General features: G+C 41.5%; 1 protein-coding gene and 1 long non-coding RNA gene across 7 annotated transcripts in view; both read left to right on the forward strand.

Annotated features, from left to right (window-relative positions):
* LOC310709257 overlaps positions 1 to 392 on the forward strand; it is a 24,358-nt gene extending 23,966 nt beyond the window's left edge. Inside the window, exon 3 of the long non-coding RNA XR_014527428.1 lies at positions 1 to 392. This exon is cut by the window's left edge and continues 2,367 nt beyond it. This is a non-coding gene — a long non-coding RNA (uncharacterized lncRNA).
* A 68,064-nt stretch (positions 393 to 68,456) lies between these two features.
* On the forward strand, positions 68,457 to 121,517 carry NGF (nerve growth factor). 6 transcript variants are annotated; one of them, XM_083508621.1, is made up of 3 exons: positions 68,457 to 68,916; positions 97,095 to 97,182; positions 120,619 to 121,517. In XM_083508621.1, the coding sequence occupies exon 3, from the start codon at positions 120,631 to 120,633 to the stop codon at positions 121,360 to 121,362; it is 732 nt and encodes a 243-aa protein (XP_083364747.1). In that variant the 5' UTR covers positions 68,457 to 68,916; positions 97,095 to 97,182; positions 120,619 to 120,630; the 3' UTR covers positions 121,363 to 121,517. The 6 variants fall into 6 exon arrangements, with proteins under 6 accessions (XP_083364747.1, XP_083364746.1, XP_083364744.1 ...); XM_083508618.1 differs by lacking the exons at positions 68,457 to 68,916; positions 97,095 to 97,182 and adding exons at positions 69,285 to 69,428; positions 117,547 to 117,672; XM_083508620.1 differs by lacking the exon at positions 97,095 to 97,182.
* Positions 121,518 to 142,385: the final 20,868 nt, after the last annotated feature.

Here is a 142,385-nt window from a genome sequence, read left to right on the forward strand (position 1 = left end):
TGCTTAGTGAAGACTTTTTGTTTATTTTAGATTTTTTCCCAGATTTTTATGGTTAATCCTATTTGAATTTGCCTTTATTTTCTTTATTCGTTGTTGCTGGGTTATTATTTTTTTGCTTCTGATCACCCTACCTTTGCTTCTCACCTCTGCAGCAGGAAAAGGAACTGTATTTCAACAGGTACTGAATTACTAGTACAATTGCTTTTATTATTTATTAAATTTCTATACCACCACTCAGGGCTGGTTTCCTTAAGAATGGACACGTTTGATCTTCTTGCAGTCCATGGGACTCTCAAGAGTCTCCTCCAACACCATAATTCAAAAGCATCCATTCTTCAGCGATCAGCCTTCTTTATGGTCCAGCTCTCACTTCCGTACATCACTACTGGGAAAACCATAGCTTTTACTCTACGGACCTTTGTTGGCAAGGTGATGTCTCTACTTTTTAAGACGCTGTCTAGGTTTGTCATTGCTTTTCTCCCAAGAAGCAGGCGTCTTTTAATTTTGTGGCCATCTTCAGTGATCATGGAGCCCAAGAAAGTTAAATCTCTCACTGCCTCCATTTCTTCCCCTTCTATTTGCCAGGAGGTGATGGGACCAGTGGCCATGATCTTCGTTTTTTTGATGTTGAGCTTCAGACCATATTTTGCCCTCTCCTCTTTCACCCTCATTAAAAGGTTCTTTAATTCCTCCTCACTTTCTGCCATCAAGGTTGTGTCATCTGCATATCTGAGGTTGTTGATATTTCTTCCGGCAATCTTAATTCCGTCTTGGGTTTCATCCAGCCCAGCCTTTCGCATGATGAATTCTGCATAAAAGGCCATAGATTGTTTAATTAGCTAAAGGTCTGGGAGAAGAGGAGAGCTTTTGCCCAGCCTCTAAATAAACGTAATGAAGGTGCCAGGCGAGTCTCCCCATTAATGCGAGTGCAATGTGAAAATGGAGGCTTAGAGATCCCCACCAGAGAACACCAACCTCCCCATCTTTCTCTGGAAAAAGAGAATGCCTATTAAACTAGTGATGATAGCTTAGAAATATGCTCAAAGAGTTCTGCTAGAAAAGGAGCCATCAAAATGGAAGGGGCTGGTTCCAGCAGAGTATTTTGTAGGCAGAAATTGAAATGAATAAACACACCAAAAGATACAGGCATTGTACATCTCATGAGCATCAGACCACTGGTCTTATTTGCAGGGCCAACGTTTACCATCCCATACTAGCAAACTGATGCAAACCAGTTTTGGTAAGGCCTTCCAGTTACCTTACTTGGTAAGGCCTTCCAGTTACCGTACTTTCCCCACCCACTCCTGCAGCATAGTCGTGGATCAGAAAGTATTGTATCTGATAACTGTTTTAAGAATTGAAATGGTGAAGGCACATTTTTTCATATGTGGTGGGATTGTAAAATAATCAAAACTTTTAGGGAAATGATTTCCAATGAAATGAAAAGAACGTTTAAGATAGCCTTTGTTAAAAGACCAGAAGCCTTTTTGCTAGGCATTACAGGTCAAGACTTGCCAAAAGAGCAGAAGAAACTATTTATGTATGCTACAAAAGCGGCTAGGATATTACTAGCCCCAAAATGGAGAGACAGCTGGATACCAACTAAAGAAGAATGGCAAGAAAAACTGATGGAATATGCTAAAATGGCGAAGCTAACTGGAAAACATTGAGACAAGGACAATAGGGACTTTAAAAAAGACTGGGAACCATTTATGTTGTATTTACAAAAATATTGTAAAGAAATGGACTCACTAGCAGGGTTTGAGTAAACACAACCAACAAAATAAACATAGAAATTAAGATGTAAGAATGGGAAAATAACAAAGTATAAGAGGTAATTTGAAAAAAAAAATGGTATAAAAAATATAAGAATGCAATATTAAGGTATAACTAAATAAGCAGGAAAAATAAATATATAAAGAACCAGAAGGGGTAATTGAGGGAAGTTGGGGGGAGGGGTTGGGGAATTGCGTTTTTTTTCTTTTTGAGATAATATCGTTGTGATGGATATAAAATTGTAAAATTTAAGAAATTATTTCTTAAAAATTGAGATGGCAACCCTATATTCACCTACTTGGGTGTGAGCTCCATTGAATTCAATGGGACTTAATGTACTTCTGAATAGACATGAATGCATTACGCTCTTTTTTGTGTGTGACATGAATGCATTCGTAGTTATTCAGAAGAATTAAACAACAATGGTAGTATAAATAGAAGTTTATTTTGCCACAACAGAAATGCATGCATCTATATTTGATTTCCCAATGCAGCATAAGCAACAAACTGGTGAGGGAGGTGAGAATGGAATGAGAGGTGAGAATGGAATGAGAAATTGGAGCAGTTAATTTGCTGTTGAACCAAAAACACAAATGTAAGAGCATAAAAGTCCAAAGGATTCATATATTTTACTATTGCTCTGCTACAGACATTTCAGCTTTTATATGCACCAGGCTTTCCCTGTACATAAGACAGCATTAACAACCAATCTGGTGATTCAATTTGACATGAAAGAAAGGCAAAATGTGAATACAAAGAACTGGCGCTTGTTACAACACTAAGGATCAACCCACAGCAATTTTTCTCCACAACACATTCCACTCATGCTTAATTAAGTAAAGTTTGAACCTTTGACACATCTGGGACTGACTCCCATGCTCTGTTGCTACATAATAATCCTCAATTCAAAGAATTTGAACAAACATTGCGTCTCTCAATTTGCTGTGCAATCCTGCAAAAGTCAATGAACTGTTTAACCCAATAGAATTTTTTAAAAAATGTTTCTGACAAGTGAAGATGCCAGTTTCCTACAATGAATGACTACACAAGGAACCGGTGTTTACGTTTCTTTTTTTTAAATCCCCTTAAAAAAATAATGGTATTGTTTTTTCAGTTTTGTGTTTGCCACCCTGGGCTCCTTTGGGTGGAACGACAGGATAATTTAAGGTCATCATCATCATCACCAGCACCAACATCATCATCTGAGCCTTTAGCAGCATCTCTGCAATTAAAACAGAAGCTGCTTGGCCTACCTTTTTCTTTCTATCAGAAGACCAAAATTCTTGCTTTTGGGGAAAAAAACCAAAGCTCAGAAACTGGAAACTTCAAGGCCAAACTTCAAGCCCAAAATCCATTGTTTAAGAATGTGAAGAGGCTTAAAACCAAAGGTACAATATCACAATAGCTGTTACACCATTGAGTGTGCTGAGCAAGAGTATTAGAAGACTACAGTGTTTTGTACCTGCATTTTCCTTAAAGGTCTCTAAAGCAGTTTGAAAGGACACATTTCCTATGTCACATGCCAGCTTCTTACCTGCAGTCAGCTGCTCACAAATTTCTAAATCAAGTATGGAAAACCTCACTCTTCCTCATGTGTGACAGTGCCTGTATGTGACCTCCTGGTCACAGACAGGAAGTTGATGTGCACCAAGCTACCATTACATACCTGAGTTGCTGCTGTATAATGGAAAAACAACTGGCCATAATCAGGGTCCTATAATGTTTTGCATGTGAAGTTTTAATAAGGCGACTTTTCTGCAAAAGCAATTGACTGCATTCCTCATCTCTCTACAAACTGATCATCTTCTTTCTTTGTCTTCAATCCTCACAGCTTTTACATATCACAGAAATAAGCCCTGGTAGCTGTGTGGTCAGGCCATTTCTTAGGAAGATTTTATGACATAAACATATTTGGCAGGGAAGGGATTATGTTCAAGATACAAAGCATGAATAACTGAGGAAATATTTTGATGACTGAATAACCCTAACATTTGCAAAATAGGTAAATGCAGAAAACTAAATGATATCAAAGCTCCAGAAATCATGTGGTTGAAGCTAATCACCACAATGTCTATGTTCGCTTGTAATGTTAAACCACATGGGAAATAGTTGTATAGGGAATCATTCATTATCCCCTCCAAGGAAAATGAAATCTAATTCCTCATCTGCAGCAACCTAGAGAAATAAGATACTGGCTTAGAATGTGTACATATATGTGGGGCAACAAAGACAATACAGCAGTCAAACTTTAAGGGACTGTTCAAGGTGCAAATGTTTTGCTTCTTCATCTAATAAGAAAAAGCAAAGTCCTTTTTCTATGTGTTTAAACCAGCTAGGCTAGTATGACAGTTTACGCATTGAAAATGTAGCTGCCATTAAGGAACATCCTCCATTCAGTTACTAAGCACAAATGATCATTTGGTACAGCAGAGACATTACTTGCACATGTATTCCAAATGTATTCATTTTACGCTTAACCAAGAATTTCGCACTATAAAACAACAAACTTGAATATAAGATGGCAAGTGGAAAAGTTTTCTTTGGCCTTAACGTGTCATGTCTTATTCTCAATAGATTGTCTGAGGAATATTTGTTTCTGCTACATTGTTCAACACCAAAGACGATGCTAGTTCCTGTACAAAACTTTCACAGAGTCACGCCATTGCTGCTGTTGCTAAAGTAGATGAGATGGGTTGATTCCCTAAATGTAGCGTGCAGCTTGTTGCTTTAAGAATTGTCAAAGTTTGCTTGCTGTTGGCATACCATTTCATAAAGTGGATTATACTGTCAACCTACAGTTCATTTGTGGATTAGCTAGTTTCTTCCCATCTATTCATCCGCTTGCTGTGTGTGGGTGTGTTTATATGTATATGTATTCCTTCATCAACATACTTCGGCCAAATGTTTTGATTGACAGCAACTCTTCAAGGTCTCTGTAGAAACCTTCCCTATTCCAGATACCAGAGATCTGTTAAGCAAATATTGGCATTGGAACTTCTAAACGGGAAGTACTGTGTGCTACACCACCAGCAAGCTATAACCACATTCCCTTTCTTTGGGTGTCTTTTCTATCCTACCCTACCCCAAGGCTTAGCCTATATATTCTTCTCCTTCCCTCTATTCAATGAGACTACACACCAAGAGTCAGCAATTTGTCCAAGACCACCTGGTTATCTTGATGGACACCCAGGATTTGAGCCTGGGCAGACCATATTTAAGCCATATTTAAATAAATGACAAAATAAAGAAAATGACACAATAATGTAATAGCACCAGTAAGAATAGTTCTATCATTTGATTCTGTATGATGATTTGACAAGCTTATAACACCATATGGATCAGGATGAATGTGCAAATATGTCCTTGGTTATAGTTTGTGAGCCTTCAATTATTATTTGTTCTGAAGATTAATCAGATTACATTCTCAGTTATCTGTCAATGTTTCTTACATACAGTTGTGCCCCGCAAGACGAATGCCTCGCAAGACGAAAAACTCGCTAGACGAAAGGGTTTTTCGGTTTCGCGTTGCTTCACTAGACAAATTTCCCTATGTGCTTGCTTCGCAAGATGAAAACGTCTTGCACTTTTTTCTTAAACCCACTTGAAGAGGCGCAGTTGCGACGGACCGTGCTTCGCAAGACGAAAAACATCGCAAGACGAAAAGACTCGCGGAACGAATTATTTTCGTCTTGCGAGGCACCACTGTATAATTTAATTTCCAGATAATCTTAGTTCTATTGATAATGTCTATTTGGACCATTCGAGGCAGATCTAATCTCTGAAATTCAAGCTTATTGTGTTTGGCTTATTTTATAAAATGGACATTTTTTTCTAGCATTCTCCTTTAGCATGCAGGTACGGATGAGAGAAAACAATTATTCTAATATTTATTGGAACAGGAAGCCATTAAGTTTATTAAATGATTACAGTTGAAATGGTAAATAAAGGATTGTATTGTTCAGTGAATCTACCACAAGTCAGACCCCATAAATTTGGAACTACTTACAGTCATATAAATACAGGGGAAATCCTACTTGCATTTGTGGAAGTCAGAGCAAGATTTCTTTGATGTCTTGCCAAAGTGTGCCCAAGTCCCCTGGGAGCATTTAATGTAATGTACAGATATTGAATTCAAAATCCCATTTCTAATGGAGTCTTATTCCATTGCAGCTTGCATCTCTGTGTTCAAATTAGGCTGTGCTCCATGCAAAAAGAAACAACTAAAGGAATAAATGCAATAAAATAATGCATGAGATGTTATAATAATAAAAAGTTCCTAAATTCATGTAGAAATGTTCTTTAGGCCCTTTGATTTGTCTACAGTTCAAAGTGTGTTATATAGCTGCCCTAAAACTGCTTTGCAAAAATAGCTCTACTATAAACTATAGTAAGCTTGTGACATTATTATTGGCATTTGCTTCAGTAATACTTAATGGCAAGTATGATTTTTATTCCCTTTACCCTGAATGTGTATGTGTTTGTGGGGAGGTGGATAGATGGGTAGTGCACAATGGAAGAACACTGAACTAGAGGGACACAGTATAATCTGGACTAGGGTATGGCAGATTTCTATGTCTTATTGTAACAACATTTTGAAACTGCTGTAGATCTAATCTACAATCATGAAAAAATTCACAGAAAAGCTACAACACTGAGGAAATGTTCAGCAGAGGTTTTAGGGAAGGTTGGTGCCACTGGATATGACAAAGATGATTAATGAAGGACATGTGACCTTTTCTTTACTTTTACACAATGGATGCTGTTGGGGAGCGATGGGATTCCAAACAGCCACACCCACTACTTTCATTTCTCAAAGTGCTCTGCCTCTAGGGGGCGTTTCAACCCTGAGAGACACTCTTGGAGTTGAAGGTGGCAGGCGCAACTGTCTGTAGCATCTCTGCTCCATGTGGCTGAAAGCATGGCTCCTGCCCTCTAAACAAGAGATAGTTCCAATGTCAGTATCTGCTGCTGTATTCAGTGATGGGCCACCCATTCCCAACAGCGACATCCCCACCACTTGCCTTTCAGAATTGTCGTGCCTGGATTTATGCCACTCTGTGACCCATAATGGCTGGAATCTGGCAAATCTAAAGCTAGCATTCCTTATTGTCTTCCAAAAGCTAGGACTAAATATCCACATAAAGCTAAAACTGGGAGTCAAGGTTCACCACTGTATCTGCAGTATGACCTCTATGTTCTAGAAATAGAAGCATGGTAAATTTGAGGTATCCACCTGACCATTCCTCATATGGAGTCCATCTTACCCAATACAGTCTACTCCGAATGGCAACAGCTCTTCAAGGTCTCAGGAGTGTAATGATCCATCTATAGCTGGAACCCGCAAGACAGGGCAGCACCATGGAAAGCTCCAAGTGAAGGCTTGAGGTGAACTGAGGTATTGTGAGTGCCCTTCATCCATTCTTCCCCACCCAAGCTTCATTTTCAATCTGAAGTGTGAGAATCTTTAAAAAGCCACCTCATGGCCTGAAGGTGAGTGTTTCCTGTGGCCTTCCACCTGACATATTCTCTGCCCTGCTGGGCAAATGTAGTGGAGTGAATTCTCAGGCCAATAGACCTTGGGAGAAGGCATCTACTAAGGTTTTGATTTGGGTTCTGCAAGCTCCTGACCACTAGCCACAGGCTTGGTATCAGGAGATCAGTCTAGCTGACCAGCCCAATGGTACATCAGCCCCAAACTCAGCTGTCTCATTCTCTTCTGTCTCTGAGCTTCAAGCCCATCTTTACTCCATAAGATCCAGCAAACGGTCAATATCAGAGATGGACCCTAAAACCATATACATGCAAATAATTAGCAGAGATGATCTAGCCAGCTCCACATGAGCTAGGCCTTCTTCGCTGTCCAGTACTGTGAGTAATCATTAAAAGGGAGTTGGGTAACATTTTGATTCATGGGACATGGAATTATCTAAAATCTCTGAAAATGGCCAGAATAAATACTGGTAGTGAGACAACATGTGGCATAGTCAACTTGGAAACAAAGAACCTTAGTCATGGAAATGCAACATGGAAACTCTCCCCATTTGAATACTCCAAATGCTCTAATTGTGAAATTTAGTGTTCCTTTACTATATCTTCCCTAGTGATAATTAATGATAGAGAATGAGATTTATCATTGCACAGGTTAGAAAGGCCAACAGTCTTGTCAGGCTTGAATTCATTTTTGGCTACGAGCACAGATTTCAGCACAGTTAGTCAAAACATCCTGATCTTTAAGACACACTTTACTGTTCTCAGAAGAGACAGTACTTACAAAAAGACTGATGGTAGCGTACAGAACGCTCATGTGAATCAACTCCACTGAAGCTGATTTCTTCTTCTTCTTCTTCTTCTTCTTCTTCTTCTTCTTCTTCTTCTTCTTCTTCTGAGTTTTTTGTCTTTCTTGAAAACATAAGAGCTATGCTGGATCATTCCAAATACTATCTAGTCCAGCATACTGTTTTCCCAATGGCCACCCAGATACCTATGGAAGCCCACATGCAGGAGCGGAAGGAGTGCAACATCACTCATCTCACTTGCAATACTCAGCAACTGATATTGTGAGTCATATTGCTTCTAATGCTAAAGGTGATCATGACTAGTAGTCACTGAAAGTTTGATCGAACTTCCAGTAGCACCTTAGAGACCAACTAAGTTTGCTATTAGTATGAGCTTTATTGTGCATGCACACTTCTTCAGATAGCTTGATGTTTAATGTGTTCAAGAAAAACACACGTTCTTTTTGTTGTTAAAAATTTATTCATTAAAACCTCAGTCAATTATTATTTCATTTGTTTTTGTTATCCCATTTCATTTTTGTTTCCCATTGTTTTCATTAGGATACCCAGCCGTTCTGCTGCCTTTAATTTTTGTCTTCTGAGCAACTGGCGTGATTTTTCCAGGCACTCTACCACTCTCTCAAACGAAGCACTTGCCAAATGTTAGGCAGATAGGATAAGGGAAAATCTTAAATGGCACACAGTCCCAGAGATATCAGACTAAGCATACAATACAAATGAGGGTTGGGCAATAATTTCAGGTCCAATTTGGATCTGAAACTCAGCAGGAGTGGTTCAGCAAGAGGGAACCAAAGTGGTTGGCAGCAAAGGAACTGGAAAATGAAAGGAGGGAGGTGATCTGATGAAGGGATAAAATGAAGGGGGAGTCAGTGCTGTAACTCATAGGCGGAATAATGTCTGAGATACTTATATGTCCTAACATGTATTCCCCAGGCACGTTTGCCTGAAATTTAGCATCCCTGATAACACTTGCACCTACTTGTCTATAATTTGGCATCGCTGCAAATTTCATCCAATTCCATTTTGAAAAACCTCAAAGTTCAACATTCACTGTGAAATCAATGCAAACAAAGATTTGCTTATCAAAGAAAGCAATCCTCTTTTCTTTCTTCCCCCTTGTGTGTTTTGTTTTGTTGTTTTAGTTTGTAAGCCTGCAGGTAGGGACTGTCTTGTTTTGTTCATATATGTAAGCCATTCTGAGAACCCTTTTGGCTGAAGAGCAGGGTACAAATGCTCCAAGCAAGCAAGCAAATGCCCATGAAGCAACTGAAGCAAAATGGCTGCTTACTTTATGCCAGGTGAGCGGCAGTTACAGCCCCTCACAGGATGGCCACAATCCCCAGCAGCCAAGATACATGGACACAGCCAGCCATTGAGACTCTATCTGGCTGGCCACATTGCAGGGTTGAATTCCCTGCCATAAACACTAATTCGAACTGGCCAGTCAGGGGCCCCTAGGGGGCAGAGCCTCATTGTGGATTGTGGATTGAATTGTGAATTGCAGATTGTGGATTGAATACTTCCACTCCGGTCCAACAGCAATGCTTAAAAGCCTACTGCCTGGTGCACCTTCAGTGCACTCAGCCAATGAGCAGACCCTCCCTTCTTCCATTTCATGCTCTTGTAATTTGTTTTGTTTAACCTTGTCTTTGCATTCTGGGTTACTTGTTTCATCGTGAGTTTTAACCATTTTCTTCTTTAGGTTGCTTGTTTAACCATGTTTGCTTCCTAGGTTCCTTCTTTAACCATGTTTTGCTTCCTTATATGATCTGACCTTGCTATGGTTGCCAGTGGTTGCTGTATTCGGAGCCTGAAAGGAATTTGCCTGCAGACAGATTGGCCAGTCTGAAGGTTTTGCCTTCCCCATAGTGAAACGTCACAACTTTTGGCGGTTAAGGCATTGGGTGGAATCCTCATCATCAAGATTTTGGGTTAATTGGTGCATCACCAGGACCTGGATCACCAGCATAAGCAGGGTACCCAGTTAGAGGGGTCTAGGTGGAAGCCACTGTCCAGAAGCCAAGCATGGGGCAGATGGGCCCTCTGTAAAAAGTTTCATTCCTCCAGCAGGAGGCTAAAACACATACACACTCAATGCCTGAGCCAAAATCCACCTACAGTACATCTGGAAACAATAAAGTTGTGGCCATTTCTAACCCCCAACGTTGTCTGCTTGAGTTTCACTGGGAGTGTGACACTGAGACTGGGACTGCAATGAGATGGTTTCAAAAAGGATGTCACTATTGCTGTTATTGCTACTGTTGCCCCACAGGCCCCACAACAAACCACAAGTAAGGAAGCATTAGATAATAGGAAAGGCAGGTGGAAAAAGCAGTGTGAAATGTCTTGAAAAGGCTTAAACAGTGAGGTGACAGAGTGAGGACTGCTTTTCACAGAGGACAGATCAGCCGAGGAAGTTGAAAATAGTTTCTTAGGAGAAAGAACTCCCAGAGGCAAAATCCAGGTCTTTGTCTCCTTCTTCTATGGACTTCTGCAAGACATTTCCCTTGCCACTGTGGCCAGTTTTGTGTGAAAATGGGACCTAGTATAATGTTAGGTCCTTTCAGTAAAATAGATCGGACAGTTTACTGTGCCAATTTCTCTTTCCCCTTTCTCCCCACCTCCCATAACCTCCATTTGACCCCTTTTGGCTACAAGGGAGAAATGAAAGCTAAAATGTTTTCGAATGCTGTTCTGAATGAGCAGTGAATTAATATGTGGCATTTGGAGTCATTTCAGGATTCTAGCATTTGTTTCTTAAATAATAACGGGCCACAGTCATTACATTTTTTAATTTATCACAAAATGAATACACACCTTTATTTTATTTATTTATTGTTGCTGCTGCTCTAGGAACTGAGCAAAGTGGGCAAGATGGACCCTTCATCAGGTCCAGTTTATCAATGAGAGCTGGACAGTGGAAACATGTCAATCAGGAAAAAAAGCTCCAGTTTGCTTCCAGGCCCAATTCAAAGTCCTGGTCAAAGCCAATTTGGGACCTGGGACACCTGGTGGGCCAGCTTCTCCCATTTGAATCTGCCCATTTATTAAGATGCTCAGTGGAGGCTCTCTTATGTGTCTCACCAGTGTCTGCAGTGCATTATAGCAAAAGGTGACAATTAAAACATAGAAAACAAAACCATAAAATAGGCACATTTGTTGGAGACCAGGGAGACAGCTTTCATTGCTGCTCTGCAGCTCCTTGCCTAGGGGAGGGGGGTGCCTCACTCCCTCTCCAATGCTCCTTCTCATAAGACCTTTCCTTAGAGAGGAGAATGTGGCTTGTAAGAATGTTTCTTAACAACCTTCTGATATTTTGTTTGGAATGAAATTTTAAGCATTTTTCTTGCTATGTTTTGTTTTATTTTGTTGTTGAGGTTTTTTGATTTTGTTTTATAATGCATATAAAACAGAGAGAACAATTATAACAAAAGATGACAATTAAAATATAGAAAACAAAACCATTAAATTGGCATATAAAATACGTACAGTTTCTGGAACTGCACCCAATGGTGACCCATTAACAGGCATTTTCTGCCATTGCCCATGCACTCTAGAAATGACCTTCTCTCAGCCATACATGCTTCAAGCATCTTGTAAAGGCATTATTTTTGTGTAGGCTTTCTCTGACCCACAGATTGGACCCTGTTATTGCAGAGTTTCTGTTTTAGATTTCTTTATGTTTGTACCTCTGATTTTATTGTGTTGCTTTGTGTGGTGTTTTTGTACACTGCTTGGCGATTTTTCAATATTATGCATTTTAGAAGAGCTGAATAAAATCAAAGCAGTTATTGCAGAGGTGTGATCTTTTAGTGAGATAGAGTGAAACCTATGCTCAAACTAAGCTCAGTAGATATAGAGGAACATGACCACTTATGTGCCAGACCAATAGCGGATTAAGTCACGTTATCTGTCAACACCTTGCAATTAGATGTCAGACTCTGAACAGGAAAAGGTTTTTGTTTTGGTTTTTTGCAATAAATTTTCCAACAGGAAAAGAGCCCACAGGGAAGAGTAGTAATAGTAGTTAATATGCCAGCGATATTACTGTAAAGTGGATAAGATTTATTTCAACTGACTTCTGTGCTTTCCACAATTCCCTGGCCACCTCTTTGCAAATAGGGTAAAGACTGCATTTTGATACCACATATAATCCCAAACACCTGCCATTTTAAACAGCAAGATTATATAAATCACCATTTTAAAGGAGTGTGATTAACAGGACTACAAGGTCCATGCTGGTCTAATCCAGCATGTCAGTTCTTATAAGAGTGCCATGAAAACAGTTGTTGCAAGACTTTTAGAAATTGTAAGACTATTGGTTTCTTGATTCTCTCCTCTTGGAGTGAAATGGGATGGACCTACAAAGAGCTTCATAACATGGGCTGCTGATCATGGCTTCAGACAGAACTATAACCCCACTGATGGGATGTAAACTGCTTTATCCTAGAACTGGTTAAAGACAACAGTGGCCTGATAACATGACATTTGCTCTGCACTAACCAGGAAGCACTTACTGTTATGTTTTATATGTATAAGGTCTGAGGCTTGACCCTTCTTATCGCCAGTTAAATGATCTCTTGGAATAAAGCTGGGAAAAACTTCTGTCTGAGAACACAGTCCATACCCACTTCCGTGCCCCAAAATCCCTTCCACATGGAAACTAAATCTTGAAAGGTGAGTTTTTGCCCAGCTTTCTCCATGAAATGCTTGTTTTCTATGTGCAGGACAAATCTGTAGATTTCAGCTTATCTCAGTTTCTTTTTTCCAGCATTAATTTCAGTTCACCACTTTTTTCTATCAGTTTGTGAATTTTCTTTTTAGAGAACCTTCATGAAAATTCATCAGCATTCTACTACACTTTTCTCCTAAAGTACACCTTTTTGTATGCAATTTTGCCTAACATTTTTGTATGTTATTTTCGCTAATACGTATGCATTTTATGCACACGTTCCCTTAATATATGCATGGATGCATGCATTTTTAGAGGGAGAACTGCTTCACAAAATCCAGAGGTATGAATTTCAAAGGATAGCTGTGTTTTGTCTCTTGTGCTAGGGCAGTTCACTGAGAAGTGTTGATTAGGTAAAGGTAAATGGGCCCCTGACCATTAGGTCCAGTCGTGGCTGACTCTGGGGTTGTGGCGCTCATCTCGCTGTATTGGCTGAGGGAGCCGGCGTACAGCTTCTGGGTCAAGTGGCCAGCATGACTAAGCCGCTTCTGGCGAACCAGAGTAGCGCATGGAAACGCCATTTACCTTCCTGCCGGAGCGGTACCTATTTATCTACTTGCACTTTGACGTGCTTTCAAACTGCTAGGTTGGCAGGAGCAGGGACCGAGCAACGGGAGCTCACCCCGTCACGGGGATTCAAACTGCCGACCTTCTGATCGGCAAGTCCTAGGCTCTGTGGTTTAATCCACAGCGCCACCCGCGTCCCATAGGTCCCATTGGCTGATTAGGTAGGTTCACATTAAAACACAAACAAAATTCCTCCCTTTTCCTTTTAATGGAAATTCTTCTGAAGTGGAACAGCTTGCACCTTTTAACTATTCTATAATGATCTAATATTGTTTTGATGTGTGCCAGTAAAACATTTTCCCCAAACTATGTTTTACAGGTTGAGATCATCACTGGAACCTTATTTCCTGGGAAGCCAGAATCCCAAGGATTGGCTGGAGTGGGGATATGAATGGGTTAAGAGGAGGCTTAGATTCTCAAATTATACACTGTTTCATAAGGAAAGAAAAAATCATGCTTGATGCTTTCATTTTTCATGATGTTTATGAAAGAAGGGAATTTTACTATCAAGAAGTTATTTCCAACATGCCATGAGAATTTGTTGAGAAAGCCCCTTGGGATGGGCAGAGGTCCACTCCCAGCCATGGTCTTGCTTTCTAACAACAAAATGGGAGAGATTGTTGATGATATACTATGCAAAATGTTTAAAAGTGTCAGTTATTTCTAAAAAAGAAATGGTCGAAAAATTGTATTTTGATAAATATCAGCGCAGAAATTCTCAAGGGAAGGAACACGGGAAATGCTTCGCTGCGCACTGTCAAGTGGGTTCCATGGCTACCTTCCAAACGGCCGTTGGCCGAGTCCAAATGAACTCTTGAATTCTCCCAGGGTTGGGATTTTGTTTTGGTTTTGTGAAAAGGGAAAACAGCATGCACATAAATACTTAGAGAATGAAGCACAAAGGGGAAGTTTCACTACGATCTGCTATAACACAGGAGCCTAGGAAGTGTCCAATAGTGCAAACATATGCATGGTTACTCATGCAAGTGAATCTGACAGGATTCAGTGGGGCCTACTTCCCAGTAATGGTGGATTAGTTGGCACTGTGAGAGTCCCATAACATAGCATAATGAATAAAGCATAATAGATTAATACTCATATATACCAGTCTATATAAGACACAGCAAAAATATGTCCTGCTCCATCAGTTGCCATGCTAAGCAAAAGAAAAAATAGGAAGGAAAAAAAATGTATCTCCCTGTACCTCTCATTTACCTCAGACCCTGAGGTATTGATGCTTACTCACTAGTTCACACAGCACACTAAGCCAACCAATAGCTTATTAGGATCATGCAAACTTTGGCTACAGCTGGTTAGTGAGGAGAGAGTCCAGGTTCAGATGACATGCTAAGCTAAACCTTGGCTTAGCTCAATACAAAAAGACTGGAGAGGAGCAGAGCAGCCGTGGACTCCTCTTTGGGTATCTGCATGTTCTTGTGGTTCCAGTAAGGTATCGTTTGTCTCACCATGTTGTACGAACCAGTCCAGTTTCTCACCATGACTGGAGATTGGACATGGTGAGCCAACTGAAGCTGAACCCATTCCAGGCAAAGTTGAGACAACAATGGCTGCTGGGTGACAGGAAGAGGAAGAATATAAGCAAAAATTGTAGATCCTGTTCTCCCTCACTTGGTCCCTCAAGTCCATGACCGTAAGCACTATGTGCTCCTGAATCTGTCTCTGGTGTTGTGAATGTAAATGCTACCTCAAGCTTCTTGAAGGAAAGGCAGGATATAAACACAATAAACATAAGAATAACAAAAATCGTTTTTAAAGTTTTGCAGAATAAGATCCCATAGATCTTCATTGAACGGTTGAAAGTGAGGAGAAAACTTTGCCTGGCTACATATGCGAACATGGAGGGAGTTTAAGCACCAGGCAGATGGCTTCTGTCTTAAGAGTTCCTTAAATAAAAGAACCAGCCACAAGTCCTAGAACTAGGGTTGATTTATGGCTTTAGACATTATTTTTCAGTCGATTTTATATTAAGACTCTGATAATGCATGAGACATTTTTCACAAGTGAAAGACCAGTGTCTCTTTTAAAATGTTTTTAAAATACTGAGATATGGTGAGGAATTATTGGCAGGGCTTCAGTTATAAAGAAACACACAAGACATTAAACAGCAGCTCCCATTTTGGAAGGATTCACTGTGTCCATGAACGTTTCAGCTGTTTATAGATGCCAATCTTCCATTTCCCCCTCTAACTTGCAGTTGTAGTAAATGCTTGGGCCAGGTTTAAAGAAAACTCATCAAAGAAGCCTTCCTTAGCAATAGGCTTTATAATTGCTAGGTTTCATTTTATCAATGCTAATAAACTGAGAAATGCCCAAACTTGTTCTATCTAGTGACTTGTTTCAGGTACGAGCCCCTAGCTTTTCACTAACCTCGTACTTTCCAATACTTTTAATGTGTTTACACTGTTTTTGCAAATCAGTTTACAATCTAGCAGCATGAGCTGCTGCACCAGAAAACTGTTTTAGGATTAGATTCCAAGGTCAGCTTAACTTGTGGTGTGAATACAGTGGTATCTGGGATATCTCTGCCCAGTTCATGCCGACACATAGATGTTTGGTTGTCGCAGTTGAAATGCAACCATGTAGGAGTTCTATGTGGGGAGCCATTTGGATGAAGGGGCTTCCTAACTAAGGATGAATTCTGTAAGACCTATATGGTACGGTATACATGGTATATCATACAGGAAGCCAAATAGGGAATTATATTGTTGGAGCTGTTGGGATCTCTCTTCAACAGAAGAGCATAGAAGAAACCTACTTTGAATTTCTGCTTTGGATCCTGGGGTGCCTCTTCTTGGTCTTCATACTTCAAACTGCAGTTCTTTCTCCTTTTTCGAACTTGTTCTGTGTCAAAGTTTGGTAATATTTCTATGTCCTTTGCAATCTCAGTAGCATCTATCAAAAGGTGTTGCAAATCCTCATCACACCTGCAGTCTGCGAGGTAATTCTTGGTTACTTGCAATTGGCTGGTGGCTGAATTTAAATTAGCTTCCTTATTTTGTAGTAGATTGACTTCAAAAAAGGATGCTGTACCATGTAACAAGGGATGCTGCAAACTTGAACTTACAAATTGTACCAGCAAGGGTCTTAGCTTCAATTCAGGAAGTATTTCCAGATAAACCTGTTAGGCTGGTGTCACCAAATATCTCTATGAAGGTATAGTATATACTACCAAGATGGTTTCAAAGCATCAGTCCAACTATCTCATCTTGGCTTAACAGTGGCTTAACAGTTATGCCTAAATCTGATATATGGCTAGTTAAAATTTGCCTGCTTCCAGACAACACTTTGTGGCATCATTAACTACTAAGTTTAAAGAGTGTGCATTGCAGGGCACAAAAAGGGCATGTGGGTTTACATCCAGGACTTTCCGCACACCATATTTTTTTTTTTGCCTTTAAAATTGATGTCATTTTCACTTTTTATGTTTGTGTGTGTGAGTATCACCTAACCTGAAATAGAACTCTATGTTCTATTTAGTTATATATAAATATATATAGCAACCCATGTCGGAAGTGGGCAAAACTACAACAACTTTTGTGACCGGATTTTCACTTTGTGAAACAATGGCAACACTATCAAAATAGAAACTAAAAGTAAAATATTACCGAAAAATTATAAAATAGATCAAAAACTAATCTGTATAAAACCGTGCCCCTCAAAGATCAGTTCTGCACCCTTCTGCTGACTAATTGGGCACCGGCCCTGAACTTACCAAATCTGCACTTCCAGAACCATTGCCAACCCCAATGCAGAGAGATCCTTCAAAATTTGTGCCTTTTCAAATTCCATGCATCAAATTATGCATCAAAAATTATATTTTGGTGAAAGGAATAAAAACAAAAATGCATTACATTGCATTGTATTTTTTGAGGAAAATTGCTCACAAATTTGTATTTTCAGCAAAATTGTGTACAAAATGTGTATATGAGGTGAAATGCAATGAATATTTTAAAAACGGATGTGAAAGGGGGAAACTGAACTTACGACTGAAAACAAATGAGAATTGACAGATTTGTCTGTCCCTACCCTAAGTCATCCTGGGCTAGGCCATTTAGCTCTGACAATGAACCAGGGCTGAATTTGAATCGGCATTCACCAGGGCGGATTCTTGAAACCAATCATCAGTCACAGGCCTGAAGCCTGGAATGTATGGCTGAAAAAGAGTGTTTCAGGCACATGCATATTATTGTTTACCTTCCTCATTGACTAACCAAAACCAGCCCACACAAATATTAGGAGCGACGGTTTCTGGGGCAAAGGCAATGACTTTTCAACAGGCTAACACCCTGTCACCTCTCGTTTTCGAAACACAGCATAGTGATGATCTTTTCAGAGGAATGTGCATCCCGCACCCTTTATTTATAGAAAGCATATTCCTGTCCCCAATACAGCTCTAATTTTGCCTCTTCTGAATTTGCCCCTCAGCCACTTGAGCTTCATTGTATGGTACCATCAGAGGGTAGGTGTCATTCTGGCCACTTAGTTTAGGAAATAAAACAAGAACAAATGGCCACTTTGTGCAGGAGAACAGTATCGTCCCCCAGTTGCTCAAGGCAGATGCATTGCAGCATCTGATCCAAAGATCTCATCTACTTTGAACAAAGGAAGTGAAGACAAAGGAAGTGATTTTTGTCCTTTAGCAGCACTGCATGTTATAGGTTAAATGCCTCTTTTCCCCCTTCCAAAATGTAACAGCCTCAGTTATCTGTAGCAGTGGGATATTTAGGCATTCAACAAAAAGGAAGTAAATAACAAATTGGCTCACTTTTCAGATTCCACTGGTCTTGGGAATGACCTGAACAAAATTTGTTATCTAGTGGGAGACTCAAGTAAGTATGTCACCCACAGAGTTCTGTGTTTGTTGTGGCAAGATTCAGATGCATCAGAAAGAGAACTGTCAGAAGACAAGCACAGCGGACATTCGTGCTGATTTGTTTTCTCAGGCTGATTATTCAGTTTTATACACTTCTGTATTTTTGCTATTTATATTGTTCCAAATGTTATGTGATGTGATTTTTGCTATTTTATATGTGATTTATTGCCTTGCAATTAAGCATGCAAACAGATACATTTCTTGACCAAAGTTTATGAGGCAAACTGACAGGTAGCAGCAGCGTGTGGGGCACAGCGTTGAGCCAAGCCATTCTGCTCTATTTCTTTGCACAGGTCAAGCTCCTTACAGATTACAAGCTACATTTGACTGGGTAGTTTCCAAGTGTTTAGGGGTGCATACTCACTTTTTCACAAATGTGTCAAGAAATGGATTAATGGATCACTACCATAATGAAATATAGATATTCAGCATATACATATTGGGTTCCATTCAACTAATTTTTATTCAGAGGAGTCCATTGAAATAAGTGGCCATTAATTTCAGTGGGTCTACTTGAAGTACAGTGCTACCTTGGTTTTCAAACTTAATCCATTGTGGGAGTCCGTTCCACTCCCGAAACCATTCAAAAACCAAGGCGTGGCTTCCAATTGGCTGCAGGAGCTTCCTGCACTGAAGCAGAAGCCACGTCGGAAGTTTGGCTTCCGAAAAACATTCTCAAAGCAGAACATTTACTTCCGGGTTTGAAGCGTTCAGGAGCTGATTTGTTCGACAACTAAGCCATTCAGGAACCAAGGTACCACTGTACAAGTTAGTCAATAACAACAGTGTTGTTGTATGTATGTATGTATGTATGTATGTATGTATGTATGTATGTATGTTTTTTGTTTTGTTTTTTGGATTGTATGCCACTTAGAGATTTCTAAATTATTACGAATTGCTTTTAGATAAAAATAATGAAGCCATACTGGACACTGTTGTATAATAACAACAAATGCTTTATTCATATAATCTTAGGGCTGTAAGTGATTTTAAAGGGCATCTAGCCCAATCCGCTGCTGATGCATAAAACCCACTGCTACAGCATCCTTGATAAGTGGCTCTCCAGCCTTTGCTTGCAAAGCTCTAATGAAAGAAAACTTGCCTCCTTCCAAAGCAGTCTGTTCAAAGACCTGATACTGACCACAAGCGCTTACTATTGTTGAGTTGAAATCCACTTTCTTTAATTTGAACCTGTTAGTTCAGATCCTACATCCCAGAACAGAGAACTTCTTATACATTTTCAGGATCCACCCTATTCCTCTGATTATAATTTCTTTTCAACAGCTTTTAGTGTTCTATTCTTATATGATGTGACCTATCAGGGGCCTAAGGGTGAAGGAGGAGGTAATAAATTAAAATCAGCATCTTTTAAAGTATGAGATAAAGGGGCAAGGGCAGTGGGGAGAAAGAGATTATGCAGGCAGCTCTCTCCTTGATGTCATGGTATACCCCAGGGGTCTGCAACCTGCGGCTCCGGAGCCGCATGTGGCTCTTTTACATCTTTGCTGCGGCTCCGGGGCAGATACTAGCGAGGGAAGGAGGCGCATTGTGTGCCCCGACACTCCTCACTGTGGCGGGCGCTGTACTGGCTGTGACGTCGCATGGGGGTGGTGCGTGCATTAGTCACACACCGTCCCGACGTCACCTTCCCGCCCGCTGTCAGATCGTGGCTCCGGAGATATATTTGTTTTAAATGTCGCAATGGTTTTTCAGCTCCCAGTTGTTGTTGTTTCTTCAGAAACGGGTCCAAGTGGCTCTTTTTGTCTTAAAGGTTGCAGACCCCTGGTATACCCTGTTCCTCATTTTAATAGCTCCAGCTCACTCTGGGGGGGACCTGACCCAGTTCAGGGCTGCCTTGACCCAATCCAGAAGAGCCCCAATTCAGTTAGAGAGTCAGGATTTAGTTGGATTGGTTGTACAGCCCTAAGATCCAGCACCTTCATCCTATTTTCATAGGAACTCAGAAAGCTGTCTTATACTAAGCTGGACCATCTAGTTCAGCACCAATGACCAGCCGTGGTTCTCCAGGGTTTCAGAGATGGAATGTTTCCTGGCCCCACCTGGAGATGCCGGGTATTGAACCTGGTACTTTCTGCTTGCAAAGCAGCTTCTTTGTCACGGCCCTTTCCCATAGGATGCAGCCTCTTGAACAAGCACCAGCTTGCTGATGCCACTGTTAAACTGTTGTGCTTGTTCTTAGTTAACCATCCTATTTTCCCCTTCCCACTCTCTCTGTAATGTATTTCTTCAGGTTGTTCCTTCCAGCCCATCACTTAAAATGAGCTTTATTCTCACCAGTATGTTGTTGTTTTTTTATATGGAAATCATATGGTAATAAAGGTGTGTCCATACCCTTCATTTGAGAAGCACTTACAGCTTTGGGAGCTACAAGTACTTATGAAGTACTTATCATGTCCTCTAAAGCATGTTTAAACAGTTCCTCCCTTCCTAGGAATTGAATCCAAGAAGACATGGGCGGATCCCTTTAGAAATCTAGTAAATAAAGTCTCATTATCCCTCTGAACAGACTTTGTTTGGCCTCAGTGATGTAAGTAATTTGATTGGCTGTCTTATGCTGCAGTGTCATCACACAGTCTAATTGTTTTCTAATTGGCTGGTATTGACCAATTTAATCCAAGAACCATTGCCTTCATACGGAATGGGCATTGTCTGCCATCAGTGACATTTGGCTGTGCAATGTTGTTGGGTTCATTTCATAAACCCTGATTGGAGAAAGAAGCTGGAATAAAATGGCATCAAGCCAGCAGACAAAGGAAACAAATGTGATAAAACAGGATTCCTCTTCCCACACTTCTATTAGCCTTAGGGTGGGGTGGGTGGGGGATCCCTTTGGCACCAAAGCTTGCAGCAGGTGTGTAGGGATTCTCATTAGGATTACTTCTGATAGAACACTGATAAAACCCTATCTATGAGCACTGCAGTCCCACTGAAGATTGACTTCCATGTCTATCATTAGAGGTGGGGACTACTGTTGTGCAAGCAAAAATCCTTGCACTGACAGGATGAGAGAGGTCTTTTCAGGTGTCGAAATTGCAAAGCATGTGCGTATTTGGCAATTGACTTATCTTTATGGTTTGTTTGTTTGTTTGTTTGTTTGTTTTTAAAAAAACTCCTCTGTTGCTGAGGGTCCAGGGCAGATAATATTTATAAATAAAGGCATAGTTAAAATATAAAGTCCCACAAATTAAGATCTAACAGTCCCCAGAAAGATTTTCTAGTCAAACTTGGTTATTGAACATGTAGTTGTCTTAATAAAAAGGCCTTGCAGACTGCATTTCTCTGCACACCACACACAACTTGCTCAGCAGTTCTAAACTGGGATGTTCATTATAACTGGTCTTGTAGGTTTCTCGTATTCTTCACTGACATAACTTGTCATTGTATTTCATGTAATCTCTTTAATTGACCGAGTTTAGCTGTTCTGAAGGAATATTGCAGGCATGCTGTTCACATGGATATTCTCTGAAATTATACAACTTTCAAGATGACATCTTTACGCCTGAAAAAGAGGACATGTCCTGGAAAAAGAGGACATATGGTAACCCTATCTGAAGTGCTCTCTTCTGGTCTGACTCATTTTTGCTTGAAACCATTGAGACCATTGACACAGGTGCATTACGATACTGACATTTTGCTCTCTGCCAGGGATGGGGAACCTGAGGCTCTCCAGTTGTTTTTGTCCTGCTTCTGGCCTTCTGGTTGGCCACTGCTGGACTAGATGGGCCATTGGTCTGATCCAACAGGGCTCTTCTTATAGGAAGTCCTACATCAGCCTCAGGCAGCTTGGCAAATGGTCAGGAATAGTGGGAGTTGTGGTCCAATGTAAGAACTTAGGAAGCGCCTGCTGGATCAGGCCTGGTCATCTAGTCCAACATCTTCTTCTCACAGTGCCCAGCCCAATGCCTATGGGAAACCCACAAGCAAACAGCAGGACCCCCAACCCTGTCCTTTGCCTATTGCCCCAGCAATGGAAGGAATGTTTGATTGTGTAACACATTAGCACACCACTGAAAAGGTCCTTCCCACTGCTTTGTTACTGCTGATGTGTTATACAATCAGGCATACACTTCTCGTGCAGTTGGGGATGGAAACTGTCTCCTCACATGCTTAGAAAGAACTGTGGCTGTTGTAGACATGGAAGAGACACCTTCAGATTCACAAGAGAAAACAGTGGAGGTTCATTCATCTGTTTGGCTAATGTTGGAAGGAAAGAATGTTTTGTCATCAGGAAATCTTTACAGAGATGACCTAAGCTGAGCAATCAAAAAGAAATGACTGTTGAGAGAGAAACTATTGTGTTCCTTTTCACTCCATTTACTATGACAAGGAAGGCATTCATCCCAGACGATTTATTACACAACGAACGGCTGGCTGTGAAGTACAATACAAGTGAATATTATTCACACTTAATGATGCGAGGGGCGGGGGCGGGGGATGGATCAGGTGGAAAATGCATGTAAAAGCACAACAATCTACACCTGCTCCAGAGATGGTAATAGCATGGTAAATTGCAATGCAGTTTGAGGTACTGTCTGCAGGGAAAGCTAGCCAAAGGGTCCGTCACACTGACCTTCTGAGTGCAAACGAGCTGCCACCATGGCAGTGGTGACCTTGGCATGACTGAAAAAGTATTAGGAGATAACATGGACACAGGCAAGGTGATCATGAAGAGATAGAATATCAGAATTTTAGAGATGAAAGGGATCTTCAAGCCCCCTGTTCAATGCAGTACCTGCCATTCAGAATGCAACTTCACTGTCCCTCTGCTTAAATACCTCCAGTGAAGCCCACTACTTCCCGAGTAGAGGAGCCCGGTAGAGGAGCCCACTACTTCCCGCGGCCACTGTCAAAAAGCTCTGACCATTAGGTGTCTCCTAGTGTTTAGCCAAAATCTGCTTTCTTGCTGAAGAGAGACCATTAGCCTTGTTGACTGTCCACCATAGGCATCCTGTCTCTTTCCCTGCGTTTTCCCTGGAGACTATTAGTAAGACCCTGGGAAAACACTAAACATCTAGCTGATTCTCCTAACACATGCATTAAACCTTTATAAATCCACTGAGATTCCCATATGAAGAAAACATACTTCTAAATTACTGTTTTTGAAACCACAAGTATTACAATTGTACAAAATAACTTATTGAAAATAGAGATAGAACCAAATCCAATTAATGATGGCTCAACCTTGACCTAACCTAATTAATTTGAACTGTGATGAGCAGTCCAGCATCAAATACCTGACAGAAGGGAATAATGTTTGAACCCACAACTGGATGAAATTTCAAACTGAGATATTTTCACTCCACAAAAGAAATATAAGATCTTCAGAGCCCTGAAGCTTAATTCCGGGACAATTTCTAATTACTCTTGAGACATCTTTTGACTTCTCAAAAAGGAAAGTGATGTAAGAAAATAATCAGGGTTGATGTTTGAAGGCTAGATTTTTCTTTATGACAGCATGCCGTACTTAGACATAAAAAAGAGGACATTTATTAACCAAGGATGAATGGGATTTTCTACATTCATATTTAACACAGGTCAGCATTCTGAGAGATTTCAGTCAGACACAGCTAATTAGCCATGGTACTTTCAAACAAGTATAACAAACAAGAATCCATTGTGGACTTTTATGCTATCATCCTATATACTAATAGTGAACTCATTCTCCATGTGGATCTTTATGTAGTCAAAATGGCATCATCCATTCACAACAGGGGAGTATGAGCAGGCTTAGGAGACCCTCAAGCTTTGCAGAAGTACAAAACCTATTTTGGAGTGGGGACCCTCATGAGGTAACCTCCCTCCAAAGTATCTCAGTGGGCACAGAGTGCTGACTGACTGTTGGATGGAGGAGGGGAATCAAGGCGCCAGTTGGTGGGGAGAAAGGTGCAATGTAATGGAGTGTTCTAGAAAAGGGCATAGCTGGTTGGCTGGAATCCTGAAAAGGAGCATATTGTGTTGCACATGCCACTTCTGATGTTCAGGTATAAGTGTCATTGCTTATGAAGCCAAAATGGTATCCGCTACACACAGCTAACTCAGGTTGCATCTCTCTCTATTTTTCCCTCCCTCCCTCCCTCTTTAGGAAAATCCCTAAGGGAGCAACAGGGACCTCAAATACAGTGCAATGAGGACTGAGTGTGCTCATGGAATGCTGACTGGTGGGGGGGGGGCTGGAAAACAAGAGGAAGATGGGAGATGGAAAGGAATATAATGAAATTGCGTACTGGAATTCACTGTATTCCACACTGCAACATTTTGTTGCAGGCCCCACTTGTTAATCTTCTGTGGACATTTATTACAACTTTGAAATTAGTAAGTGCATCTGAAGTTAAATATAAAGCATTCCAGATGTAATTTGATTAATTTATTTCTTTGTTCTTCCTATTAGATTTCTCCATAACTCCATGGTTTGGGGGTGGGGAGAGGGAGTGTGGAAATAACTTTTTTAAAATTCCTTCCAATAACAAACTTAGTTGGTCTCTAAGGTGCTACTGGAAGGATTTTTTTTATTTTGTTTCAACTATGGCAGACCAACACAGCTACCTACCTGTAACTGGAAATAACTTGTCCCTGAAATCACTGGCAAATTCATCGTTTTGAGCATAAGCCTTATAAAATGCTGGGCTGGTAATGACATAATGAAGACTGACATCTTAACTAGCATCTTATTACAGTTGACCATCATTTTGATAAATTGGGTATAATTATTTTTTTTGAAAATATGGAGCAAATCTTCTAGATTTGCTCATTGGTTTTCTCCTTAATTGCCCCTTACTATATTTTTGTTGTTGTTGATTCATGTATGAATCATTTCCTATGAAGCAACTCACAGCAATTCCACAATATAAGAAAAACATATGTAAAATAATTGCACGTGTAAGAAAACTGAAACAATTGCATATAGAAAAACAATATTTATACCAGTTCAATTCATTCTGTTTGATTCACTTAGAACATTTGCTGCCTGAAGCTTTCTATAGATCCTCTTCCAAATGTTAAGATCTGGAGTGTTAACATACTCTCTTTGAGTAGCTGGGAGTTTTGCAATTGCCTTATTCAGAATAGTGCATGAGATGTACATAATGGCACATTTAGTGCAGCCAACATCTTGGAGACATAAGAAGACCACTGCTGTCTCTGCACTAGTAAATTCCAGGCAGGTTAGTGCAATGCATTCTGTGTGGGGCTGCCCTTGAGACTGTCCTGGAAAAAGCAGTTAATGCAAAATGCAACTGCTAGGGTTGCCATACAGTCATACCTCGAGTTACAGACGCTTCGGGCTGCACGATTTCGGGTTGCACACCGCGCCAAACCCGAAGTACTGGAATGGGTTACTTCCAGGTTTTGGCACTTGCACATGCGCAGAAGCACCAAAACGCAACCTGCGCGTGCGCAGATGCGGCGCTGCAGGTTGAAAACGTGCTTGTTGAGCTTTTTGCAAAGTTCTGGAGCTTTTCTTTTTTCATTTCTTTTTTTTCTTTTTTTCTTTTTTTCTTTTTGCAAAATCAGATGTTTTGAGCTATTTTTCAGGAAAAATGGCAAAATTGACACTGCCATCACTGGTTGCCATATGGCCAGATTTTCCCAGACTTTTTCTGCCCTGACACTGCTTCCAACTGCAGTATTCCAGGTATATCCGGGAATACTGGATGTATGGCAACCTGGCAACCCTACCCACTACTCACTGGGATGGAATACTACCATCACATCAAGCCACTGCTGAAATAATTGCACTGGTTGCCAATTACCTACCAGGCTCTGCTCAAGGTATTGCTATTGCTGTACAAAAATCTCATCTCCCTGCCTCACCCCCCTACACACATACCCCAAACATAGCATTCTGCATGAGAGGGTATACTGCAGGAGAAGAAGAGTTTGGATTTGATATCCCGCCTTTCACTCCCCTTCAGGAGTCTCAAAGCGGCTAACATTCTCCTTTCCCTTCCTTCCCCACAACAAACACTCTGTGAGGTGAGTGGGGCTGAGAGACTTCATAGAAGTGTGACTGGCCCAAGGTCACCCAGCAGCTGCATGTGGAGGAGCGGAGACGCGAACCCGGTTACCCAGATTACGTGACTACCGCTCTTAACCACTACACCACACTGGTATACTGCAGGAGATGAGTTCCGCCCCACGTTCCTCATTCAAAAAGCCCTCTAAATGGATATATTTATCCCAGTTAGAATGCATATTGGATTTGAATTGGTTTCATGTCTATGTTGCTATGAAGCTGTTTTTATGTTCATTTTTTTGCCAATATTTTTTATATATATGTAACTATTTTAGATATGTTTTTATTATATTGTAAATCACAGCAGGATGCCTCGCGGGAAGTGATTCATAAATGAAATATATCATCATCTACTTTGAATTTTGGCTGTTGGCTTCATATTCTTATGTATATGTGCTTGTTGGCTGAAGAGCTCGCTAACAAAACGTCACTTCATTTTTCTTCATATCCAACGATATCCAGTGCACAATATCCCCCTCCCCACTTGGAGAGAAGGAGGGTATGGCAAAGGGACATCTGGTTGTAATCTGGGAGGGGGGCACACTGTCACAAACCTGTTAGAATACTTGTAAGTCAGCAAACTTGAAACTAGTATTTTTTAAAAGGATATATATATATATGCTCTGGTCAATTTCCCCAGTCCAGCAGTAGTGGAAGCAGCTTTCCACATTCATGGTCAATGCTGATTTAGATGTTGATCTCGAGGCCCATCTCCATCCACATCAGTGGTCATCCAAGCCCAGGTGGTCTTTTGATGTATATGGGGCTTTGCATCATTCTCTGAGGCTACTAGGGGCAGGCAACTAGTGGTGGGTTGAGACGACATAAGATTATTGTTGATTGAAGCCAGTATTTTGTTTCTTTTTGTGAGAAAAAGCTTGCTCTCATTTTCACGTGCAGGTTTTTGAACGGGATGCAGTCAAAAGCACTAATTAGGCTTAGAGAGTATATTGGCCTTGATAGCTAAGCAATGATACTGTTGAAAGGCAAACCTGGTGACCCGATACTATGAAGATCCACCACTGGGATTTCTCTAAAAGGAGAGGTAGCACAGGGAAAAGTACAGTTTCATGAGAGGAAAAGATGCTGGGGTTAGGAGACAAATTAATTCTCAAACAAATGGAAGTGGGGAACCTTCTAGACAAAGTATTTGATAAAGAATTTTCCAGATATAGCAACTGCTTTTTTGAATGGGAAAATAGTTTAATCTAATCAGCATTTTCCATAGTGAATTTCTGTAATCATCAGTGAATGGTCTCCCATCTGCTTTTGGCTGCTTGGTTTCCAGAATCTGTATATGCCAGAATGATTCACTCTAGATCAAAGCTTTTGGTTGATAATTTCCCCCAAAATGCTTCATTTAGACCTGGAAAACTACAATATGACGTAGGGGAGCTGTTTCTGTTTGTGATTCTTTCCTCTTAAGGATCTGTGCATGAGTGGTTCTGGGAAACTTGCGACCTCATTGTATTTTAATTAGAAGATTTAATTTTTCCATGGCAACCTGTTTTGATGTAAAAAAAACAAAACTACAGAAGCTGTTAAATCACATGTCTATGTAGAGAGAACCTGGCTTGACTTAACAGAAAGACAAACATGGCAGAATGGCATTACAAATAAGTTTGGCGTAACTTCAAAGCACTAGCAAGTCAATTGTCTGCTAATCGAATTCACTGTCCATTCACTCAAAGTACAACTTAGTGCCAGATCATATGCTCAATTTAATCCCAACATGATGTTCCTCAAGTGTCTCTGAACGTCAGGAATGAGCCAGGGTCTCCATGGACACAGCCAACACTTCACAGAGTTGATTCCCATGAAATAGAGCAGCACATTTTTCAGCCAATGAAGTCACAGAGATTGCCCCTGAGTTGTGAAAGATGTACCTGTAGAGATGCTGGTTCATTCACAACAGACATTCTCCATTCAAATGCCTGCTCAGGGAGTAATGAAAAGTGAGGGGCAATGGGTATGATAACTGGAGCTTCATTCAAATAATAAATTCATTCACAATACATTCACCAGAGGGTTTTCTCAAGGGAGAAATCCTGGGATGGTGGATGCCAATTTGTGTGTGTGTTTAGCTTGACTTGCATTGCATGGGTACCCACAACTGGGAAATTTAACTCAAGCAAACAAGTCTTATGATCTGTTTGTTTTTAACAGGGAGTTGTCATAGGCTAAAGGGGGGGGGGGAGAGAGGTCTGTGATGAGCTGAATGCCAAAACAGCCAAGCCAGGGCTGCTGTAAAGCATACCTGGCTCTACCCCAGAAGGTGTGTTTTCCAGCTCAGCATCCCTAAGGCCAGTTTTACTTATCTCTAGTGAGGATAGCACACATACATGAAGCAGATTTGAAACAATGACAAGAAACACCCCTCATTTCCTTTTCTACAATGGAATTGCTGCTGTTTGCATGTTCCTCTGTGGCTGGGAACAGAAATCATTCAAGCAAATAAAACTGGTATTTGTTCACATCCTTGTTGTTGCTTTCAAAGTCTGAAAATGATATGTAATTAATGGCTTGTTTTATGGTGTTTTGATGCTTTCTTTGCTGTTAATGAGGTCTGGGCAACCACTGTTATCTTCTTCCATGGCATTCTTCCATGGCAAATCGCCACACCTTTACAACATCTGTTCTACTGACTCTCAAACTATAGGACTGTTGAAATATACACAACAAAAAATTAATCAATTTGAGTGGTGCAACTCAAATTGGGTCTACTAGACCCCAAAATTTAAAGTAATGTGGACTAAATTTACTTCTGGGGCCCCTCCAGGATTAGGGGCAAAAAAGCTTAAGCTTCATCAGTTTCATAGTAGATCTGCTCCTGCTCTGTCCAAGTAAGTTGTGGTGGAGTCGGTTTCAGGGCAGCTAGGCTGCTGTCCTCTACCACATGGACCACTACATTGTGAAAAATAACCTTGCTATTATCAGTATGGTTTCAAAAAGACTGGCTTGTTTCTAGACGAGGAAAGAGTAGCGATTCAATCATTTCCTATAAACAGGCAATAAATAGAGGATTCTATGGTAATTGACTCTTCCCCACATTTTCACAGTCCCACTGCTGAACACACCAACCTGAAAGGGAAATAGATACAATGTCATTGGTGGAGAAAAATATTTTAACTCAACTGAGGATCAAACTGTATTCTCCAATATATTTTATATTTTGTTTATGGTAGGAAACACTTACCTTTTGACTCTCTATGTACTGTTTACATTTATGTCACAGAAAAAAAATTAGGAGCAATGTAGCATGCATGTCTATAACATAAATCAGCTACGTTTATGCCTATTGTAATTTATGACTTTGCTGGGAACACAACCAATAGTGATTAAAAGAGTCAGTGCAAACTGTTCTGCTCTTATTCATTCCTGATTTTAGGATTAAAAGTCAGATACTGCCATGAACTGACAGGACAATGGGGAGAAGGAAGAGGATCCTGGCAAGGGATGCAGTTGGGAATGGGACACATCAGGGCAAGCGGGGAATGGGGAAGAAGAGGCTGATGTAGGAAGTACTCACAGGATGATGGAGGGTGGCAAGGGGATAGGGGGTCAATGCACAGGAACCAGAGCAGCAGGACCCATCACCAGAGCCAGAGGGGCCTCTGTATCCACAATCATGGTAGGCTCTGAGATGTAGGGAACAGCAGGAGGTACACTCTAGGAGGCTGAGGCAGGCAAGGGCCCACAGCCCAGCTCAGTGGTTGGCAAGTGAGGTTCACTAGCTTTAGGAGGAGGTGTGTGATTCCTCAGCTGGAGTAGGCTTGGAACAGGTGAAGGTCACCTGCCTCATCAAGCCCAGATGCTGCAATCAGCATGCAAAGTATAAAAAGGCAGCAGAGCCAAGGTGCTGTGTCTACTCAACTGCCCATGTTGATGGACCTCGGCTTGGATGTGCCAGGATCTCTATGCAACTGTGCTTTGGTTTCGACTTTGGACACTTGGATTGACTCCAGACTGGGGACTTGACATACTGACATGCTGCCAGGTAGCCTGGAGGTTCAGAACACACCTCCACTCTCTCCCACTATTGTATTTCACATGCCAAATTTTAAAGCTTATTGTGTTCTCTCCTTCTCTCTCTCTCTCTGGACTGACCACAGTGCACTGATAGAAATAACTAAGTCTTTCATGGTGTATGTTTTCTATTATTGTTCAGTTTTCAATAAAGGCTGATTCTGCGACTTTAAAACTCTAGGGAAAGAGGGGTCAAGTATCTGGCATCTGTTACTCATGCACTATTATGCAGATTAAAATGTTATTTTGGTGTTTAGATTTATTTGGTATAAACACATTCGGGTGATTGTTCCAGCATGAATTTGTTGAAAGCCCACATCTCTATGTTATCACCTCATTATGTTATCTTTTAGTTCAGGGGATTATTATTTTTGGCACTTTCATTAATGGCCATCCCCACTCTGCTAAAAGGTCAGATCTTTGAAACAATCCTCAGCATGTGCTTAACATTTAGGTTAGGATGTGAGCGGATTAGCTCTGTAGCAAAACACACTGGAGGAAAAACTCTTAGGGTGTTTTGCAAACACCTTTGGTCAGGTAGACCCTACCAATCTCATGCTTCTCCAATTTAAAGTCCAGGATCTGTGCTTCTCAGCATCACCTCACAGATTTTATTTTTTTCTTTTACGCAGTTGTGTTGCAGTGATCCTCATGCTACTCACACCAGCCAAAATAGCTGGGGCAGCAAAAGAGCAAAAAGCTCAAGTGGATTTGGCACACTGGCAATGCCCAGATGGTTTACATGTGCAACCTCTGCTGCCTGAGTCAGAGACTCAGTAGAAGCATCCAAATTATGCTATCATTCTTATTCTTCCAGGCTATAGCTTGCACTATAATTTTAACAGAACCGTTAACAAGAGCAAGTGACCCATCTCTAGGTGGAGTTCACAGCCCCTGTAGCAGGGCCAGCCCAAGACATTTTGTCACCTGAGGCAAACCACAAAATGGCACCCCCTCCCGATTGGGGAAAAGTGGATGAGTAACTATCTAAATCAGGAACGGGAGTGGGGGTGGGATAAAGATCTACACTGGGATCCCTGTGGATCCCTGTGGGATAAAGATCTACATTGCTGCCCATGTGGATCTTGCCACCTGAGGCAGTTGCTTCACCTTGTCTCATGAGTGGGCTGGCCCTGCCCTGTAGAAAGTAGAACAAAACTTGGGGATCTGTGGCCATCCAGATGTTTCTGGACTACAACTCACATCATTCCTGACCATTAGCTATGCTGGCTGAGGCTGATGGAATTTGGAGTACAACAGTGTTTGGAGGGCCACAAGCTCTGCACCTCTGAAGTAGAAGCATTTGCGACACTTCTTTGGCGCATCAAGGGAAATGCACCATCAGGTACCACTTCACACATTATTAAAGCTTCAAGGCAGCAAGTCCAACTGAACCAAATAGGGCTTGCTTTTGAATAGGCATGTATAGGATTGCACTTCGCATCTTATAACCGCACAGTTAGCTTGTCTTCTTGGTAAATACTAATGGTTGTGAAGTCAATGGATGTAAAAGGGTCGGCACAGCTAAGAGTACAAATAGCCCCTTAGGGCCTGACATTGCAGCATTCTAAACCACATTTTGTGCCTCCCAGCTTGTAAGATCTAGGTAGCACACAAGTTCCTGGCACTTCTGTAAAAGAGCAGCCAGATGCAAAAGAGGACAGGGTTCTGTTTTGTTGGTTGTGCCAGCTACACCTGCTGAAATTCCTTCTGCTCAAATTTTAGAGATGCAGGAGTCCTGCTACCCTCGTTTGCATCTGGCCACCCTCTTGCAAAATCATTACTATTTATATAAGCTCTTTGCCGTATGAAACCACTAGCTGATTGACTACTAATCTTAACATGCAACAGATGAACATAGCGGGAATTCCGACAAACTCTTGCTAAAGCTGTGCCCTTTCTGACATCTGTGTGTGTGGGGACCATATAATCCACATCTGCCATTGAGCAAAGTCATTTCCATAGTAGCTGTTGCTACAAAACTGGCTTATGCCAATATAGATACTGAAGTGCCATAAAAATAAAATGGCAATGACAGCAGCTCACACCAATCCACCATGATTTCTATTTTATCAAGGGTCTAATCTGTATCTAAATTCTCAACAGCACCTGCAAATATGTTTAATTCAATACTGAATCCTGTTCCATTACAAATGCTGAGGAAGAACCAGGAAATTAGAGGCAAGAGACCTGTGTTTCTTCCTCCCCCATGTATTGTCTTCTGCTGTTTCCTTTACCTTTACCTTACAAACTCACTACAAAGTGAGTTAATGACAAATCAAACTTTATTCTTAATGAGGCCTGGGAGCCTGCACAGATTATTAACTAGCTCTCCCAACACCTCTGAATCAGCCCCCTAGGAACTGGTTTCCTGGGTCCTAGCTGTTACTCTTAAAGAAGGTGTATATTAGTTTACAATGCATATCGTTTGCCCATCTACTCTGCAATATCTCCTTCAAATTACCCCATATCCTGACTTGTGGTGTCTGTTTCTGTGTTTGCCCACTTGATTGGCTACCACTGGTAGATCTGGCAGAGGGATCTTCTATCTCCCATCTTAATTCTAAGTGCCACAATGGTAAGATGGGAAATAAAGCCCTCTGCTTGCTCTAACTGAGAAGAAAAAGATAGCATTTCCAGACACTGGGGTGGGGAGGGCCAAAAATGATGGCCATGGGTTGTGTGTGGAAATGTATGTATGGGTGAGTGTGTGTGTGTGTGTGTGAGAGGGAGAGAGAGAGTGCTATGTGCCAGCATATCTTGTATGTGAGTGTGCTGCATGTGCTTTTTTCTCTGCAAACAACCTGCATGGGTGAACTTGGAGATGATTAATTTGGGACCTTCTTCTGGATGGTGGGCAACAAAAGGAAGGGCTATTTCCGCCTGGAGTTTCAGTGGCTAAGGAGGCATAGTGTTTAATGTCTCATCTCTTATAATTTGTCACATACATTGCTGCTAAATTAGCTCTGTAGGGTAACAAGGCTTTGAAAATAGTAAGGCAGACATTTTTGTGGAAGAAGTGGACGGGTTGTGGTTGCATTTATTTAGCCCTTGAATGCATTTATTTGCTGTTTTTTTATAAAAAATATACTGGTCTTTGTTCGATGGAGAAAAAGCTGCAGCTCAAACTTTTTGAGCCTGTGGCAGAGCCAGAATTCAACTAGTGCATTCTGCCCCAAATTGTGCCCCTTGGTGCATAGTGGCACCATTGCCATTTTGGAACCGTTAGCATTGTTGTTTTACAGCACTGTAACACAAAAAGCTATCCAGAGGAACTGCTAAAGGCAGGGGTTCCATGGGGGGATGCTTTTATTGGACACAGCCCTTCCTCTGTCAGAGTTAACATTTCTATCAACAAGATGTAAGAGCCAGTGGATTTATGGAGTCCAACATAAACATATCACAACAGTTCAGGAAAACTACGCCATACGTCCAAGCTGAGTTAAAAAGTAATGTCAAGCTGAAGAGCAGACAAAGAGACCTTGAGGCACAGAGATTGTTGCTTAGAGAATGTGGAGAAGTTCAACACTGTTAGTCAGTCTTCCTGTGAAGTTTCAGGGCAACTGTGCATGCTTAAAGCTTGCTGTAAAACTGAGTATTTCAATAGGACAGTATTTACAATAAAATACACTGTCCTCCAGGGGAAGATCATTCTGCAGCTGCTGGGCAGAGGAGATAGAAGCTGTGAATTGTGACTTGTGTTTTGTTTTGTATTAATCTAGGAACACTAGTAAAAAGCAAAACTGATAGCTAATTGCACCAAAGCCAGGGAACTTTATGAATCCCACATCAAGCTTAACTCCACCTTACTATACATGTTAGGTATCAGTACAATCTTTTATTCACAAGTTCATGTCTAGAACTGCAATGTATATAGTCTAGAATTATGCGATGAAGAAATCTTGTGCAATGCATCATGCATATGTAAGGGCAAGACTGGACTCTTGCCTCCAATTTCCTGGTTTTTAAGGGCTCAGTACTGAGATTTTAAAATAACTGCATCCTTCTAAATACTTTCCGGATCTGTCAGATACTTACGCAATGAAGATGACACAGGCAGAATGTATTTCTTATCATTTGAACATACCGTTCCCCATGAGCTATCTCCTTTAAGTTTGATTATAGGTTCCATCTTGAAAAGAACAAAGTTGGGGGTTGATGACAGTCATATTAACAGAACATGCACAGTGAATTGATCAACCCCAGAGTTTCTTCCTGTCTTGGAAACTCGGGTTAAAGATTAATCAAATCAGCAGATCTGCTGCTAGCTTTGAGACCACCACCCTTCGCCCTCTCTGCCACCACTGCCTGCTTCTTCCTTTCTTCTTTTACCTTTTGTAGTCTCATGGGTGACAGCGATCTTCTCCCTCTATCTTTTCCTTTCTGGCTAGTTGGCAAAGGCAAGACTGCTAGCCAACTTCCACGGCAAAATGAAGTGATGCACGGGCCAATTCCTCTGAGGCTCCAGCTGCCCCCTATTTTAATTTAAAACATTTCAGAACAACATAGGACAATCCTGCTGCATCAAGCCAGTGCCCCATCTGGTCCAGCATCCTGTTCTTGCAGTGGCCAGCCAGATGCCCGAGGGAAGCAGGGCATGCGGGCAGCAGCACTCTCCCATCCTGAGGTTTCCATTCCACTGGTTTTAGAGGTCCATAGCCTCAGACAGTGGATGTAGAACATAACCATCATGGCTAGTAGTCTTGGAGAGCTTTATCCTTCATGTATTTGTCATAGTTCACCTGCTGTTTTCCCTACCTTACTCCTTAATTGATTATCTTGGACTCTTCCCTGTCTTAATGGGGCACAGCAATTGCTGAGGCTACTTATGTCTTCATTCACATAGGGCAAAATGCTTTAACAACTTGCCAGGGCTGTGCAGACTGGTTCCTTATTGGTGAGTAGGCTAATTCCTACCAGATTTTTAACAGAGATTTTCATATGTGCATTTAATTCTTGGTAGATTATGCAAGTGTTGGATTACCATAACTTCTCTTGAGTTCCACCCCACCCACCCCCCAGCTCAGAAAGATGCGGTAATTGTTTTAGAATCATTAGACAGAAACACCTACCTCTGGCTTAAAAGAAGGGGGAAAAAGTAACAGTTAATCCTGCCTGCAGAACCAGCTCAGATTAAAACCAAAATGAGCATGTGAGGAGAATGTTTACATGGCTTTAGAAGCAATTAGAAAGCTAGCTTCTGAAAAAAGTAAAAACCAAAACCAAAAACCCATAAATGAATAGAAGAGTCTTCTCTGCACTGGTACCGCAGCTTTAACACTCCTTGCCGCATTATTATTATTATTATTATTTATATTTCTAGTGCATATGCTTTTGACATTTAAACACCAGGTCAAGGCATGGCTTTTTAATGTTGATTTTGCTAAGCTGCTGCTGAGAGCTGATGCTTATACTGAAGTGTTTAAGTGCTTCTGATTATCTTGCACTGATGTATAGGGTAAAACAAAAAAGCAGTCTGCTGGATCAGGCCAATGGCCTAGCTAGTTCAGCATCCTGTTCTCACGATGTACAACCAGATGCTGCAGGGAAGCATGCAAGCAGGACCCGAGGGCAACAGACTCTGTCCCCTTGTGATTCCCAGCAACTGATATCCAAAGGCATCCAGGATTAGCCACTGATAGCTTTATCCCCAAGAATTTGTCTAAACCTCTTTGAAAGCCATCACTGTTCCTTGTAGGAGTGAATTCCATAGTTTGAACTATGTGCTGTGTGAAGAAGCCTCTCTTTTTGTCTGACCTGAATCTTCTGGCCCCAAGCTGAGTGTGTCAGTGAAGGCAGCCAATCGGATACCATGTGTGGGTTTATGGGGACATCAATAATGCCACGGCTGTGAAGGTTGGACCTCGACCCATTCCCTCACTGCTCTCAATGGCCCTGTTATCTCAAAGGGGGGGGGATGACACATTGGCTAAGCTCATTGCTATTCTTGCCCTGGGATCAAAAATGTTGAAATAAAAATGGTAGGAAGCTGGAGTCTCAGTTGCTGATACAGCTCTTTCTTCATTTCACACTGTTGTCAGGGCACTGCTAGGCCATCACTCGGGTCACCTGGGGGACATCTGAGGTGTCCAAGGTCCCAGACCTGCACCTAGTGTTTTTTTTTTAAAAAAATATTTAATCCTTTTTTTGATACAACCAACAACCGCAAAAGACACTACAACAAAAACCATAATAACAATAATAACACAATTTGACAATTCAGATTTAAATACACTGATATACGCATGATTGCACCTTTTTAGCAATATTTCCCCACCTCTCTCTCCTCCCCCAACTTCCCCCCACTATCCGCCTTATCGCTTAAATATTCATTCCAGATTTCTTCATATTTATCCATTCTTAATTTGCCTCGACATGCAATTCGTTCATATGTAGCTAATCTGTCCATATTATCAATCCATGTGCTCAACAGAATCTTTTTGCGGCTCTTCCAATTCATTAAAACAAGGGTTTTTTTGTTTTGTAACCCAACCCTACCAGTGCCAACTGCACATCAGTGAACTGAATTCAAGGTCTTTCCTCCATACTTCAGGCAGATTGTTGGTCCTCCTTTTTGTTGTTGTTAAAATCAGTATTTACCAATTGTCTTATTAACGAAAAACAAACTTCTTCTTTTTTAAGCATTAAAATTTCCCCAACTTCCTTTTATATCCAATTGGAATGAAGTCCAGAAGCCACTGCAGAGTCCTCTCCCACCCCATAACCCAGCCTCCTGCCCATTCATTCTTCTACTTGGGCCCCAGAGCCACTTATTGAATGTAGCTCTCATTACTGTGACATTCATACTTCAGATAAGTATAAGTTCATTTGTCTGTCTAGTCCAGTACTGTCTGTTGCAGGGGTAAGGAATCTTTTTAGGCCTGCGGCCACATTCCCTCTTGGCTGACCCTCTGGGGGGGGGCACATGTCAGTAGTGGACATGGCCAAGAAAAGCAGACTCTACTGTGACTGACAGCAGCTCTCTCTGTGCCAAGCAGAAGCCTTTCACAGCTGTGCTTAAGAACCTGGGACCTTCATCACAGAAGGTAGGTTCTCCAATGATGAGCTGCGCTTCTCCTCGAACCCTTTTCATTGGCTGACCTTTCAAAACAAAATGGTGACGCCTTGCTAATCTGTTCTCCCAAGTGCCTTGTCTATGAATGTTTCCCATCCCAGTTCCACATGTTTTTGCAGCTGGCAGCAACTGACATTGCCCGCCAACCTTTATGGGTAGTGTATTCCCATCAGCATACTATTTTTATTGTTCCTTTCTGTTTCTTCTTGCATACAGAATTCACATAGTGATTTGCATTTCTTCATAAGGAGCACTGTAAAAATAAGCAACTGGTGGGTAAAGGAATTCAGATTCTCTGCAGCAAGGGGCCTGTAATGCCACATTGATGCATCTGTGAGGTCTGCATGAAAACCTTGTGATTTTGCTTTGTGTCTGTGGACTTATTAATCAGTCTCTGACTGACCCAAGTTGTTTGTGGGAGAGGTTTGTATGTCACCTGCTGAAATCCCCTCTTTTAAAGGTGCACAAGCCATGTTCGCTTTTTCACCTAGCTGTGCTATAGCAACTGCTACATACATAGTCCATATTCATCATCTCGAGTCAGCAGTCTAATGATTATCCCACAATCCTTTGCTTGAGTAACAGATGGACCAAAATGGAAGGAAAAGTTAAGGACCTTCAAGTGCTACTCTGTGCTCATACTGGGGGACATAAATTAAACAACAGTGATGGGTAATCTGACAGTGACTAAACATAAACTGAGAAGTAATTACCGTGGGGAAATGAGGACATAATACTGATAATTATATTATACATACAGTGGTGAAATTGTAGCATAGATACACCCTGTCTTACTTTAACCAAGTGTATAATTAACTAATTAAAATAAATAATAGAGTATCTCACCGCAGGTGATGTTTTGACACCATTTAATGAAGACAATCATCTGCCTTATTAAATAACACAAGCAATGCATATAATATCATCATGAATGTATTGCGTGGCCAAGAGACACATACACACCAACTTAATTCTATGAGAGTCCCATTACCACTAACGCTTTATCACAGGAGGCATTGCAGGTTTGAAGATAACTTCTAAAATCACATTTCACCTGTACAAGTAATGAACGCATCAGAAAATTCCATTAATAAATTGACGTATGTCATCAGTCCTAAATTAAGGGTCTGAATAGGATTTCTTATTTGCAAACCAGAAGGAATCTCACAGGTTGTGGACTCTGCGTTACATAAAGGGTCACTGTGAGACTCTGGGAAGCATGACAATTTCAGGGGTGGAGGGTGGGGGGTGGGTTGTGAAGACGAACCTCTTGTCTTAGTGACGGCATCAACAGCTCTGAGCAAGCTTCACATAGTTTAGCTTGTTACCACAAGACTTAATGAAGTATTTTTAAATCCTTGTGATAAAATTGCTGTTCAGAAATGTCAGAACACCTGCACCCTAGCATTGTGTATTCCTTAGATTTTTTAAATGAACTAAATAAATCCTATAAGCAAGCCTACTATTTGGGGGTTAGGGAAGAGTTCCCCCCCACAAAAAAAAATGGCAATATATTTTCGTGGCATAAACATTTCCTTGAGACCAGGAAGCTTTCACCTTTAATTCTCTTTGACAGATATTTGTATAACAATTAAAGAAGCTGAGGCCTATTGGTAAATAATAGAGCTGAAACCACTTACCCCCCCCCCAAAGCTTATAGCTAGCAGCAAATCTCTGATCACATCTGCCTCCATTGCCTGAGTAAAACAAAAAATAAAAAAGTCAGTGCTTTTCAATGCTACCATGGTGCAAACCATGGATCTGAGATTTGTATGGATCCTGTCAGGGAACTGCCATCGGAGCTAGAGGCGGAGGGAAGGCTCCAGAGGGCTGCCGGAGAGGGTCCCAGTAGGGAGAGGGGCAGCCCATTTGCTGGGGAAGGAAATCAGCGTAACACCAGTGGAGAAGGGGGGCAGATGGGGGAATCGGAGAGGAGGCTCCAAGACTCCTCGCCGGAGACCAGCGGAGAGAGTACGGGTCCTCCGCTGCCCACACCCTCCCTGCGCAGAAGGCTTCCGCGCAGGGAGACTAGGCGGAGACTAGGCGTCAAGGAATTTTTGTGCTGGAAGAAGTTCAAGAAACGCCCACTGACGGATTCTGCCAGCGACTGAGACAGTCACGATGCTAGAGGCTGTTCAGTCAGAAAGGGTTCAACCAGGTAACCTAGCCAGGAGTGGCAGCAACTTACGCACGAGCAACCCCTAAACCCATTACAGATCCTCATAAATTTGATAAGTGATCCCTCCAAAACCGCCATTTACCTCTGTATCCACTGACATGTTCTGTGATTTGTTGGTTGTCGTTTTTTCATCCTGTCTAACAACCGTGAAGTTCCATGAGGAACTCTGCCTTGAATTAATTCTTTCTGTGGCACTGACAAGCACCGGATCTGTGATTTCCACTGTGTAGTCTATCAGCGTAGGCTTTAACATGATGATGGGTTTGTGGGGGGGGGATGGGGAACCTCATTTAAAATCATGACAGGACTATAGACACAATGAGCAGAAGGAACCTTGGCTGCCTTCTCTTCTACATGACAGGATACTTAAAGGGCTCTTTCCAGTGTCCAGGATGTAAGGTAGGAAATCCTGTTAATAGAAAGCAGGAGATGCCCTGGTACAATGTTTGTGGGAGGGCCATAGCTCAGTGGCAGATCATCTGCTCTGAATGCAGAAGGACCCAGGTTCAGTCCCCAGCATTTCCACGTGGGGCTAAGAGAGACATCTACCCCAAACCCTGGAGAGCTGCTACCAATCAATGTTGACAATGTGGACTAGATGAACCAATGATCTCGCCCAGTATAAGACAGCTTCCCGTGTTCCGAATACAATCAAATAAGCGTGCTATTCATCAATATCCACCTTAGCCCTGTAGTGTACTATCTCCTGCCTCTTTTAAGAATGGTGTTGTGGCAAACTGAAAGGGTGTGTTGAGTGAAGGATGAAGTGTCACATGGGAAACTTTCATGTTAAACAAAGAAACAAAAGGCAGGAAATGAAACGCTTGTGCCTCATTATCCTCTCTCTATTTCATTTCTTTGATGTATCCTCAGGATGGCCTAGGGAAGCCTGGACATTGGGGCATGACATATCATCATGGAGCCCAGGTTCCTCGGATAAAAGGAGAGCACACCAAGAAAGCTCAGAATTTCTTAGAGCACTTTTATTTACTGAACTAGCCCTATAGATTTGAAAGCTAGCAGAAATATGTACTTTGTTGCTGCTGAGTCTCGGATTCATCCAACAGCCTCCTGCCAACTTCATTACAACTGATTTAGGGGGATAACACTCTGTAACGGAGAAATGCAACACCCAGCAGAATTTGGGGGCAGAGATGTCATAAAAGGTGAGAGTTCTTCAACCTTCCACCATCTGCAGTTTCCCCACCTTCTACAACCTCCTACATTTTTAGCATTCATCAGTAACTGTACAACCAAGGTACCTGCCTAAACGTAATAAACACAAAGATCCAGATAATAGAGGCTGCCACAGCAAAGGATCCAATCCTAGCAAGAAATCTGACTTTCTGGGCAATATGAAGGGTTAGAAATAAAGCCGGTGAAGGGGCTGAGTATGGCATCAGGTGCTCAAAAGGCAGAAAATTTGCACCTCCTGCATTAACTACCTGTCCATTTCCATATCTTCCCAGCTGCCACATCCTTTTTGCACTCCCCCTATATTATATAACACTAACCAAGTTAAGCCACCTGAAGGCAGGCTGATGGGAGCTTGATGTGGCATCAGTGCCACTTCAATGACAGGGAGGAGCTGTTTGTTAGGATATTGATGTTCCGTTCCACCTTAAGAGGAACAGACATGTGGATTGTTGTATGTCACAGGTCTGTTTACTTCCAGCACAGCCTGCTGGGAACTTCTGTTGTGTATAGCTTTTGCTTATGCTTTTGCTTGGACACGAAGGGGAGCAGACATGTTTTTCCTTTGTCCTGATGCTGAATAAAATGCTTGTAAATATGATTTACACAGCCTCTCTCTGACCTTCTGTTGCAAAGAGTTCTTATCTCTGCTGGCTTGCGTGCCCAGCTTCTGATGGCTTCTGAAGCTTGGGTCGCAGATACATGCTGATCCAAGGACCGGAGTTCGCCTGGCTGCCGGCTGGTGGGCTGGTGGGCTGGTGGGCTGGAGCCAGCTGGGGGCCTGCCAATTGCCCCCGTTCCCTTGGACGCATCCCAACACTGTTCTGGTAGATCAGCACTTACTCCCCAAGACAAGTTATTGGTACCACCGGCAGTGTATCGCTGGCAGTAGAGACCAAGAACACAAGAGCCATGCTGGATCAGACCAAAGGCCCCTAGTCCTGCACCCTGTTCTCACAAGAGCCAGCCAGATGCTCGTGAGGAGCCCACAAGCAGCACCAGAGTGCAAAAGCACTCTCCCCAACTATGATTTTACAACGACTAGTATTTAGCGGCATACAGCAACACAGCACCACCCTCCATGCTGACTCAACTTTTTCCCTTTATAAAGTGGTGGTTCCTCCACTATGGGATCGTATAACTATTGCTCAGCAACTCACAAAAACAACCATTAAGAAATAAACATATATAATAGCTACGGCAGTAAAGCTAAACACAAATTGTACAGTCGACTATAATAATAAAGAATAATTTATTATTTATACCTTGCCCTTCTGGCTGGGTTTCCCCAGCCACTCTGAGCGGCTTCTAACAAAATCTTAAAACACAATAGTCCTTCAAATATGAAAAGCTTCCCTAAACAGGACTGCCTTCAGATGTCTTCTAAAAGTCGGGTAGTTGTTTTTTCCTTTGACTTCAGATGGGAGGGCGTTCCACAGGGTGGGCGCCACTACCGAGAAGGCCCTGCAACTTTGCTTCTCGCAGTGAGGGAACCGCCAGAAGGCCCTCAGCACTGGACCTCAGTGCCCGACATACTTTAATGTACACTACATCATTGCTTCTTTAGAGGGATCACTGTGAAGAATTACAAATATGTCAACCTGCAATTAAACTCGAAGTGGAGTAAAAGACACTTGTTACAGCATTTACTCACAAGCAATGTAACTGAAATTCTATCACTTGAAATCAAACTATAGATATGCAGTCTGCCATCCTCAAAAATGTTCCTCCCTGTTCTGGGACTGGATAATCATTTATTCACGTACAACCAATTTATGAATAATGTGACCTCGGTAGCTCTCCATAAGCCAAAACTTTCTGCTGAATTGGAAAATTCATCTGATGTGGCCTAGAAGTTATGTTTTGGGGTTTTATCTGTGTCGCTCCTGCCAAAGTGTGGATTATCTGTTTTCACATCCATTTACCATACTGGGGTTGTGACAGCACAGACAGCAATCTGGATTTCATTGGCTGGGAAAGCTGCCCTCATAAACCTGACTTGATACATCTGTCCTCTTGGCTGCCTGCACTTGTGCCCATGTGCTTTCTTGGACTTCTGCCTGCTCAGTGGTGGATCAGCTTCTGTGGTGACAGCTCGGAAGATTTTCTGCATTCCCTTCCTCTTGTACAAAAACAAACTTACCCCAAGACGTAAAGAGAGGGAGATGTGTTTATGAGCAATTCTGGATGACAGCCACAGGCAAGATTTATTCTCAGAAATCTCAGGAAAAAGAGAAAGATTACTTGGCGTGTCAAATTTACTTGATGCCTCCCTGTCCAGGCATTCCTATACTTGTCATTTGCTCTGCCATAATGAGTGAAGAAGTAAATGTGCCATGTTCAGAGCAAGGTTCTAGAAGGCTTGCTGCCTTGTTTATTATGCCTATCGCATGTGCTGGTCCTCTATGGCATTGGTCTTCAGCTGGTGGGTTGGGACATGACCTAAGGTGGGTCACAACAGCAACCTCCATGTAAATATATAGTAAAAAACAAGCAAGCAAGCAGTGAGTCCCCAGTGTTTGGACCAAAAGATGGATCTATGGATGGGCAGATGAGCCACTGGATTAACTTCTCTCTACCTGCTTTGAAATTTTGCATGTTGCTAAAATGTTCTCCTGCATTTTCCCAACCACTGTCCTTCAATCAAAGAGGGGAAAATGCATTTGAAAATTAACATGGGGAAAGGCATTGCTCATCAGTAATTTGTGGAGCTTTTTCTTGTGCTTCCCTTCATTTTGAGGGGACTGAGAGGTGTTTGCGTGTGTGTCCTTTCTTTCATTCTACAAATCATCTCTCTGAAGGTCTGTGCTCTGCAGACTTCCTGGGTGCCCATGCTTAGAGGGAAGCCCAACCATGGATGTCATGAGTTTGTGAGAATATGCAGGATGGGAAGGCTGCAGGCTGACAACAGATTGCTGTACTGTACTCACTCGCACATACCTCTCAGCCACTTTGTAAGTAAGGTAAGTGCAGACCAGGAATGGCTGGTGGGTGGGGGGGTGGTATGCACCTGCCTTCCAGGCAACAGTGTCACCACTGCTGACCAAGAGGAAGAGGGGTCAGGCAGCAGGGAGGTTGGCACCAGAGTCCTAGATTGGCTCCATTGGTGCATCTCCATAGCACTGATCTCCCTGCCACCTTGCCCTCCTCAGTAAGCTGTAGTTAGGCAGCTGCCAGGGGTGCACTCCCTCCCACCTTGCTGGCTGCTCATGGTGCAAGCTCTGATAAAACAACATTATAAAACTCTATATCTAGCTATATTCCTACCTGCAAAAGAGGTAGAGTAGGTTGGTGGGGACAACCTCTTTTGCATGGGAAGAAAATTATCTAGAAATGTTGAGGGCAGAATTGGCATGGCACTAATTTGAGGCGAATGCTTCACAAAAATGAATGAGGCACTCCTTTGCAATGCTGCATGGGTTACTCCCCATTTCAGGACTCTTACAGGGCATGTGTACAGATGGGAACTTGCTCCCCACCACCCAACACATTCCTCCCTGGGCACTGGAACCTGCTCTGAGCCCACAGTTGCCAGGATCTGTGTTGTGTGCTCAGACATATGAAAGGTCATGCAAGAACATTAGAAATACATGCAATTAATTGTGCCAAACACATGCACACACACATGTCCACCCCAAATTTAAAGACAAATTCAAAGACACTATCCTGGTAGGAAGGATGTTACACATATAATGTTAAATTAACACCACTTAAAAAGCAGAGACATCACCTTGCCGACAAAGGTCTGTATAGTTAAAGCTATGGTTTTCCCAGTAGTAATGTATGGAAGTGAGAGATGGACCATAAAGGCTGATCGCCGAAGAACTGATGCTTTTGAATTATGGTGCTGGAGGAGACTCTTGAGAGTCCCATGAACTGCAAGAAGATCAAACCTCTCCATTCTGAAGGAAATCAGCCCTGGGTGCTCACTGGAAGGACAGATCGTGAAGCTGAGGCTCCAATACTTTGGCCACCTCATGAGAAGAGAAGACTCCCTGGAAAAGACCCTGATGTTGGGAAAGATGGAGGGCACAAGGAGAAGGGGACGACAGAGGACGAGATGGTTGGACAGTGTTCTCGAAGCTACCAGCATGAGTTTGACCAAACTGCGGGAGGCAGTGGAAGACAGGAGTGCCTGGCGTGCTCTGGTCCATGGGGTCACGAACAGTCGGACATGACTAAACAACAAACCACCATTCTTTTGTTGGTTTGCTGTTTTAATTGTTATACAGATGTAGTTAGGGAAGCAGGAGTTAATCATTGGAAATTAGCACATGATCACTTTTTATTACATTTATTTATGTAATTTTTATATCTTCTTTGTATCTGTTGTACATTGCCCTGAGACTTTTGTGGTAATAGGCAACCAATAAACAAACAATAGTATTAAAATTAAGAACTTAAGATTTATCAGGCCAATGACCCATCTAGTCCAGCATCCTGTTTTCACCGTTGCCAATCAAATACCTGTGGGAAAAGCCTGCAAGCTAAACATGAACCTAATAGCACTCTGCCCTCCTGTGATTCCCAGCAACAAGCATTCAGAGGCAAAAATGCAAGTACGACAGTAGTGAGAAAGGTGTATTTACAGCAAGGTATGGCAAGTTCCACAATTACCAATAAATGGAAAGTAGCTACAGTAGAACCATTTTTTGAGATGGCGGGGGAAGACGACAAGATGAATGGAACTGTGCATTTGCCCTGTTCCTGGTTTAAAGCATCCATGCCCTGGTCATTTGTATCTGCCTGATGCTACCAAATATGGTTTATGAGGGTGAGGGCAGGGGTGGGAACTTGTGGAGAACAGGGCATTGATAGAATATAACCCCCAGGCAAAACTATATCCTCTATTCCTCCTGCTTTAATTGAATTTGTGGCTCTACCTTTTAGAATCGTTGCTCTCACAGAGTCAGCTAAAGTACGAAGAACAAAAAAAAAAAGTTAAAGTAGTGGGAAATATCAGATTCTTGAGTAGTGTCCAGCTGGAATTGGACAAAAATAGACAGCAAGATTCTCACTGCAAATTTGCCACTGGAATGAAGGACTTGTTTTTTCATGTCTTCACTAAAGTCCTCTCGGTAGAAAGGGGGATGTGGAAGAGTAACTACTGGGAAAGAGAGATTTTCTTGTTCCCAGCCATGAGGTTAGGGCCTAAAAGTGAGTTGTTGGTATAGAACAACACACAGCAGTTGACTCTTGACAGAACCCCATAATAACTTGGCAGGATGGGTTAAATTGCCATCAACAATATCAATCAAGCTATCAATCAAAAAACCAATAACTTCCTGTCAATCAAGGACTTGTTACCAGATCTCAGTATATTACTGGTATCCAGCTTCTGATAATGGTAACTCCCAGTATCCAGTCTCTGAGAACAGCCAGGACATCACAGTTCAAATATATAGAAAGGCACCAATATTGTTCACTCCAAATAACCAGCAATTAACAGTAGTCTTTAACCTCTGTGTGGATGTGTTCAGCTTCTTTGGGAATCTTCTATATCATTTTTATTTTACCTTGAGGATCCTTTGTTTACTGTAGATCAGGGGATGAGAAAATTCAAGGGGAGATCTTTTTATCACCCAGATTGAAAACTGAGGTGGTAAAATCTGAAAGTTCTCTAGAGAATTAACTCCTACTTTAGTAACTCCTATAAATGCCACAAATCCATAGGTTGCTATGTTGTGCCTAATCAATAACAGACCTTGTGGTGTAATATTTAAATTAGGGCTGATTATAATTTTCTGACTTCAAACAAATCCCTCTCACACACACACCCGCCACCAGTTTTGTTGCCCACAAATAGAATAGAGAATTTTGGAAGTCCATTTTAGCTCAGCCCTAATTTATATGATAACGTTGCTTTTCTTATTTCTTGAAGACAAAAAAAAAATCTCCCCATGCATTGAAAAATCTCCCCAAATGCCTGTGGGAATCATCCTTAACCCCAAGAACAGACCACCACCAATGTATTTTACAAGGTGACAAAACCTGCTTTCACTTTGAAAGACAAGCACCTGAAAAATGAGAGCAACCAGGACCCATGAATGCAGTGAAACTGTGACACCAAGATAAGGATCAAAGAACAAGGTGTGGTGCAAGTTGTCCTCTTGTGCTCATCTCTATACTGATGCTAGCCATTTTTCATAATCCAGTTCTCAGCATTGTTGGACTTCATCCAGAACTGGTGATAAGATTTTTAAAAAAACCAACCCATTAAGCAATCATACAGTTTAGTCTTTGACTCTCCACCTGGAGTTGATTTTCATCGCTTAATGTATATGTATGATTCCCAGAAGATATTCCCATGCAATTTTTTTAAAAAACATTATTCAGTACTACAAAAGCACTTATTACAAAACATCCAGTATACCACAAGAGATACTCATCTCAATAAGTTCTTCCCATTGCCAATTCCATTATATAAATATATCAGTTCTGTTGTTATCTGTTTCAGTGACAAATAATCCAGAGTACACAAAGGATCTCTAGATTTCCTGATTAGTACAATTATAATCTTAACCACAACTAATAGATATGCAGCCAATTTGTTTTTGATTATACACTTAAATCACTGGAGCAATGTTGTAAGAGAGTTCCAGTTCAACAGCCCCTGCTATGAAATTTCTTCAAAAATTCCTAACATAAGGGCAAACTCAAGACATAATTAAGATGGTATTTCCACCACTGAATCAAATATACGTGTGTGTGTGTGTGTGTGTGTGTGTGTGTGTGTGTACACATTATATATATAATCTTGCTAACAAATCTTTGGGATATGATAAAATCTACACATAACTTTGTTCTATGCTTCTGACTTTTAAGGATAAGGGCAATTATCTAAATGTCATGTAACATCTTCCAACCTTCTTTCATTACTTGAATGTATAAGATCCATTTATGGTCAGGTAGTGTGTGTGCACCTTGTCAAATGAAAGTGCATAAACTGGAGGGGCATGATGCCAGTGTTGCTGCAACCTCTCCATATGGCACAGACCTGGGAACAGCTGCCTAGAGGCTAGAAGCATGTGTATCTGGGGCACCAGGTAAGTTGCTGTAGGTACACACTTTTAGCTGTGGGTGCTTTGGAAGCATATATGCATATTACAGTGAAACGCACATACTAGTTCGCAGACAGAGCAATCATGGATGGTTGATGAGATGAAAATTAGCATATAGGTCAAAAGTAGACTTTTCTCACTTCTGGAAAGCATAAGACCCAGAACATACTCCTGATCAGTAGCTGTAATGGATGCAATATACCATGTGTATATACACAACATGGATAATGATTTTGGTGGTGTCTGAAATGCGTTTGAATGTCAGCATTCATGTTCAAATGTTAACAATCCAAGATGAATTTTGTGAATGTCATTCCCTAGGTTTATATCTATATCTAATCATTCATAAGATAATTCTGACAATCAAAAATGCAAAGTACCACAATTATACAGATTCTAGTGAGAATCTGTATAACTGTATAACTGTATAACTTTACAGCAAGGTATGGCATGATTGACACTCACAAAAAGCTGCTTGGGATTTTCAAAGTGTGAGTGCTGACACTAACCATATTTTCAGCATTCACTTCAACAGAACATGTTGGCTTGTGGAATCCCAGAGCCCATTTAAATAGTATACACTGGGGCTCTGCGCACACACCCTGATATACTTTTCTTGGGGCGGGGGCCTAAGCAGGGAATCTGGAATGGTCCCGATTTGACCTGGATCTGGGCCCTGAACCCAATCATGGGACCTTGCAGTGTTTAATTAAATTAAATTACTCATTAACTAAAATATTAGTTAAACACTGCAAGGTCCCATGATTTTAAAACATAACTGAGCATGTCCTGGGAGGTGGGGAGCTGCAGGCTGCATGTTCAGTTAGGGTTTAAAACAGGGGACAGCAAACTTTTTCAGCAGGGGCCAGTCTACTGTCCCTCAGACCTTGTGGGGGACTGGACTATATTTGGGGGGGGTGAACAAATTCCTATGCTCCACAAATAAACCAGAGATGCATTTTAAATAAAAGCACACATTCTACTCATGTAAAAACATACTGATTCCCATCTGTCCATGGGCTGGATTGTGAAGGCGATTGGGCCGGATCCCGCCCCTGGGCCTTAGTTTGCCTACCCATGGTTTAAAACACCATTCAAGGCTCCCAGGTTTATTGCCTGAAAGCCCCCCTTTTGACAGCCCCAGATGTCTCCGGGTGGACCTGAATTGGGGCAATTCGGGGCTGCATCAACCTGCTCCAGCCAAATCTCAGATTGGCCCAGATCAGCCCAATTTGGCTGGAGTGGTTGCACATCCATGGCTCTTTTCTTTTAAAGAAGACTTTCAGAATGATGATTCTGTCCAGCAGGCAGGCAGGCCTGGTCTTCCTTCCACACTTTATTGCACCCTGTAAAAGTCTTGCTTCTGGCGGCATCCTCCGTCCTCCTATAAACCATTCGCACTGTACAAATTATCAAAGCTACATGTGTGGCTGTCACATCACAGTGACGTGTCCCATAGATCAGAACAAGAGCCTAACGTTTTATGTGTGTAGAGGCGGCATTCTAGTAAGGCATTTCCACCCCACCCCAAACTAGTAATATGGCAACGTCACCCTGTGCTATGTAGAGTGGGAGTCTCAGTATGCTATCCATTCCTGGTTTACTTCAAAGTCACAGACTATAAGGGGAAAAACTTTCCCTTTTCCTATTAAAAGAGATAATAGTACATTTCTCAGAAATCTAAGCACACTAAAACTTCATAACTCTGTTTTGTGAAGCAAACTATAGCTGATTTAATTGTGTTTTTTTTAAAAAAACGTAGACAACTGTTGCCACATTTATAGCAGAACCGAAAGTCTTGTGTGTGCCCTTTATAGGGAAAACTGAAGCCTGTTTACAGGATGTGCGATTTATAAGCCTGAACTCTTCTCTTAATATAGCCACTATCGTAACTCTCAGGTTAAGTGCCATGCCGGATGGCTACCCATCTGACAGCTTGAATGCGGAGTCCAGACTAAATTATAGCACCAAAAATGCAATGAAAATATCCTCATAAAATTCTGTGTGTATGAAAAGAAAAAGAAGTACATGAAGGAGATATCACTACTTGGAGAGGCCTGAGGTACTAACTGAGCCCAGAGTAGTCACATATCCTTACTGCATGCTTGAGGACAGCCAGTAGGGGAGCTGGACAGTGCAGAGAAGCATGCACTGCCCATGCTATGGGTACCTCCAGGGTAGAATACTGTAAGGTGCGACACAAGGTGCTGCCCTGAAGACTGATTTGAAACTGCAGAATAAGACTGTTAACTGAGACTTGGCTTTTACAGCCCTTCATGGTTTAGTCCCTGCAGCTACCAGCAGAGGTGAGGTGGGTTGTTACCGGAGAGGGGTGTCTCAAGAGTGGTCCCACAATTGGGGAATGACCTCCCCAAAAAGATTCACCAGGCATCTTTGTCTTTTGGGAACCAGTGGCCTTAATGTTACCCTCACCCCATGATTTTTAGATGCAGGCTGGATCGAGACATATCAAAAAAAGTGTTTCAGGAAAACTTCAAGGAAAATCAACTTGGCGAAAGATGGGACTCCACAGCGCCATCTGGTGTTATAATGCATATAAAGCAGTTTTTCTTTACTAAAGTAGCTGAGTCCACAGTGTTAAACTTGCTGATTTTTGTGCTGCTTTTGTGATCTTAGGGCCTTGGCTGGAGCAATCCAAACTTCCAAACTCTGTACTGGAGAGGGTTTCTCTGCCAGCACTGTTTGTCTTTGCCAGACTCTGCTGATAGTGGAGGCCACCAAGGAGTGATTCAGTGTGCTTGCCTAGACTGTGGCCAGGTGCAGGCTGCAAGCCAAAGGTATCCATACTGGCAGTAGACCGTATGAACCCCCAAAGTGGGGTGGTCAGGGGATGGGGTGGGTTAGAGGTACATGAGCAAAGGGTCAGCTGGATACTGAGCCAGCCCTGCTACTGTTACATGACAGCCCCCAATCCAGACATCTTCACTACTGCACCCTGGGAGGCAACATAGCTGAAATGTACCCCATACCCTCCAGCGGGCTGCTGTGAGCATCAGGGTTGTAGATGCTGTAGTGGCTAAGCCACTCCATGGAACCTTGCTGCTGTTAGCCAGGGGACTGGATTGGAGCTTTATTTTATGTAGTCCCAAGGCAGGAAATCTCACAAGGACCTCTTCTTCTCTCCCTCCTTTGGCAGTAAAAATACAACAATAAATTAAATAATTTATCCCTTCCAAGGTTGCAGCTGAAACTTCATCTAAAGTGAAATGCGAAGGAATCTCAAAAGAAGCTCAAAGAGTTCTGATGACTACCCAAATTGTTGTATTGCTTGCTAGCAAAACAGCTGTGTGAATGGTGTATGGAGCATTCATGTCTGTGCAGAAGTAGGCATTTCAATGAAGACATTCCAGACCTTGTGTTTCTGGAGAATTTCTCCCCATCCCATGGCCTGTTGCAATTATTTGAACCACACAGGCAGAGGTGGAGCTAGCTGCTCTGGCACCTGGAGCGGAGCACATGCATGCAGCTCGCGCAAGTGTCCCGGGGGGTGGGGCAGTGATGTCAGCCCCCCACCCCGGATGACACCCGGGGTGGATTGCACCCACCGCACCCCCCTTCCTCCACCAGTGCACACAGGTACCCATTGAAACACATGACTACACTGCAAGTGGTCACCAAGTTTACCCCATGTGCAAATCAGACTTTAGCTGCATAGCTCCTTGGAGGCAATGCTGATGTAGAAGCACCATGGATGGATCATTTTTTCCACAAACACCATGGAATAGTGGATCAGGCTGATATTCGATTTACTAAGACAGAAACAATTATGAACTGATTCTTTGGTAACAAAAGTAGATAGGTAGCCGTGTTGGTCTGCCATAGTCAAAATAAAAAAATTCCTTCCAGTAGCACCTTAAAGACCAACTAAGTTAGTTCTTGGTATGAGCTTTCGTGTGCATGCACACTTCTTCAGATACACATCTGAAGAAGTGTGCATGCACACGAAAGCTCATACCAAGAACTAACTTAGTTGGTCTTTAAGGTGCTACTGGAAGGAATTTTTTTATTTTGGTAACAAAGTTATTTCACTTCACAAGCCAAAGTGATGTCTCAGTAATAGATCAGAGAGTTGGAGAAGATATTTTCAGTCATTCTGTCCAAGCACAACACATTTTGGGTCAATTCAAAAGGGCATGTCACAAGGGGTCCAGACTTCCAATCTGCAAGAGACTCCATTTGGCTGGAATATGTGCAGTATCAGATTTCATTAAACCCAATGCTTGACTTATTGTCACCACACTAAGTGCATCCTGTGCTCTGTGGCTGACCTGTGCAGAATATTATGTGCCCCTGTTGCTCTGATTCTAGCTTATCAATGAAGGACACAGATGTTCACACATTTATTTCTGTTTCTTATTCCCTCTGCCCAGCTTCCTTTGCTCTCCTGACAGCAAATGCCATAAACGAGGTCACAGTATAAAACAAGTACTCTGCTTGGATTAATTTCCCAGATATCTCCTTGCCAATTTAAACAAACTGTCTAGTTCAGTTTCTGATCTAAGCTAGCTCCATCTAGGGCTCTGCCCACTTGGGAGCTTACTGAGCAGGCAATTCTTTGCTAAACTCTAATTTTGGGAAACAGTACCATAAATAGGAGGTACTAGACTGTTTGTACAATATACTTCCATGAGAACAGTGGTACCTTAGTGAACCCCAAATTGCCCAGGCATACTCTGCAGGTTAGCAACAATGAGCATGGAGATCAGCATAATTGGCATGAGGTTTGCAAGAAGTAGGCATTGGAAGATGCAATAAAATGCAGGGGGGAGCACCTGAGATGTAATGAGACACAGGTTCATTTCCCAGCATCTGCCAGATATATATTTAATAACTTTTGGTTTGCACAGTTCTTAACAACTTGTAATGAAGCATGAGCCTATTGTAGGGTCCTTGTTTATCTTTCATGGAATATACCTTCCTAACACTAAAACACTGGGGGCATGCTGGAGTTCCTGTTTGTGTCTGAAAACCACTTTGATAGAAATAGCTTAAGTTAATCTTGAAGATTCTGTTGATTCTGATGCCTCCCAGACTTACTGTAGCTTCAATATACATGATGAAGTCAATTTGTCAGGACTAGCTTGATAGACCATCTCTTGTGACAAGAAAGGACTTATCCCAGAAAATAACTGGCCTGATAGGCTGCAAGCCACACATTAAATATCATATGGTACTCATTCACAAACCCAGTTGGATTACAGATTTCCCTGGGGATGGGACTGACAGCTGGTCCCATTGATGCTCTTGTTGTTGAAAGGTGGAATTGTATGGCCATCAGCAAGTTGTTTCTAGGTTGCCTCGAGCATTCTCCTCTCAATTTTCAGCAGCAGAAATTTCATCCAAAGATATCTGATTGACCGCTTCATACTCTTAAAGCACAATTTGCCACCATTTAGTGTGAATTTGCAGGGCTTCCACTTCCAGCTGGCTTTTGGCAAAAGCTGTAAATAAATTAAGAGAGGACATTTCACTGCGGAGGGTCTAACCTCAAGTTGGAGTTGCAATGTTATGACGCAGTTGTAGCTCTTGAGTTGTTTGTCCATGGAAAAAAGAACAGAAATTGAACCCTATTGCCCAGAGATCCCGTTCACATATTCTAGAAAGAAAAGTACAAATGTACTTGCAAAAATAGTCTGTTGAAATATTCATATAACTGAATTATCTTACTCATAACAAAAAAGAACTGAAAACATTGAAAAGTGTTTAAAAAACAAAACTGTATCTGGATTTGCGGGGGGGAAAGATAGTGTCTCAGAATTCATTTGCCTGAACTGCAGTGACAGTTACTCAGAGTAGTCTAATTGAAATGAATAAACATGGAAGATGGAGAGAGCTTGTTTTCTGCTGCCCCAAAGGGTAGGACCTGAACCAATGGATTCAAATTATAAGAAAAGAGATTCCGACAAAACAGTAGGAAGAACCTTCTGGTGGTGGGAGCAGTTCCACAGTGTAATGGACTACTGCAGAAGGTGGTGGGCTGTCCTTAATTGGAGGTTATTAAGCAGAGGTTGGATGTCAGGAATGATTCCTGCATTGCAGGGGGTTGTAGATGGCCCTTTGAGTCACTCCCAACTATGACTCCATGACTAAGTGAAGTCTATTCATTGCAATGTGTCTACTCTTGAGTAAAACTTAGTTGCATACCACCCATTCTATGCCTTCTGATGATTGACAGTGGTCACTTATGCATCATCAAAAAGGGGGGAAGTTGCATAAAATATGCAGATGATCATTTATGTATAGATGCACATTTAAAAATAATTGCAGCAATTTAAATAGAAATACAATACAGCTCACCATAGTGGGGAATAGCATGGCCAGGTAACTTCTATGCCTGATCAGTCTGCTGTTCAGGTGCTCGTTGTTGTTGGGCAACTTCAAGGTTCCTTCTTCCCCTTCATAGACTTATTTATCTTCAATCAGAACTTGGACAGGACAGCCTTCCCAACAATAGACTATTCCCTTGACAGTCTTCACTCTCCTCTATAGGAAACAATGTTGGTCTCAGCGGATACTTTTCTCTGCTACTTAATTTCTGCCTTAATTTCTGCAGCCTGAAAGAACAACATAGAAAAAGTCTGAAAGGCAAGTACAGTGGTGCCCCGCAAGACGAATGCCTCGCAAGACGAAAAACTCGCTAGACGAAAGGGTTTTGCGGTTTTTGAGCTGCTTCGCAAGACGAATTTCCCTATGGGCTTGCTTCGCAAGACGAAAACGTCTTGCAAGTTTGTTTCCTTTTTCTTAACACCATTAATACAGTTGCAACTTGACTTCGAGGAGCAACTCATAGAACGCAGTGTGGTAGCCTTTTTTGAGGTTTTTGGTGATTTTTGAAGCTTTTCCAAAACTTTTCCGACACTGTGCTTCGCATGACGAAAAATTCGCTAGACGAAAAAACTCGCGGAATGAATTAATTTCATCTTGCGAGGCACCACTGTAAGCTTCTTTAGCAATAAGAGCAGGTTATCACTTACAATATTCTTTTTAAGTTCACCATCCTGATCTGTGTCTGCTTCTACCTCCATCCTTGCTGTGGGCTTGACAGCGCATTCCTTAAGCTGCCCCAGAGTAATAAAGCAATAATAATAATATTAATTATGGTACTGCTCCTTCTAAGGTCATGCTTATGTTCCATGACCTTTTCTTTCCCACTGCTCCTAAATTCAATAGCAACCTGACTGGAACAGCCATCTTTTCTTCACCTTCTGAACCACTCCTCTATTTTTAGTGGAGTTTAGCCAAAGCCAGCCACACATGGAGGAAAGGAATGTGAGGAAGTTTTCCCTGTCCACCTCTAGGTAGTGAAATGAACTTTGCAGTTCTAGTCGGGGGGGGGGGGCGGCTTGAAGATTGTCACCAAGCCTGGTAAGGCAGAATACAAACCAAAGGGTCTAAATGAACGAAGGATTTAAAGGAATGAGAGGTTAGCAGAATAAACCTAATGGAGAGCCCAAATCAATGTTCCTTGGTGTTAATATTAAATTTTTATTTATTGGTTTGCAGTGGTTCTGGTGTTTACATTAGCAAGCCATACTTAAAATATTGACGGAGTTTCCATGGTCTAGTCACAAGCTGGGCCAAGCTTACTAGGATTGTGATATCACACAAGACTCTGTGGAAAGGGCTCCATGATGCAGCTCTCCTCAGAACATCAGGCCCATTTCATTTCAGATATGTGTGTGCCATGTTTATATATCTCCTTTCTTTCATGGCCCCCCACATAATAGAGTACATGTTTTTACTATATGAACATGTTCTGAGCATAAATAAGAGCAAAGAACTTTGAACACCCTGGCTGTATAAGTATTCAGGTATCCAGGAGAGGGCAGATTGACATGAAAGACTCATGCAGTCAGGAATTGTGGTTGGGTTGAATCCCAAACTCACCATGCTTAGAGTAGATCCTACTGAAATCAATGGGACTTGTTAGTCCCCTTGATTGAGTTATTCATGACTCATTAAAGTTCAATAGATTTCAATGTGTCTGCACTAAAAACATCTAAGCCTGGATTCAACCCATTGAATCACACACATCCACAACACAGCCACAAAGCCTCACAACTGGACTACTGTAGTGCTCTCTGTGTCTTTTTCCTGAAGCTTTCCTTGACCCATAAGATTAGACTCTGATTTATTAGAATGAACTCCCTGAATTTGTTCTATTTGCTTCTAGATACATTTATATGTTTTCTTTTATTTAGGCTATAATTTTGTTTTAATGAATATTGTTTTTATACTGTACGTAGTGTGCACCACTTAGAGATTTCTACACTATCAAGCAGTTTAAAAAATGCTTTGAGATAGATAAATAAATAAATGTATAATACCACAACAAAGTGATTTCTCCTTAACTAAGTGTACAAAGGAAGCCTCAGACTGCCCCAGATTTTTGTAAGAAGGTACGATGAGATATACATTGAAAAGGCATTATTCAGACGTTTGGATTTATTTCCCTGGTTATGAACATTATTTATAAAATTGTGTCCACTCAGTGCTTTCATAAACCAGCCAAGACAGCCATGCTTGAAAGAACTCACAGTATGTTCTAGTAAGCAAACCACAGCAGACATGTTTAGCTCCATCTTTTATGAATCAAATAATCTTTTAATTCAATCTACCTTGATTAACCTTAGAAATATAGTGCCATGCCTAGTTATCCATACAGAGCACAGATGCATAGAGAATTCATTACTGCTGGCTTCCTATGACATGGCTGTATTATGTAAAGTTGTGCCTTCTAGAAATCTCAAAGCACATTAAAACCTTTAACTAAGACAATGTGTTTCAAAGGAATTTGTTTTCTTTGGAATATGAATGTCCCCATAAAAAGGCATGATCTGTATTACGCGGCAGTGCCCAATGATTTGCAAGCCCTGCAAAACATGTCCTGGAGTAAACCCTGCTCCCCACTAAACCAAAATGGTTTGTATTTGTCCAGAGCATGCAGAGAACATTTTGGAAAGATTACTACAGCTACGTGCAGTTAACCTAGGCTTTTATTTGTATTGTTCTTTAAATGTCTGCCTTGCGACCACCTAGTAGGCATGGCACAGTGTACATGGAATGTTTACCACAGCCTGTTTCTGCCAATTTGCTCCTCTATCAAACACACTCTTGACGCCTCCAGTATTATGCATAGTAATGGAAAGGCAGGGCAGACAATACTGCACAAGATGGAACAATGGTTTGACTCAGTGTAAGGCAGCTTACTGTGTTCATATGAGTATACTACAACTGACAACTTCTAGAAGAGTAGCCATCTTAGTCTGTTACAAAAACTGAAGTGAAAACAACAACACACAAGTCCTATGCTCTATGACTTAGAGTCCCATTTTTGTTATGACATAAGCTTTCATGGACTCTCCATGAAAGCTTATTCCAAAATACAAGCTGAACAAATGAATTAGGATGGGACTGGGAATGAAGATGGGACTGAGAATGAGGTTTGGACTGGAATTGGTTGTGAAATGATGGAAAACAAACAGGTGTGTGTGTGTGAGAGAGAGAGAGAGAGAGAGAGAGAGGGAGGGAGGGAGGGAGGGAGGGAGGGAGGGAAGAATGGTTAGGTTAAACAAAACTGAAGGTTAAACAAACGACAAGCTGAAAAAAATGTCACGCAACTCATGAAATGCTTTCTAATGTTCAGAGAACTTACAAAAGAGTAAAAGGCAATGGAGGTGAGGAGCTAGTTTTAGATTTTTACCACCCACCACCCCATTTACTAAGTACTGTGATTGGAGAGTGTTGCATGAGGTTGGGTTGGATTGGATTGGAAGCTAGAGTTGAATTGCCTTAAATTTTCACAACCACCAAATCCCTGCTGGCCAGCATTAAGTCTGAGCTGAAACATATTCTTCCACTGTCATATTAAAGAAAATCCTCGATTTCATTGGCCACAACTATACCTCTCGCCTGAACTTCTAAGTTTTAAATAAATATGTGTTGCTTATGCCAAACACATATCTACCTATTCCTATAAATACAGTAATCAGAAACTGTTTGAGATCTTGGATTAAATATAAAAGTCAATTTATGTTTGGCACTGGGTTCTTTAAGTTGTTGTTTCCTGATGGTGTTAAATCATTAGGCTCACTATGTCAGAGTCCAGCTGCAAAATCAGCCGGGAACTATAAATTACTAATGATGGGATATGGGTAGTGTTCTAGATATCAGACTTCAACAATACTCTTTTGGACGTAGATAGTAACATAATAATGAAAGTGTGGAACAAGTTACTGAACATACAGTAATGACAACATGTTAACCAACAGAGCATCTTTGAACTAATAATACAAAAACTCCTTCAGGTGACCTATTGAACTTTCATTCTGATTTGCCTGCACAAAGCTTACACAGAGGTTCTCTGAAATCACATAATTGCCCAAATGTGTTGGAACTGCTTTAGATGAACAGCTTGATATTGGGGGCAGCCTCCCCATGGTTGCATTTCATACATCCACATACCTATTGTTGACCTGTGGGAATCAGGCACATTCAGTCGCTCCCTCTTGTACCAAGCTCAAGTGATAAGGGCTGACAGGGTTGAAGCCAAAGTGGGACGGCAGAGCAATCTGAGGATGGCATCAGCATGACTGAGAGAACCTCAGTGTTCACAAAAGTACGAAAAACACATTTAGAAATAAAGCTAGAGGGGGTTTTGTGGGAGGGAACATGCCAGAGGCAGACAAAGTGAGACTGAACAAACTCACTAGACACTGCACGTTGAGTGTAGTAGGAAAAGAAAAACAGAAGATGGAGGGAGTGGAAATGTAATGCCGTGTTCCTGTATCATTCTAGCAGGGTACACCATTGCCTTCCATAGGTTTGTTGAATTCCAGGTCTCATCAACCTAGCATGGCCAATGATCAGGGATATCTGGAAGAAGACAAGGCTGACTGGCTGTCTGGAATCCTGAACCTTGAACTTCCTGTTAGGGGTGATGATATGTTGCAACATTTTGTTGCAGGTCCCACTTGTAACATTGTGATAACAAACTCAGTAAGAGTTGTCATAAAGAAAATTATTTAGCATCTTTAATGTACTGTAGCAAGAACGGTGAACCTACTTTCCTATGAATTTAATCGCTGAGCTGAGCCCACCTCCCTGGCTTGGAAGAATAGTCTTCACTCCTCCTTCTTGTGGATTTCCTACTTTAATTAAAATAACAAGTTGATAATGAAATTGCTGTGCACTGAGAATAAACAGCCGAACAACAGCTGTCATGATTAGCCTGCCAGAGGCTTGCATAATGGAATGCTAATCAGATGAACTAAACTCTTGGTACAATTTCCAGAAGGGTAGCTGTGTTAGTCTGTTGTAGCAAAAACAACAAAGTCTTGTGACTAGCACATTTATTATAGCATATAAGCTTTCATGAACCATAGTCCATTTCATCAGATGCATGAAGTACCGTATTTTTGAACCATAACACTCGCTTTTTTCCTCCTAAAAAGTAAGGGGAAATGTCTGTGCGTGTTATGGAGGGAATGCCTACGGGTGGCATGCCTACGGATTTTCCTCCTCTAAAAGCTACGTGCGTGTTATGGTCGGGTGCGTGTTATAGAGCGAAAAATACGGTATATTCCTGAACTGGAAAATGGGCAGAGCACAGCAGAGAAGTGAGTTCAGAGGGAAATGAAATGCAAAAAGGATAATGATTATTACCTGAAAGCAAAATAACTACAGTGACCAATCAACAAGGCAACACTGGTGATAGCACAAACATCCTCACATTGGTAAACTATGTTTTTTTAAGCTGTAATCTCTATTCAAGGCACAGGCAACAGAATGGGGAGTTGCTTGATAAACTGTAATTCAGAGGTTTTCTGCTGGAGTTGCCCTTTGACATCCCTTTGATCAGGTAAGTAAAGGTAAAGGGAACCCTGACCATTAGGTCCAGTCGTGACCAACTCTGGGGTTGCGTGCTCATCTCACTCTATAGGCTGAGGGAGCCGGCATTTGTCCGCAGACAGCTTCCAGGTCATGTGGCCAGCATGACTAAGCCACTTCTGGCGAACCAGAGCAGCACACGGAAACGCCGTTTACCTTCCTGCCGAAGCGGTCCCTATTTATCTACTTCCACATGACGTGCTTTCGAACTGCTAGGTTGGCAGGTATGGCCACCTTAAAATCAGGTAGAGAACTGTCCTTAAGGTGGCCAGCCTCAAAATAAGGAAGGGTTGGTTTTTTTAACATTTCAAAAAAGTATTTGTGTTAATTAGCCGGCCAATGTCTTATCACCAATTCTGCCTTGTTAAATTGGTCACTGTAGCTATTTTGCTTTCAAATAATCATCGTTCAGGGCCCGGGACCCCTACAACCTATACCAATGCCTGAAGTGAGAAAATAGGTTATGGAATAGGAGATGAATAGTGGTCTAAATCATGGACAGGAAGTTTTAAAATACTCAGTTTTTAGCTCAGATGATTCTTCAGATGGTTACATGCCCTGTATTTAAACACCTTGACTGCCCCTGGGATGTAACAGCCACTTTGAAATATAATCAAACAGTGAAATCACGGGGTCATCTGTCTCTCCTTGCCAGCATCAGGCTGCTTTGTTTCCAGTTTCACAGCAGGGCTCATGTTTTAAATAGATTATGTACTCTACTCTGAGCTGGCAACAACTTGCTAATAGCCAGCAGCTGAGTGATAAACTATTGTTGCTGACAAGGACCTATAGGGCTCCAGGCCTTTTGTATGTTTCGGAAGTACAATTACCTTACCTCCGGGTCAGTGGATACTTTGCCTGCTAATTATTTCGAGACATTCCAATTAAGAGCAGCCAAGCCCACCCCTGACACAATTCATCTTGAATACTATTAATATCTGTCGCTTTTCTTTATGATCCCCATAAATACAAATGACACCCGTTATAACATTGATTCAATTAAAGTCCTTTATGGGAGATATATTATCCTATGGGCAATAACAACTGGTACATCTGTACTCTACACTTCATTACAGTCCAAATCGAGGTGTCTGGCTCATCTATACTGGGTATTCCTACAATGACCTTTGGGTATTCCCACCATGGCTGTGTCTGGATTACAATCTATTATAGAGGAAATCAAGTGGGGAATCGATTTTCTGATTGTGCCCCAGTTCAACATGCACATACTGATTACAGTGTAGATTCATATGGCAGAAACAGGAGACTGCATTGTATAGCAATCTAATTAGGTGGACTCTATGACCCATTTATCTGCAATGTGAAAGTTAATACTCACTGTTAACTAGGTCCTCTTTGGACTTATTTTCTGGGTTCTTGGTATGGAGGGCTGCACAGAAGGAGCAGATCCACAGATTGTATGAACCATAATTTGCTGATTATATGCCAAGGCTGGAGGAGCAGAAAAGATAGCAGCTAAACATCCCTGAATACACGGATCGTTTTCCCCCACCATACAAATTTTGAGATAAACACAGTGATGAGTCCTTTGAAGATGAGTGCTTGGATGGTTGACAGTTCACCAAAGGGATTCGTGGATGAGATAATTATTTGCGAAAGTGATGTATGATCTTAGCTAGAAACCAGGTGATTTCAAAGTTCTTCCAGGTTTAGGAATTTATGGCTTACATTTGATAAGGAAAACTGAGTTGCAATGAAAAGGAGAACAATGAAGGCACAGAATCTTGGTGCAAGCCATAAATTAAAGAAAGCTTAATTTTAATAGGGAGTAAATTTATTCAGAGGTGTTACCAAAAAGAATCAATCATAGTGTGGGAAAAGATAAGAAATGAAAGTGTTTTATATTAGGGAAACACAAAGAACTAAAACTGTTTTGTTTTGTTTTGTTTTGTTTTGTTTTGTTTTGTTTTGTTTTGTTTTGTTTTGTTGTGGACGAGAGCTTTTCCTTTCCCTTTTTTTTTTTTGTCCCAATCCTCATGAATTATTTTCACTCAGGAGTGGAAACCTCACCATAGCAAGTCTGGTACATATGAGCCTTTGACTCGTCATTCCAGAAAGCCCCTGTCTACCTCTTCTTTTAAAATGAGAACTGACTTTTCTTATATTGTTTTAGAATGCCTTAATAATACATTTTCCTATAGTAGTCTTGTTGCAATTTTTTTTCATTTATCAATGCTATCTTTAAAATATAATTTACTGTTTTATCACTTCTATATCATCTACTGATTAATTTTTTAAAAAATGAATATTTGCAACTTTTCACCATTTGTCACTTCTTTTAAGTACATTTTAAATTTACTTTCCTCTTCGTGTGTTTCACCATACACATGCTCACTAGAGCAAATTTATATAGACTAGTTTAGAGCCTGTTTTTCACTCAGCTGTTCAGTTATCTGTCTTAACCATGGAACAAAAAATGGAAACAAATTAAATGCAAATGGAACATATTAAAATGGAAACAAATTAAATTCTTAGAGAATCAGGCTGCAATTCTATATACACTTACCTTGGAAAACATCTCATTGAACTCCCATGCTTACTTACTCCCATGCTTTCGTGTGTGTGTGTGTGTGTGTGTGCCATGGGTACCAGCACCGAATGGCTGCAATGGGCAACAACAACAAAAAAAGTGACAGTACTTTGTACTAGTAACAACTGTCAGAGAAAAAGCACTGCTTACTCCTAAGTAGATGTGCACAGGGTTGCACTGTCAATGTAACACAGCCCTTTTATTCGAGCAGATGCAATGCTGTAAATTATCAGGGTAGATTAAAGTTAAGTCTCAGTAGTATTTCAGTATTGGGGAGTATGTTATGTACACTGCAGCCATGAACAAATTGATACAAGATGTTAATCAGAAGATTATATTAGCATTTCTCTACTTAGCAGCAGTATTGAGTACAGCCTTGCTCAGCTGCACAAAGCTGGCAAAACAGGCAAATACTCCATTCCTCTCATTCATTTACAAGCTAGTAGATACCTAAAGCTGAATTGCTTAGAAAATCACTGAGGTATGCTATCGTAGGGTAATTTAATTTGTTACATTTGGGAAGTGTCCATCTTAAAATGTAGAATGCAGAAGAGGCAAACACATGTTTGGAATGGAAACACACATTATTTGCAGACTCTGACATCAGAGAGCCAGATCTGACTTGAGCTCTGTCTCAAGTATACTCACGGTGGCAAACTTGGGTTTTCTGCTTTGCAACGTGTGCAACAGCCTTAACAATCTTGTGATCAATGTATATTTTCTGCCATCCCATTCAAGTGGGATATAAATTTAATAATGAAATAAACCACTGTTGCAAGTTTTGTTTTTGTTTTTCTTAAATGTGATGAATGTTTGAATTTGGTATCTACTAAAATAGGAAATGATGGGGCACTGAATGTTACTTAATATAGGGCTAATCAACCTCTGCCAAACTCCCAACTCTGTTGCCAACTGCCCTCCCTTTGCAACAGGCCAAAATCCCTCCCCCTCCCTTTACTGACCCCTCCCCCAAACCCCTTCCCCTCACAGTTCACTCACCCCCCAGGCTTCCTTCTCTCAGTCAAAGCGGGGGGGGGGGGGCAAAGGAAAGAAAGTCATCCTTCCCCCTCCAGCCACAGCAGCAACAACAACCACAGGAGAAGTGTGGGAAGGCCTGGCCTTGCTTGTGAATGTAAACTTGGTTTTTAGCATGATGGCGGACAAGTGCTGATATAGTAAAGAGTGGCATACCTACATATTGAAATATTTATATCCCTCCTTTCAGTCCCCAGAGAGACCCTGAGGTAAAGACTTCTCAGAAGTTGGTGCCCAGTATAAAAGGCATGCTTGTAGGTTGAACATTGGATATATTGTGTGAACTCACAGCAGAATGGCAACAGTAGTTGGACACTGTAACAGTAGTAATCAAAAATAGTAAAAACAGAGGGGCTACAACACATAAAATCCAAAAAAAAGTAGTTATTTACATTTAATATTCAGTTCTATTTATGCAGCTGAATAAAGAGCATCTCGGAATGAGCATAATATAGGCTTGGATGATTTGTCAAGTTAACAAGAGCAAACACAAGCATCAAATAATTACTTTCCCAATCAGAATTTTAGACCATCTTAAGTCAAAATTAGGCAAAGAGGAAATCAACATAATATTAGAGGAAATCAATGTAAAGTGAAGAACTTGCTGGGTGTGCTTGAAGAATCAGTGATCAGGCTTTTAAAACAAACTTCCTTCTTACATTTCTCTGCAAGTCCCCTTAGCAGTCCTGCATGGTGGAGTTCCTATTAACTCTAGTGAATGGTAATAAATGTCAATATGTAGTTATGAATGCTGGATAATTGATTTGTTGTTTTAATTTGAACTCTGTTGAGTTGGTTAAGTTTTTTGCCTAGCCACAGGACCTGGCCTATTCACATTGCCTACCCAATTCACCTGCACTAAGTCCACACTAAGAAAAAATGAAAGGAAAGTGCAGATTGGGTCCCTGTCTTGCTCTGCTGGGGCTTGCTAAGAGTACTATTCCCCCTCCACAACTCCAGACACCTCCTAGTCTGGAAGCAAGGAAGAGAAATGGGAGGTGAAAGATATAAAACATTTCCCAAGTGGTTCTTCGCCCTGTGGAACGCCCTCCCACTAGATGTCAAAGAGAAAAATAACTACCAAACTTTTAGAAGACATCTAAAGGCAGCCCTGTTTAGGGAAGCTTTTAATGTTTAATAGGTTATTGTATTTTAGTGTTTTGTTGGAAGCCACCCAGAGTGGCTGGGAAAACCCAGCCAGATGGGCGGGGTATAAATAAATTATTATTATTATTATTATTATTATTATTATTATTATTATTATTAGAAAATACAGGTGGATTGCGTGCACTGTTTGTCTCACAGTAAGAACAATAAGGCAATTAAAACATAAACCACAATAATAAGGAACACAAAGCAATCAGAATTACTGCTTCACAGAGTGTTCAGCATAACAGGGTCTAGAATGGATCCCAGTGTGTCATAAAGCATATTTCCAAAATAATTTCTTTCTATATAACATTTCAGTCCCATTGATTTCAGCACTGTGGTTAGGCAGGTGCTTTGCTCTTTTCCAAAGAAACTGAAATGCATGTGCTGAAATTTGCACTGTACCAGTGAATAGACAGGAAAAAGAAAAAATACAGTCAAAATGTAAGCCAAGTCTGGAATGTTGACCATTTAATCAGTTTGCATGTGTGTTTAAAATTAGACTATAAAAAGCAGAACTAGGTGGTGGTTTCTAGTCATTACATATATAGTACACAAGCATTCCAGGTGCAGGAGTTTAAAATAAAACTCACTGCCCCACAACTGCTGCCTACCTGCTTACCCAAATCATAACTGTAGAGGATTGCTGGATTTTGCATACTACACCCCTAATTTCCAAGGATTCTGATACATTTTCAGCACATCAAACTTTCCCCCCATCAATCTTCAGTCTTCCTAGAGTTAAAAGATATGGTACTCATCTCACCACACTTCCCTCTGCTGGATGGAATGTATGTTGCATCATTTTACACATTTGAACTTGGGATCAGAAGCTGAGGCCAATCTATTCTCAAGTAAGAGGGCCCAAGTTACCAAGTTACCGGTATGTTGTGTTTCTGAACAGTACTTTCTCATGGTTAGTTTAAGTGTTGCCTGTTATCATTTATCTTTATTATTTTTTTAAATCATAGACAATTCCCACAGCACTTAGGAATTATTCTTTTATTTTCAGTAAGGTTGCCATCAAAGGATATTGTAAAATTGAGTATTTTGGAGCTGTGTCTTGAGAAAGAAGAGCCAGTTCAATGTTTCTATTACATAGTCTGTAGCACAATTGGTACAGTCATGCATTTCAGGTTCCATGCAACTCTCATACCACCTGAATTTGACTTCCCATGTGTTTCAGACTAGCAGCAGTGTTTTGTCATACTGGGAGCCAAATGTGCTGGAATGGTGCTTACAGTGAAATCATTCGAGAAGCCAAATGAAGACATCACCACAGCCACATGCATCCCTGGCCACATGGAAGTGGCAAATACTGCAGCTATGCTGGGATAGCCATTGTGTTCTATGGAAGTGTGAAGTGGGCAGCCATCTCTGCACAAGGTATGTTGTTAATTTCAGGCTTACATCCATAACTGTCAACGTTTCCCTTTTTTAAAGGGAAATTCCCTTATTCCGAATAGGATTCCTCGCAAGAAAAGGGAAAAGTTGACAGCTATGCTTACATCCCTTTTAGAGACCTTATCCATCTTTGTTGCCAGCAAAGAGATGAAACAAATATGAGTTGTATGATGTGTCTAAACTGCGTATTTGTATTCAGAGTCTGAAGGAATGATTTATTGCTTTGTTATTGATAAATTATGCAATTTGCTATTATGCAAGCATGCATGTTATTTGGGAGCACAAAGTACGAGGCGACACCTTGGGAACAAATTGGTTTATTGTGGCATGAGCTCTGCTTATGCTGGTGCAAAAGCAGTGGATTGAATTTCTCACTCAACATTTTGAAAGTTGTACATATACAGAAGAACCTTGCCAGATCAAATCAAAGGTCCATTTAGCCCAGCATCCTGTTCAGAATTTGCAGTTTGCATATGGCTAGTTAAAGTGCAATTAGCAATTTGTGAACAGTTAATTGACTTCTTAATATAAGATTCCCAATTTTATTTTAGCAAACTTGCTATTATGTTCAGTTATGGTTGCTTCACCTTAAAAAGGGATGTTGTACATTCGGGGGGGAAAGGGCAACCAAAATGATCCAGGGGATTGAGCAACTCCCCTGTGAGGAGAGGTTAAAACCTTGGTTGGCCTTTTAATATAGAGAAAATGTGAGCGGCGACATGAAAGGAGTGTAGAAAATGATGTATGGTAGGAGAAAACAGACAGAGGCAAGTTTTTCTCTTGCTCTCTCCTAACACTAGAACTTGTAGAAGCTGAATGTTGGAAGAGTCAGGGCACACAAAAGAAAGCAATTCTTCACACAGTGTATTGCCAGACTATGGATCTCACCCACCCAGGAGGCAGGGATAGCCAGCAACTTGGATGGCTTTAAAAGAAGACCAGGCAAGTTCATGGAGGAGAAGGCTACTTGCCTTGATGGCTATGCTCTGTCTCCACTGTTGGGGGCAGCCTGCTTCAGAATATCAGTTGCTGGAAATGGCAACGGGAGAGAGTCTGCTCCGGTTTGCAGGCTCCCTATTGGGATTTGGTTGGCCACTTAGAGCAGTGTTTCCCAACCTTTTTTGGGCAAAGGCACACTTGTTTCATGAAAAAAATCTCGAGGCACACCACCATGCCAGATGGGGAAAGGTCACTTTTTACTTATGTAAAAAAAAATAAAAAAATAGTAACAGCATAGAAGGTAATGGTTAGGCTAGCATCCCTCTTCCAAATATGCTAGGTTTTTATTTGCAGGGACTGTTCTACATGGGAAAGCATTCAGCACTGTCATTCTCCCATCTGCCATCTGAATTGGTACTATTCTGGGTCAACTTACTCTGCTGCATGTGTAGATGAAAATGGCACCAAGTGTGGGGGAGGGGGCAGAACAGGTTTCAGATACAGGATATTAAGCATACACGTACTTCAGATTGAACTGGTTGCTTGCTTTGCAAGTTTTCATTTCCCAAATGACTGCCTTGGCAAGCGCAATACCTACCAGGCTCAACGCCGGTCTCGCGCTGCCGCTTCCCGTGCTCTCAAGGACCCGGGAGGAGGAAGGCGTGAAGGCAATCCTGAAGGTGCGAAAACCTCGCGCATGCGCAGGCCTTCCGCCTGCGACAGCCCAGTAGGCCGGCCGAAGCGAGCGGCGATGGGATGTGGGAGGGAGCTCGCTCGCCGCCCCGCGTGTGCCTATGTGGGGCACGTTACAGCCCCATGACGTCAGCGCCACGCAGGCAGCCAGACGGCGAGAGCCCCGCGCTGGGCGGCCTCTCCTCGCCGCCGCCGCCCTGCCTCTCACCGCCCGACTCGCCCGCCTCCCTCCCACGGCACACCAGGCAACGTCTCGCGGCACACTAGTGTGCCGCGGAACACCGGTTGGGAAACACTGACTTAGAGGACAGGATGCCCGATTAGATGGGCCACTTGTTCTTATATTCTTATGGCTATTGGCTGATGTTGGTGTCTGAAAATGGAATTCCTTCATTCCAAAAGTTGACACCTTTCTGTTTGCAGTTTGGTGGTCTTCTTTGAGTAGGAGAGGATTCATCATTCGTGAACCAATAATCCGGAGTTTTCACTGAGTTACTCTGCAGCGGGGTTTGTTTTCTTTTCATCTACCTGTGAATCGGGTTTACTCTGCATTCTTCATGAATCCAAACCTTGCTTTTTATGAATCTACTTTACTGCTCTTTCAAAGCTCAATTCGACAGGAACTGGGATGATTTCTTGTTTACGGAGCAGGTATTTTATAGTGGACCTCCAGGAAGAACTAAAAAAACAACAACTGCCAAATTTAATTCTTCCAGATAATTCCAGCGCGAAACTGGATAATCGCCCCCAAACAGATGACTCAAGGGGGCTTGGAACGTTCGCCTTCCTTTGCGCGGAGTGGCCCGGCGCAGCTGTGGGAGGTTCCTCGCGGGGCGCTCCGCCCGCCCTCCTCCAATCAGAAGTCGAGCAGGCCTCCCGAGGCGCTCGCCTGCATTTCCATTCATCTCCCGCAGGAGACAGGAGCCGCGCACGTGCCGGCGAGTCCCTCTCGAGAGCCCAGCAAAGGCGGACGAGCGCGAGGGCGGGAAAAAGCTCGCGGGCGGCCTGGGCGAGCGACGTCTTTCCCGGGAGTCGCTCCGCGCCCCCTCAGGGGACTTTCCCGCCCAGTGTCTCTTGGGCTAAGCGCGGCGAGTCTGTGCAGCTCCCGCGCCTTTTTTTTTATGGCGCTAGGACCCAGGCGAGTCTGTCTCTCGTGAGTCAGTTGCCGCAACAGCAGCGGCGGCTCGGTCGGAGTTGAGCGAGAGCGCCGTGGATGAGGCTGCGGCGCGCGCGCGAAGTGAATGGCTCGCGTGCGTTGGGAAAGTGGCCACGGAGCGAGGCGCTCGAGGATCCCGTGCGTGAGCCTGCGCGACGGCGCCTATAGCGGCGGCAGCAGCAGCAGCGGCGGCAGCAGCAGCTCCTAGGGGGGCCTCTCTCCACCTGCCCGCGGTCGCAGCGCTGAGGTGAGTCGCCAGCCCGCCTTGGGCCAATGGACGCAGCAGGCGCGTGAGGAGAAGTTGCTGCTGGGCTGCCCGGGCGCGGAGCGGCCGGCCGCAGGGGACGCGAGCCAACTCCCAAGCCCGCAGGCTGCGGTCCCGGGGCTGTCACTGGAAATGAAGGTCCCTCGTGGGGTTGGACCAAGCAAGCCCAGCAGCCTCTGGGATGAGCGAAGATTAGTGGCGCGTCTTTCTCTGGGGAGCAGCAGCCCCGTCCGAAAGTCGTGGCTTAGAGGGCGCAGGGGTCCCTCATCAAATAAATAAACCCATAAACGGCGTGAGTGTAGCCCGTTTTCGCCTAGTTCCGCGTATGGTCGCACGGGGGGGGGGGGGAATGCCTATGGCATTCTGGTGTAAATCAGGGCACAGGCTGTGGTTCTCTCGCGCTGTTTTTACACTTTTTGAAGCCCCCAGACACGTCCAGGGTTGAGTTCCCCTCCAGCTACAAACTCCCTGCTGGGACAGGATGGAAACTGACGGTGCTCATTGATTTATGGTTCGTGATTAAGCTTTTCCCCCCACCCCTGAAAGCGAATGCCAGGCAGAAGGGGAAAGAGGCGAGCAGATGAGCGGGAGGGGGTTGTTTTGTTTTTGTAGCTCCTTGGGACAGTTTGTGGATCTGTTTCTTCCACCCCTTAACTTTTGAGCATTGCCTTGTCCAGTGGGAAACCTGCAGGGAATAAATGGATATATGAATAGTGTGCTTGTCCAGCTGGTTTCCCCCCCAAATTGTCACAAGCTTGGAAATTTGTGAGCATCGAAGTGTATTACTGTAAATCCTTTGTATAAACTAGGTGTGGGTTTTCTCTTGTACAGCATAACGTAGCCTTGTACCTTAGCTTAACTGAAAATATGCATCAGAACTTTGTTGTTACGCTGCAGGAAGATATTCTGTCTAGAACTCCTCATGTTAGCTTTACTTTCTCTTACCTGGTTCCAGTGATGCTCTCATTGTTTGATCGACATTCCATCATTAAATAATTCCATGGGACTGTACTGCTATAAAATGAGAAACGTCATTATGGTCCATGAAATTGTATTATTGGGGGTGGGGGGGAGTCAGGCATTCGCCTACAAGACAAAAAAAGATAATAAGGACCAACGGCCAAATGGGTTAGATGAGTCATATATTGAGCCAAAGATGATCAGGACCTTAACATCAAGTATCTGAATCATTGCTTAACAATCTTTGAAACATCTGGAGACATTGTTCAGTGATACAGTCACTTTCAAAGGAGTATGTGGAATTGGGATAACGATAATTCAGCAACTTGAGAAATGCAGAGAACTCACCCTTAAGGGACAAAATCTGTTTCACAAGATGCTAGGAGAGGAAGTCTTGAAGTTATTGTTGCTCATTTCTTTCTCCTGGTATTAGGTAAGCACAACTTTGCTCAGAAGCAACCTTGCTCTTCTTCTTTTAGTTGTTCTCTGTTTTCTCATTTTAAAAATGGGCAGAAAGCTAAAGAGTTGTGAAATTGTGTCTGTTCAACTTGCTTCAAAGTGTCAAAGTTTCAGTTCAAGAAAACTAACTTGTTTCTGAATGGAAAGTGCTTATCCTTTGCAGTACAACATACAAAGATAAATTCAGCTGGTATATTATGAAGTCTGAAGTTGTGTTGGTGAGATAGATCCCACTTGTTGATGCAGATTTGTTTTGCTTATGTACACATTAAAATTCTGTGTCACTTGCATGTATTTCAAAGGGGGGAAAGTCTGTTTCAAGACTCACGTACAGATCGCTGTAGTTTGTTTTCTAAGCATCAGTTTAAAGAAGAGGTGTATTTATTATTTGTACTAAACAATTTAATTCTGCTTGTATTGTGGTTGTGTTCAACTGTTGAAAATGAAACTGTTTCATTTTTGCTTAAACACCATAAAGTGTAACATGCATGGAAATACAGTAGTACAAAATTCAGTTCTGTCACATAATGTCAGTCCAGGCCAGGCTGATGGAGCTCTCCCAGACCATCCATTACATTTTTTGAAAATGTCACTGTTTATCATGGCCATTTAAAGCAATGGTGACCTCTGCTGGCAATTCCCATCTAAAAAATATGTGCTGAATTCAGCCATCTGATAAACATGAATTGTTCCTGATTGATTTAATAACATGCATTAAAGTAGGTTGGCTAATAAAACCATGAAGTTCACTTACACAGTTGTAATGACATTAATGGAGTTTGCTTCTAAGTAAGTGTACATAGGATAAAGTTGTTAAAAAAATCCTTATTCTACCACCTCTCCACATGTGTTCCTCAGTTTTGTACTGTTTTGTGAGCTAGATTACACATATAGATTCCATTTTTTTGGTTTACGTTGCTTGCCAGAAACCCTGTCTGTTTTTGAGGTGAAGGAGTAGTTTTAATAATATAACAAAATTTCAGGGGGAAGACTGTTCCACATGAATATCTGGCATTTCAGATGGAAATAGTTTACTTTGTTATTGGTTAAACATTAAGCAATCCATGGTCTGGAATTAATTCACCTATAGAAGCAGGGGGGAGATTCTCTGCTCTTTTTTTTTCTTTTCTTTCTCTTGGCCTTTGTATGATTACCAGAAGACAAAAAAGATAGATATACAGTTGAGTTACAGGTAGATGAGAGAGAACTTACTCGTGCATACACATGCAGCTGTCTTGGAATTAATGGTGCTTGCCTAATTTAACCCTGCTTTGGTCTTCTAGCATTAACATTAGTGGAAATAGTAGACCACCCATAAGACTGTAAATGATAGCAAAAACTTTGTAGTAAAGAACCTGAGAATGCAGAGGTCTTTATATAAAACAACAACTGCAATACGCACACACATCTATACATCAAAATTAGTTTTTGTCTACCAAGACAATAATTCAATCTTGGCTCAGAATCTTGAGATCTGGACTTGATAATAGCTACTGTGCTTGGAAAATCAGCTTCTGGATAACAGAAAATAGCTAAATGGTGCTGTTTTAAATATTGAAAGCACTCACAGAGTTTGTTCAAATGGCAGATTCCCCAATACTGAAGTGTTAAACAAGAAGTGGATGATAAAAATGTAGAGAGGTGTAAATGAATGTAAAAGTACATAAGGAAAGATTTTATCTGCTTTATCTTGTTAAGTCAGTTGCTTTATCTTGTTAAGCCAGCAAAGAGATCAAAACGCAGCCCCTTTGAGACAAAGGGGGAAATCAAAATAACAACAACACAAATATCAGTAAATCCCATGGCAATCTCTAAAACATGCTATCCTGTATAAGTCAGTTCAAAATTAATTCCCATTGAGTTTCCAGGTCAGAGTGAATAACTGCAGCCTAAAAAAGTAAAAAGGCAGTAGCAGTTTGTTGTTGGCATCTGTCCGTCTTGAGAGAGAATTAGCAGCCCTGAAGTGACCTCTTCAGGCCTCAGCAGTGTGTATGGAGGTCCTGGGCTTGGCTGCAGGAGTTGCCGTTAGGAGGTGTACGAGGCCCTATCTTAGAGACTGCACTCCAAGTTTGTGTAGGGTTTATTTTTTAGCCTTTCCTTCTCTTAAATATACCCCACAAGCAGCGGAGGCTTAGGATCAGAGTTTTCATTCTCCTAGGTAAGCTACCTTCCCAGGCTGACGAGCCCCATCTGCCCCAGTACAGCAGAATAGAATGATAATCTGCAAAAAGACTGCTGAAATTATGCATTCTTCACCCTCCATTTAAAAGTGTGGTACAAACCTCTCATGGGAGAGGGTACCAGTTCTTGGCTGCTGAACTAAATGTCTCAGAAATGTAGGGGAGATTGTAGGGATTCTTGAGAAATACTGGCCCCAGGCCATTTGGGGTTTCAGAGGTCAAAACCAGCTCCTTGCATTAAGCCTGGAAACAAGATCTGTGTAATATGAACTGATTGACTGGCTCCTGTCCAAGCTTCTGGTTGCTGAAATCTGAAACTTCCAGATTGTCTTCAAGTGCAGCCCCACATAGTGAGCATTAAAGTGGTCTGATCTGAAGGTGAATGACTGAGACCAGGTCTGGTTTATCAAAGAGAAAGAAAGAGACAGTTATCATGTAAGATGAAGCTGGAAGGATGTATTTCCTGCAACCACTGCCACCAGAATATTGAACCATCACATTTCTATCTATCTAGAGTTAACAGCCCTAGTCCATATTTTTTCACTCTTCTGTGGTATCTTCTAAAGTGCATTCATACACCTCAGGTGTGGGGGGGGGATAGAATAATAGAATTATAGAATTGGAAGGTATCCCAAGAGTCATCTGGTTCAACCCTGTGCAATGCAGGAATTAACATAACTTCAAGAAGAACCAGCAATACTTCCTCCTGGACCAAATTGGAGAGGCATCTTTTACAATTGCAATATTCCCTTTGCTTCATCATTATCAAACCTTTTATTGGCATCACATACAGACATCCATAACATATAGCTGTGGTGACAGTGACCCAGTAGTGCTTTATTCAGCTAAGCAGAATCCCTTTGCTTAGTTCAAACAAACTTCTATTTCCTTCTTCTTGTTATGGGTTCAATTCAGCTGAGCCACAGTGCCCTAAAAATGTTCTTTCCCTTTGCAGTTACCCTCACAATCAAAAATTACAGATGTAATTAATTTAAAGGCAGCTAATATTAATATAACAGCTTCTTTTTCTTGTTATTACAATCTTTGGTTTATGCTTCATACAGAGACATTTAAAAGATTTGTATGTGATTAAAGCTAGAGTAGAACTGAAGTACATATTCAACAGCTCAAAGCTCAATGGCTTATGCAAGAGTTTGTGGCTCCTATGAATTTATTAAAATGTGGAGCAAAGCTATATTCCATGTACTTTTAAAATCGTATCAAACTCAAGCTGAATTACTAAATGTGCATCAATATGACTGGAAGGAGGATTTTACATCACTTTTTAAGTTGAATTATATATGTCTAGAATTGGATGGAACCTTGTAACCCACTTCCTGCTGCAGGAATTGCAGACCTAGAACATTCTCAATAGATGGCTGTCCCTACCAACCCTCTACCTAATTATTTCCATTTGTAACTGCTCTCACCTTCAATACGTTTTTCCTAATATTCTCCTAAAGTCAACCAATGTGGTGTTGTGGTTGTAGTGTTGTACTAGGGCCTAGGAGGTCCAGCTCCAAGGGCCTTCTGGCGGTTCCCTCCCTGCGAGATGCAAGGTTACAGGGAATCAGGCAGAGGGCCTTCTCAGTAGTGGTGCCCGCCCTGTGGAATGCCCTCCCATCAGATGTGAAGGAAATAAACAGCTATCTGACTTTTAAAAGACATCTGAAGGCAGCCCTGTTTTTGATGTTTGATATTTTATCATGTTTTTAATATTCTGTTGGAAGCCACCCAGAGTGGCTGGGGAAACCCAGCCAGACAGGCAGAGTATAAATAATAAATAATAATAATTGTTATTATATTATAGGAGACTGGGGTTCAAATCCACAGAAACAGAAATGAATGTTCTGATGGTTCCTAAGCTGTCCCAGGGAAAGAGTGGGGCAAATCAGAGGGTTTCTTTCTGTTACCAGAGCACCAACTACTTCTTCAGCACCATTGCTGTTGCCTATTTTACCAGTCATAAATGAATGAGAGCAAAAGAATGAGAGTTTGGCTGGGTAGGTGGGATTTTCTTCTGCACTGAAGCCCTGGGCGTTTCATCTCTGTCCTGCCCAGCAGCACAATAGTAATATACCGTAATAGCCCTTTTTGAGATGGATCTGTAAAGAGCAATCTTCCTTCCATCATAGCATTGGGCTTGGTGGAAAGGTTTCTGTCTGCCCTGCAGTGCCCAACCCAGCACCATGATGGCGAGAAAATTCCCTCCACACATCAGCAAAGGAATGGGGATGGTATTGTGTATACAGTGGTACCTCTGGTTACGTACTTAATTAGTTCCGGAGGTCCGTTCTTAACCTGAAACTGTTCTTAACCTGAAGCACCACTTTAGCTAATGGGGCCTCCTGCTGCTGCCGTGCCGCTGCTGCGTGATTTCTGTTCTCATCCTGAAGCAAAGTTCTTAACCCAGGGTACTATTTCTGGGTTAGTAACCTGAAGCGTATGTAACCTGAAACATGTGTAACCCGAAGTATCACCCAAGGTATCTCTTCCTTTGTGTGTCTTTGTTCCTTGGGCTGAAAAGGGTGAGCCAGCCCTATTTTAATCACTCCACTTTTGTTTATTATGAGAATAAGCATTTCATTATTAAGACTTCATGCATTTCTCTGCAGAGATCCATAACTGAGATGATTATGACTGCCTAGAACCTCCATAACTAAGGAAGATGAAATACATCTGTTGCTCTAATGCGGTGATCTAAGGGCTTGTGCTTGGGATTCAATTTGTAATTCTAGTTCTGATCTAGTAATAATGTTGTTTTAGAAGAGAACCCTTTATGTTTGTAACCCTTCCCACAGATCTGGGTTGGCTTGATCATGTTATATGAGACTTACAGTAGATTAGGTAATGAAGTGCAGAATCAGTTCCTATACCCTTTTCAGGCAGGTATTTCTACCTGTTAGGTAAAGAATGATGCTGGCTCCCAGGAATTTTAAACATTTAAACTGTCCTGCATAGCATATCTAAATATTTGAAACTGAATACTATTGATTTTATAATTTGTTATTTATATCAAATTATTCGAAAACAGTTTAAGCACATAAAAAACCAGCAGAACAAAAATGGAAGTACAATAGATTATTTCACTCTTTAAATTAATCTGACATATGTAAATTCTTGGATCCTAGTAATTGCAATTAATTCTGGGGCAGGGGAGCCTCGTGGTCAAATGTAGCAAGCCAATGGAACACTTAATTTTTTTCCCTTGTACATCTTCCAGCAGGTCCAGCCAGAAAGGCTCTTAAGAACTATATGCAAAACTGTCCCCTTTTTACTCCTTCTTGTGCCTTTGACAACAGGTTGACATGCAGATGTTAAACAGGAGAGAAAAAGCTTTAGCAGTTCAACTACTGCTTCTGCATTTGCTGTTAAGGACACAGGAGCAGGTTAAAAGTCAGGCACCCCTAACTTTATGGAGCATTTGATCTAAAACTTCCAAAGGGAAAATAACCTGTGTTTCCTCTCATCTTGTGTGTTAAATGGTGAGCCTACCTAACAAAAAAAACCTACTAGATCAAGTCAGCTCCAGTGTGACATGCAGAATACTGTGGGTGGCATTTTGATAAATGGAGAGAAGTCTTAGTAGCAGGGTTTCTAAAATTCAGGCAGAATCTGTGTTCGAACTGACCTTTTTTCAGCATTGCTTATCAGCTTGTGTGTCAGTGTTCACTCTAAGGAACACTTTGGAATCTTGAAGAGGAGAGAAATATTTGCTTCCCAGGAAACATCTTTTTCTTCTCTTTCCAAGGGTTCTGGGTTTATGGTATTACAGGCTTTAAAGAAAAGAAGGTCTATTGGCAAGTAGCCATATCAAAATCCAATTTTCCATTACTGGGAACAGTAACAACATATGATTATACTTTCCAAGTTCCTCTGATGAATCTACTTTGAGCAGTGGTAAGGAAGATGAGAGGGATTGGGTTAAATGGGTGCAGAGGGAAGAATGTATTCCAGCTAATGACAGGCAGAATCATGGGCAATCATAAACCACTTTCTGTAGCACTAAATGATAACAGTCATTTTGTGTAGCAAACCTACGTTGGTCCCAAACCTGAAGCCCAAGTAATTTGCAATAAAGCTTTAGAGAAGTTTCCACTGCTTTAAACTCTTGAGCATGAACCTTCAAAGCATCCTGATGGGCTCTTTAAAAAGATATATAATGAAGATCCAAAATAGCTCTCCTTTTTACATGTCGTGCTTTCATTAACAATGCCCTATTGAAAGATCACTTAATTTAATAAGAGGGAATTTAAAGCAAATCTATGAGCATAAACCTGCTTATAAAAAATGCTCAGATTCACAGGAATTTGCTTGAGGTACCAATTGGATAATGTGTTGGAAGCCAAATTATCACACTGCGGCCACTGTAGCAAATTATTGGCCATGTCTATTCAAGTTATACTCAGAAGAAGGGAACGGGGTAAAAGAGAGGATGTTCCTCCTGTTTCAACACCTATTGTTTTTCTTTTTTAAAAAACGTTGCAGATGTAAAGCAGACCAAAGCATTGCATGTATGGTGGTATGTTTTAACACACCTGCCACTGTTTGCATTGTAAGGGCACTTTTACTACTATGAGGAAATGTGAGAGATTCCTGTTATAATTGCTTCTCAGCATGGAAAACAGTGTTGTTATTATGTTAATGAAGCAACAGACACCCAACAGAAACTACTGTTGGGGTCTTTATTACCCCAGTGTTCAGCTATACAGCTTTGCTACCCCTACAATTGTAGAATTGTATCTGAAAACCTAACATGCTTGGTATGTGTGTTTGCTTGGTATGTATGATGCATGCTTGGTATGTGTGTTTAGTACCAGAAGGGGGCAGAGAAGAGAGATGTGCTCAGGAAACCCAGATTAACCACATACATGTAATTTAATCTAAAATGTATGTGTACAGTTACTTTAAATTATCCATTTTGCCTCCCAAAATTTTTTTCCACTGAATTTAGTTATTTTTGGCTTAAGACCTTAGGCCTGACTCATGGGTAGTAAATATGAAAGAGACCTAAACACACTGGCTTGACAGACAAGGCAGCACATTATTGGGGTGTGATGCGTAGGTATCCATACCAGCTTGGTTTACTAGGTGCCTGTTGCTTTAACAGATCCATTCTCCTACTTCCTTTCATTTTCCTCCACAACTATAGCAGGCTGTACTGTAGCTGTGGTTCACCACTGATGGAGAAGAAGACAAGCCCTGCTGCTATGGAACTCTAAAAGCAACAAGTTGGTTGGAGTCAGGGCAGAGCTAGGAAGCCCACAATGGGATGCCTGGATTTCTCATATGGGTGCCAAAAGTTGGATCTCGGGTGTTGGTTGTTTTTTTAGTTTTCTTAATAGGTTTAGGCCACTTAAAATGTGGGGTTGCCAAATCCAGACCTTTTTCCCAATGAGCTCATGGTGGTGTACAAGGTTCTCCCCCTCTTCCAGGTGCCAGTCCAACTGTCACACCACACTGTTTCTCAGACTTCCTGGGGTTTTGTCCTACAGCTTCAGCGTAGTTATACACACAGAATTTATTCAACTGGTCTGCAATCTCTTTATACTTATTTAGCACATCTTTAGTTCACTTGTCATCTGACTTCCTCCCAGCTGGATTTTCTACTTCTGGAGAACTTAAAGATATATTTTTTAAAAATCCTTGTTCTTAGTTTTCTTAGTGACAAGAGCCTCAAATTCTTTATTTCGTTTCCCACCCATCTTCATCCACTTCTTTTTTTGTGTTTCTGTGCGCGCACGTGCCTGTTTGTGTCTCTTTTTGTTCTGATTTGTATAAGAGACCCCCATTTTCTGATGGAACCCTTCTTGCTTGTATATAATATAAATATGCCCAGATTGTGTCAGAAGTAGGAGCTTGTGGATGTATATCACATTGAAACCAGTAGTATTAAGCTATCAGCAAATTCCCCTCTGCTATATTGTTTTGTTGAAAGATGCATATTTAAGCAACAGAGACTGCACTGATTTTCAGCTGAGCAGGTTCAGGCATAGTTACAGGAATTCACCCAATAGCAGGTATGGTGATTTATTTGGCTGTGCTTTGGGGGATTTTCCTCCGTCTTGGTTAAATGTGACAACTGTTGTCAAAAATATAATCACAGGTCTTGCCTCTAACACTGAGCTGCAATAAACATGACTGTAAGATTTTTAGCCTGGCAGTGGGTCATTTATTTTATTTTTGAATAGCTATGCAAGTTCCAGTTTCAAAGCTGCTATGCTTAAGGCTTATTTAGCTCCTCTGTGGGGTGGTGACTGTTTGGGAAACTAATAAAAGATTAGGCTCCATTTGACAGCTTTGAACCACACAGAGGAAATTAGTGGAATTCGTATTCCAACGAGAGATGGATTATTGCTTTGCCAGTTTCATGTTACGTGAAATGTACCTCTGCTTTTCTTGCCACCTAAGACCCCCTTTTTTGTATTCTAAACAGTATTAAGGCTTGGAGTTTTGTTTTTATGGCTCTCATTAATTTAACAGTTTTTCTAAAGACTGTGAAATCATGGGTCTCAAGGGGCATTTTTTAAATAGATGTCAGCCCCACTCATTTTTATAGTGTGGCTTGTTTCCTATACAGCACAGTTCTGCTTCTCTTCTCTCCTGCACCCAAGAGTGTGTGCAGATGAATGTGGCCTTGGAAGAAAGTTGCATGCTTCAAAGCATGAAAATGGACTAACAATGGCAGTATGCTTGTATAATGGCACTCAAGTAAACAGACATTCAAGAGAATTCCATTTAGATTTAGGCATCAAATTAGGGGCATCTGTCATCATCCCCTCCCCCCCCCCAAATACTGTATGCTCTGTCAGCCATATAATCACTCAGGTGATCAGAGACAGATAATGATAGAATTGTAGCGTTGGAAGGGACCCCAAGGGTCATCTAGTCCAACCCCCTGCAATGGAGGAATCTCAGCTGAAGCATACATGACAGATGGCCAGCCAACCTCTGCTTAAAAACCTCCAATGAAGGAGATGTAGAAATAAAAGTCAAATATTTTCAAAATTCCAGGTACATGTGGTACCTCGGGTTAAGTACTTAATTTGTTCCGGAGGTCCGTTCTTAACCTGAAACTGTTCTTAACCTGAAGCACTACTTTATCTAATGGGGCCTCCTGCTGCCGCCGCACCGGCAGAACACGATTTCTGTTCTCATCCTGAAGCAAAGTTCTTAACCCGAGGTAATATTTCTGGGTAGGCGGAGGCTGTAACCTGAAGCGTATGTAACCCGAGGTACCACTGTACTGCAGTTAAAATAAAGTTCTGAAAATTTGCAATTATGTTCCCTGTGAGACGTATGGATAAATTCCACCCCCTCCCCCAATGATGAAGGCATTCTCAATTATCTACTGTTATGGAATAAGCTATAACATGTGTACTACTGTACTGTAACTTAAGTGTGTTTTTTAACAGAGCAGCAGAATCTTGAAGCTCCCCTCTTAACCCTGCTTTTTTAAGGGGGTGAGGGATATGTCACATGTTGTTGGGACTTTCTTTCCCATCAACTCCAGCCACCTTGGGCAATAGTCATGGATGATAGGAGTTGAAGTCCAGCAACATTTAGGGCCCCAGATTCCCAACCCCTGCTTTAGGAATGGCACTGACAACTCTGAATGTCATGGAAGGCTCTCCTTCTCCACAGTCCTCTCCATTCTGCCTCACCCTCTAAAAGCCACTTTTATTGCATATTTAATGGGGCTTTGCATGAGTGCTTTGGGTAGCTGTATCTACACTGGGTCTCAGATTGTTCTCCTGCATCAACACTGGGTCCCCTGTGCTGGTTTATGTGCACCATTACTTCAGAGCAGGATGGCATACTTAGACTCTAAAGTACGGTTATCATTTGTCATTGAAGGATATGCATTTGAGGACTTTAAAGTGGATGGAGTCCCATTCCAGTTCCTTTCCAGCAGAAGCATATTTTCATACAAAGGCTAATGTTGCTTGCTTTGACCTTATTCGTTTTCTGCTTGGGTCCAGAAGTGCCAAACTCAGTTTCTGTTATTTTACTTTCAAAAAACCCCAGACCAAATCCAAATAAATATAAAGTAAAACTAAAAAACATTTACAGTGGTACCTCAGGTTACGAACATAATTCTTTCTAGAGGTCCATTCTTAACCCGAAACCATTCTTAACCTGAGGCATGCTTTTGCTAATGGGGCTTCCCACTGCCGCTACACCACCGCCATTCAATTTCCATTCTCATCCTGGGGTTAGCGGAGTTTGTAACCCGAAGCATTTGTAACCCAAGGTACCACTGTACTGGTAGTTTTCAAGGAGTCAAATGCTGAGAAAAGCAGAAGAAAGCAGAACATGAAAACTGGTCCTTTCCCATTATTACCTGATGCAGAAAACAAACAAAACAAAGACAACAAACACATAGTATTCAACCATGGAAGAAAAAATAGAACATAGACTGTACTCCTGTGCACATTAAGCTGCTTAGATTCCATTGATGTAGGCAAGATGTAAACCAGGGGTCAGCAAACTTTTTCAACAGGGGGCCGGTCCACTGTCCCTCAGACCTTGTGGGGGCCAGACTATATTTTGAAGGGGGAAAATGAACAAATTCCTGTGCCCCACAAATAGATGCATTTTAAATAAAAGCACACATTCTACTCATGTAAAAACACACTGATTCCCGGACTGTCCATGGGTCGGATTTAGAAGGCGATTGGGCCAGCCCTGGCCCCTGGGCCTTAGTTTGCCTACCCATGATGTAAACATTCCCACTGTGCATGAATGCAGTCATAGAAAGTTTTTTTAAAAAAAATTCACATTCAATTTGCACTGTAGGTTCCCCAATCCTACTCAATATCACTGTATTTCCGGTTGAACCTACTTGTAATAGGGTTTTCATATCAATAGACAGTTAACTTATTAAAAGCTATTGTAATCCCAGTTGCAAAGTCTTGAGCTTTGCAATGCCATGTGCAAGATTTCAAGATTGGACACAGTGATAAAAAGGTGTAGCTTTAGAGGAGGAAGGCTGGCCAGCATGTGTGGAACAATATCTTCTAGGAGTCAGAGGCTCCTACTTCAAAACAAGAGATAATGCAGCACATATTTGGGAACTAAAGTTACAACTTGTCAGAAACAATTTTAAAAAGTTTCACATATGAGTACAGGACAGAAAATATTTTTCAGTTACTTGGGAAACTTCTCCTTCAACTAGATTTAGTAAATATCAGACAAGCAAAATCCATGCCGAGAAATTTCAAGTTACATGTCTTATAGATTATAGACTTTAAGCAAATTATAAAAGTGTAAATTAGGTCATGGTTGGCTCAGACAGTTTATTTTAGTACACTAGTCCATAGTAATTGAATCCATTTAAAATAAATCTGCCTTGAAATATGATACTGTGAATGACAAAGCCATTTTAATAAATATAAAAAGTCAGGATCACTCTCTATTCAGGTCAGTGGGGCAGAATCCCTTGCATCAGGACTGCCTGTGAACCAGAGGGTTTGGTAACTACTAGCCAAATTATTTCCATATGTGTGGTCTCAGTACCGTAAGGCAAAAATGTGACTTTAGACAATTAAAATGTTAAGTAACATGTATAACTGCTTGGCAGCATTGCCAAAGTATATCGCTAGTTGAATCTCTAATTGTTCACATTTAGGCAGAATATACATTACACCAGTAAAATGTTTTAGCAAGGAGACAAATCAAGATAATGTTATCTGTTTGAGAGGAACCCCGCTGTCTGTTCCATCTGGAAAGCTTATCTCCCCTTTGATTTTTGTTCTACTTGTATATATTGCCTCCCATATTCATCCCTGTCATTCTTGCAGTCCTAATTTAACATTTGGGAATTCGTGGTTTACCAAAGTCCTAACCCAAGCAAATCTTCTAACTTTCAGTATCTTTCCTATAATGTACCTCTTGCCTTGACACTCTTTCAGCAATGTAATTAAGTAACCTTTGTGCAGAGAAAGTCATGCAGCATGGTCTTCTTACAGTGATAAAAATTACAGAGATGGTGATTCTCAGCCCCTATTTATGCTGTTGCAGTCCCATTGAATTAATGGCATTTGAAATATACTCAAGACAACTCAGTACATAACAGCATTCCATCAATGCAAGTTATCTTAGGGCAAAACTAGACCTAGTAATGCAGTTTGGTTGTGCAGAGCTGTTTTTTCTTCAACTAGTAGCCAGCACAGTGGGACTGCGAAATAGCATGGTGCACTTTGGTTCTCTGCCCTTGTTGTCATTCTGATTGGAATTGACTGCTTTACCTCCTATTTGCAATGGAAGAAAAGTTCCAATTGATGCCCATTGTGAGTAGCAGGCATGGGATGGGGGTTGCAGGGGGACTGTGGTGAAGGCAAAGGGTTAAAGCCTTCACACACACACACACACACACACACACACACACACACACCACAATCTTGATCTGTCTTGAGGGTCCCATGTAGCATCTACTAGTTAAAGGGGTGGGGGAGAAACAGCTGCACAGAACTAAAGTATATTACAAACTTCACATCAGTTTGGCTTGTTTATCCCATTTTAGCAATAAGGTTATTTTTCCATTGATGGGAAGGCAGGAAATAGTGTCATAATATTATGTTGCTCCAATCATCCTGTTTGCCTCATATCATTGCTGTTTAATTTATGAGCTATTGCTCCGACAAGTTAGAAGTTAACATGTCAGGAAATGCACAGCCCTGAAAATTTATTGTCCTCCAACCAGACAAAAGCCACTTTCCAAAGCAAACTGAATTAAGACTCAGTGGCTCATTTATAACATTTTTTGGCGCTGTTCTCTTCCGTTGTGGGGTCGGGGGGGGGGCGGAGTATGTTTGTATTGGATTTTCAACAAATGCAAAATTATTGCCCAGCAGGGAGAAGCTAGTTGAAAAATACAAACAACTCAGAAGAAAGAGGTTCTTCAGGGTTAATAAAGAAGCCAGTGCACTAAAACACATTCAAAGAAGGAACTGGCTTCCTGTAAACTCCAGGAGTGTGCCACACTGGATAAAAATATTGTTTGGATAGGACTGGATAGATTGCTCGTGTTTCTCCTGAAGTGTCTGTGACACGTAAGGCCGGCACTTAAAGGCACAGTTGTAGTTGTTATTTTTGTTTTAGCAGCCACATGATACCAGAAATGTACCTGGTGAAGCTTTTGCTGGCATGGAGTTAAGAGGTAGGAGAAGCATCATTTAGTAAATTAAAGGCATTGACATGGGGCCAGGGGAAAAAAAATGATGGCAGCTCTAATAAAAAGAAATAATGCAGTCCCTACTGACATCATGTCTAATTTACAACATTTGATAGCAGGATGTAGAGATGATGTGTGCTAAAGTTATGTGAGTAGTATTGCGTGTAAGCCAGTATAGTGCCAAAAGAGCCAAATTCGCAAATAGACCATGACCAGTCATATTCCCATGATGGCTATTATAAAGCTGATTTTATAATATTTACATACATTCTTCATTCCTAAGTACTTGGCTTCTTGCAGCTGGGACACTGCTTCCTTCGATCATACTGTAGGTGTAGACATCTTGTACTATTACTGCATCTCACTTAACGTTGGTAGAAACACAAGTGCTTTTACTAGCTCCACCTGAAACAGTAAGGAATTGGGACTTTCAGGCCCTAATCTCAACTGCAGTGCTATAACTGTGTAACAGCACTTCTCATCAGATGCTATAAGCCAGGGCTGGGAAACCTTTCAGCCTGCAGAATTTGTTGGACTTCAATTCTTATCAGCTCTAGTCAGCATAGTCAGGGATGATGGGAGTTATATGGCTGCAGTATTGGTGGAGGGTGGACAGCGGTTCCCCAGCTCTGCTCTCAACTTTTGCCACCATTCCCACTCATTGGATTGCATTTTACTGGGGGCTGCTATTAATAATATGTCTGGTGATGCTTGTTTTCTTGTCGTATTTGCCATGCTTTGATTAGCAATCCAAAGAAATGAAACATTACCCAAAGAGACACACCTCTTCTAATCAAGCGGTCAGCTCTTCTGGCCAACAGAGAGGCAACTTATGTGATTCCAAGCCTCTTCTCCTATGTTATTTCATTTTATTTATTTCTCTGAATATTTGCACCCTGCCTTTTTTCTCAGATGGGCCCCTAAGGCAATTTGTAATCCATTAAAAGCAAACAATAAAATGCAAAAGTACAATAACTAATAAAAACTTCTAACTTCTAAAATTGGAACCAGTGAAACACATCCTTGCAGGGGAACAGAAACTCAGCCCAGACTAAAGGTCTGGCAAAACAGAATAATGATTTTGCAGCTTGCAAGGTACAGTCATTAAATAATGGACCAATCTGGCCTCCTGGAGAGGGAGTTCCATTAACAGGGCAATTCAGCTGAGAATGTTGTGTATTGTACTACTGTGTACTGTGGATTAGCTTAAATACAGTGGGCCACAGGACAAGGCCTCTGGTGAAATATACAGTTTGTGAGCATGTTAATGTGGAAGAAGACAGTCCATCAAAAAATCTGCCCCCAAATGGTTTAAAGACTTTGTATGTAATAATCAGCACTTCAAACTGGAGTCTAGAAGTGACTTGGCAGACAGATTGAACAATGTTTCAGCCTTTAGTATTTTACTCTGGGATAAAGAATGACATTTATTGACGTGAATGTTCAGGAGAATACTTTTAGCTAATATAAAGAACTGTTGACATGTTTCCCTTGAAGAATAAGAAGTAATTACTCTTGAATGAGCTGAGTGATAAATTGCAGTTACCTTTCACACAGGTATGTGCCATGCTAAAGGCACAGAAGTGTGCCTGTTTTTAAAAAGTTGGCAACTGGTGGTGTGAACTGTATTCCATAACAATATCACACCTAATTTACAACAGTTAATATAGCTTGGGGCTGAGATAAAGTGTGCTAATGCTGTATTTCTGACAACAATGCAAAGCTGCATAGGCAAATCCACAAATATCTCACAGCCAGCATGTAGACAAGATTATGATAGTAGACTTCAATGAATAGCAGTAGGGGATTTAAACAAAAAACACACACACACCACCCTTACCCATCCAAAGCACATGTGTTGGGGGTGCACGGGCTTGCCCCATTCCCCTTCCATTGAAGCATCCTGTGTATACATTATCTGAGTGGCATGGAACTGCATGGAAGTAGCTCCCTTGCATAAGTGTGCATCAGTTCATGGTCACCTCCCAAGAAGTGGTACAACCCAAAGGCACAATCACCTGGGAGGATTGCACAATAAAGTTCTCCTGTGGAAGACCTAGTACGTAAGCAGAAGACCTACCCTAGGTTGGGCTGTGAGGTGCATTTATTGTGTTGCTTCCATTCCTGTACTTCATTGCAAAATTAACCTGTTAGCCGTACATTGTTGATCAATCAGTTAAGGATGGCATGCCATGCAGAGAGTGCATGAATGTGATTTTGCTTTAGGGGAAGTGCTTCTCAGATCTCCTCTTCCAATTTTCCTCCATGAAACAGCAGCCCAGACATGTAGTCATTTTCCTGAGGCCTGATCCAAAAGCCATCAAAATTAAGATTTCCCCTCTGTGTATTGTTTGAAGTTACTGGCTTAGGAAGGGGGTGGGCCTGTGTACTGTTACCAAGATGAAACAGTAAAAATTTCCAGTAGTGTATGTCTAACAAGTTTGTATCGCTAAGCTAGTCCAAAACAGAGATACTCCCTTCCCATGTTGCTTTTCCTTTCTCCATTAGCTGCTTCCTTCCAGTTTTCCATTCCATTCTATGGCAATCTTCTTCTTGACCTATGCCATACACCCTTGTTTCTCTTACTGTTTTCTCATTCCAGAAATCCATTGAGAATAAATCATGAGTCACAAGAGAGAAAAGTTCTCTTTCAGTAGTCTTTGTGGCAAGCAAGTGTGAGGCTTAAGGTTATTTTACTTGCTTTTTTGTTGCTATGTTACTCCTAAAGTATTTTAACTTTTTTCCACTCAATACTGCAGAGATGTATAACTCTGCAGAGGACAATGAAAGCTGCTACGTTTTGCACTAGGTTTCAGTGCTGGACTACTACTACTACTATTATTATTATTATTATTATTATTATTATTATTATTATTATTATTATTATATTTATATCCACCCATTGCTGGGTTTCCCCAGCCACTCTGGGCGGCTCCTAACCAAATATTAAAAACACAATACAGCATTAAACATTAAAAACTTCCCCAAACAAGGATGCCTTCAGATGTCTTTTAAAAGTAAGATAGTTGCTTATTTCCTTGACATCTGATGGGAGGGTGTTCTACAGGGCAGGTGCCACTACCGAGAAGGCCCTCTGCCTGGTTCCCTGTAACCTCATTTATTGCAGTGAGGGAAGTGCCAGAAGGCCCTCGGCACAGGACCTCACTGTCCAGGCTGAACAATGGGGGTGGAGATGCTCCTTCAGGTATACAGGACCGAGGCCGTTTAGGGCTTTAAAGGTCAGCACCAACACTTTGAATTGTGCTCGGAAATGTATAAGATGTCCATGTATATTGCATTAGTTACTGGACAAATACATATTGGGACTAGCTCTTCCCAAGCTGTTACTGAGGTGTTCTGCCTACCTGTGATCCTAAACATACTCCTTAGCACTTTGACTTCCAATACAAATACTTCTTTCCATGCATGACTGTGCCAGTCAAGAGGCTGGAACTCCCTCCTTAGCAATGCTTAACCTGGTATTAAGCAGGATATCTTTCAGGCAGGCAGCAAATATGATCTTACTCACCTTTGTACCTGTATATTGGAACCCAAACAGAAAAAGGTTTAGGAAGGTATGACCCAAAGAGAATAGCCAAAAGTATTACAAGAATAAACATTGTAGTTCTTGGTATACATGATAAAAGAATGGACAGCTATCATTGGTTTATGAAGGCGGTTTTCACAGCAATATTTAAAGGCCACTGTTGGATAGATCTAGGATTTACTGCACAGTCCTATGTATATCTAGGGGTGGGGGAGAAATTCAGTTTGCTAAGAATTTTAATGGAAAATTAACCTAATTTGCAGTTTCAGAAACAAAATGCCAGCTGAAACATAGCTATCCTTTGAAATTTACACTTCTCCAAATTTTGCAGTGCAGTCAGTTTGTGGGAGGGTTATACACTCATAACTGTTCTGTTGCAATAAGAGTGATGTGCAGTGAAATCCTATACATTGTGACTCAGGAGCCCCATTGAGTTCAGTGGGACTTACCTTCAGTATTTTACCGTATTTTTCTCTGTATAAGTCGCCCCCATGTATAAGACGATCCCTATTTATTTTAACCCAAAATTAAGAAATTAAGCTGTTTAGCTTTTTTGGGGGGGGAGGTCACTTCCTCCAATCACTCACCAGCCTGCCCGCCACTGCCGATCGCTTGCCACAGCCACTGCCAATTGCACACCTTGAATGGCCACCAATTGTCTGCTTGCTCACTCCCACCAACAGCCCACCCGCCCACTTGCTGCAGCCGCCAGTCATCTACCCGCCTCACCACAGCCACCAATCGCCTACCCAATTGCCACAGGCACAGCCAATCGTCAACAGGCCTTACTGCAGCCACCAATCACCCACCGATCACTGCTGCCAATCTCCTGCTTGCTGCTGCCATTAATTGCACATCCGCCCTCTGTATTCACTATCCGTGTGTAAGACGACACCCAATTTTTTTTAGCAAAAAGCATTGTCTTATACACGGAAAAATACAGTATGTTCTATAAATACTCAACAAAAGTATCTTACTGCTTCCCAAATCCAACTCCCTCCAACTTTGGCTGCTCTTGACAATGCTTTCCTTCTTTTTCATCTCAGGCATTAGTATTAGTATTTTGAGTCCTGTAAAATATAGGCAGGTTTTACTAAAACATATGAAAATTTAAGCCACAAAAGTATGTAAGGAAAGAGTATTCCATTTACAAGCTGCTGGTCTAGCCTGTATTATCAGAGCTGTATCTCAGTAGGACCTTAGTTTCTTCCAAAAATAGAAGTCAGCTTGTGATAGGAGTTAAGTGATGCCATTGTGCTCCTTCCTTTAAGGCTGTCAAAATTATTTCAAGCTGGTTATGATGTCTGTGTGTTTATAATCTCCAGCCCCCTCCATATCAACTGCTTCCTAATTTCTCACTGGTTTACAAAAATGGCAAAATACATGTAATGGCCAAGCTTTTCTGTTATAAACAAGGCAATCTGGAAAATTTTAATTTAAAAAATAAAGTAAAAATCAGTTGTCAGTCTTCAGGTATCATCAACTTGTCCTTTACCCTTCAGCAGTGAATGTTGAATCACTCTCTCTAGGACACTGATAATAGTGTGAGCAGGATTTCTTCCCTGCTTCAGTTGGAATGTGCATCTTATCTTGTGCTATCGCAAGTCAATAATACAATGCCTTGGAACATATTTTGTTTTTCCTGAACTAATTACAGGAACTGAGGAGTCTAAAAAAGAAACAATTTTCACTCTCCCACCCCACCCAAGACATGTCATAATTGGAATGGAAATTGCCCTCCCCAGTGTAACTAAGGACCTTAGAAAAAAGTTCCCATTGGTGCCAATGGGACTTGTCCCCATCAAAGCTCCCAGTCACATAGGGGTGGGTTGAGGGCAGAGGGCAACACCGTTCTGGTAGCTGTTAGAAAGCAAAGTGCTGACATCAGGCGGATAAGACTTGAAATCAACTCCCTGATCAACCCTTAAACTGACCACATGACATTGAATATGGCATATTATCTGTCTATCTCATCCCAGAAGTCTTAACAAGAGGGAATCAAAGTGCCGTTTTGTACCCGTGTTGACTTACTCTCTTTGCATTCTCCCTCACACACCCTTCAGCCTAATTTACCACACGAAGTCTTTGAGGGGGGAAATGGAATACATGTTGCCCTGAGCTCCTTAAAGGTGCCCTACATACAGTACAAATAATGTGTAATCTGAAACCTTTAAATACTGATATTGTGCTTTTGCAGAATTAATTTGGGGATCGTGTGTGTGCCTGTGTGTGTATTCACACAGCATGAACCACTTTTAGTGTTTTTTTGAATTCTGACAAGTCCATATATAATGGAGGAATTGGCATAAGATCATGACTGTTCAGTTATATATCTTGAACCAATTATTCCAGATTAGTGAGGGAGGTTTGTTTTAATGCCTTATTAAATATTCCTTAAAGTGCATATAAAATGACCAGACAAGAGGAAAAATGTTTATGAAGCTTTTGCAGTGAATAGCCATGGCAATATAATGATACCAGACTGTAACCATGACCATCTGTTTTGCTGTCTAATTAATACTGACTTGCAGTAGATTGGAATATGGATTTTCCATCAGGCTTTGCCTAATTGCTGCTCTGCAGCTACATCACTGCGCATTGTGCTGACATTCTATGTTTGTGCACATCCTCACTGTAAACATGGCCTGCAGGTTCTGAGTCCTGATCTTTCCCCTACACATTCACCTATATTTAGTGGAAGGTATTACAGTGCACCCATGGGATGCGGGTGGCGCTGTGTTCTAAACCACTGAGCCTCTTGGGCTTGCCAATCAGAAGGTCGGCGGTTCAAATCCCTGCGACGGGGTGAGCTCCCGTTGCTCGGTCCCAACTCCTGCCAACCTAGCAGTTGGAAAGAACACCAAAAGTGCAAGTAGATAAATAGGTACCGCTCCGGCGGGAAGGTAAACGGCATTTCCTTGCACTGCTCTGGTTGCGCCAGAAGCAGCTTAAGTCATGCTGGCCACACGACCCGGAAAAACTCTGCGGACAAATGCCAGCTCCCTCGGCCTGTAAAGCGAGATGAACGCTGCAACCCCAGAGTCATTTGCGACTGGACTTAACTGTCAGGGGTCCTTTACCTTTTCCTAACAGTGCAAGGATTACATGTAGTGCTGGCCCAAGACATTTTGCTGCCTGAAGTGAAGCAAAAATCTCCTTAATCCTACTAGGGCCAAACACTTTAGTATCACAGCAGGGCAGGGCAGGCAGGACCAGTGCTGGTTTTTGTTTGTTTCAGAATTTATCAGAATTCAGAAAATATCTGAATATAAAACATAGATAATAAAATAGTATTAAAACACATAAATCAACAAGAATTAAAAACTAATTTGAGAAGGCTCCTGAGAAAAGAAAACACTAACAAATATTGGGGTTGCTTCACTTTTGAAGAAAGGGAATTACAGAGAGCAGGTGCCACAGTGCTAAGGTAACATCATGCCTTACTGCAAAGGTGTATGTCACCATCAACAGATGCTCCTCCACAAATGTAAATGACTGGGGCAGTTTCTCAGATTCTCTTGTTCAGAATTGCATAGGGCTTTATGCACCGGTAGTATAACCTTGAACCTAGCTTAGTAGCAGATTGGCAGCCAGTGCATCACTATCAACAGAAGTGTCACATGTTCCTGATAAGATGCCCCAGAGAGCGACCATGCAGCAGTATTTTGTCCTATCTGCAGCTTCCCAATCAAATGCAAGTGCAGACAAAAGATGGTATTTCTTCACACAGTGTATTGTTAAACTGCGGAGTTTGCTCCCACAGGAGACAGTGAGAGCCACCAACTTGGATGACTTTAACAGAAGATTAGACAATTTCACGGAGGATCAGGCTACCAGTGCTTTCTAGCCATGATGGCTATGCTGCCTTCACAGTCATAGGTAGTGTGCTTCTGAATGCCACTGGCTGGAGACCGCAGGAGGGGAACATGCTATTGTCCTCTAGTCCTGCTTGCAGGCTTCCCATTGGCCACTGTGAGAAGAAGATACTGGACTAGATGGGCCATTGGCCTGACCCAAGAAGCTCTTATTTTCTCAAGGACAGCCTCATGTAAAGTGCATTAAAGTAATCCAGTCTAGAGGTTACCACTACATGGATCACTGTTGCCTAGCTAGCCCTGTCCAGGAACAGTTGTAGCTAGCATACCAGCTAGAGTCCTAGTGACTAAAGACACTTGAGCCTTCAGTGACAATGCTGGATCTAGGAGTCCCCCCAAGTTACACACCTATTCTTTCAGGGGGGAGTGCAATCCCATTCAGAGCAAGCAACTGACCAATTTCCCAGACCTGGAAACTACTTGCCCACGTGGCCTCTTGTCTTTCTTGGATTTAATTTCAGTTTATTGGCTCTCATCCAGACAATTATTATTGAGACCAGGGATTAGTTTGTGACTTGCATGGCACCTCCTGATTCAGATGCTACAGACACAGATCTATGTGTCATCCTTGTACTAATGAAACTGTGCTCCTCATGACCAACCCCAGTGGTCTCTTATAGATGTAGCATAGGGGACAAAATAGTGCCCTGTGGCACCCTCCAAAACAACTCTCAGCAGGCCAAAGGGCAATTGCCCATGCCCTGGAATCAGTCCTGTAGGTAGGAGCAACAGAGCCAGTGTAACACAGTATTCTACACTCCCATCTCACAGAGCCAATCCAGTAGAATACTGTGGTCAATGGTATCAAAGGTCACTGAGAGATCAGCAGGGTCACACACCCCATCTCTCTCCCTGTATATATGTACAGGCCTGAATTCAGATTGAAATGGATCTAGAAAATCAGTCTCATCCAAGAGTGCCTGCAGCTATGCCCTGACCACCCTCTATGATACCTTTTCCCAGAAAAGGTGTATCAGCAACTGAGTGGCACTTGTGAAGAACCCCAAAAGGGCATTTCACCATAGATATTATGAATGGTTAAAAAGGAAAACCACTCAAAGAGGAATGAAATTAATGCTGTATTTATGTTTGACAATAAAATGTTTGAAATCTGGCCCATACTTCTAGAAAAGGTAGATTTTCACTTGCTGTGCAGGCGAATACCTGTAGATGCTTTGTTTTCGTTATCAAATCCACTCAAATATCTCTTGCATCAAATTTCTAGTTATTCCCATCCTCCCCCACAATTTACCCCAGGACAATAAGATTATCATCATAATTAAATATTTGCATATTACTATTTGCCTGGCTCAGGAAGCAGGATCGCTTTCCAGCTCATGCTCTTAGTCAGAAAATAAGCAAATTAATTTGTTTTGTTTTACCACCACAGCTCTTTTAATAAGAAAAATACCACCATGGTTCCCTCCACAACCCCTTTGAGGTTCTGATCCAACTAAAACGAGTCACTTCTAAAATCCAATAAAAACATTTAAACTAAGTTTTTTCCCAACTAAATTTTCCCATTGTTTCAAATGGGACATGCAGCACAGTCCTGCACATGTTTACTCAGAAGTAAGTTCCATTGTGTTTAGTGGGCCTTACTCCTAGGTAAGTATGTATAGGATTGCAGTCTTAGTCACATGCAGACTTACTCAGAAGCCCCATGGTCCTCAGTTTCATCAAATATGAGTTAATCGTAAACTCATATTTGTATAGAACTTTCAAGTGCAACCCAAAATGGTACATACCCTCTGCCTACCTGTCCTTTGTTCTCTGCCATGTTGGCTATTTATATTTAGCTGCTGATCCAGTATGAAACTCAGCACCTCTCAGGAATGGCAAGAACTTGCTGAATTCCTCCATCACCAATCTCTGATGATAGATTTGGGTTTTCTTTACAATATAAGATACTTCAGCTCATACAGAGTAAGAACAGAAGAGCCCTCCTGGATCATTGTGAATAGAAAAGTTTTTGCTGTGCCCAGTTAATTGATGAATCAGCAGCTATATTGCCATCCATCTGTCTGCAGACTGCCAGCAAGTGATCTACAAACAGTTTGTTGAGTTGTGAAACACATTTGTTCATCACAAGCATTGGCAGACAAGCTTGACATCACTGATTATCAGAATGACACTTAAATGCTTTTTTTAAAAAAATAAAAACTACTATAGAAGTATGAGTACTACAACACACTATGTTTTAGCTGCCTTTGAAAAGTGATTGAAAACTGCAACTGTCCTAGAATGTGGCCGCCAAGTTAATAAATGAACCTGGCCACTTACCAGCAATACTAGCTGAAGGTTAGTTTCTAGTAGGAGTGTGCATCAGACCCAGACAAGCCCTGAATCCCAAATTGAAGTGGGACATTTTAGACAGATTTGAGGCTTGGCCAAAGCAGGGTCTCTCTGAAGTGCCCCAACTGAAGCAGAGCTCTACAAAGTAGTTCGGGACCATTTGACTTTAGGGACCTTTAAAAAACTGTGAAGATAGGCTTAACTTTTTGCAGACACACTTTCATCCTGTGAAAGTAGGGGTGACTTTTATGCCAGGTTGGAGGGACAGGAGTTGGATAACTCTTTTGTGATTGACAGCTTCTAATCAGAGGGAATGGTTGTACCAAGTCTCTTCCACCAGTATTTTGGCACAGTAATATATCACCATGTTCTTTTTCCCAGGCTGATAAGGAACCCTTAATGAGTACTTTTTGGGTTTGGTCAGTCAACCAGCTACAAAGCCACCTAAGAGTTACCTTGTTCAACCCACATTTTACTAACTTCCTCGCAATAATATCCTGGGGGACATTGTCAAGAGGCTTACTGAAATCAAGAGGCTTACTGAAATCAAAAGGCTTACTGAAATCAAAAGGCTTACTGAAATCCACAGCATTTCCATGATCCACCAAGTTTGTAATTCCATCAGAACATAACTCAGAGTGGACTGACCTTGAACAGTAGCCACAGAATGTTGACTATCAGTTGGGAAACAGAAGTGGAGGACAGGGATAGGAGTATCCCATATGTAAGTGTGTGACTGACTAGAATCCTGAAAAGGAGTTCTCAGTACTGCATTGATTTGTTACAGGGTTCTATTTGTGTAGTTGTGATACTCTTTCTTGCATTACATATGGCATCATATCAGCATGTGAGGTATTTCCTACATGTTTAATTGTGGTCTGTCTAGATAAACTGTATACTTTACATCAAAGCACGAAACCATGTAAAAGTAAAGCTGTTACTATACAGAGGGAAGCAAAAAAAAAAAAAAGATTATTTAATTATGCATCAGCTTCCTTCAGCCTAAATGCCTGGAGCAAAGTAAGTGAATCATACATATCACTTTTGCTCTGCTGGCAGCACATTTGATGTGATATCTTAGAGTCACTTTGCATTGAGCAAAAGTGGGAGTTCCCTCTGCTCAGCAGAAAGTGTTAGCTATAAAACTTTGGAGTAATATAATTTGGAGTCTATTGCATTTATTTATTTCATTCCTGGTTACGCCAGATAGCAACTTGTCCTTGCTATGATATTATTGATAGGAATGGGAGCATGTATCTGCCTTAAAATAGAGTAAGTAAATTGTGTAATATGTAAACCTGACTACCATGATCAAAGACAACAAGGGATAGTACACAACTGTATTCACAAATAAAGTGGACTTTTATTTATGCATCTCCCAGATATTTGCCAGAAAGTTGGCGGACCCTCTGGAGTAGATTGGAGGGCACGAGGATTCCATGGAGGAATCATGTCTGCTCACATGACATTGGATATCACCTATGGGTTTCCAAGAAGCATACCAGCATGTTTTGAGAAATCAGAAAGCAGAGCTATATCATATTGTTTCTACCTGTGGTCATAGGCTTGTCACAGTAACCCTAAGTGGTCTCTTGACATAGAACTGAAAACCTTTCCTTAGCTTATTTCAATTTCGGTCTATGACTTTTGTAGTTATTTATGTTCTCAGGGACATAAGATGGACACAGGAAATGATGGACAGATACGGATTGGAGATATAGTTATTCTTGATTCTCTGGAATATGTGGGTGGCTTTTGTTACCATTCACCATTCACCATGGCATCCTTCTGAGCTATCTTGTCTGCATTGGAATGTGAAGTCCTGTGTTTCAGTGGCTCTGGTCCTTTTTGTCTGGTTGGTCTCAGAAAGGGATGCTGTTTCCAGTGGCGTAGCGTGGGGGGTGCAGGAGGGGCCGGCCGCACCGGGCGCAACATCTGGAGGTTAGGGTTAGGGGGCGCAAATCCACGGGTTAGGGGGCGCAAATTACTTGCCTTGCCCCGGGTGCTGACAACCCACGCTACGCCACTGGCTGTTTCCCATAAACATTGGCATGTGGACCCCCACAGTGATCCATCTTCTCCCCCGTGCTATTCAACATGTACATGAAATTGCTGCATGAAGTTAGAGCTTTGGGAGGTTGATGATACATGTCTCTATCTCTCTTCTCCCTTTGATCAGTGGGAGTGGGTGGGTTAGGTCCTAAAGCAGAGCTGGAACACAGTGATGGGCTAGCTGAATCTGAATCCAGAGAAGATGGAAGAACTGTTGCTTAGAGTTTCTGTTGATCCAGGGATAATTGCACAGACGGTGGCTATGTACACACAACATTTTGTTCCAGAACTGATGGAGACTGAATACTTTTTTTCCCCTTTGTAGTCCACAAACAATCTAGATCTATTGCATATGTTTCCATTGAAATGTGCTTATTGAGAAACTGGTTTCATTTAGAAAATAAAAGCTCATTGCAGATTCATTCTGTATTACCCTACAGTGTGCCCATTTGAAAACAGATAGAGACACTCATGTCTAATGATGTTGTGGGTGGCCTTTTACCAAGATCACAATCACCACTTCCTATTTCATTCACTTGGGGCATATGCAGGGAGGAAAAGATGTGAATAACCTAATCAAAGAGAGGGTTTTCAAACACATATCAAATAACCACTCCCATCCTTATAGATGGTAGGGTCTAGAATCAGTATAGATTGAAAGCAGTACATTGAGAACAAACCATAGTCTGTCATGTTTTGACTTGCCTTGATTGCATTTGAGAAAGCTAATATTTTTCTGATTTGGAGAGTATAGCATAACAAAAGTTGTTGAATTTTTAAAACATTGCATTTTGTTACTTAGAAATTTCCACTATTCATAGGAGTTCTTTTTTATGCTAGCTGGATATCAGGACTTTTGCCATTGACAACACTGTTGTTTCAATATAAGTAAATAGGTAGTTTTCCCCAGAGTTAATGATATCACATTGAGGGATGTGATATCATTAACTCTGGGCACACAATGAATTACAAGTAGTACTCTGTAATATTAAAGCTCTGCATTTGAGCAATGCTATTAATGATGTCAAATCCTGCAGTATTTCCTGCCCATCATGTGGACCTTAACCCTCAGTAGGAAGAGTTCCAGGCTTCCCTGTAGATTAGTATGAGCATATCTCAAGCTCTGATTTCTGGCCAGAGCCTAGTTAAGTTTGGAAGTATACAAGTCCTTCTTTCCAAACAAAGTAAATGGTAACATCAGCTACTATCTGGCTAGCCTGCGCTCTGAATTCAAAGAAGAGTGTGTTCTATGAGGTGGAGCTTGGTTGTGTTCAGAGCCTCTTGTTGCAGTGCAGCTGTGTGACATAATAGTATCTCGGGACATGTCTGCAAAGTAATTTCACTGCAAAGTGATTTGGAAAGAGGACAAAGCTGAGACTGGGAAGAGGCAGGTAGCTTCTTTCTCATTCCATAAGCATGAATGCTGCCTTGCAAACTTCTTGACCTTATCCTATGATCCACCCAAATCTCCTATCTTTGATATGTACAGACAAGAACAAGCTGAAGTCTTCTGTGATTGTGGACCATGGTATCTGATGCACATTGGATAACCTTCAAAACTATTGTGCAGATGCATCTTTAGTCAGATTGTTGTTTTTTTCTATTCTCTTTCATAGAACCATAATCAAAGATGGAAGAGACCTCAAAGATCATGTAATCCAATCCCCCCACTGATGCAAGACACTCACTACTACAGCATTGCTGGTAGGTGGTCATCCAGGCTCTGCTTAAAAAAACCCCAACTATAGCAAAGGAGAGTCTACCACCTTCTGAGGCAGCCTGTTCCACTGTCAATCGGCTTGTGCCACCAGGAAGTTTTTCCTAATATTTACTCTAAATACTTTTGCTTGTCATTTGAATCCATTGGTTCATATCCCACCATCTGAAGCAACTGAAAGCAAATTAGCTCCATCATCAGTGGAAGTTTCTGCAGGTCATGAAGGGCAGAGAGGAAAACACTAGTTACACAATTTGATTTCAGGACAGACTAGCACTTACTAACTGGAAAATATTTGTTTAGGTTGTGGAGAATGTGACTGCTTTTTCAGTTCTGTGTTAAAAGACTATTTAGGTAGATACATCCTGTGTTAGTATTTGTAACACATAAATAACACTACATATTAGCAGCAACCTTAATGTGACCTCTCCTCTCAAATGATTCTTTGCAAGTTCATTTGCAAACTATATTCTGTCAAATCCCTTTCCATTTTGAAAGGCCTGAACATAAGCCAGATAAAGCCAGAACTAAAAAGTTCCCACTGTCTTGTGGGAAGTGTTCGGCTTTATTTGCCCCTTCTCAGGCCTAAGACTACAACCCATAGCTACTTTCCCTCCCTCTGATTAGTACAGCATGCTAAACAACTGAATATCAGAGATAAAAACCTCTGCTGAGCAGTGCACAAGATTCCAGGGGTCTTGGTACTTAACTAGGGTTTGTGTTTCCTTCAGAAATGAGGCACAATGGATACTATAGTGGTTTATTTACACTATATGGTTTATTTACACATCTCTATAACCTGAGCCTACTTATGGAAGAAGGTCAGTGCATCAATATTCCAAGAAGTTTCTGTCCCTCTCATAAGATATCGACATCTCTCTCTCCAGCATACTGCTTATTACCATCAACCTACCTTTTCTAAAACTCTGGTATTGTCTTTTGAACTAACTCTCAGTTGAAGGAGGTAGGCTTCCTAAAGGATCATTAGGAAATTAGTTTTTACATGTGTTGATGGCCTAGGATTAAACGGGGTAGCTGATACACCATTTAGGAAGGTGTTCTAGGTTAACATATGCCACTTCCATGGGATTAACATTGACTAATGCAAATCTAGAATATGCATTTTAGCACCTATAAATCTATTATTATTATTATTATTATTATTATTATTATTATTATTATTATTATTATTTATATACCACCCTTCATCCAAGGACCACAGGGCAGTTTACACCATATAAATCTATAACTATACTGTAGCTAAAATGGGGTATATGATTGAGAGAAGGAGAATAAGGGACTATTTTGTAATAATCTGAAAACCCTTTTAAAAGACATCTGAAGGCAGCCCTGTTTAGGGAAGCTTTTAATGTTTAACAGACCACTGTATTTTAATATTTTGTTGGAAGCTGCCCAGAGTGGCTGGGGAAACCCAGCCAGATGGGCGGGGTATAAATAAATAATAGTAGTAATAATAATTAGATAAAAAGAATACCTTTGTTCTAGTACAAGATGGTGAGGGAAGGTGTCAGCCAAAAACTAGGAAAAAGCCACTCCATAACTTCCTTTTTAACTGTTATCCATCCATCCCCTTTTCATTAGTGTATTCCATGGGCAAGAAAACTGGCTGTGTTGTGAGGTCTATAACAGCTGCCTTCCCTCCAGAAAATGAGAACACCCACTCTCCCCTGTTCTCCATTTTCTCTCCTAGGAACTGAGAAGGTCCTGTCAAAACTTGGATTATATTCAAGCCTTTCTCTCCTTAGTTTCCTTCCTTGCTTCACCCCTCTTTGGGAGTCATGAACCAGGCAACAGCGGATGGCCTGTTCTGGGCTTGTCACCTTCACACTGAATCCAGTGTAGAAGGAAAGGTATTTCTGGCTTGATTGGGCTCCCTCTTGGTTTCTGATTAGACTTTAGCTAACACAGCTGGAAGCCTTTGTGAATGAACTAACTGTGTTGGAGAAACAAAGAGGTTCTCGTGGGCTATGTCATGACCTCACAATAGAGTAGTTAGCACTTACATAATGCCATCTTTTTGCAGCAGGGAAGGGTACATACACATTTGTGCTTGGCTGTTTCACAGAGAAAGTAATAAGCATGTTATGCGTAAGATAAAGGTCCTCCAAAGTAACTAGGAGGATGCAGGAAATGGTCCAGAGTGGGGACCTTAGGTGATGGAGGTAATCCACTCATAACATGTTTTGTTTGTTTTCACTTTGTTTTCCATTTTAAAATTGCTGAAGGTTTAGATTGGGTTGTATATGTATAGGTAGAAATCCAGCATTTGACTTTTCCTTGTCTTATGGAACATTTCAGAAGTGGAAGTCAGCCAAGCCCCACAATGAATGCACTGTGTGCTGATGGGTCTCAAACACTCACTGAGTTAGGGACTTCCCCTGCATGTGAAAATAGGCTGTGACAGATTGAGCAGATGAGACCAATAGTGGATCCAACAGTCAAGATGGCAGTTTTTGCACATGCTGTGGAAGAAAATGAGGGGCAGATGGGACTCATTGACCTGGGAAGTAGCCTACCTAGGAGAAGGAAAACTCTGATCCTAAACCTCAGGATCTAAACCTTTTCTTTCAGGAGAAGAAAAGGCTAAAGGGTCATCCTACACAAATCCAGAGTGGAATCCCTAAGACAGTTGGATGGTGCCATGTATGCCTCTTTCAGGCAGTTTCTGCAGCTAAGCTGGTGCCAAATGTATTGCTCTGCTTTCATATGAACCGCATCAGGGTGGCTGAGAGGGGGTAGGTCTCCATACACATTGCTCAGGCTTGCACCTCAGGGAGGTCACTTCAGTGCTCCTAATGCAGCAATGTGACTTCACCCCTGAAGGTGTACTCCAGTGTACTCGAGATAGACAGATGCCAGAAACAACATGTACTTTTAGTTGAGATTCCTGCATTTTATGGGGTTGGAATAGATGACCCTTGGGGTCCCTTCCAGCTCTACAATTATATGATTCTGTGATTCCTAGACTGAACACAACTAGTTCTAAACTTCTGTGCCAAGCTTAGAAAGTGAATGAAATGTTTTGGACTTGTGAATATCTTCTTCTTCTACTACTACTACTACTACTACTACTACTACTACTACTACTACAGCATCTCACTTCCATTTTTGGATATACACCACTTCAAGTTCTCTCCAGCATTCTCTTTTGTTTGCTTCCTGTGAGTAGATTAGCACCTGCATATGGCTTAAGTATTCTTAAGTATTAAGTATTCTAAAAGAAAATACCGTATGCAATTAAATACCCTACGCAATTAAAAGTTGAACATATAGACAAATAAAGAGGGTTGTTTGAGGTAATTATTTATCATCTTATATTTGGAGGAATGTATTGACTAAAATATGTGGCTGCAGGTTATACAACAGGGTGAAGTCAGGACCTGCTTAATTAATCCTTCAGCAATTATAATTTACAATAAAATAGCTACCCTTGATTGCACACTCTTAAAACTGGTGCACCATTTTAGAATTTGTGACAAAGGCCTAACCCAAAGTATTCATTGCACAGAGTAAATGCTACTGAGATTTGGATCTCTTCATCTGTTTGATGTACACAGTGAGTAAAATGTAAAGTAACATGTAATTCAAGCTTTCATTAGATTTTCCCTGTTACCTTTTTTCCAACACAGCAAGTGTATTTCAGAGTTGTAACATGAGGCAACAAAGAAAGAATTCATTTAGTAGAAAAAGCAACCCCCTCATATGGGTAACAGACCTCTCTCATTTAAAAACAGGAAAGAATCTCCTTGAAGTAACCAAACAAAAGAGGGAATGCCCATACTATGAAGGAGACATACTGTTTGTCATGAAGTTTTCGAGTTAGGTTTTGGAGTTTTCTTCTTGATCACCATGATTCATTGTCACTATATGGTGCGTGCTGGGTTGAGTGAGTTTGTACATACCTCTTAACTAATGTGAGTCTTTGAAATGAAAATTAGTGTCAAAGCAGTAATATTTTTCCAATGAACTTTCCCCCCCCAAAAAATTGCAAAGAGTGTGTGTGTGTGTGTGCGCGCGCGCGCACACGAGTGTGCATGCCCCAGGAACACGGGGTTGAGGATGAAAGTTGGGGTGCAAAAGGGGTTGCAGAATAGGAGGTAGTTGTGACTTCATAATTGGCCAGAAGGTAAAAAGGGTGCTTAGTAGTCACGTTGTTTAAGAGAAAGAAAGTGGGCATTATAAAACTTGCCATGCCTGAGCCTACAGCTACTCTACTCATTGCCTCCAGTTTTCTTGAGAAAGCTGGCAACAAGGAAGGAAAAGCCTTCTATGTGGAAAGGGGTGGTTTGTGTGCAAGAGAATACTTTAAAAGGAAAAAATAGACCTCTTCAGACAATTTCAATAATAGGCAGTTCCTGTCTGTAGCCTGCAGGCTTTTATAACCATGTGATTAAATATTTTAATTTAATTTAACTCATTGCCTGCACGTTTTATCATTGTATTATTAAATTTTTTTTATATGGTCATAGAAGGAGCCTGGCTAGAAATACTACCCATGTTGCCACAACCTCAGCTCCACCCTGATGATTCATGGGATTTGCCCTCACCTTTTTGAACTGAGTGGCTTTTGTCCATGTGCGATAATAGTTCAATGACTCCTTGGCCTCAGTACATATTCCAGGGTATCCAGCTGCTCAAGTCCTTGCTAACTAGTACTGCCAGTTTCCACATGGAAGCAAACTCCTGTTTAAAATGCTCCATAATATATTGTGATATATTTCATAATTTTGGAGTTGTCCATTAGTATTTATTTTATTGTGGGCACATTCTCATGCAAAGGCAGGATGTAAATTTAAGAAATAAATGAGGACAAGGCATGTTATCAGATTTGACGTTCCTCACCACAGCTGCAAGTTACCCAGGCAGTTTAAAAATGGGATATAGTTAGAAGTATTCTTTTTAGCCCTGCACAGATATGGGTGAATACAGAAACATAATGATTTAATGCACAGGTGGGGAACCTGTGGCTATAACTCCCATTATACCTCTCTCTTGGCCATGCTAGCTGGGGCTGGTGGAAGCTGGAGTTCAGCAACATGTCTAAGAACATGCATGCTTATCTGAATAAGACCTTGTAGAGCAGCCTGAAGCTCCTTCATCCCTGGATCTGATTTGATCACTCTTCCCATGTTTTCTCTAGATGACCTATCGCTCCTTTGGGATGCTGTAGTATAATGCTGCAGCTTTTGCTTACACAGTTTGACCTTAAGTGACCTCCTTATATTCAGAGCTCAGGCCGCACACATTTTGGTGACCCTCACTTTCAGGCCAGCCCACATGGTTCTTGACCTAAGCTGACTTTTGACCATGTGTCCTGCAGTGCCTTGTCTGTGCTGGGGTCAGAATGGCTGATAAACCTCTCAATTCAACCTACTGCTCAGGTGATCATAAAATCCATGTGTTTTCCACTAGTATATTATGGCACCGAGTGATTTATTTTCCATATTCGAGGAGAGACTTACACAGGGCAGATCGCAACAATTCTTGCAGTCACAGAGAGAACAACTCTCATTACAAGAGATACAGACTTAATCTGGCCTGAGGATACATTGGTATAGTTGAATCATGTCTTTTTAATTCGCTTTTTAAAAAATCAAGGTATTTTTGAACTTTTACCAAAGCTTAAATGCTCCCAGCAATGCAAAATACTAGTTATCTAGACTGAATCATCTTCCGAACTAGTTTTGCTAGCAGATTGTTTGTGTTTGTTTTCATGCCTTTCATATACTTACTCCATGTGCTTGTGACCATACAGCTATCTGGAATCCAGAATAGAAGAATTGTTTCTCTCCCTGTTTCCTTTACTTCTGTGTGGTTGCCAAAACTACCTGGCATCATGCCCAGCTCCTTAGATGTACCCTATCCCTCCAGTACTGCAGGTGCATTTCTCTTCTTGCCTGGAGAATTGTACACAAGCCCTCGGCTCTTGGTGTAAGGAGGCATTTTCTGCAGGTCTGGAATGTGGCCATTAACTCATTCCCTTTCACTGTTTTGATAGGCCCCCTGGCATGCTGGGCCTTAACAGTGCTATTTTTGGAACTGTTTGTTCTGCGGAGGTCATTTTTGTCTTGGGTATCGAATTTGGATTGCACTATCTCTTCTGTCAGAGTAGCTCAGCAGTGGCTGTGTCACCCTGTTAGCACTTGGGATTGTCAAAGACAACTGCTTGGCCCTGTGGCAGACCATTAACAGAATGGTAGTGCCCTGGAGGTGATGGGTGCCAAATACAGTTGCTGGTCATTAGAAATGTGTATACTCTTTTTAGCTATCTAGCGTTCTCTCTCTCTCTCTCTCTCTCTCTCTCTCTCTCTGTGTGTGTGTGTGTGTTGTGTGACCATAAAATTTAGAAACATTATTAATGGGTATTGGAAGCCTGTCTTTGTTTCTTAGTGGCACTGTTTCACAGCGCTGGGGTTTCCAGAATCAACATTCTCCTTTTTTACTGCTCACTTTTATGAGATTCCCCTTAAGGCTGATTCTCTTTACCATCATTTTCTCACCAGATGAACTTGGCTTCCAATGCCACCAAAGTCCCAGCAATGCTTGGAGCCTGATTTTCAATATGATTCTCAGAAACAGAGCACACTGTCTGCCAATCAGGTCACCCGCTATTCTTGCTATAGAGTCTGTCTGGGCTGGGTGCTGGAAATGTAGAGGCGGAATGCTTAATATCTTAATTATACACACCCAGCAATCTGTAAAGCAGAAAAATGCACCCGCCCTCGCTGCTGTGCTGTGCTATGTTGTTCTAAATAAATAACACATTCTTGTAGAAACACTTTACAGCAGTGGCACTGGGACCACCTTGGTAAAAGAGCAGCATGTTGCATAGCTCAGCACATATATAGCTATGTGCATCTTTAGCTGTACAGCTAAGCTCAAGAGGGACTACAGAATATATGACCATAAATTTAAATTCATTGTTGCCCTATAAACCTTAGAAGGAAGGAATGTGGTTTTATCTCATCTCAGAGCAAAGATAAAGTAGATATTAAGACAGAGTCATGTGATGCTGTTTACTAGATGAACAGAGATACAACTGCCAACTAAGGCTGCAGTCCTTATCTCACTTACCTGAGAGTAAGCCCTGTTGAAATCAGTAAGACTTACTTCTGAGTAAGCATGGTTAGGATTGTGCTGTAGGTGACTCATTCAGGCCTTTGAAATTCACCCCTATAATTTATGCATCCTGTCCAAATGCTTGATTTTGGCCTATATATTTGCAGCAGTCCAGCTACTATGCATAGAAGAGATATTTCCGGAGAGGTGACCTTGCTAGTCCATTACAGCCAGCAAAAATTGCAAGAGTCTGTTACCGTCAGTATCTTCACATTTAAACTTTAAACTATTGACCCAGTTTGCATGTTACACTAAGGCAAGCAAACAAGGTGAGGGGAGATCCCAGAAAAGAGATCACAGCCACATTGTTTCTCCCTGATCACTTTGCTGCTGAGCTGGGCTGAGCTGAGTTAGGCAATGGTCTGGCTTACCATGTTCAAATCCAGACTTGTGCTTTTGTACTCTCCAGACAAACCATAACTTATAGCTCACAGTTCAGTTTGCCCAGACTGAGCTAAATCATAAGCCCAGATCCAGATATATAGCATTCTAAGCCATGGCTTAGCTCAGTGCTGAACTAAGTGTCCTCACGGTTTAAGTTTTACCTAAACCAGGAATTGCTATCTTGTCTGTACATACACACATGGGCATACTTACACAATAGTACTCATCAATATTCTGTACACCCCTCCCCTCAGTTACTCTAACCACACACCCTAAGCGATGGCAGAAATAACGTAGGACCTTCTACACCTGTGCAAGCACAGTTCCTCAATTTATTTCAAAAAAAATGTGTGTATATATCTCCGTATCCCTGATCCGTATACTTGGCTGAACCTTTATTGAGCACCAGAATCTCAGGGAGTTCATAATGTAGTCCCTTGGGTTCATTAAAGAGGAAGCAAGCAGCCTTTTTCCAACACCCATGCAAGAGAATTGTAAGCAGATGCTTTAACACACATTTCATTGTTAAATAGGCATTGTTCTCAAGTTTGTTACTATGGTGTTGGCTCCGGTCTGTTTATAATCTGACTCCATTTCATTGTGCTTGGTGATAAAATCTCTGAAGTCTATAGACTCTGGCAGGGCTTGTTGTCTCAACTCTCATTGAGGGAGCATTAATTGTGGAAACACTCAACGCCATCTGTGTAATTTATACCTAAGGAAGTGCACTTACTACTTCATAAGCCCAATGTATTTTGTGAATTTCTAAAATAAATAAGCAACTTCAGTAACATATAATTTAGCTCCATGCATTTTGTTTGCTGACATACGTCCCAAAAACTCTGATCCTTCAGTGATGTGCTTTGTAATGTGTTTTACAGCACAATCCTACATGTTTAACCTGAAGTTACTTCCATTATGTTCAGTGGAACTTAATGCTTAGTCAACAGTGCAATCCTCAGAAGTAAGTCCCGTTGAGTTCAATGGGAATACAAAAATGAAGAGTTGAGTAACAGAAGTGCTCCAACCTTAAGATACTTGAGTCTACTCTTAAAAGTGTCTTCCTGGAGATTTTAAATACTGCAACCAGCATATTCAGCATGGGTGGGAGGAAATGGCACATCACTGAATTCAAAAAAATGAAAAGGCTCTCTTTCAACAGAGGAAACCGTATAAATACACATGCTATGTAGCTATCTCTGTTAATTAGAAGCAAGGGAGAATTGCTGGTATAATATACAATGTAGGAGAAAGGAGATACAGATGCTGTTGGAAGATTCCCCTTCATTTGTTTCCAATAAATATTTGCCAGATTCCCATGGGTGATGCTTATGCAAACTAGGGGCTGTATCATTAATTACATTTGCGATTTCAGGAGTGTCCTTATATAAACTCAAGACCTTAGCTTTCATTTTGTGCTGAGAACTGTGCAACCCCAACAGTGTGGCTGCAATTACTGATGATACAACTCAGGTTTTAATATAGTTTCCTAGTCTTTTATGTTTCAAATTATGAGCAATGACAAAGCAATGAAATCACCTTTTTAACAGAGCTGCAAAATGAAAGGAGTAAGACCTCAAAAGGGAAACAGAGTATGCAGCTCACAAGGGAAATGTGGATAAGTGTGAAAACATTCCAGCCAGGCACAGTGAGAATTATGAGTTGTTAATAGTTGGAGCACATTTTGGCTCTTTCAGCTTATTAACGGGAACATTTTAGAACTCATGTTTGCATAGGAAATAGCAGTTTATCAGCATTCATATCACATAATCAGAACCCCGCAAAAAGTCAACTGTGCTACATTTTGAATGCATATGCATGAATCTGAATGCAGATATCTGTGATTTTTCAGCTAGAAGCAAAAAGGAGAGGGAAGAAAGTGGGAGAGATTCTTTCACTCGAAAGGTCAGCCATCAGAGCAATGCTGAATTTTCATTCTTTAACATTTACAAGGAGTAAAAAAGTATTCTCCAAAGCTTTGCTTTCAACTTTTTCATGTGGTTTTTCATGTCTGTTCAAAACCATTGCTCTCATTCTGCTTCTGTTCTGGTGTCACCTTAAAAAAAAATTAACTGTGCTGCTTCTTTCTCCCCCAGTGCATGATTTTAGCTGGTCATGGTGAATATAGTGAGTATGAGCACATCATGTAGTCATTGATTGATTGATATTTATTACGGCCATTGGCCCGTCACACGACAATTTCCCATACCAACATATATATACTTAAACCTCCAAAACTAAAACAGCCAAACCTTACAAAAAACAAGACAAGAACCAAAGCAAAACAAAAACAAAAGATCAACATCATACATTACAGTAAATTTGCAAAACATAAACATCGCCCTCTGCTCATAAATTAATAAGAGACATCAATGGTGATATCATCTAATTACATCCTAAAACAAAGATCATGGTTTAAAAGGGTTATCCGAGCCGCACAGGAGTCCGTTTTTCTTCTTTAGGGATAGGATGCTGATCAAAAATCTGGCAACCGTGAGTGATCTTAGGGGGTCTTCATCGTTTAGTAGATATCTCAGTTTGGCTTCATTCGAATCATCAGCGATTCCCTTTAAAAACTGAGCAAGAAACTTGCTCCTGGCCAATGAGTGAAAAGCACAATCAAAGATTATGTGAAGCAACGATTCCGGTGCCCCACAGTTACAATCACATAAGAGCGATATCTGTCCATTGGAGAATCTATTTCTCAGCACGTTCGATGGGAAGGTGTTGAATCTTGCCTTTATAAAGGCATATCTATGAGCCGAAGAAGTTAAGGAATTCAAATAATTTGGGAGCCGTAAGAGGGGTAATAAACCAAGGTTTAGAGGTGAGCAGGTACCATTGCCCAACACCATTTTCTGCTGCAAGTCCATCTCCTCTAGTTTACAGGTTACTGTTCTTTTAGCTGGAACTATGTCCTGCTCTAGTAATTTGGATGGGGAGATTCCCATTGCCGTAATTTTCAGTTGTAAATTTTTTACCCATCATGTAGTCATGTATCTGCTGACACCAGTGAGTGCAAAAGAGAAAGCTATTGTCATTGAATGTGCATTGGAATGCACATTCAAGTACACATCCTACTTATAGCACTAATTGTCAGAATCCATTCTCAGCTCTACATATCAGTGTTCATTCAACTGCATTCCATAGCCAATGTTCTGTTTGGTAGCTTCATTGCCACACCACAAGCTTGGCAAAACAGAGAGCATTGTTGCAGTTGCTGAGGCAATAGAGGTGCCCCTGTAAATACATTTTGTTTCCCTTTCAAATGCCCCCAGTATCTCTCTGAAAATAGTAACACTTTTGAAAGGGTATACAAGACTTGATTCCTTTGTTCAGCTCATCTCTCCTATACACAACTTCAGTACAGTGGCACCTCGGGTTAAGTACTTAATTCGTTCCGGAGGTCCGTTCTTAACCTGAAACTGTTCTTAACCTGAAGAACCACTTTAGCTAATGGGGCCTCCCACTGCCGCTGCACTGCCGGAGCACGATTTCTGTTCTCATCCTGAAGCAAAGTTCTTAACCCGAGGTACTATTTTTGGGTTAGCGGAGTCTGTAACCTGAAGCGTATGTAACCCAAGGTACCACTGTATATTTGGAGCCTAAATCTAGTCTCCTACCAACAATCTGAAAGCAATGTTAGAAAAGTAAAACAGGTTATCTAATTCAAACTGATCATAAAGATGATAACAGTATACTTTGTGTAACATTACATTTTACTGAGTGGGAGATGTTACATAGTAGTGAACACATAATTTGAGATACAGTTTTTCATTTCCACTATATATTTTCTACAGCATCAATAGACATATCTAGCTTGGAAAATTGAAGATCGACAAAGGGAAGTATCTAGGGATGGACAAACAAACCTATTTCAATTCTACGTCAGTTTCATTGGTGCTCAATCATAGGTCTGTTCTGGCCCGGTGTTTTGCAGATATTTTGAAAGAGTACATTAATTTATATTTAAATTGTAAACATTTTATACACATTCTTCTCTTAAGATACATGTTCTTGTTTGTGCTCTTTACAAAAAAAATGCATAAGTTTGTGCAATTTTCATACATCACAAAATCTGGAAAAAAAATAGTAATTTGGCTGATAGTTGTTTTATAATGTGCAAGCAAGTTGAAGGCTCAAAAACTGGGCTGGTCCATTGCAAAAAGCAGACCAAACTTCTCCTTCACCTTTAGAAATAACTAACCCAGGAAGAGGCAGAAACCTGAACTGTGTTAACTTCAACAGTATTAAGCCTGAGATCATAACATGGAAGTCAAAAGCTAGATTTTTCAACATAGTTGAATTGGAGTTCTTTCAGCACTTGAATTCTGCATGATATGACTGGCTTGGGGGTGCCAGCACGCTCTTTATTAAGAAGTTACAGTGATTTTTCTTTCCCCAAAATGGGTGACTAAGCTCTGGGCATTGGCTATAATTCAAACAAGAAAGTCAGTAAAGAGAGGGAGGGCGTCTGCAGTTTCTGCTGGGAATTGTATGAATTCATGTTCCTTTGATTCTTAAATATCTAAATTGCATGGGGTTAGTGGTGAGGGAGAGAGCGCCTGGTTTCCTTCATTCTATAGGTGTGGGAAAAAAAGAAATCTGCTCTTAATCTCAAGGATTCTCTTACTCAAATAAACGGAGTCTCTTGAGGCAGATGGGTTCTATGGAGCTCTTGTTAACCCCAGAGCCAATTCCCTGGGTGGAGAGCTGTCCTTTGTTCATGATGTCATGGTCAAATGGAACCAGAAACACGAAACACTAGAAGATTGTGAGCTTTTTTTGTTTTTGAAATGTAATTATATGTGTATCGAGGAAATTTAGGATAGCAGGTTTTCATCTCCCCCCTGACCTTTGCTACTGAGTTAATGAAAGGGTAGATGGATCCACTTTGAATATGAGCTTCAAACAACCCTTGATAGCTCTTTATTACAGCTAACCATGTTGTTGACATTTTGTCAGATACCAAAGGGTGGGTTGGGGTGTGTGTGTGTGTGTGTAAATAAATAAATCTAAACATTTGTATGCTGTTTCTTCACGGCTTGAGGCAATATCACATTTGTATGCTGACTCTTCAGGGCTTGAGGCAATATCTAGCAAATAAACCATCAACTGTAATAAAAAAGGAACATTTAAAATAACAGTGCACTTTCTAGCAGCAGTACGATAGGACCAAAACACCCTTTCCACAGCTGTAGGACTCCTGGATGAGGTAGACTTTGTGTCCATTTGCAAAAGCCACCAGAAAAGTACAATTTTCTGTCTCATTCAGCAGGTTGTGCCATAACGTCAGAGCAATTGCAGTAAGAGTCCTGCTCCTCTTCACCAATCATTCTTTTTTCATGCACTACAGCCAGTCATAGCCATGACAGAGGTTATTTTGTCATATCCTTCAGTAGCTATTTACATTTTATTGAATGATGTAAAAGCAAAACTGGGATTCTTAAAACCAAAAAGAAGAAAGGAAATGTAGACTGGATGCCAGCAAAGCTCCTGTTGGCCTCAACCTATAAAGTGAACAACTAAAAAGGGGGGGGGGACATAGGGAGGTTAATAATGGAATTATAATGAAGGATCAGAATTATAATGAAGGACAGATCGCGAAGCTGAGGCTCCAATACTTTGGCCACCTCATGAGAGGAGAAGACTCCCTGGAAAAGACCCTGATGTTGGGAAAGATGGAGGGCACAAGGAGAAGGGGACGGCAGAGGACGAGATGGTTGGACAGTGTTCTCAAAGCTGCCAGCATGAGTTTGATCAAACTGCGGGAGGCAGTGGAAGACAGAAGTGCCTGGCGTGCTCTGGTCCATGGGATCAGGAAGAGTTGGACACGACTAAACGACTAAACAACAACAATGAAGGATTGCCACTGCATAGGGACTGACAAATACATGTGAAGCACTTGGATGTAAAGAAATACTTGTATTATAAAAATGTAAACAGGCATTGCAAGGACAAATACAATTTAAACAATAGTCAATTAGCACAGTGTTTATGGGGAAGTTGGAGGTGTTGCAATGAGCTACACAGGTAATTATAGTAAATAAAACACATTCCATTTTATGGTAGAGTCAACCTATTAATCCACGTTGAACTCTGCTCTGAATGATGAATTATTATGAACGCAGCAAGTAGCTGAAGTAGAGGCAAAAAGCAAAAAATCTTGGCTTACAAACGGGTGGGCTACCAATTTAGTGACTTGATATGGGTCGCCAGTTTTCTTCTTGAGCTGTGCATAGTTCAGCAAGCATGCCTAGAAACTGTGTTCTGGCATAGTAAAAACTTCTCTCTCAAAAGTGAAAATCAGTGTAGCAATTTCAATCCACTCACAAATTTTGCATTGTGTGTGTGTCTGAGGGGGGAAGCAAGTAAGGGAAATCTAAGAGCCTACTACTGCGAGATACTAGACAAACCTACTTTCATTGGCATGGATATAAGAGAATTATCATTCTATTTACTTTATTTTTTGGCAGAATTTAACAGCACAGGACTATAATGTGTAATTGCAGAAGCACTCAAGATACCACTCTTAGTTAAGTTTACCATCACTGAGGTCCACTGAGGCTGATTATCCTTAACAACTACCATCTAATGCTCAGAGAAATAGAGAATTCAAAGGATTTGACATAAATGTTATGTACTGGCATTCATCTTGGAGAAAACACATACGGTGATCACGTGTACAGTGCAGCATAAAATATGGAATAGTATTCCATAAAGGCAGTTGGGTTTTATTTTTAGTGGTCTTCCGGTTTTGGTTTTCCCTGCCCTAATTTTTGTGACCCTTTTCTGGTTGTGTCCTCTGCATGAGCAAAGAGAGCAAACCTTTTGGAGGTGGAAGCATATAGCTGCTTGCTATTAAACTAAATGGATTTCAACTAGTTCAGATAGCAAGCGGGGGAAATCATTTATATCTGGATTGACAACTTGCAAAGAAAGATTTCATTTCAGTGAATGATGTTAATCCCTGAGAATTGGACTGACAATGGAAACACTGACAGATTTTATCCTTAGCATCGTTTGCTTGACACTGCTTCATTTACTGGATTTAGCCTTCATGGTGAATCCAGAAAATATAGACGAAAAGAACATTGAAAAAAACTGCTGAAACTGGAACTTTTTTCTTGTGGTTAAAACAAGCCGCCAGTTGAAATAGAGGCTCTGTTTTCTTAGGGTGGCAGTGCTTGGAAATCCAATGAAATTATTTTTGGCATAAACCCGTAATAGTAGCTCTGTGGTTATCATTGCTTAAAGTGGTGGACCTAGAGCAAAACCATTGTTTTAATAGGATAGTCCTACAAAGAATGTAATTTTGTACATTCTGTGTGGCATGAGGTTTTTCTGTTTTGTGGGAAGAGAACAGCAGCCAGCTTTTGTTCTGAAACAATTCTCATTGATGAAAATTGAATTCCAGAACATTGGGTACAACAACCTATCTATTTATCTACTTTATTTCAGAAATTTGTAAACTGCACCTTCATCCAAAAATGGATTTTAGGGCAGTATACGATCTATAGATATAATATGAAACATAAACAATACAATAAGATTTAGAGGAACACAACTATAAATTTTTAAAATACTATAGCATAAAATGGCTAGTCAAATGAAAAGCATGGCTTTCCCAGCATCTTCAGACTGAGGAAGACTCCCCTACAGCTCCTCCTCCTCCACAGCCACACAGGAGTATGCAGCTGCAACATTTGCTATGGTGTCTTTTAAAGATTGCATACAGCATGCCCAAGGAGATAAAAATACTCAAAAGAAAATATTAAGATGGCAGCCTGAAGATGACTCTGGTGGCCTATTTCCGTAACTGAGGCAGCAGGGCCCACTGGGAGTTGCACACAGCCCTGATCAGCTTTGCATAGCCCCACACCTGATATAGGCTTGGAAAGCTTTTGGTGTATGTCTGTCTGTCTATTATACTATTTTATAAATTTTTACAAAAACAAACAAACAAACATCACATAACAACTCCCATACATGGGATTTCCAAAATCCCTTGACTTCCCTCCACTCCCCCTTCTTGGTTCTTTTGTTTACATTTGTTCATGCATGCCCATAATATCTTTAATTCATAATAATTCCCAGTTTTATACCTTATGATATTACAAGTGTTTTTCAAAATCCTGCTAACATATAATATTATACACAATGCTTTGAAAATATGAATAATTAGTTTTCATTTTTCAAATTATTGTCCTTTTATTTTCTTGTGTTTCTATTTGATTAATCATTGCTGCATAGTCCATTAATTTATTTTACCGATCTTCTTTATCTTCTTTGGCTGGGCTTCTTCTTTTTCATATTCTGGGGTGATTGTGGCCAAGCAACTGCTATCAGATACAGGAGGAGATTCTTTGGCAGAGCAAGATATTTAGGGCATTACATTAAGACTCAGTACATTGAGTTTGGCTTGTTAGCAAACAAGGTGCCAATATAGTTCTTTCAGGACTGATGTAACATGGCTGTATCTAGGAAAACCAATAAGTGCTAGCAGCTGAATTCTGTACTAGTTGAAGCTTCCAAATCAATTTCAAGTGCAGTGCCACATATAACGCACCACAGTAGTCTAATCTGGACTTTACTAGATCATGCATCATTGAAGCCAGGCTCTCCCTATCCAGGAAAGGCTACAGCTGGTTATACAACCAAAGCTGGTGGAAGGTGCTTTGGGATACTGAAGTCACTTGAGTCACAAGCAACAGAGCACCTCAAGGCTGTGCATCTGCTCCTTCAAGGTGAATGCATGTCTCGGGAGACGATGGAGGAGTGCAACTTTGGGGGGGGGGTTGAAGTCAAACTAATTCTATCCAAAATAAGAAATAAAAAAACTTTAGGGAGTCAAGAACCACCAACCCTCAGTGCCCCTGTCTTGTCAGCCTCAGTCTCTTCTTGTTGCGCAGGCAACTGTGACTGATACAGAATTAAGATTGGGTGCAGTATGCCAGCTGGTTCCAGTAAAGATCTTGCTGGTGGAGCAACTTTCTGGCCAACACCCAGTTAGATATAAGGGACTACCCACATCCTCCTAAGCTTAGTTTCCCAAGGGAGGAGGAGGAAGAACATAGTAGTCAGAAGAATGTACAGGTTAGTGCTGTACTGAAACCTATCCTCTTGTTTCGCCTGTGTGACGGAGGCTTCCATTTTTCTGCTTCATCCACACGGCACTTTGTAAATTTAGTGGGCAAAGAACTGGACCTACTTTTTAATTGCAAGGTAGCCATGGGTGGTTTGTGGTTTTTCTTCCAGTTAATGGTTTCTCCAACATTCTGCTCCCCTGCCATTCCTGATCCAATCTGAAAAAGCCCCATGTGACAAGTTATCTCACAATTTCTTCCCCTGGGCTTTAATTGAAAGCAGGTCAGGAGTAGAAGCAACTTGTTGGACGAGGTGGAACCACTATGCCAGCTTCCTTGGAAGTGAGTTGGTTATTGCTTACTGAGAGGAGGAGGGGCAAGGCTGTAATGAGGTCGTTGTGGTGCAAACACACTGGCAGGAGCACTGGGTCGGCTCCGCAGGTGCATTTGCACCACTACAACATCCCCACCATCTCACTCCCATCTCTCTCCTGCCTGGTAAGCAGCAGTGATCCACCTGCTAGGAAACTAGTTTAGTGGCTGCAGTTCCATGAAGCAACCCACTTCTGCTGGGGAGGTTGACTACTTAGCACATGAGATCAGCAAGCTCAGCACATTTGTTTTTAAGCGGATTCCTTCCTTTTACTCTTAAACTTTCAGCACCAGTTTCTTTAAAAATAAAACAAAAACAAAAAAAGCCCCAAACCAGTAAACAGTTGTCAGGCACATGGTAGGAAGCCTTCTTGAACTTAAAGGAAAGCCCAGGTGAAGTGCAAAGACATGGCTTATTCCTGTCTTCATTTGTTAATTGGGCTCTTTTGGTTCAGTACCTATATTTTCTTAGTGTGAGCTGAGTACCTCATACAGAGAAGTAAGACCTGACAACCCCCTGCAGTGTAACTGTTGGCTGTTTTCAATAGGAAAAGCTAAGCAGTCTACTGCTAACATTTACCCTTAGCAACTTGCTTCAAGAATTTCCTGCTGTGTAGTTGGCTCCACAGATTCAATAAGCCTCGTGAATGATGTGTCTGCCATTACTTGCCTTTTTTCACTACACTTAATACACTTAGTACACTGCTGCTCCTTATTCTGGATATCATGCCTGTTCCAACCTTGCTATAAAAGAGTGGTGCAGGCAACTTAAGTCACACATTTTAGGAAGTGACAGCTCTTACATTGTCAATCATCCTGGAAAAGTTCCACTTTGCCATGATGAGGAGTCACCTAGACTCTGGCCAGCAGGGAGAAGCCTGAGGCATTCCCTCAAACTTGAAGCTGCAGGGCATTTTTTAGGATGGGGAAATGCCATACTAGAACTCAAAATTCCCCATCAAGAAAGTGCCCTTTTGTGTTCACTCAGCTTCTTTCTCAGTATAAAGACATGGATCCCTTTGCCTCTCTGCCCATCTGACCAGTCTTGTGCCCCTTCTCAGTAAACTCAGATCCACCCACCACTGCTCAAGTGCCATTTTCACAGTGTCCCTTCCAAAATATTGTTTATATCACCAGACAGTCAGAGGGCATATTAAAACAAATGGCAAAAATGCACATTGAAAACAATGGGACATTCCCCAAAAGTTTGTTGGAGATAATTGAGCTGTGATTGTCAGTTGAAATAAATACAAACTTGAATATTAAATGTGATGAAAGCTTGTGCACTTGAATAATTTGCTATTTTAACAACAGGAAGAGGACAGAAAATAGTCTGGAAAAATTCCTTATGTCCAGTCTTTTATATTGCTGCTGATGCTAGAGAGGATGGCAGGGAAAGAATTTAACCCTTCTTTGCTAAATACATAATAGAGTGGGCTGGGGGTCAAGAGGAAGAGAAAAAGAGCTTGCTTGCCTCTATGCTGAGAATTCTCATACTTTGCATTCATTCTTTGATTTAATTTGTAACTCTTTGACCTGCTGCATACTGGTCTTGCCTCACCTTAATAAACATGCAGCCCTAAATGCCAATCTAGATATTTTACTGAAATGCAAGAGCCAATCAGAGTGTAAGGAAGCACCTCTAAGCACTCTTACTGTATGTCAGAGACAGGAAAGCCTAGATTGGAGTCTGGGGTCTGGGTTCCGGCTGATCTGAGCATTCATCCTGATTTGTTTGCAGTGTGCTTAGATGACATTGTATCATGCAAACATTATCCTACACTTTCCAGTCATTTTCCCCATGTACATTTCCCATGCAAGCAGTCCAATATTTGGGGGGAAGAAAGTTTGTTACATAAGACCTCTAAATATATTTTTATTGCACAAACTGAGTTTGCCAGTATGTGACTGAATCCCACCCAAAAATAGCAACACTCTGGAAGTGTCCTGCATTGTGAGATTAAGTTGGTAGTCAATCAGCATAAGAGACTTGGATGGGTTGTTGGTATTATGGCAAATGCTAAAAGAAATGCTAAAAGAAGCATACAAACGTGCAAGAGGCTGCTGAAGAATGTCTTAAATTGACATGCCTTTTTGCCAAGTGCTCATCAGCTGCTACTATTTCTACCAACACTTGAGAGAAAGCTATTTTGGAATTAGGCACCCACTAGCTGTACTTCTGGAAACAATTCCAGATGTGAATGTCTCTGCCTAGGTATTGTTTGTAAGCCTATATTTGGTTGTAGGGATGTGGGTGGCGCTGTGGTCTAAACCACTGAGCCTCTTGGGCTTGCCTATCAGAAGGTTGGTGGTTCAAATCTGCACAATGGGGTGAGCTCCTGTTGCTCTGTCCCAGCTCCTGCCAACCTAGCAGTTTGAAAGCATGCCAATGCAAGTAGATAAATAGGTACCACTGTGGCGGGAAGGTAAACAGCATTTCCGTGCACTCTGGTTTCCGTCACGGTGTTCCCTTGCGCCAGAAGCGGTTTAGTCATGCTGGCCACACAGCCCGGATAGCTGTCTTTGCCTGTAAATCCCTTTGGGTATGAGAAGAAAGATAACCCAAAAACTGACCCACAATGCATCATAAAAGAGACAACCAATGGAAAGGGAGATGGCTGTTATCAAGTCATAAGATCTGATGTGAAGTTTATTGGCAGAATTGAAATTATTACTTGAAGCTGTTTAAGAATGGGGGGGGGGGTATTTGTTGCTTGTAAACTGTGGCAAGACTATAGAGAAAAGGGGGGAAGCACTCAGAGAATAGGACTTTTCTAACTGCTAGTGGTGCAAGAGCTGAAGGGAGAAGATTCAGCTGCCAGACTTTCAGATTTCCTTCTCAGACACAGTCTTCTCCATCAGTTGTTTCTAGAATGTCTCCTGTATGTTTTAATTATTTTCTGCTGTAGCTTGGCTTAGCCTCTTGAACTTTGTGTACATTGCACTAGTTGCTGATTCTGACCTAATTGTAGTGTGGATTGTGCTAAGTTGATGGTTTTTAAAGTCCCTTTTTAACAAAGGTATTTCAGTGTGTGGAGAGTTGGACAGACCAGCTATTTATCTTATTGTTGTTTTGCTGATTGAATACATTTAAATGAGCTTTCAGAGATAGATAGATATAGATATATAAAACACAAGCTTAATGTGCATTTATAGATAAGCAATATTCAAATATTAAAGACTAACAGACTGACCCTATGCATGTTTATGTGGAAATAGGTCTTGATACATTCAGTGGGGCTTCTGAGTAAACAGAAATAGGATCAGGGTGCAATTTGCAGCGAGCTTTCAAGCTGGTACCTTATAACAATTTCAGTCTTTCTCAATGAAACGTTCTTTCTTTTAATAATTTTGTGTTTAAGATCTAAGGGGGAAAGAGCTTTGCTATTGGTATGAGGAAACTGATTACTATTTCATCAACAATTCAAAACTTTACTACTGGGAAAGGAAAGCCCCGCGTTTTACTAGAACAGCTCTAGCAGTATGGAGAGTTCAGTAAGTTTATACTTCAATATTCTGTATAGCGACATGTTAAAGGCTTTTTGTGGGGAGGGGGATGCACATTGAAATATGCTCTTGCGTTTATTCATCTCAAATAAATACTTTCCCCTGTTCCATATTCACAATTATTTTTTCTTAACAGAATTCCCAATTTACCGATTAAGGATATATTATAGAAATGGTATACAGGGTCAACACCACTCTGGTTTTGAGTGCAACAGAGTCATTAAATTAGAAGCAGGGGTGTGTAGAAGTCATTAAATGATTTTTAATCATTTGATCAATTTTGAAATAATTGAAAGAGTATCAAACAAGATAGCGAGACCATTTCAGTGAATTGTGTGTCCTTGAATTTTATAAAAGGGAAGATACACGAGTCCACCAATTTCAAGCTAATTATTCTTTCCAAGGATCTTTTAAAGGCTTTTCGTATTTAAGCTGATTTTTGCCATGGAAAAGTGATAAAGGGGAGGGGAGGATGCAAAAAACAGGATTCCAGTTGTGGCAAAGCACCACTGGGAGGGGACCAAGGTTTTCCTCGGAAATGGGTGGAGAGAGACAAAACTTGTTCTTCTGCTTGTTCTTCAGACAACAAAATGCTTTGGGACAGCCATGATTACATTGCAATACATGCAATTAGTTAATTACGGCAATGGAAGCTTATCCAGTTGGCATTACCATATGCCAGACTGTATTTTCTCCCTGTTGATAAAACTGAAATTTTTCATGCTGAAGCCATTGTGAAATCCTACTTGATAAAACTTACAATGAGATATGCTTGCAAGCTATGCCTGCCGTTGGCATTATTGCTCTCCTTGAAGATAGATGCATCTGTGAACAGCATGCTCTGTGAATATTAATAAAACTTCTTACCAAGAAACAATAGTGCTATAGGGCCTATGAATGGAAGAACAGAAATGACCTTTGATGTGGTCCCCATACTGAAGTGTACTCATTGCAGATGATGCACAGAACTGTGCCAGCTTGAAACTCCATGTGACAATCATACCTGACCTGTGTCCTTGCTTTTTAATTCTTCCTCTTTCCTCTGTCAATCTATTTCATCAACAAGAATATCCAATTTGACTTTTTTAATGTTAGGAAGCTGATGTAGAAGCAAATACCCTAATACTATTTAACTATGCAATAAAAAAACCCAAAGGAAGGGAGATAAATCCTTCCTTGAATGTTGCTACAGTTCAAAGCAGCAAATCTGCCCATGTATTTAACCCCAAACAGCATTTTATGGCTATCCCTAACCTCCTTTTTCCTATTCAGAAGGGAGTTACATACCAAGGTATTGTATTTAAACAACAAAGGTGGAGATGCTACTATGTGCTAGAGTCTGCATTTTGTTGTGCAAACCTTTTTTCATTAGCATCCCTATTGACATCAGAAAACTCGTTTGAGCTGTCCTGACACATCTGACTTTAATTTCAATGGTTCATGAAATGGGGCCTGCGTATTCCTGCAGTATATGGCTGGTGTGCTTCATTTGCCCTTGCCCAAGAAGCATCTGTCACTTCCTGCCACACAGCACAGGGCTTCACTCTGGGTCTAAACATGATTTGAGGTGTGCCAGAGAGCTCTGGCTAATGAGTGCCCTTTGTCTAGGAGGGCTTTGCAACTGATGCCTAGTATCAGAGTCTGAACCATTTCCTTATGAGAGCTTGAGACATTTGTCCACTCAGTATATTCAGCCAAAACACGACAAAAAGAAGGGGAAATCAATCTTGACAACACTTACTCAGTTTACATTTGTTACATGCATTTCAACTCCCTGAAATCAATGCCCTTAAGCAGCCTAAATTGTGGGTTGACTTGTTTATTACTCTTTTCTCTGGCTTTCGACATTTGAGGTGTATATTTTTAGGACCCTCCATTCTTTTGTGACTGCAGGTTGTTCCAAACAGTTTTTAATATTGTGTTTTCATGTTGTAACCTGCCCTGGGAGTTTAAAGCGAAGTGTTGGTAATAAATTAATAATAACATCATAATATATTAATGCTTCATTACTGACAAAACTGACAAATGTAGATGGGTTGATGGTCAGGTCAGGGCTTATATATTGATTTTAATTTCAGTATATCAGTTTTTTTGCAAGTTTCTTACATGTTATTTGGATATATTTTTAGGAAGCTGATTATGTCCATACTGCGTGTCTAGTATCTTGTTTGGAAATATACCAGTTCTGGCCTCCCTGTGGAAATATTTAATTTAATTTCATTTAATTTATTAAATTTGTATACCACCCTTCATCCGAAGATCTCAGGGCAGTTCACAGCATAAAAATGCAAAATAAAAACACAAAATACATAATAAAAATGAAAACAAAACCATAAGCCCCTCTCCCACAAATTTAAACACATTTAAAAGGACATGGAATGTTAATCAGCCCTTCAAGGCCTGGTTGAAGAGAAACATTTTCACCTGGCATCTAAAGATGTATAACGAAGGTGCCAAGCAAGCCTCCTTTAGCCATGTTTGCTATCTTTGTGGCTCATTCCAATCTAGGAGAAGAAAATAATTCTTGTGAGACAGATAAATATCTTTCTCCAAAGGTTCCCATGTAACCAGCGGAGAGTCTTGCCAGGAGCAGCACTCCGCATTAAAGCCCCCAAACAATGGCTCTATAAGTCATCTCCTAATAACAAAAACCACAGGAATTAACAATAACCCAGTTATGATTTCCTAGTGTTCCCACTTTATGAAGCACATCACTGCTATGTGAGTTAGTCTTTCTGAAAGGAGTGGGGAGGAAAGCCACATCTGGCATCCACATGCAAGGCCTTCGTGAAGAAGAAGAAATATTTTAACAGTGCACTTTCATTGGGACTGCCTTATCAGCACATATCTATTGACTAGGCTTGAAATGGAACCTTTTGCATGTCGCCCTTTTTTTTTTGCTCACAGTAATGTTCCTGGTCTGTTCTCTCCTAGGTGCATAGCGTAATGTCCATGCTGTGCTACACTCTGATTATAGCATTTCTGATCGGCGTACGGGCAGCACCAAAAACTGAAGATAATGCACCACTGGGGTCTCCTGCAACATCTGGCATTTCTGAAAGCAGACGGACTAAAACACACCACATTATGAAAACGTCTCAGCACAGAGACCACAGCCAGCCTGTTACTGGGAAGGTAGTGAACAGGAAATCCGGGCAAGCTGCAAGCATCATAGTGGATCCAAAGCTTTTTCAGAAGAGGAGGTTCCAGTCACCTCGGGTTTTGTTCAGCACTCAGCCTCCACCTTTGGCAAGGGATGGGCTGAGTGTGGAGTTCCTAGACAGCACAGACTCTACGAACAGGACGATCCGAGCCAAGCGCGCAGCTCACCCTGTGCACAACCGAGGAGAGTACTCTGTGTGCGACAGTGTTAGTGTGTGGGTTGCCAACAAAACCACAGCGACAGACATTAAAGGCAAAGAGGTGACTGTGGTGGTGGACGTAAACTATAACAACTACCCTTACAAACAGTACTTTTTCGAGACCAAGTGCAGAGACCCTAAGCCGGTGTCCAGTGGGTGCAGAGGCATTGATGCCAGGCATTGGAATTCCTACTGCACCACCACACACACCTTTGTCAAGGCACTGACAATGGATGGCAAGCAGGCAGCTTGGCGCTTCATTCGGATTGACACTGCCTGCGTATGCGTAATCAGTAGGAAAACAGAGAACCTCTGAGATAGACCAACCCTCCATCTTATACCCACCTCCTCCCAGCCCCCTACCTCAGCCTGTAAATTATTTTAAGTTATGAGGACTCTATGGTATATTTATAGTTTATACAGTAAAGAAATGAATCCTCATTATTTATTAAAATCTTTTGAAACTGCTAATGTGGTGTATATTTTAATGGCATCTCTTTCCTTTTAAAACAGGAGCTTTTTTCCCTTTCTTTTTTTACAATTTTGTCAGCCGCAACTTTCCCTTTTAACATGATTGCCATAGCAAGATTTTGAAAATGGAATACTTTGCCTTTTTGCCTTCCACATCCTGATTTATCACGAAACAGCAGTTTTTGTGCGTGACATTCTATAGTCTTGAAATAGACAAAAAACAAAAGCTGTCATATTAGTCCATTGGAAGAATTCTAGATATCCTTCAGCTCCTCATCCAAGCCAAAATTAAACCCAAGTAAGCGAACCCAGATATTTTAATATTTGCATTCAATCAGGCCACATATCAGAAGATACATAATTCTGCACCTTCAGTCATTCCGTAGTGGTCTTCATGTTTATACATCCTCATAGATTTCAGCTGACATCTTACAAAGCTTATTTAAAATCATCAGTTTTCACCATCTTTCATTGTGCCTGTTTACCTATTAGAACAGGCATCCCCAACCTGCAGGCCTCCAGATGTTTTGGCCTACAACTCCCATGATCCCTAGCTAACAGGACCAGTGGTCAGGGATGATGGGAAATGTAGTCCAAAACATCTGGAGGGCCGAAGGTTGGGGATGTCTGTTTTAGAAGGTAAAAACCTTTTTATTTAAGTTGGTTGGTGATGCCCTTTTAAAGGAAACAATTGAGCAAATATTTTGTAATAAGAAAAATTATCTAGTTTGCAATATGCAATGAAACCACCAGTCTTTTCTACATTTCATTTGGGTCAACTGCAGCTAAAATTAAGACAGGTCCTAATCAAGCTCGATTTAGTTCTAATGAAGTCCCATTCAAACTAACATGAGTGATGAATTATTTGTCTGTTGCATTCAATGGGACATGCAGTCAAATCTATTTTTACTCCAAAGCAGGCCTTACTGATTTTATTCATTTATTTTAATAAATTTGTATACCGCCTTTATCCAAAGATCCCGGGGCGGTTCACAGCATAATGGGATATGCACAATATTATATGCATCATCATTTTAATGTGATATGCTCCGAAATAAGTGTACATAGAATTACTATCTGACAGCACATGCCTAATGATGTCCATTGGCAAAGGGCTGCAACTCAGTGGTAGAACATCTATCTGCCTTGCATGCCGGAGATCCCAGGTCTAATCCACAGCAACTTCTGGCAGGGCTAGGAGAGAATCCTGCCTGAAACTCTGGAGAAGCACTGCCAGTCAGTGCAGACTGTAGTGAGCTAGATGGACCAATGTTCTGCTTCATTGTAAGGTGGCTTCCTATGTTCTTAGTCCCAAGTCAGTGGGTATATGCACAATGAATTTGTATGTTGCAACCTGCTCTGAGATCCTCTTTATAATGTAGGGTGGAATATCCATTTTGCTTAATAAGCAGCTAAAATGGCTTATCTGGATTGGGACAAATGTAGATAGGAATTGATTGGCAGTTCTGTTGGATTAACCTGAATACAGTTTATCATGCAAAGCTTTTAGGGCTGGAAGGTGGGAAGATCTGAAACAATCTTTCTCTGATCATGACCAATTTTTTAAAAAAACACAAAGTTCTAGTGGATGCTTCAGACACCCACTTTCTTCTGCAGTCACAATAACAAAAAAAAGCACACAATATTAATGGCATTTAGGAATGCATCTATGTATACAGCATCCTGGTGCTTCTGAATAAAATGATACTCAAGCTGCCCAGCAGTTTTTACTAAATGAGACACTATTCATGCAATTAGCAGACGTCAGGTTCTAGGGGTGGAGGGATTTGGGTCAGGCCCTAACATTCAGGGTTACAAGGTTTTAAGCCTTTGCTCCCTTTTGTGGTCCCAACCCAGACACTATTTGCATCAGAGGGGAGAAGCTCCCATTTGAACATTGCTGGTGTGTGCAGTAGGGGATAGAGAGGAAGAGGAAGCAATTCAGATTGGGACCATAACAGGGAACATAGGGTTAATCTTCATGCCAGGACCCTGATCTAGACCACCACCAGTTTGCATCTGTGATTTGCTTTTTAAAAGCTACACACACAATTACTAATTGCTTGAATGCTCCTCAGAGACTAAATGAACTTGAGTGCTTCAGTGAGAGCAGCCAAAAGCTGTAAGATTGTCTGGAGAAGTTAAGAACCTTATTCTGTTTGTACAAGAGCATTTATGGATTGGGTGACAAAAATGTTACTATGATTGATAATCTTCTTTTATTTAAAAGGATGGGCCTTCAAGCATTTTTCTTCCTACCATAGCTGTAAAAACGCAGATGGCTTCCTTTTGCCAGCTAATAATGGGGATGGAAATGAGTATGTTTACACAGGTTTTTTGTTCTTTTTAAAGAGCATTTTGGCCATTTTAAGGTAATATAATCCAAGAGAAACCCTTCTTTTCCTGGTGCCTTTGCTCCCACGCTGGAGAGACAGCTTGTTCAGCTTGAAGACCTCCACAGTGTAGCCTTTGGGCTTAGACCTATAATGTGTGTTCCAGCCCATAGGGGCTGCAAAGAATAAAAATCTTCATAGTTCTCTTGTTTTCTTTGAAAAAGCAACTGCTGTCTGTTCAACAAACCAGTTCAAGATAAATATCACACAAACTCTTTAAGTTATAAACTCTTTCAGAACTCAGGAGAGCAACTACTTTCAGCTCCCTTTTTTCTACTTGCACACTTATTTCCCATCTTATTGTTCCCACCTATAGCCAAGACAAAGGATCTCTGCAGGACAGTGTTTCTGTTCTAAGAATAGTTGTGTTTTAGAGGGGAGGAAACAGCAATTCAGCTTTTACAACCACATTGGTATTTTCAGCAAGTCACAATCTTATCCTTGGCTCTTATGCGTGTACTGTAAGCAAGAACTGTCCAAATTCAGACAAAAATGTGCTTTGCCAGATATTTCCACTTGCTGCGTTGCTAGTCTGGTGGATGGGTCCTGGGCAGTAGCTAGTTTGGTTTGAAAGTCTGTTTCAAAAGAGAAATGGAGGGTAGATGGGATAAGTCCCAGGGTATGGTCTGAAGCCATGTGAAGCCATCACCTTACTGATAGTAGTGGTCAGTGTGGTGAAGCAGATCTGCCTTTCTGACACCACTACTGCTAACCTGAATAGGGCTGGGGCTGGGACAGGGCAGTGGCTGAGGCTACTTGAACGCCCTGGTGGAGCCAATCTCATGCTTGTGCCAGTGCACCTGAGCATCCTGACCACCAGTCCCATCCAGGTAATCTACAGCAATGCTGATGTTGGGAGAGGGGTTCTGCAGCTGTGCCCCACAACACTGGGTGCTACTGCCAGTCTGGTTAGTGGCTGGAAAGGTGACCACCTAGGAACCTAGGAACCACAAATATACTACATTGGGTTCCATGATGGAAGAAAAATGGCAAATAATTGTAAGAAAATTAAGTCCATAACTCCTGCCCCTCCAAATATACTTTCAGCATGTCCCATTGATATAGTTGCTGCTCCCTTTCATGGCCCTCTTTCATCCAGCATCATGCCTCCAAGGGCCAGATTTGGCTTAGGAGCTTCCAGTTACTGATCCCTAAGCTGTACAGTGCACAAAGGCATAGAATGATAGAATCTTAGAGTTGGAAGGGACCCAAGCGTCATCTAGTCCAACCCCCTGAAATGCAGAAATCTCAGCTAAAGCAGCCATGGCAGATGGCCATCCAACCACTGCTTAAAAACTTCCAAGGAAGGAGAGTCCACCACCTCTCGTGGGAGGCCTTTCCACTGCCGAGCAGCTCTTACTGTCAGAAAGTTTTTCCTAACGTTTAGTCGGAATCTCCTTTCTTGTCATTTCAAGTCCTACCCTCCAGAGCAGGAGAAAAAAAGCACGCTCCCTCTTTCCATGTGACAGCCCTTAAGATATTTGAAGATGGCTATTATATCTCCTCTCAGTCTCCTCTTTTCCAGCCTAAACATACCCAGCTCCTAAAAGTCCTCCCCATAAGGCTTAGTTTCCAGACCCTTGATCATCCTGGTCGCCCTCCTTTGTACACGCTCCAGCTTGTCAACATCCTTCTTAAATTGTGATGCCCAGAATTGGACACAGTATTCCAGGTGTGGTCTGACCAAGGCAGAATAGAGTGATACTATTACTTCCCTTGATCTGAACACTAGACTTCTGTTGATGCAGCCTAGAATAGCATTAGCTCCCCCCCCCCTTTTTTTTTTTTTTTTTTTTTTTGCTGCTGCTGCATCACACTGTTGACTCATGTTAAGCTTGTGGTCCACCAAGACGCCTAGATCCTTTTCACGTGTACAGCTAGTAAGCCAGGTGCCCCCCATCCTATATTTGTGCATCTGGTTCTTCCTGCCCAAGTGCAGAACCTTACATTTGTCCCTTTTGAAATTCATTTTGTTAGCTTACACCCAGTTCTCCAATCTGTTAAATTTATTTTGAATTCTGATTCTGTCTTGTGCAGCATTAGCTTCCCCTCCCAGTTTGGTGTCATCTGCGAATTTGATGAGCATCCCCTCAATTCCTTCATCCAAGTCATTTATAAAGATGTTGAACAACAACAGGCGCAGGATCAGAACCCTGTTGCAGGTGCCTTGTGCTGCTGCTGCTATCTATTCTATTCTATTCTATTCTATTCTATTCTATTCTATTCTATTCTATTCTATTCTATTCATCATGATGATTTTGTTTCTCAAAGAAACATCCAGGCTGAAGTTTCAAAAGGCTGTAATTTTGGCCCTGATTTGGGTGTGACAGTAGAGTAAAACCACTGCTCATATTTTGCATGTTGGCTAGACCTTTCTGGTGGGACAGCTCATTGGAGTGCTTCAAAGCTCCAGCAGGCCTGTGGTGGTTTTAAACTTACCAGAATGCCCCATTCTGAACAACAAAGGGGGTGTCACAAAATGGCAGCCTCCACAAGTGGCATTTTGGGAAATCTGAAATGGCTGTAATTTAACAACTAATGCAAAAGTAAGGGTTTTGGCTGAGTGATGAACCTTAATCTCCCTGGCCCGATATGACATGCTGCTTGCTCACCTGTGTGCATTCTTGGCTGTGCTACCTGTTCCAGCGCTCTCTCTCTCTCTCTCTCTCTCTCTCTCTGCTTGTGTTTCTTTCCAGTACAAGGTGGATAAATCTATTGCTCCTAGCTCATTTGTACTAATGGGCTGCTTTTTGAGTATTTGTAGTTTATACATGCAAAGAGCAGACTGGAATTATTTTGTCAGTAAGCATCTCTCAGCCTGCCATAATAAGCAACATGCTTAGACATTTACTCAAGAGTAACTTCCCTTAGGTAGGCACTCCAGTTGGCGCCCTTCCTCACCAGCAGATCCTAGCAACAATCTCACTTTATTCCATTTATGGCTTTGTTAGTCTCATTCCCAAAGTATAAAGAAAATTTAGTACAGCAGACTGCAAAAGCCCTTGCCAGTGAATCTGTTGACATGCTTACTTGCTCATGTAATGGGTTGCTTGTCAGCTTCCAGACTGAAATCACAGGCTAGGATGCTTAACTGCAAAGGCAGTTCATTTCAAGCAGCAACCTTGTAAGCTTAGCATGTCTGCCTGTAGTCTAGGCAGGTACTGGAAGGAACAGAAATACCTGTCCAAGGAAGTATTCACTGGCTGTCACAAACCCCTGAAGCTGAATCTGGGACACGACCCTGGACATGGCTGAAAAAGTAAAATGGTTGAAATTTTAAGGCTCAGCCTTCTACAGGATTAAGCATACAATTTGGGTGGTGCATGTAGTGGGTGGTGCTTTTCAAACATTAGGCTTCCTGCATGGAGCACACTCTTGTGAAAGAGCTTCTCAGCAGCTCCCACACTAGGGTTGTAACAACATTTAATTTGGCCCCAGACAGATTCTGACTTGGGGAGCTGAGACAAAGCAATCACTGCTTTTCAGCACCCTCTAGTGGCAGGTAATGAATGCCAAGAAAGAGTATCTGAGGGTGGGCTGGAACAGCCACTGTCTCAACAGCTAAGTAAAATGAATATATGCATGGCACCTTGTTGTTGAAGGGTTGGTAGCTTCTTACTTAATGAAGGCTGCCTTTTGCAGAAGGGGATGTTGTGCACAAAGTGTGATATGAAAAGGAAACATTTGGGGGGGAGAGGCGAGGGCAGCCATAATAGGAAGAGATGCTACCAATGTAGGAAATTCATATATTCAAGGATAAAGGCATTTTCACTTGCAGATACCATGAAAGCATGCCCTAAAATACTTAGGAGCATTAAATTGATCTTCCAAATTGATGGAAGGTATGCCAATCAGCTTACAAGTCTGAAGCTTTACTGCATTGGAGTTAGGAAAGAAATGCAGTCCTAGCATGGCTTGAGGTTTTTATTTTATTTTTTTGTTTACCAAGCCTCAGGTTGACACGAGAAAACTACAGCTCCAGTGCTGTCTTCAGATTGTATTAATCGGAAACATGTGCAAGACCTGGCGGCTCTTCAAAGAGCTTGGGAACTCTGACACAGGCTTGTTCTCCAGATTCTTGTACTAAGCGGAGGACCCACATGTGTAGGGCACACAGCCTATTCAGACTGCTTCCAGTTCCACCTACTCTTCAGATTCTTTCCAGGGAGAAAGATAGCTGCCAATCAAGTTCATCTGCAGAAGATGTCTGTTAAAATCACCAGCCATCCTTTCTTGCCCAGCTGAACTCTTAACCAAATATTTCCAACGTTATAAAATCCTACTTTAAAAAGAAATGAGATGTACTCTTATGCCTGCACCCATGGCAGTGAGATAGAGACTGTTTCTGCAGTACATCTGCATTAAATCATGAACTTCAGAGGAAGCTGAAAATATAAAACAGTTGCATCTTTTAGATATCCTCGCATTCCCTGTTGGAATCCCAAATCCCAAATTTAACTCTTTGGTATGAACCTCGTCACCATTTTGCTCTCAGCCAATGAGAAAGACAACATAAATAAATGTAACAGTACAGCAATACCTTGTACTGGGCCAGCCTCTTTCAATGATACAAATGTTTGGGTTGCAGAAGATTATCCTTTGAGAAGAATTAAAAGGTAGCAAGTGTTGTTTGCAAATAGTGTGCTCCTAACTAGGTAGAAAGTTTGGCCTGAACACAAAGATTTCACACAATAGTAGCAGGTAATGGGTAGATTGTTGCAGACTTGTCATAATAAGTCTGAAAGTCAAGACTTACATTCAACCCAATGTTCTTTGCATTTAAGAAAGTCATAAATTTTAATTTCCAGACAGGTGAATTAGTACTTGCAGATAAGCCCTGGGGTCACAGGTGAACTAGCTAGCAAGGAAAAAGAATAAGAAGTGATATGGTTTTGTACTAAATTTCCAAACTTCTGGCACAAGCTAGACCATATTCTGTATTTGGAATGATGCTCATGGACAGATTTTGCATAAAATCACTCCACTCACACATCTTAGCCTATTTGCCAGAAGGCAAAAGTTAAATGGATACAAAGTGAGTAGTGCTGCAGATCTGACACTTCTTAGCTGCCATTTAGTCAATCTAAGCCACATTCGTGTGTGGACAGGGTTTAGCATACATGCACAGCAAAGCTGTGAATGACTCCTGCGGTGCGTTGACCATGTGGAACAGTATCTGTCCATGCCAAGAGGAAAAGTGGGGAAACTCAGAATGAGAAATGTGTGGGGAGGATTCATGCTATGTCATCTGGGTTGTTGTTGCTTTCCAGACTGGAGATGATGTAACTCAGCAATTGCAAAAACTACTGAGATTTCCCTGCAAGTATGTGTGGGGAAAGCTAGATGCAAGACAGGACTGCAGATGAGTAAAAAAATAAATAAATCGGACCTCAGGAAGAGAATATGGAGCTGTGCGGTCCCCGAAGCATGCCTGAGAAAATTTACTTCCAGATTCCTCCAGTGAAATCAATTGGAGGAAAGTTCAGGACAGCCCAAAGGAAGTACTTTGTGACACAGGGCACAATTAATTTATAGCACTCACTGCCACCAGGTGAGGTAACAGCCACTCCTTCAGATGGCTTGGAGAGGGGGTTACAGAAATTAATGGAGGATTTTGCTGGTGGTTTAATTCTTTTATTCTTTTCATAAAGTGCTTTTAGGTTTAACTTTGTTTTGTTTTTACAAACACTTGGTATATGAATTTTGTGAAATAAATAAAATGAGACTATGGCTAAAAACCCCTCTACGTACAAGTTGCAGGGGAGCAACAACAGGAGTGAGCAATTGTCTTTTGCCCTGCTTATGAGCTTCGAGAACACATCTCATTGGCCACTGTAGGAAACAGGGTGCTAAATTATATGGATTTTTAGTCTGTTCTAGGAGCTCTTGTGTTCTCTATAGAAACTTGCACTGAATTTCATAAATAGCCCAGAGTTTGAATACCTGAATAATTAATTTGATTTTGAATTTATGTAAATTCCATATGTTGCTTCAGAATGCTCACATGATATGTGTGTGTGTGCGGTTGTTGTTGTTTTTTAATTTTTACCTTTTTATGTTACCTATTTATTTTATAAAGGGCTAAAACAACAATCAGGAATTTTAACCAAAACCTGCTTAAGAAAATCAAGTCACACTAGTTGTGTCCTGTAAACCACTCAAAGTGTTATTTTTTATGGTGGTTGTGTGTTTAACTCTTCTGATAATGATGAGAGACAGGACTGAGAAGTAATGACTTTCTCAGTGCTGCCCAGCAAACTTCATAGCTGAGGAGGTCTGAACCTGAACTTCCCATACACAAGCTTAACACAACACTGCAGATGCCAAGATTATCTATAAGAGGTGGGGGGATTTTAAAATCAACTTAAACTTCTTCGAAAATGACAAAAATTGAAATATAGGCACATGAGTGGGGGGTGTCAGGAGTCCAGGTTCCCAGCTTGATAACACAGTAGGCGCAGGTAATTAAAAAGAAGGATTTATTGCAAAAACAAACAGCTCTGGGTGGCTCTGACAAAACCTCCGGCATCATTACTCAAGATGACCCTTCTGAAGACTCCTTCTCCGTCTACAGAAGATATTACATCTCTTGTTTTGCTTCCTATCTAGCAGCCCTCCCATTCGCTGACTCTTCGGACTTAGTGGATCAGCTCCAACATCTTCCTGTTCTGAGAGGCTGAGTCTGTTTGTGACTATTTGTGCTTCCTGTGAGTTTTAGCCATGTTCTAGCCTGCTCTCAGCTACTGCCTGATCAGCCTGCCCGTCAAGGTCAGGAAGCGCCGAAGTCTGCAGATTCCAGCTCTCCCCTGCCTGACTAACCTCTAAGCCTCTCTGTTCCTGGCTGCTTTCTACAGTTGGCTGCAAACCTTCGCTTGGAGCTGGCTCATTCCTGACAGGGGACAACAGAGATGAGTGTACCAGCTCAGGGCGGCCCCCACATGCAAAAGACAGTGTCCAGCTAACTCATTACACTTTCAGAATGGAACTTCCTCCCTTTCTTTTCCCCTTGCACCCCCAAATATGTTATTGGGGTTTCTCCAGTCCTCCGGAAGAGATTTGGGTAGGGTACAGGGCAAGGAAGTAAAGTTCCATCAGCAGACATGTTGCACTGACAGAATGAGTTGGTTGTATTCTGTCCACACATGCCATTTTCATCACCTTCCATTCACGGAAGATTACTGTCTGCACAGTGCAGGGGGAGCCTTTTGTATCCATGGAGCCGCTCCTTGCATTTTGGAATGCCAATGTGGGATACAGAAGGTTCCCCACTGCAGGGAGAGTCACATTCAACAAGCTGAAGGGTGACAAATATGGTGATAGGAGGGCAGAGCTCATCCCCACTGCCGCTCCTCTTCATTGCATTGAGGCGGTTGCAGCCTCAGCTGAACCAAGAAGACACCTCTAACTGACTCTCCTCTTGATTCCCAGCCTGTACCTGCAGCCCCATTTCCCCCAAGGTTATAAATTAACTTTAATTAAGAAGGCTGATCGCCGAAGAACTGATGCTTTTGAATTATGGTGCTGGAGGAGACTCTTGAGAGCCCCATGGACTGCAAGAAGATCAAAGATCATGAGTTTGACCAAACTGTGGGAGGCAGTGAAAGACAGAAGTGCCTGGCGTGCTCTAGTCCATGGAGTCACGAAGAGTCGGACACGACTAAACGACTAAACAACAACAACATAAATTAACTGGCTGTTGGGTTTGAGATACTGGATCCATCTGGATATGGATTGCTCAACAAAGTGTTTCCATCAGAACATTTGGTTCACCAGTGAACTTTGCTACTGAACAAGGGCACTTGGGTTTATAAGACCTCAACCACAGCCTTCCTTCTCCCCACTGCAGACCACATCCTCCCTATTCTGGGCTCAGTCATAAAATAATTAGTCCTTTTTGAAGCCACATTTAAGAGAATTTCCTAGGATGTGTTCGTTTTGAGGAGAGAAGCAGCAGCCAAAGGGGTGATTATCTAGAGCAATTTGTTGTGTAAGATTCTCTTTCATGACATCTGCACACTGGTTATTGCAAACCTTTGTGAGAATCAGATGTTTTGATCTTTACTAAAGAAGACCAACTTTCAAGTAAAGTTTTGAGAAGGTTCTGGGAGGACTAAAAGGAAAAGAAATGGGTCTAACCAGGCATCATAAAGGGAGAAGGAAATGTAGATATTAAAGGGATGGAGCTAAAGCAAGTCCCACAAAAACCTCAAATGACCCCAGGCAAAAAAAAAAAGGCTACATTTATGCAGAGAGGGGCAAATATCAGCTCCATTGCAGCGAAGCATAGGCAAAATCATTCTACATTTGAGTAGTTATCTGTGTACTTGTTTCTTCACATGTCTGCTAACTGCAAATAGTTTATTTTGCTTAGCAAAGAATCTAGACCTAAACCTACAGTCCAAGCCTTGAATTGAATTGTGTAGAGGTAAGTCGAGACATATGTCTTTCTAAAATTTGGCATAAGTGATCAGTGTTTCCTACACACAAATACCCCCAATATTTGTAGCTTCAATTTTTACACACCGTTTACCTTTGCATGTAATATTTGTACAATTGCATTTGTTGTATTATTTCCGATTTAAATCACTGCAATGCCTGTCTAAGGTTGGAACTAGATGTTCTCTTGGCAAATGTGTTCCAAAACAAACATTTGCCAAGATAACATGAATGCGAAGGAGGCACTTTGAAGGAAAGATCTATGCACTAGCTGTGCACAGGGTGAGAGGCACTTAACCTAAGCAATTACCTCTCCATGGGCACTTCCTTCCTCTCTCTACCACCTACCCCACCCCACCAGCAGACTTGCTTCTGGTTTCAGAGGCTGGCTGTGGAAGAAACAAATTTAACATTGGGGGGCAGAACTGAGGAATAGAGGTTAAGCACCAACCTCCAACACACTAATTTTCTACAAATGCACCCCAACCCCTGCATTATGAAGGTAAAAAAGGCTTGGGGACACAGATTTTAGTTCCGCCCTGACCAGGTTCTCTGAAGAATGTGGGATTTAGTTCTCACTATCAGGGTATTGTTAGCAAAGCTCAATGCAGGACCCCATGCAGAGTCTGAAAATGAATATTTAGTGGGTGGGGAATCCAGTACAGTAGACATCCTATCCTAAGCTCTTCTCCAATGGCACATGTATTGCATTAGGGAAGTGTTTGTTTGAAATGTTCAGATCTCAAGTTCGGATAGTGGGTATAACTAAATACAAAACCAGGAACATTGTGCAGGCTTGTGAGACTTTCAGCAGAGCTTCAGGCCCAAGAACAAACAATTAATGGATTGAGAGGAGGCACAATTATAATAGTTTAATCAGCCATGGATTAACATCTTGCTCCTGAAACGTTGAGTGAGGTGTGCAGCTCCAGGTGAGTTCAAATGAAATACCAAAAAATTGAGCATGTTTTAAATAGCTATTACCCAACCTGCTTCTCCTTACTTAAGCTCCTAACAATAGCTGTTTTAATGGTAGGCATTTGTGCATTTTAGTTAGTGTGTTTTTACTAATTTTTAGTTTCTTATTCAGATAGTTACTCTCCCATCTACCTATCCAGCTTTCACAATAAAGCAGGTTTCAAAACCGCTGCCTGGATTCTTGTGGCCAATGAAGATTTGCCCATCTTGTGCTTTGCTACCTCCAGATGCCAAAGTCCTCCTTGTGAATACACAAACAATGTACAAACAATGTATGTGCCCTTTGGTACAGAGTGTTTCAACTCCTGAATCGCTGTCATTCGTGACTCCCCAACTTCTCCCTGTCAGGGCTGAATGTTGCAACACACTTTTGAGGGTTGAATCTTTCAGTTCCTCATTGGCCTATACCTCAGTGGCTCCCACAAAGGTTGTGTCAAAATTGCAGAGAAGAGGCAACTGAACTTAAAATTTCAGACAATTTGGATTCCAGCCACAAAGGGTGCAACCTCATCCTTTGTGGTGGTGATGATTTGCTGATATGTCCTGTTTTTGTTAAGAGTGATGCTTATTCTTGAACCAGTTTGGGATTTTGATGATTGGCAAAGCAGAGGCAGGAAACTTTGCTCCAGATTTTTATTTCACAATATCAGAGGGTGATGCTGGAGATGCAACAGTTTACACTGTAATTCAACAAGGGGGTAAACTTCTAAATTTGAAAAACACATAATATTGCTGATTTCTCCATCTTTTCCCTCCATGTTTTCTCTGTACACAGAACAGAGCAAGCTATGTGGCAGTGATAGCTTTCTTTTTCCCCCTTGCTGTTTAAGATGCACAAAACAAGTATTAGTACTACTAAGCCATATTATTGGAAGCGCTCCTAAAATAAATAGCAGCGACAAGTTGGGTTGATTTGAGCTTCTATTGACCCTAGAGTGCCACATGTTCCATGTTCCCATCAAACTGTTTTTCTAGTACCAAAAATTCATGATACAACAGCCAGGTGCTAATACCCCACCAGCGGACCAAAATGGAAACTTTTCATCCTAAATTTGTCCCCCTCCCAATACAAGCTGAGTTTGCTTTAACAGACTTCTTTATTTTATTTTTGTGTGCTGAGCGATGCCGCTGTTGGCAAATATAATCTCCAGTCCTTTTCCCCCTTTCGTTTTTGTTTAACAGCAACAGCTTAAAGTTCAAAAGCCGTCTCCCTGACTCGTTGCTGCCAAAGACAAATACAGTTTTGTTAGAAATGAAAATACCTGAAGGAGGAGACTTGTTTGCTTCTGAGGCAAGAGTCCAAAGGCAAAAAGAAGCATCTTTACATGCAATGGCCTTCTGGAAAAAAGCAAGCCCTATGTCAGAAACCAGGCTGAGGAGTACCCTATGATACCACTTTAAACAGTCATGGCTTCTGGAGACTGAGTCTATAGTCTGAGTCTATAGTCTGGAGACTGAGTCTATAGACATCCCGAAGAACTATGTTTCTAAGGTTCCTTGTGGCTGGGACACTATCACTGTCCCACCCATGGTAGAGGTTGAAATGGGGTGATCGGTGGGGGAAGGGAATCAGGGGAGACTGTGGACCCAGAGAATCCTAAGCCCCCCTGTTCCACAAGTTCCTACAAAACTATGCTAGCCCTAGAGCTGTCCAAGTTTAATTTCCTTCCTACTGCAGTCAAATGAAGATTTAAAATAACAACAGCAACAACACCATGAGAAAGAAGAAGAAGCTGCTCCTGTTCTTCTGCTCTGGCCAACACAAGCTACCAGGGCTTGGAAGTGGCAGCTTCTCCACCATGGAATCTCCCACCCTTTGGATTGTTATGGCCCTTATTTATAATGTTTTGACTTCACCGTATCACTTGATGGCTTTCAATGTGTTTAGCAATAACAAAATTTAGAAAAAAATAAGAAAGCTGTGAAGGCAACAAATAGAACACTGAAGCAGGGCTCAGGAACCTGTGGCCCTTCAGATGTTGGACTACATATCCCATCATCCTTAATTGCTGACCCTGCTGCCTGTGGATGATGAGGTTTGGAGTCCAACAACATCCAAGGAACAACAGGTCTCCCAGCCCTCCAATAAAGTCAACAACTAACCCAAGTAAACTATCAATCAGCTGCAAAAAAGTGAAGTTAAAAGGTTCCCTGACAATATGAAAAGCCTTCATTATTCCAAGCTCACAGAAAGGTCAGGAAAGCAGAATAACTCTACATCACTGATAGTGAAGAGAAGGCATGTGCGAATCATTGTCAATGGCCAGATGATAAGATTATACCAAAAATTATCACAATGTGTACTTAAGGCAGCTTCAGAGTAGTATTTCAATGTAGCTCCTCATAGACCCAAAGCAAATGACTTTCTCCCAGCACTTGGGGTTAACAGAGAAAGCGGAAGTAACAATCAAAGCCTCTTCAAAATAGGTCAGGCATAGCCAAGGCAAGTCTAGGCAACCAAAACATGTCTCTCTAAGCAGGTCAGGACCTTGGGCAGCTCCTAGTGGGCCCTGCTGGCTGAGCTATAGAGGATGTCTCAGCCAAGAGAGCTGAGGCTTTACGTAGGCTGGCAAGGCCTCTACTGCTGTTGGCACAGACTCCTTGAAGAGCTGAGCTCTTGTTCAATTGTGCCAGTGCTGACTTCTATTCTTTGGAAGCACTTGTTGTTCTCCAAGTCTGGGGAAAGCAGGAAAGCTATGCCCTTAGGGCACAGGGAGAGGCACTGAGCCTTCCGCCCCAGTAAGTGGATCTGCCAGTATTTCATCCATGAGAGGCCAGGTTCTGGGTGGCAATTATGTCATCCTGGCTCTCTGGGATCTCTCCTGGAGGCATTTCAGAAGACTGGCCTCCAGTGGAATGGAGCTTCAAGAACAGAATAAGGGGAGGGGGGGAACTCACTTGCAGCAGCATGATATACCTGTGTGGGTAACAGATGGCAAAACAAAGGGTACCTCTTCCATCTGGCCTAGCCCAATTCTCTGTGAATAGATATTACAGCTGGGACCAGGTGGCTCTGCTGCCCTCCATAAACACAAATTATGGAGAAGAGGGAGGAGGCCTCACCTGGAGGCAAGATGCCTGACAGCACTCAGGGTAATAGTGGTAAAGCTAACAAGGCAAAAATGTTTTACATATGTATGGTCAGGACCAGATTAGAAGTCTGAGGGGATTATGGCAGAGAGGATGGAAGGTCTAAATCAGGCTTCCTGAACCTCGGGCCTCCAGATGTTTTTGGCCTACAACTCCCATGATCCCTAGCTAGTCAGGGATGATGGGAATTGTAGTCTCAAAACATCTGGAGGGCCGAGGTTGAGGAAGCCTGGTCTAAATTGTATGCACTTCATATTACAATAAAGAATTGAATAAATAGAAGTAATCAAACAAGTTATAAAAAGAACACCACGTGCGTTTAAATCAAGCCCAAAACCTTCAAATATCATTCACTACATGCATTTCTTCAAACCATTTTTTTCTTTTCCTGGCTTCAGCAAAGTCAGAAATGATATCATTCCTCCAAGGGGATCAACGTAGCATGCAGACATACATGCATCTATTATTTTTTTCTGACTTCCTCACGACAACCTCCTGGGGAAGATAAGGCTGAGAGAGCCGGACTGGCGCAAGGTCACTCAGAGAGCTTTGTGGCTGAGCTGGGAAGTTTAAAGGCCTAAAAAATGGGAGCCTAATTGTTAATCCAGCCCTGCATAACATGTGTGTTCAGATAGAGGCCAAATTTACACCAAACATTTAAAGCACTTCTTATTTATTACTTGCACTGTTTCTAACCCGCCAGGGATGCCAACTTGAATGAAAATATTGTGGGGGGCCTAGGTAAGCGCCACCCCACATAATCAATCATATGATACAGTGCACAATATTTTATTGTGGGGGCTGAAGCCCCTGCGAGTTGGCTCCTATGTAACCCATTCTTTGTTGTTTACACTATCCCAGTGAGAGGAACAACATCAAAATACAACTAAACAGTATTTAATTTAAATACAATATATGTAAAACTGAACAAAAAGGTATACTAACATCATAAAAGTATACTAACTAAAAAGTAAACATCAAAACTATGTCAGGCAAGTGGGGAGCACCGCTTGAGCATCATAGTGCTATGCAAATCTGTGTCTTCTTTTATCCTTTGTGTGTGTGTTGTATTTTGTCTTTGGGATGGCAATGTATAGGTGGCTATCCTAAACAAAAGGCAAGTGGAAGGACCTGTCCCTGAGGGGAAATCCCACAGATGAGTAACTGGACATGCAACGGAGTGAGTTGTGCACACATACAGTGAGCTTGAGCAGTCGGGCAGATGTAGTCAAGAAAAAGCTGCTTGTCACTCAAGCGAAGTACAGGCTTGAGCTGAAAGCCTTCAGAACCCTACCAGATCTGGAGAAAGCAGTGGAGTGCCTGGGCCTTTCTGAGTCAGGCTGTGTCACTGCATCATAATCCATGGAACCTTCAGAGCTGTTTAGCCCTGGGCAGCTCACCACATGGGGTGCAGAAAGGAAGGATCTGAAGTCTCCGAACTCTAGCCCTGTTGGCTCCTGACATCAAGGGCCTGGTAAAGTTGAAATAAGAGACACTTAAAATTCTAATATCTTGGGATTGCTTTTATATGACCAACATTAAGAAGGAAAACAGACTTAATCCCTCTCTTTGGTTTGCTTGCATCACTGGGGTGAGCTGCCTCTGCAGCAACAAGTGTTTGTTTTTGATTAAGGCAGAAACAAAGAAAAAAGACAGTTTCCAAGGGAAACAGCTTACTTTCTTCCATTCCAAAATAATTTAATTAGTGGTCTGATTTCCTCCACTGAGCATTGCATTTTTTGAAGAAAGAGGGGGAAAACCTTCATTGTGACTGGTATAGCTCAAAGGCATAAAGTGCTATATAATGTTTAACAAGTTCTTTGTAAAAATCCACTGCCATTCCCACCTATCAACAGGATGCTGTTTATATATAAATCATCCCTCCTTGTGGGCTCTTGCTAGATAATTTTCAACAGCAGAAATGCAAGTGAACACAGGCCTGCACTTCATTAATCACACACAACTTTCCTCAAGGTACAGCACAAGGGCTCAACAGATTGTATCTACTTAAGAAGCAGACATTAGCTCAAGACTGCCCTACCATTAGACAGAGTGAGGCATTCACCTCAGGTGGTAGATGTTGCGGGGTAGAGATGCAGCCTCGCACCGTTCCTTCTGAAACATTTAACTTGATTCGCCCTGCAGCCCATAAGCTGGCCTGCTGCCCCCAGGTGTGATATGCTGGTCCTGTCACCAGCATTGAATTAAAACCCAAATGCCAGTCTGTGGAATGTGAGGGTGGCATCATGTCATTTGCCTCAGGCAGCAAAATGCCATGGATCACCCCTGCAGCAGCAGCTTCCTAGTAGCATCATTTGTGAGCAAAAATATAAAAAGTAAGCAATGTCTTAACAAAAGGTGGCATATTGTGCAGATACTATGTTTCTTGCACAGAATCCTAGGCACTGAAGACAAAGGATTATTACGCAAATTATTATTATTTTCATTCTTTTTCATGGTTAGGAAGTCTTTGTTGACAATATGATTAAAGCTAGCTGGTTGTAACTGGGTTTATATTAGAAGAAATATTTCACTAGTTGTTATTTTTGGATGTGTATAATATTTGAAGACTTTGAATGATTTCTTCTTGCTGTTGTTCAGTAGCACAACCAGACACATTCATCTGTTCCAGATGCAACAAAACATGTCTCTCCCACATCAGTCTACAGCCACAGCAGGCTCTGCAACCTTCCAACAGCTAGACCTCGTCCCCAAAGGCACCTCTTCCATTGTCTTCTGAGACAGATGGATGCCAGCTTTGTTGTTGTTCTTTATGCTGAATTGACCATTCTTCATATGACTTTTATTTCTAGTAGTGCCAGCTCCAGGTATTGGAGGGTCATTGTACAAGACCCTCTCCATGAGCCTCCCTCTCTCTAAGTACATGATTGGCAGAGAGCCAGTGAGCATTCAGGCAGAATAATCTACTCCTTTTCCTTGTCAACACCACTATTGCCAGGACGAGAGCAATAGGAGAAGGAACAATGCAGTCGCAGGCAGGAATGCTGCCAAATACCAGTTGCTGGAAATTGCAGGATGGTAGTGTGCTTTTGAGCTCAGGCCCTGCTTGCAAGTTTTCCACAGGCATCTGGTTGGCCACTGTGAGAACAGGACACTGGACTAGATGAGCTGTTGGCCTGATGTTCAGCAAGCAGGCTGAACAGAAGCAAGTCCAAAGAGTTCTTCTTACTGGGCCCTTTGCTGGGCTGTAGAACTTCAGGAGATGCTCAGAAGTCAAGAACTTTCACAATGGTTGTGAGGGACCAGCGCTGCTTACCGGTAATATGTCCTGTGTGAGACAATTCTCCCCTGTAAATGCCCCCTTGTGGTAATTTTCCTGGGCTTAGAGCCCAGTGGGGGGCATTAATTAAAAACCTGTCAGAGGAAACCTGCACAAACTCTTTAAAGACCTATGAACATCTGGCTGTTTACCTAAAGGCCTGTTGCTCAAAGGAGAAATTCCTCACCCACTTCTTCCTACTAGAGAATCATTTGCATTCATCACAGAAGGTCTAAGTAAAAGACCTACATGAGAACAGAGAGAATGGGGTTCCCTGTGATAAAAGCGGCCATTTTCTTTTTTTGTAGGAAGAAGTGGGTCGGGATTAGCAGGGCATCCTATCTCTAACCAGGGGAATCACCTTCTCATCAGTTCTCTTTGTAATGAGTTTTTGGAGCCTTTGCAACATCAAAGAATTAATGCATGGATAGTAATTACCCAGCTGACAGTATTCCTTTGCCCTGAAGTAAAGAAGCAGATTACCAGGCCCTGGACAGTGCTTCAAAATTTATTGCCCTTTAAAGAAAGCCAAATGCCGTCTCTGGGTGAAAACCCCATGCAGTGAATATGCTGCCTTTTCACCCTGCAGTTACCTGCCTAACCAGGAGATTAAGGGGAAGGGAACACCCTGCCCTGTCTACTCATTTGCCAACTGCACCTGACACATTGTGTAACATGCCTAATAGCTTCCTGGAACTACATCTGAAATTAGACTTCACTTGGTGCTTCTCCCTCAATTTGCATCTTTTAGCTGCCAGGGGACTTTCCTCATGATTTTTTTTTTTTTTTTAAGCCTCCAGAAATGTTGGCCAGGATTTGTTAATGAAAATGACTGATCAGATCCAGGTGCTTTGTGGAGCAAAACAGCAATTAACCTGGCTCAGGAAAGTCATAGAAGCTTCTAAGGTGTGAGATTCCACCTTGCAGCAGGACTGTAGTCTCCTTGGTTACTTGATACTGGCCACTGAGCAATTTCCCCCCACTGGAAATGGGCACTTCAAATGAGCACTGCTGTTTGTGGCACAGATCACCGTGCATATCAAAGGCTGTGGACGTTTGGTATGGTAAGAACATGTCTTAAGGAATTTTGAGAAAGAGATCTTCCACAAAAACTGTAACAAGCTACTTGGACAAGCTTCAGGCCAAACACCTGCAGACTAGAGAACAGTGATGATCTGCTAAAATGTTATTTGGCTTTGGCTGAAACCCGCCCAGCAGATGTAAGAGGGATGGCTTGTATAAGCAACAGAAAGGTCTTGTTCACTTGCTATACTCAACGAGCTCAAAATCAGACAACTTTTCAGCGATAGATATTATGAAAGCTTCAGCATGTCATTGACTGAAGTCTTAATGGCTCAATGTGTCCCAGTGGGCAAGACTGTGTTTCACAAGATGTTTACAGCAGTGTTGACTTTGCATGATGCTTAGTTATGTATCTAGTGCTTGAGCTCTTATCAACGAAGTTTAGCAAACTGAAATTAATCAAGTAAACTGGGGCCTTGCACTTTTGAAGATACGTTTCTGGTTTTGCAGCTTTTTTCAGTTTTGCATTAGTGCTTTCTAATTTCATTTTTTTTCATTAAAAAAGCCAATAAAAGTATTTCTGAGGTAGCAAAAGGATGGATACTGATATAGTTTGAATGAGGCAGAGTATTATCCCTACACAGTAATAACAGCAAGGAAAGTGCAACCTTATACATGTCAGAAACAAGTCCCATTGAGCTCAGGCTGATATGACTAGGGTGGAATGTGCACACATTTAAAAATGCTGTGAAAATGCTTTTTAAAAAACGTTTTGAAAAATACATTGAATTTGGCATAGCTCACTTTCGCCATCTAGGGTCACATTTGTATATTGCACTTTACAACACATTTAAAACATTGTATTTGCAGCTGTGTAGCTGAGTCCTAGGTTTTCAGTCTAGTTACTTTTAAATAATTATCATTGTTTTTGTTGCACTATTTCAGTCATTATTTCTGTTACAGGGAACTTCTAGGACCATTATATTGTAAAAGAGATCCCACAAATCTGATTTATTTGCAATGCAGGGCCAGGATCCTGAAAACTATTCAATTTGGTGTTACAGCATGCTCCATATTCCTGTCCTACAAACAATGGAGCCATCCCAGCCCTGTGCATCTTTCCCCCTCACCTGAAGATTCCCCAGTTTCTTTTGGGGAAAGGGATGGATAGTATTTGCCGCACACTAGAACAGTATAATAGCTAAGATCACTAGTATCCCATGACTACTAGCAATAATGAACATATATAACCTGCAGTGTCAGAGGCAGTATGCCTTTAAATATTATTTTCTGGAGAACAATAGCTACTGCCCACATATTATTATGCCATAATATTACTATGGGCTTCCCGTAGGCATCTGGTTGACTACTATGGGAACAGAATACTGAACTGAATAGGCCCAACAGGGCCTTTCTCTGTTCTCAGAGAATAGCCTCAGAGAGGGGACTTGACAAGTCAAATTGTGCATCCACAACAGTGACCAGAGTAGGAATGACCACTGGGAGGAACACAGAGTGAAGAAATGCCACAGTGCATCTGCACAACTGGATACCTTCAACTGCCTCAGCTGCAACATTCAGAAATTCTTTAAATCTACTTTTAAAATGATGATTTCCCCCCACAGACACTGTTGTGTCTCTCTGATGATATCCTAGCTGTTCAAAGAT

Source organism: Podarcis liolepis, assembly GCF_965112155.1.
Source record: "Podarcis liolepis genome assembly, chromosome: 6".
NCBI lineage: Eukaryota > Metazoa > Chordata > Lepidosauria > Squamata > Lacertidae > Podarcis > Podarcis liolepis.